Source organism: Mustelus asterias, chromosome 17 (assembly GCF_964213995.1).
Source record: "Mustelus asterias chromosome 17, sMusAst1.hap1.1, whole genome shotgun sequence".
Lineage (NCBI taxonomy): Eukaryota > Metazoa > Chordata > Chondrichthyes > Carcharhiniformes > Triakidae > Mustelus > Mustelus asterias.
This window is the reverse complement of record NC_135817.1, coordinates 76,735,025-76,862,946: the sequence shown is the minus strand read 5'-3', so window position 1 is coordinate 76,862,946 and position 127,922 is coordinate 76,735,025. Positions and strand designations below refer to the sequence as shown.

General features: G+C 46.4%; 2 protein-coding genes across 9 annotated transcripts; both read left to right on the top strand.

The window, feature by feature from the left end:
- Positions 1-12,255: 12,255 nt before the first annotated feature.
- prdm15 (PR domain containing 15) lies at positions 12,256-89,276 on the top strand. Of its 8 annotated transcripts, none has more exons than XM_078233009.1 (25): positions 12,265-12,438; positions 26,979-27,021; positions 29,867-29,960; positions 31,218-31,371; positions 32,700-32,852; positions 33,776-33,875; positions 35,683-35,796; positions 39,913-40,011; positions 43,383-43,592; positions 48,133-48,280; positions 51,558-51,676; positions 53,994-54,088; positions 56,800-56,887; positions 61,688-61,855; positions 64,700-64,788; positions 68,701-68,832; positions 69,737-69,871; positions 73,011-73,180; positions 76,050-76,129; positions 77,649-77,768; positions 79,152-79,283; positions 80,808-80,891; positions 81,768-81,943; positions 83,632-83,883; positions 86,784-89,276. In XM_078233009.1, the coding sequence occupies exons 2-25, from the start codon at positions 26,985-26,987 to the stop codon at positions 87,342-87,344; spliced, it is 3,510 nt and encodes a 1,169-aa protein (XP_078089135.1). In that variant the 5' UTR covers positions 12,265-12,438; positions 26,979-26,984; the 3' UTR covers positions 87,345-89,276. The 8 variants fall into 8 exon arrangements, with proteins under 8 accessions (XP_078089138.1, XP_078089135.1, XP_078089137.1 ...); XM_078233011.1 differs by having other exon boundaries at positions 12,279-12,438; positions 48,133-48,265; XM_078233010.1 differs by having other exon boundaries at positions 12,304-12,438; positions 48,133-48,265; positions 56,800-56,896.
- Positions 89,277-96,178: 6,902 nt separating this feature from the next.
- Positions 96,179-123,635, top strand: LOC144506203 (histone H4 transcription factor). The gene is made up of 9 exons (XM_078232065.1): positions 96,179-96,362; positions 97,898-98,124; positions 101,406-101,517; positions 103,322-103,474; positions 106,862-106,939; positions 112,901-113,021; positions 115,850-115,988; positions 119,205-119,329; positions 121,263-123,635. The coding sequence occupies exons 1-9, from the start codon at positions 96,179-96,181 to the stop codon at positions 121,768-121,770; spliced, it is 1,647 nt and encodes a 548-aa protein (XP_078088191.1). The 3' UTR covers positions 121,771-123,635.
- Positions 123,636-127,922: the final 4,287 nt, after the last annotated feature.

Below are 127,922 nucleotides of genomic sequence, written 5' to 3'. Positions count from 1 at the left end.
TTGGAGGGATTTGCATTCCCTCCATTTTAGTTTCTGTTCCCTTCCGAGACGGCCCTGGTGAGAGTATCATCCCATGATGTGGTCAGAACACCTGATTATTTTTTTGCTCTCTCTTCCCTCACCTTTATTGGTGTTGATTCGATTACAATTTTTACCTTGAGAGCTCTGGGTGAAGGATGGGATCGTGGAGGGTCGTTCTCTTTGCAAGAGCTGTCAAATGGCCATCTTGTGGCAGGGGTGGGTGGGTGGGAGGAAGGAAGCCAACAAGCACTGGACAGGAACCAGCCACCCTGCTTCAGCCCCTTGCGTAAGAATATCTCATGCAGGGCAAAACGGTGAGAGAAATTCCCTGAAAGGGAGAAGGATCTGAGTGGAATGACTGCCTCTTGGGGAAACAAATGGCGTTCTAATGAAAGACATTGAGACGATTGCTAAACCTGGGAGACCATTGTAATGTTAAATATCAAAACAGTTCGATTTGGTCTGTGCCAAACAGAAACCATATCTTGTAACCTGCTATCTTACACTACAGAGTATCAAACCAAGCTCAGAAGCATTAATTTCCCCTCTATGGGATTGTGAGAATCCTGAATTGCCAGAGTTTTAGACTAAAGGTGACCAGCCAGCTCTTTGCTTTTTAGATGGTTTACAGTTTGGGAATATGAATTTATGAAGCGAGGAGTGTGTAAGAAAAGCCACCACGAGACCAGCAGAATTGAGCAAGTGATTGTTCACTGTGTAGCAGGTATTTAAAATAGGACAGAGTTCAGTAGGTTTGTGTGCACGTAATAGCATCCTCTCTTTTTTTTTCTCCCCCTGTTCGGTATTTTAGGGATTGCAACATCACCTGTAACACTCCAGAAAAAAAAGCACCTCGAGCTTCCGACAGGCCTGTCAAGACGCTGCTGCACTGTGCCACTTTAAGTGCCGCATGCTTAGTTGGACCAGAGGGATCTTTTCAAAACTGCACTTGAATTTATTTTTAATACTGACCGTGGTCGCCTGGATCCACCATTTTTCATGACGTCCCCAAGTACTTACTGTGCCTGGTGATGCCATGCAGCGGCGCTGCTCCTGAAGCCTTGAGGGATACCTCCCAGCTGTGGATAGGAATGACTCAGAAGGGGCAACAGCTGGGAGGGTTGGATACCTGATATTCATGGGGCATCGCAGTGTTTGCTGGGATGTTCATCCAGGCTTCAGACTGAGGAGTTAAATGGACTGTGTGTCTTATGTATGTGTGTGTGCTTGTGGAAGGATACAATAGGATAAACCTCAAATTTTGTACCTTCTGGTAAGTTTTTTTTTAAAACAAGACATATTATTATTTGGTTTACAACAACTGTGACCACTTGTCATCTTTTTTTTATGGTGAGTTTGTTTTTTTTGCTACTGCCAATTTTGCCTCCAAGTATTTAGCAGCGATTGAATAACTTATGTTAGTGTTCTGCCTGTTCCTCACTTCAGGTTGGACTGCAACATGGCACTGCTTACCTTATAGCCATCTTTTAGAGCTGTCACTCTAACATGCAATTGATGTCCATTTGCCTCCTAGCTAGGCTGACGGAACATTTACAAACTAAAAATTATGACAAAATCCAAAACTGTAAAAGTTCTGCGAATGAGGGCCAAGAACTCGTATTCTTCCAGAAGTCTTTTCTGGCTCTCGGGTTGTATATAGTTTCCTAGGGCAGAGCCCCTCTCCCCCGCCGCAGAACGCTCCTAGGATAGAGCCAAACCCCCCCCTCTCCCCGCCCCCCCCCCCCCCAACCAACGCCTCTTGCAGGACACTCCATTTTACATAAACTGTCTGTGCCAAGTACTGAATGGGGAGTAAAGATCAGTGAATGCCTTTTTACTCCTTTCCCTTATCGTTCGGTTGGCCAAGAGGTGGTGGTGTGATATATTTGACTATTGCTGCGGATTTTGTCACTCCCTTTAAACTTTCTTTTCCATGTTTTCCTCACTCCTCAACACCCCTCGTTCCACCCCCCCCCCCCCCCCCCCCCCCCAACCTCCTTTTCTATTCCAGGGCGTTATTTTGGGGGAACAAAGTGTGTGCTGGGTTTACATAATGCTGTTCTTTCACTGCGGGCTTCCAGATATTCTATATATAGCTCAGTGATTTTTTTTTATACTAAAAGACATTAAGTAATAATGTTGTATGTAGAGAAGTCTAAAATGATTCCTAACGAGTGACCTGCCAATCATTTGTGTACGTGTGGGTGGATGTGTGTCTGTGTCTGTGTGAGATTCCTGTCAATTTAGGGCTTTAGTGTTCAGTACTGACACCTCCTACTGAAAATTGAAGGTGTGGTACCCATTATCCCTTTACATTATCTCTCCCTTTTATATATAAAATCTAGCAATTCCCTGCATGTGATTACTGCATATCAAGACCACTACCTGATGGGGGAATTGAACACGTAACCAAAGAGTGACGGAGGGCTGTGTATCCCTATTACTGCTGGCTACGATACCGCCTTCAAGGACCATGGCTGTTCATGCCCGCGGGATCTTCTGGTCCCACCGACGACCCCCCCCCCCCCCCCAGCGTGTTTCCTGGGCTGTTAATAGGAAACTCCGTCGAAAGTAGCGGAGCCAGAAGATTTCCCCCACCCTCCGCCGGTGAGCAGCGTGCTGCCTCCTCCTGTGGGAAGCACTCTGTGGGGAGGCCAGTGAACAATCCCCGTCCCAATGTTTGCCTTTCCCATCCGAAACGTACCGTCTCCGTGTAAACTTGTAAATGATTTTATTTAGCACAGGCCCAATGATTGTAGGTTTCTCGTAAACCGTAACTGGAACCTTCCTTTGGTGCTCCTTCCCTACCTGGAATTAGTAAAAGGGAAAAATATAAATGTTTATGGAACTGAGCCAGGAATTAGAACTGAAAATGAATTCCACACTAAGTTATTGATGATTCTTAAAGCAAATGCTGCATGTTAATCTTGCATCAAAGGAGAAACACTGAAGTTACCCAGTTGCCTTCATATGTAAAACCCGTGTCTTAATTCATGTAACTAATGCAATAAATATTGAGAATCGTGAGGGGTTATCTTTCTTGCTCTTTTGTTCGTGTTGCTGACTGCAGGGCAGACGGGATTGTTTCATCATGGTCACCTAGTAATGTTTCAGATCGAAGGCAACCGTTGATCTATTTCCATGCTGGTCAACAGAAATTGTTCAGTAGCCATAGATGTGGCCACAGGTTAGCCCCATGAAGTCTCATGCAGCACAGAAACGCCTTGGGCGCAATGCAGACTAATGTACTTCAGACGAAAAGAAGGACTTGCTTTTATATACTACCTTAGGATGTCATAGAATAGAATCCGAGAATCCCTGCAGTACAAAAAGAGGCTATTTGGCCCATCAAGCCTGCACCCACAGCAATCCCACCCAGGCCCTATCCCCATTACCACACGTATTTACTCTGCTAGTCCCCCTGATACCAAGGGTCAATTTAGCATGGCCTATCGACCTAACCCACACATCAAAAGGTGATTTGCAGCCAGTTGGGTACTTTGTGTCATGTAATCACTTCTGTGATGCAGGGAAACCAACAAACAGTTCGCACCCAGCGAGGTGCCACAAACAGCAGATAATCTGTTTGTAGATCATAGCATCCTACAGTGCAGAAGGAGGCCATTTGTTCCATCGCGTCTGCTCTGACCACAATCCCACCCAGGCCCTATCCTCATAAACCTATACATTTACCCTAGCTAGTCACTCTGATACTAAAGGGCAATTTAATGTGGCCAACCCACCTAACCCACACATCATTGGCCCAGATAGCACAAAACTGCTTTGGCCTTCAACCGTGGGATCTTTTATGTTGACACAAGAGACCGAGGGTGGGAGGGGGGGGGGTGCTGGTGGCTGACCGCATGGGAAAACCAGCTGAAATGTGGAAAGGGCCTGTAAAATATGGGAAGGTTGGTGATTCTGAGGCCAGCATACACTACTTATCCCTAATTTCCCTTGCAAAGGTGGTGATGAGCTCTTTTCTTGGACTCCTGCATTCAGTGTGTGAAGGTACTCCCACAGTGCTGTTCAAAGAGTTGTAGGATTTTGACCCAGCAACAATAAAGAAATAGATTATATATCCAATTCAGGATGGTATGTGGCTTGGAAGGGAATTTGCAGGTGGTGCTGTTCCCATTTTCCTGCTGCCCTTGTTCTGCTAGGTAGTCGAGGTTGTGGGCTTGGAAGGTGCTGTCAAAGGAGCCTTGGTGCAGGGCATCTTGTAGATGGTTCACACTGTTACGGCTGTACACCGGCAGTGGAGGGTGTGTATGTTTAAAGTGATGAATGCGAAGGTGGTGGGCTGCTTTGTCCTGGATAGTGATAAATTCCAAGTTTTATTAGAGCTGAATTCATCCAGGCAAGTGGAGAACCTCCATCACATTCGTGGCTTGCATCTTGTAGATGGTAGGCTTTGGACAGTCAGAAACACATGTTGTAAAATACCCAGCCTCAAGCCTGCTCTTGGAACCACAGTATTTGTGACTGATCCAGTAAAGTTTCCAGTAGCCCTTCATAGAGGTGCTTTAGACTTGTGTTAGAAATGTTCATTGCCTGCATTTGTGTGATACAAGTATTACTTATCATTTATCCAGTCCAAGTCTGAAAGCTGTCTAGGTTTTCATTAATGTACTGGAGTGAGACTCGCCTCAGAGAAGGTTCTGGGTTCGAGAATATTACCTCCAAACCACAGCTAACACTGATGAACAAACAAGGTTTGGTTTAAGCTTGTGTGAATGTGAGAGATTACATTCCTGACTCTATCCATTAACTTTTTATGTACCATTCAAAAATGCATTCCCAACTAGCCACCGAACTCGGGTGGCACAGTGGTTAGCACTGCTGCCTCACAGCGCCAGGGACCCGGGTTCAATTCCCGGCTTGGATCACTGTCTGCACATTCTGTGTGGGGTTTCCTCCAGGTGCTCCAGTTTCCTCCCACAGTCTGAAAGGCATGCTAGTTAGGTGCATTGGCCACACAATTCTCCCTCAGTGTATCTGAACAGGCACCGGAGTGTGGCAACCACAAGATTTAAGTTAATGTAAGTCTACTTGTGACAAACTTTTAAATAAACTTTATACTTAATGTAACTAGAATTGGACCTATTGGACAACATTGGTCTATTTATCCCAACTATCCATCAATGTCTTTATTGTTTCTGGAATTAATTGGCCTCTGTCCTTTCCTAATGGAAATTTACCTGGTCTGTTTTATTAATACTTGTGGTGATTTTCTGTTCCATTACTTTGCCTGTAATGTGTTACGTAACTATATTGTCCAAATTTCCTTTTTTGATATCCTTAATTTTTTAAACTGTGTCCTCTTGTCCTCGAATCCTGTGCCCGACAATTTCCTTGAAACCAATTTCTCATACCTCATTGCACATCTTTCATAAAACATGTACAGCAGTGTCAATGGGAGCACACTTTGTGTCTCAAGTCAGATGGTTGTGGGTTCAAGTCTCACTCTAGAGACCTGAGCAAATAATCTAAGGTGATACTTCAGTGTAATGCCGAGAGAGTACTGCACTATTGGAGGTGCCACCTTTCAAACGAGAGGTTAAACTGAGACCGTGTTTTCACTTTCAGGTGAACATGGAGATCCCAGGGTGCTATTCAGAGAAAATCCTTTGGTCATGAATCGCAGAAAGTCGGTATGCAAGTGCAGCCCGTAATAAAAAAGGCAAATGGGATGTTGGCATTTATTGCCAAGGGACTGGAGTATAAAAGTAGAGAAGTAGTGTTGCAATGGTATAGGGTGAGACCACATCTGGAGTACTGTGTCCAGTTTTGGTCTCCTTATTTGAGGAAGGATGTGGTGGCATTGGAGGCAGTTCAGAGGAGGTTCACCAGATTGATTCCGGGGATGAAGGAGTTGATGTATGAAGAGGGATTAAACAGTTTGGGTTTATACTCGCTGGAGTTTAGAAGGATGAGAGGGGATCCGATCGAGGTATATAAAATTTTAAAAGGGATTGATGAAGTAAACGTAGACCAAATGTTTCCTCTTATGGGGCAATCTAGAACAAGGGTCACAGGTATAGGTTGCGAGGCGGTAGATTTAAAACTGAGATGAGGAGGAAGTACTTCTCACAGAGGGTGGTGAATTTATGGAACTTGCTGCCCCATAGCATGGTGGAGTCTGAATCATTGAATGGTTTCAAAAAGGAGGTAGATATATATCTAATTTTTAAAAAAAGGATATGGGGAACAGGTGGGGAGGTGGATTTCAGACCAGGGAGCGATCGGCCATGATCTGATTGAATAGCAGAGCAGGCTCGAAGGCCTGAATTTGCCTACTTCTTCTCCTAGTAGTTATGTTCCTATGTTATCCCGTTACTGTTTGTGGGAGCTTGCTGTGTAAGTTACCTGCTGTGTTGCCTATATTGCAACAACAATTACACAAAGGTGTTGGCTGGATAGATAGAACATAGAAAAAATACAGCACAAAACAGGCCCTTCGGCCCACAAGTTGCGCCGGTCATGTCCCTACCTACCTAGGCTTATATGTCCTGGTGTTGTGAAAAGCGCTTTTGAAATGTACATTTCTTTTCTTATAAAATCTGATTTCATTCTCAGTGAAGAGCAAAGTTCCAGACGAGAGAAATTTTTTTTATGATTCAGCCTTCAGCTTCATGAGTCAATTATTTGCCATTGTCTGGATTTTCTCTACATATTTCTTTCATTAAAGAAAGCAAAAGTAAACACAGTGCTCCAGATGTGGCCTCACCCAAGGCCAGTTATAACTTTTAGAATTCACATCCTTAGCTGCACGATCCTCTTTTATTTGCTTTCTTGACTGGCTTGTGAGTACTGAACCAACAACTTCAACAATCTATCCACCGAATTCTAGGTTTTTGGCAGTTTGAGGGATGTGCCCTTTCCTGGGAAAGCCAGCCATTTACTGCAATAATTAGACTGACCTGTCTCCTCCATTTTGACTTTTTTTTAAAAAGCCCAAAACATTTTTAGTCCCCATGCAAAACCTCTTTTCCCCCACCCAGCCATCTGTCACTTGTTCTCAAGTTTTGCTTTCACTGAATTTTGTGTGGGTTTCCGCCGGGTGCTGCGATTTCCTCCCATATTCCAAAGATGCGCAGGTTAGGAGGATTGGTCATGCTAAATTGCCCCTAATATCCCAAAATGTGTAGGTTAGATGGATTAGCCGTCGTGCTTGTGGGGGAAAGGGCCTGGGTGGGGCACCCCTTCGGAGAATTGATACAGACTTGATGGGCCGAATGGCCTCTTTCTGCACTGCAGAGATTTTATGATTTGATGAATACTGATCTTTTATTCTCCCATTAACATATTCTGATATCCTGCCTTTGTGCCGCTATTAGCACTTTCTCCTGTCATTAATGCTTCCTGTGTTTTGTGACCCCCAACTCTTTTGTGATCTTTCTTAGCTTGCACTAATCACTGACCTTCTACTCTGTTCCAACTGCTCCATCCCCTCTCATACAATATATAATCCATTTCTGTGCCCACCCTGGTGACCACGGATAATGGGGAATCAGAGTTTGATTCTGGAGAGGGAGCCTGAGAAACGGCTACCACATCCAAGGAAGGCAGCACAGACTCAAATTAACCACTCAGGGAAGCAGTGTTGAGAAATAACAATACAAAACACTTTTGAGGCCCTGTAATTGGAATGAGGATTCATTGGAGGGCAAGTGGTGCCAGCAGCCGCGGTAATTCCAGCTCCAATAGCCTATATTAAAGCTGCTGCAGTTAAAAAGCTTGTGTTTAGATCTTGGGCTCGAGCTGGTGGTCCGAGGCGAGCTGCCACCTGTCCCAGCCCTTGCATCAAGGGAGCGCCGAGAGGCTCTCAGCTGAGTGCCCTGGGCGTCCGAAGTGTTTGCTTTGAAAACATTCGTGTTCAAAGCAGGCTGGTCGCCTGAATACTCCAGCGAGGAATAATGGAATAGGACCCCGGTTCGATGTTGTTGGCTTTTAGAATTGAAGGCCATGGTTAAGAGGGACGGCCAAGGGCATTCGTGATCATAGCATCCCTACAGTGCAGAAGGAGGCCATTTGGCCTATCAAGTCTGCACCAACCACAATCCCACCCAGGCCCTATCCCCATGACCCTACTTATTTACCCTACTAACCCCCTGACAACCAGCAATTTAGCATAGCCAATCAACCTAACCCGCACAACTTTGGAGTGTGGGACAAAACTAGAGCACCCGGAGGAAGCCACTGTGCCACTGGTATTATGTCGCAAGAGGTGAAATTCTTGGATCGGCACAAGTCAGAAAAAAGCAGAACGTTTCAGAATCCCTACAGTGCAGAAGGAGGCCATTCGGCTCATCAGGTCTGCACCGACTTTTTGACAGAACATCGTACTGAAGCCCTATCCCTGTAACCTCACTTATTTACCCTATTAATCCCCCTGACCCACAAATCCTGGAACACTAGAGGGCAATTTAGCATAGCCAATCTACCTAACCTGCACATCTTTGGACTGTGGGAGGAAACTGGAGCACCCGGAGGAAAACCACGCAGACACGGGGAGAACGTGCAGATGTCACACAGTTGCCCAAGGCCAAAATCGAACCCGGGTACCTGGCGCTGTGAGGCAGCAATGCTAGCCACTGTGCCACCATGCTGCCCCAAGACCTTGTCAGGAAAGTTTTCATTGATCAAGAACGAAAGTCAGAGGTTTGAAGACGATCAGATACAGTCCTAGTTCCAACCATTAACGATGCTGCAATCTGGCAGCGTTATTCCCATGATCCGCCAAGCAGCTTCCGGGAAACCAAAGTCTTTGGTTCTGGGGGGAGTATGGTTACAAAGCTGAAACTTAAAAGGAATTGAAGGATGGCCGTCGCCAGGAGTGGAGCCTGTGGCTTAATTTGACTCAACATGGGAAACTCTGGACATACCCTCTTCCACCTTCTTCCGTTGGGAAAAAGAAACAAAAGTCTGAGGCCACGTACCACCCAACAGAAGAACAGCTTCTTCCCTGCTGCCATCAGACTTTTGAATGGACCTGCCTCGTATTAAGTTGATCTTTCTCTACACTCTCGCCATGACTATAACACTAATTCTGCACTCTCTCCTTTCCTTCTCTATGAACGGTATGCTTTGTCCGTATAGCATGCAAGAAACAATACTTTTCACTGTATACTAATTCATGTGTCAGTAATGAATCAAATAAAACCATCCTGATTTGGAAATATATCACTGTTCCTTCACTGCCGTTGGGTCAAAATCCTGGAACTCCCTCCCAAACAGCATTGTGTGTCTTTATACAACAGGGACTGCAGCAGTTCAAGAACGCAGCTCATCACCGCCTTCTCGGGGGCAATTAGGGATGGGCAATAAATGTTGGGTTCGCCCATATCCCATAAATTATTTTTAAGAATGTCTGCAATGATGGTGCTTTTTTCATACAATACAAAAGTCAGTGATTTCCTGTATTACAACACTGATGCTTCGAAAGTACTGAATTGGATGTAAAGCACTTGAGACATCTAGTCGTTGTGAAAGGCACTATGTAGATTCAAATCTTTCCCTTCCTTCATTCAGCTCCTCAAGCCGAGTCCTAGATCCCCAACTATAGTTTCTCCCCACACCTGATCATTTCCCATTAATATTGCAGGTCAAAGTAGGATTCTGGTGTAGGAAAGTCCTAATGCAACCATGTTCTAATCATTTAAAAATCCAGTTGATGTTGTTGTGGGAACAATTCGAATTTTGTGAATAAAGTAGGGTTGCCAACCCTCCGGGATTGGCCTGGTGTCTCCGGGAGTTGAAGATCAAGCTCCAGGATAGCTTTGTGCAATCCTGGGGAAAATCACGGGGCAGGATAAAAGATTGGGTTCTTTTCTGTCATTGCCTTTGAACATTTCTCTTTGCCAGATATAAAAATAGGATAAAATATTGAAAATGGGGGAAAATGACTGGCTATCTGTCAATCATCATCGAGTTGAAATGGGTCCCTTCGTTTTCCAATTGGCATTGGAAGGCAGTGCGCCACGAGGGTAGATGTGTTGCCAACTAATGGCTGAAGCATTGGACCACTCACTTCAGGAAACCACCATGAATATTTTTAATCCCAGTTGTCAACCCTAGATGATGGTCATCAACTGGAAACATTAACCCTGTTTATCATGCCACAGGTGCTATCTGACTACTGAGTATTTCATAGAATCATAGAATTCTACAGTGCAGAAGGAGGCCATTCTGCCCATCGAGTCTGCACAATCCCAACCAGGCCCTATCCCCATAACCCCATGCATTTACCCTAGCTAGTCCCCCTGACACTAAGCCAATCCACCTAACCCGCACATCTTTGGAGATTGGGAGGAAACCGGAGCACCCGGAGGAAACACTCGCAGACACGAGGAGAACGTGCAGACTCCACACAGACAGTGACCCAAGCCAGGAATCGAACCCAGGTCCCTGGCGCTGTGAGGCAACAGTGCTAACCACTGTGCTACCGTGCCGCCCCACCGAAGGTTCGAGCATTTTATTTTTTATTTCAAATATCCAGTATTCGCAATGTTTTGCTTTAGATTCTCCTTTCCCACCCGCCCTCCCCCCCACGTTAGATCACTTAAGTCTGACAGGACTACATTTCCCATCATGCTCCTGTGTCACCAAACACTTCACATCCTGTGTCCTCTGCATTGCCTCTGGTGGCGAACAGAGTGAAGCTTCGGGCACGGATTGACAGCAGGGGCCATGAATTCTCCTTCCTGTTAACAAAAAATGTCCCATGGGCAACGAGAATAAGGGAGAAGTGGCTGGCTCCCTTAATCTGGGTAAAACTTGGCCCCAGACCTGGGCATTTATGTACACACATTATCAAAGATGGTAGGGCAGGCCTTTTGGCTAAGAACAAACGTGAGATCGTAGAATCCCGACAGTGCAGAAGGAGGCCATTTGGCCTATCGAGCCTGCACTGACCACAATCCCACCCAGGCCCTATCCCCGCATGTACCCTGACACAAAGGGGCAGATTAGCATGGCCAATCAACCTAACCTACATATCTTTGGACTGTGAGAGGAAACTGGAGCACCCGGAGGAAACCCAGGCAGACTCGAGGAGAACGTGCAAACTCCACACAGTCTCCCGAGGCCGGAATTGAACCTGGGTCCCTGACGCTGCGAGGCAGCAGTGCTAGCCACTGTGCCATCGAAATGCAATGCCTTTTCTTGTCAGCTTGGATCTCGTCCCTTTTTTGGGGACCGTGAATTTAATTCAATTTGAACTGGAACAAGCAAGGAGATGGATTCGGGGCTTGTCCTGTGCACTCTGCACATTGGCTTTGTAACTCTGAGAAAGGAATATATTATTTTTTTAAAAGGTTCAGGAAGTGGTTAATAAAGTTTACAAATCCTAGCTTTTATAAATATAGACCCAGAGTACAAAAGCAATTATGCTTTGGAGATTAGATAGATGTGTTCAAAATGAAGAACCTGGGCAGAGTAGATAGGGGGAAAACCGTTCCCACTCATGAAAGGATGAGAGAGCATATGTTTAAAATAATTGGCAAAAGAAGCAACAGTGATATGAGAGAAAGCTTTCTCTCACAGCGAGTTGTAAGCATCTAGAATCCGCCTGAGAGTGTGGTGGTGGTTGCAGGTTCAATGGAGGCATTCAAGAGGGTATTCCTTGAATTGAAGCAGTTGAGGCTACCTCATTGAATGTTTTTGAGGCAAGGATGGATACATTTTTGAACAGTAAAGGAATTAAGGCTTATGGTGAGCGGGCGGGTAAGTGGAGCTGAGTCCACGAAAAGATCAGCCATTATCTTATTGAATGGCGGAGCAGGATCGAGGGGCCAGATGGCCCACTCCTGCTCCTAGTTCTTATGTTCTTACAGTGCCGGGGACCCGGGTTCAATTCCCAGCTTGGGTCACTGCCTGTGCGGAATCTGCACGTTCTCCCCGTGTCTGCGTGGGTTTCCTCCGGGTGCTCAGGTTTCCTCCCGCAGTCTGAAAGACGTGCTGGTTAGGTACATTGGCCGTGCTAAATTCTCCCTCAGTGTACCCGAACAGGCGCAGGAGTGTGGATTTTCACGGTAACTTCATTGCAGCATTAATGCAAGCCTACTTGTGACAATAATAAAAATACATAGCTCCTGTCAGAGTAAAGATGGTTGTGGGCGGAGGGAGTGAGGGGAGTTGTAGTCCGCTGCTGCCCTCCGCTCTGTCTGGCTGCATTGACAGGGGGTGGCGGAAGGACTACAAGTCCCAGCAGGCGGTGAGGGGGGAGGGAGAGAGGCTGAGGGGGGGGGGGCTGCAGGGGGAGGAGGCCTGGAGTTCGCTCCTGCGCAATTGGGAGCGGCCGGGAACCCGGAGTGAGGATTCGCCGAGACTCGAACCTGCAAAGTAATCAGAGAGAGAGAAAAAGCGGGGGGCAAAACCCGGCGCGGCCCGGCTCGGCCCGGGCCCCGGAGGGAGGTATGTGCCGCAGCCCCTTCAGTGTGAGCAGAGGGGGCCGGGCGGGGACGACAGAGAGGACTCGGTGGGGAAGGGATCGCGGAAGCACGGCCAGCCCGCCGGCCGGACAGAGGTGGCAATTGTAGCGGGCTGGTTACATTGGGGAAGCCGGATCGATACAATGTTTCCATTCCCGGCCGCCATTCCGCCTGTTCTTTGTTACAATGTTGCACATGGATCGCTCTTAAAACCCGGCTCGATACAGGCAGCGGCCGCATGGAGCGGCACAGCCAGCCAGCCTAACCCTAACCACACACACACATATCCACAGCAAATACACCCAGACACAGCAACATGGAGCGGCACAGCCAGCCAGGCTAACCCTAACCACACACACATATCCACAGCAAATACACCCCGACACAGCAACATGGAGCGGCACAGCCAGCCAGGCTAACCCTAACCACACACACATATCCACAGCAAATACACCCAGACACAGCAACATGGAGCGGCACAGCCAGCCAGGCTAACCCTAACCAGACACACACAGATATCCACAGCAAATACACCCCTACACAGCAAATACTCCCAGACACAGCAGCATGGAGCGGCACAGCCAGCCAGGCTAACCCCAACCAGACACACACAGATATCCACAACAAATACACCCAGACCCAGCAAATACACCCAGATACAGCAACATGGAGTGGCACAGCCAGCCTGGCTAACCCCAACCAGACACACACACATATCCACAGCAAATACACCCAGACCCAGCAGCATGGAGCGGCACAGCCAGCCAGGCTAACCCTAACCACACACACACACATATCCACAGCAAATACACCCAGACACAGCAACATGGAGCGGCACAGCCAGCCAGCCTAACCCTAACCACACACACACATATCCACAGCAAATACACCCAGACACAGCAACATGGAGCGGCACAGCCAGCCAGGCTAACCCTAACCAGACACACACAGATATCCACAGCAAATACACCCCTACACAGCAAATACTCCCAGACACAGCAGCATGGAGCGGCACAGCCAGCCAGGCTAACCCCAACCAGACACACACAGATATCCACAGCAAATACACCCAGACCCAGCAAATACACCCAGATACAGCAACATGGAGTGGCACAGCCAGCCTGGCTAACCCCAACCAGACACACACACATATCCACAGCAAATACACCCAGACCCAGCAGCATGGAGCGGCACAGCCAGCCAGGCTAACCCTAACCACACACACACACATATCCACAGCAAATACACCCAGACACAGCAACATGGAGCGGCACAGCCAGCCTGGCTAACCCCAACCAGACACACACCCAGACACAGCAAATACACCGAGACACAGCAAATACACCCAGACACAGCAAATACACCGAGACTCAGCAAATACTCCCAGACCCAGCAGCATGGAGCGGCATAGCCAGCCTGGCTAACCCTAACCACACACACACACACACAGATATCCACACAAATACACCCAGACACAGCAACATGGAGCGGCACAGCCAGCCTGGCTAACCCTAACCACACACACACCCAGACACAGCAAATACACCCAGACACAGCAAATACACCGAGACTCAGCAAATACTCCCAGACCCAGCAGCATGGAGCGGCATAGCCAGCCTGGCTAACCCTAACCATACACACACACACACACACACATATCCACACAAATACACCCAGACACAGCAACATGGAGCGGCAGAGCCAGCCCGGCTAACCTTAACCAGACACACAGCAAATACACCCCTACACAGCAGCATGGAGCGGCACAGCCAGCCTGGCTAACCCTAATCAGACACACACACACATCCACAGCAAATACAGCAGCTCCCATTTGGCCCTGCTCTCAGAGAGAAAGCAGCAGCAATCTCATCATCATCATGAACAATATCTCAGTTCTACAACATTATATTATCAAACACACTACTTTTCCCATAATAATAATGAACAATATCCCAGCTCTACCACATTTTAATATCAAACACACTGCTTTTCCCATAATATTAACGGGCAATATCTCAGCTCTGCAACATTCCATAGAACCATAGAACCATATTCCATTGTTATTTTTGCAGCTAACTGGGATGTCCCCATCTCCATCAAATTCCTTGCATCAACGAAATCCAGCGTATTGTTTTTAAAAAAACTTTATTTTTGGTTTGCCAGTGTTTTCAATCTTTCAGATCGCAGCAGTGTCTATATTTTCTTCAAAGGAGGAGCGGGGAGATAGGCGGGTGTGTTAAACACTGTACACGACGTGGGAAGTGTTGACATGAGCTGCTGGAGAGAGGGAAGGAGCTGTGCTCACAATTAGGCTAAAAGGTCTGGACAGTATTGGAGGTGACATTGTTGGCTCTGGTCATCTTAGAATCATCGAATCCTACAGTGCAGAAGGAGGCCATTCGGCCTATCGAGTCTGCACTGACCACAATCCCACCCAGACCCTATCCCCATAACCCCACGCATTTACCCTAGCTAGTACCCCTGACACAAAGGGTAATTTTGCATGGTCAATGCGCCTAATCCACACATCTTTGGAGTGTGGGAGGAAACCTGACCACCCAGAGAAAACCCACGCAGACACGGGGACAATGTGCAAACTCCACACAGACAGTCACCCAAGCTGGGAATCGAACCTGGGTCCCTAGCGCTGTGAGGCAGCAGTGCTAACCACTGTGCTAACCACTGTGCTACCGTGCTGCCTCTTAAAGAATTGAGGCATCGCGTAAACCCATTGAAATTTGCAGAGGTGTGATTATTTTTCCTCGGCGAGATCTCTTGAGAGGATGGAGGTTCAATTGGGTCTCAGTCAGGCTGTGGGACACCTGGCAAATGTCACCAAGCTTTTTTTAATCTAGGCCTCTGTCTTTTTGCTGGGAATCATTCATTAAATCAAATGTTTTTGTCATTCCCTAATAAAACCCGAAAATAATAATTTTTTTTAGACAGTGAGAATGGAGTTGTGCAACTTCAATGATGTCAGTGTAGATAGATTCAGGGCTATTCACATCCTCACTGTTGTGTGCTGCAGTGTTGCTTATCCTTGCTTCCCGCAGTATTGGAATCAGGAAACTTCTGTTAACCTGTCTGGTGCAACTCATTCATGCAGACTTTAGTAGTGCAAGCTATTCTGACACACCTCACTTCGAAATATAAGCTGACGTGTCCTTAAACATATGTGGGTCGGTGCTGACCCGATGGGCCGAATGGCCTCCGTCTGCACTGTAGGGAGTCTACGACTCTATGAAAATGACTTGACCTTTGCAACAGCACTAGCTGCACCTGGAATTATAGGTCGGAGGTGAAGTTGGCCAACTTGAATTCTGGTGAAGGGACGATGTGGGACCACCTGAAGGGGGTAGTCTCCCAACAGGCTTTGTACTCAACTTTTAAATGCGCACGTGGTTCTTTTGGATTATTTGGGGAATTGTTGAACTTTTTTAAACAAAAAGATATAACTTTTTTTTCAATGTTTCCTGGAATGTGGACAGCGCTGGCAAGGCCAGCAAATGTTCTCCATCCATACTTGCCCTTGAACTGAGTGGCTTGCTCTGCCATTTTAGAGGGCATGGCCACATTATTGTGGATCTGGAGTCACAATATCGGCCAGACCAGGTAAGGGTTGCAAATTAGAAAAGTAAACTTAAAGTTTATTTATTAGTCACAAGTAAGGCTTACATTAACACTGCAATGAAGTTACTGTGAAATTCCCCTAGTCGCCACACTCCATCCCATTGGGGTCAATGCACCAAGGCAGCACATCTTTCAGACTGTGGGAGGAAACCGGAGCGCCCGGAGGAAACCCATGCAGATACAGGGAGAACGTGCAAACTCCACACAGTGTAGAGGAAGCATATTTGACGTGAAATGTTAACTGTGTTTCTCTTTAGCGCCAATGCTGCCAAAATCAGCTGAGTTTTTCCAGAACTTCCAGAGGGCGGCACAGTGGTTAGCACTGCTGCCTCTCAGCGCCAAGGACTCAGGTTCAATTCCTGGCTTGGGTCACTGTCTGTGCGGAGTCTGCACGTTCTCCCCGCGTCTGCGCGAGTTACCTCCGGGTGCTGCGGTTTCCTCCCACAGTCCAAAGATGCGCAAGTTAGGTGGATTAGCCATGATAAACGTGCAGTTCCCTCTTGAATGCCTTCGCCACACTCTCTGGCAGTGCATTCCAGATCTTAGCCATTCACTGTGTGAAAAAGTTTTACCTCATGTCGCCAAGTGTTTTTCTTTTGCCCATTACCTTAAATCTTTGCCCTCTGGTTCTCAATCTTTCCACCAATCGGAACCATTTCTCCCCCTTTACTCTGTCCAGATTCCTGACGATTTTGAATACGTCTATCAAGTCGCTCTCAATCTTTTCTCCAAGGAGATCAGTCCCAATTTCTCCAACCTATCCACCTAATTGAAGCTCCTCACCCTTGAAACCATTCTCGTGAATTTCTTCTACACCCTCTAATGCCTTCATATCCTTTCTAAAGTGTGGTGCCTAGAAGTGAATACAGTACTCCAGGTGAGGCTGCTCCTGTGTTTAATACAAGTTTAACATAATGTTTGCCCCAGTCAATGACTCATGCACATATAACCCCAGGTTGCTCTGCTCCTGCACCCCCATTTAAAATTATACCTGTATCTTGTATTGTCCCGCTCTTCCTACCATAACCAATCACTTCATATTCTGCATTAAGTTCCATCTGCCACTTTTCCAGCAACATGTCTTTGTCTTCCTGAAGTTTTGCACTATCCTCCACACACTTCACAATATTTACAAGATCTGTATCGTCTGCAAGTTTAGAAATTGTGATCTGTACATATGAAGGTCGAGACCATTGGTACACATAAGCGAGAGCAGGGGTTTCAACGCTGATGCCTACGGAACCTCTCTGTAAACCTTCCTCCAGTCCGAAAAACAGCTGTTAACCGCTGCTCAATTTCTTGTCACTCAACCGATTTCATATCCAAATGGCCTTTTATTCCGTGAGCTCTTTGCTCACAACCAATTTATCAGGTGCCTTTTGGAAGTCCATGTACACCACATCAACAGCCTTATCCACATTCACCCTCTCTGTTACTTTATTAAAAAATGCAAGCAAGTGAGTTAAACATGATTTACCCTTAACAAATCCGTGCTGGCTTTCTTTAATTAACCCACCTTTGTCCAAATGTCCAAATTTTGTCCCGAATTATTGCTTCTAACAGCTGCCCCACAATGAAGTTAAACTGACTGGACTGTAGTTGCTGGGTTTATCTTTGATAAATTGTCCTGAATAAGGGTATAAAATTTACAATTCCCCAGTCCACTGGAGCCATCCCTGAGTCAAGGAAGATTCATTGGATTTTCAAACATGTTCAAGTGGCTTAACGGCCGACTCCTGTTTAGAGGGGTCATAGGGTGGGATTTTCCAGCTGCGTTCGCCCCAAAACCAGAAAATCCTGCCCGGGATCAACGGACCTTTCCGTGGTCTGTCCGAATTGTAGCGGATGGAACGGGAAAATTCGCCACCTGGAGTCATAGAGCAATACGGCACAGAAACAGCCCCTTCCAGCTAGTCCCAATTGCCCGCATTTGGCCCATATCCCTCTAATCCTTTCCCATCCATGTACTTATCCAAATGCTTTTTAAATGTTGCTATTGTACCTGCCTCAACCACTTTCTCTGGCAGCTCATTCCATATACTGTTTCTATGTCCTCGATCTACATTGTTGACAACATTGAGATTTGACTAGCAAAACATCAACATCCATAATTATCTTTAGTCCTCTTCCTCCTCGGTGAGACTGGAATCTGGTTTCATGGACATACCCCAATACCTTGGCAAGATGTAAGAATAGGAATAAGCCATTTGAAATTATTGACCATCTCTGTTTCCACAACCCTCGTAAGCAATGAGTTCCAGATGATTAACAGTAGCTGCATTTTCAGAAGGAATTACTTCCTTAAACGAGCGCCACACCACCCCCCCCCCCCCACCCCCCCCACCCGCCCGCCAGTATTTCATACTTAAAATTTTAAATCTTGCACTGTCAGCTCATGGGAACAGCTTATGAATGCCTGTCTTATCAAAATCTGTCACGATCTTGTACACCTCTATCAAATATTACTTCAATCTTCATTGCTCCATGGACAACGATCTCAACTTAAGAACATAAGAACTAGGAACATTTGGTCCCTCGAGCCTGCTCCGCCGTTCAATAAGATCATGGCTGATCTTTTTGTGGACTCCGCTCCACTTAGTCGCCTGCTCACCATAACCCTTAATTCCTTTACTGTTCAAAAATCTATCTATCTTTGCCTTCAAAACATTCAATGAGGTAGCCTCAACTGCTTCACTGGGCAGGGAATTCCACAGTTTCACAACTCAGTCTTAAGTCTGCTCCCCCCTTATTTTGAGGCCTTGCCCCCTAGTTCTAGTTTCACCCGCCAGTGGAAACAACTTCCCTGCTTCTATCGTATCTATTCCCTTCATAAGCTTATATGTTTCTATAAGATCTCCTCTCATTCTTCTGAATTCCAATGAGTATAGCCCCAGTCTACTCAATCTCTCCTCATAAGCCAAACCTCTCAACTCCGGGATACTTCTTCGATCTAACCTTCAAGCTAAAATCCCTCATCTCTGGAACCATTCTGATAAATCTCCTCTGTACCCTCTCAAGGATCTTCACACTTGTTCTAAAGTATGGTGACCAGAACTGAATGCAGCTCTCTAGTTGTGGCCGAACCAGAATGGCCTCTTTCTATGCTGTAATGCCTCTAACTCTGAGTGAGGCCATTCAGCCCCTTTAGCTTGTTTGGCCATTTCTTGAGATGGTTATTCTTCATGCTGGGTCCAGATGGTGAGTAGAGGCTGTTTTTGGAATGTGACGGTCGCCACAAGTATGCTCCAATGTGGAGGTTCCAGTCAGAAAACAGGAACCCTGGTTACTGTTTCTTCCCCATACTCCAAGAAAGCTGAGGCCTCCACTGTCATTGAGATCAACTGATTTGGCTGAGATCTGGGACTGAATCCCAACTATTGAGAGCTCAACTCTTGCCTCTGTTCATCAGTGTCTAGTGCATACAGCTGGTGGCCTGATTACAGACTAACGGCTTCTCTGCCAGCCTCCCACAGTCTGAAAGACGTGCAGGTTAGGGTGCATTGACCTGAACGGGCGCCGGAGTGTGGCGACTAGGGGAATTTCACAGTAACTTCATTGCAGTGTTAATGTAAGCCTTACTTGTGACTAATAAATAAACTTTTTACTTTATCCCTCTTGGTGCTCCCTAAAACATGCCTCTTTGACCAAACGTTTGGTCATCTACCTAATTGTTCCTGAGGTGGCTCTTTGTTAAAACATGTTTGATAATAGTCCTGTGAAGTGTCCTGGCACGTTTTTACTAAGTTAAAGGTATTATAAAAATTAAGGTCATTGTTGTTCTAACCTTCATAAATGTATTGGATGTGGTATTCTGAGAACAAGTCTACATTCAAGACTGAAGAATGTAAGAGATCACTTCCTGTCGCGCGAATGAAACATGAGACATACCTTTGCAAATCATTGCAGACCGTGCACTAGATATCTTAAAAGGGGTATAGGATTTAGAATGTGGAACCTTTATGTTTTAGCTGAAAGGAGACTTACTGGAAACTTGAAATGAAGGCAGTAAATGGTGCAAGTTTTCAGAGTAGTTTCCTGATGATCAGAAAGAGAAAGTAAGTTTACCATTTCAGGTGGGACGCATTGTCCAAAATGGGGCAAATCATTCCAGGAGGCTGTGCCTAAATAGGTATCTGATCCCTGTCGTTGAAAGGGTAATGGGGCGGCACGGTGGCACAGTGGTTAGCACTGCTGCCTCACAACGCCAGGGACCCGGGTTCGATTCCCGGCTTGGGTCACTGTCTGTGTGGAGTTTGCATGTTCTCTCCATGTCTGCGTGGGTTTCCTCCTCTGAGTGCTCTGGTTTCCTCCCACAGTTTGAAAGACGTGCTGGTTAGGCGCATTGACCCGAACGGGCGCCGAACTGTGGCGACTCGGGAAATTTCACGGTAACTTCATTGCAGTGTTAATGTAAGCTACGTGTGACTAATAAATTACCTTAAATAAATGATCTTAATGATTTAACTGGTAACCCACTGACTTAGAGCAATGCTTTTTAGGCTCAATGGGTTTTAGGCTCAAATCCCACCACAATAGATGGTCAAATTTGAATTTGGCTTCATTAAGATTGTCCTGTAGCAGGCATTAGTAAGCTGAAAACATTTTTGCACACTATGGATTTTAATGTATAGAGTTTCTCTCTCTCTGCCTCTTCTCAAGTTTTCTCTAATATCCTAACTTTGTATAATCGGCAAGTGGAGTCATATTAGCAATTTTTAAAAATTCATTCATAGAATGTGGAATATCACTGACTAGCAGCGCTTATTGCCCATCTCTAATTGCCATTGAGGAGGTGATGGTGAGCTGCTTCGTTGAACCACTGCAGCCTATGTAATGTAGGTATAGCCATAGTGCTGTTAGGGAGAGAGGTCAGAATTTTGACCCAGTGATGGCAAAGGGACAGTGATAAATTTCCAAGCCAGGATGGTGAGTTCCTTGGAGGGGAACTTGCAGATGGTGGCTGTGTTCCCAGGTATCTGCTGCTCTTGCCCTTCTAGATGGTGGTAGTCATGGGTTTGGAAGGTGCTGCCAAAGGAACCTTGGTGAGTTCCTGTAGTGCATCTTGTAGATGGTGTACACTGTTGCCGTTGTTTGTCGATGGTGGAGGGCATGAACTTTTGGGGATGGGTGCCAAGGAAAGTAGGCTGCTTTGTCTTGATTGGTGTCGAGCTTCTTGAATGTTATTGGAGCTGCACTCATCCATGCAAGTGGAGAGTTTCCATCACACTCCAGACTTGTGCCTTGTGGACAGTCAGGGGATGAGTTAGTTGCTGCAGGATTCTTGGCCTCTGACCTGCTTTGATAGTCACAGTATTTATATGGCTAGTCCAGTTCATTTTCTGGTCACTGGCACAGCGGGAGACACAGCAATGGTAATGCGATTGAATACCAAGGGGCGATGGTTAGATTCTCACTTGTTGGAGATGGTCATTGCCTGGCACTTGTGTGGCATGAATATTACTTGCCACTTGTCAGCCCAAGCCTGGATATTGTCCAGGTCTTGTTGCATTTGAACATGTACTGCTTTAGTATCTTAGGAGTCGCAAATAGTGCTGAACATTGTGCAACCATCAGTGGACATCCCCACTTCTGCTCTTATGATAGAAGGAAGGTCATTGATGAAGCAACTGAAGATTGTTGGGCCTAGGACACCACCCTGAGGGACTCCTGCAGTGATGTCCTGGAGCTGAACTGACTGATTTCCAACAACTACAACCATTTTCCCTTGTGCCAGGTAGTACTCCAACCGGCAGAGAGTTTTCCCCCCCCGATTCCCATTGACTCCAGTTTTGCGAGGGCAATTTGATGCCATACTCAGTCAAATGCTGTTTTGATGTCGAGACCAGTCACTCTCACCTCACCTCTGGTGTTCAGCCCCTTTGTCCATGTTTAAACCAAGGCTGTAATGAGGTCAGGAGCTGAGTGGCCCTGGCAGTATCCAAACTGAGTGTTGGTGAGCAGGTTATTGCTAAGCAAGTGCTGCTTGAGACCACTGTTGATGACCCCTACCATCACCTTACTGATGGAATGGTATTTGCCTGGGTTGGATTTGTCCTGCTTTTTGTCTCCAGGACATACACTTGGACCATTTTCCACATTACAACTAGATGCCACTGGTGTAGCTGTAATGGAACAGCTTGGCCAGGCATGTTGCAATTATAACTACATCCTCCTGAAGCGCCTCCATGCAGGATACTGTCCAGCAGTTACCAGCTTCTGCAGAACACACAAATTAAAAGGAGCAGGAGACGTACCAGACGAACAGTCCCTGAAACAGTCAGACAGTACTTTTCTGAGCACTTGCCGCAGACCTTTTCTGTGGTTTTAATTTGCTATTTATACTCCCTTTCGCTCCTGAAGACAAAAACTTATATTTGAGCCATGACCGCTTGTTCCCCAAGTGACTATTCTTTCTGTGGTTCACATTCAAAAAATGCGAGGTAATACATTTTGGCAGGTCTAATACAGATGGGAAATATACAGTAAATGGCAGAGCCCTTAGGAGTATTGATAGGCAAAGGGATCTGGGTGTACAGGTACACAGGTCACTGAAAGTGGCAATGCAGGTGGAGAAGGGAGTCAAGAAGACATACGGCATGCTTGCCTTCATCGGCCGGGGCGTTGAGTTTAAAAATTAGCAAGTCATGTTGCAGCTTTATTGAATCTTAGTTAGGCCGCACTTGGAATATCGTGTTCAATTCTGGTCGCCACACTACCAGAAGGATGTGGAGGCTTTGGAGAGGGTACAGAAAAGATTTACCAGGATGTTGCCTGGTATGGAAGGCATTATCTATGAAGAGAGGTTGGAGAAACTTAGTTTGTTCTCACTGGAACGACGGAGGTTGAGGGGCGACCTGATAGAAGTCTACAAGATTATGAGGGGCTTGGACAGAGTGGATAGTCAGAAGCTTTTTCCTAAGGTGAAAGAGTCAATTACTAGGGGGCATAGGTTTAAGGTGCGAGGGGCAAGGTTTAAAGGAGATGTATGAGGCAAGTGTTTTACACAGAGGGTGATGGGTGCCTGGAACTCGCTGCTGGAGGAGGTAGTGGAAGCAGATGCGATAGTGACTTTTAAAGGGGGTCTTGACAAATACATGAATAGGATGGGAATAGAGGGATATGGTCCCCAGAAGAGTCAGGGATTTTAGTTCAGTTGGACAGCATGGTTGGTGCAGGCTTGGAGGGTCGAAGGGCCTGTTCCTGTGCTGTAATTTTCTTTGTCATTTGTTCTATTTCATGGATTTATTGAGGGTAGCATGATAGCCCAACTCACTTCTATTTTGCAGCTCCTGCAAGGCTAAAGACAAAGCTGTGAGGGACTTTAGCACAGGGTCAGAGCTGGCTTTCTGTGTGAGGCTCATCTAATCAGTGAGTAAACCTGTCGAGCCACTGACTGTGCGGGGGATGGAGGAAGGAGCATACCTGAGGTCCAAGGGTATGAAACCAGCAACCTGAGCTTGGTCTTGCATCCTTTAGCTAACCATGGGCTGTTTTCCCAGTGAAGCGAAAAATAAAAGCCTTCAATGCCAAAAAGCTGGACTAGAAATGAATAATTGACTGCTGGAGGATCTTAGTGCTTTTGACAGCTGCTGTCCTGTTTATTTGCAGCTTTTATTTTGTTTGATTTTTCAGAATATTGGCATCATTTACACTTACAGAGTGTATTTATTCTCAGTGTTTGAGCTGCCTGATGTCAGCCATGGATGAGTGCATTGAGAGCACTCTCACCACAGAGTCAACAGGCGGAGGTGTTGAGTGCTTATCTGGAAATGTGAACACAAAATCTGGACTGGCTCCCCGGTACAGTACTGAGGTTATATCTCGTGGATTTATTGAGGGTAGCATGATAGCCCAACTCACTTCGATTTTGCAGCTCCTGCAAGGCTAAAGACAAAGCCGTGAGGGAGTTTAGCCCAGGGTCGGAGCCGGAACCTTGCTGGCTTTCTGTGTGAGGCTCATCTAATCAGTGAGTAAACCTCTCGTGCGGGGGAATGGAGGAAGGAGCATACCTGAGGCCCAAGAAGGATTTGTTCAGTTTCCCAAATTCATCAGATTTCCATCCATCTGCCATGAGATTTTGTGTTTTCTGTCTATATTCGCAGGCTAACACCATTTCTAATGTGTCATTTATGCCGCTACCAAGCAAGTTTTACGGAGATCCATCAAAGATGCCAAAAGACAGTACCGGACCAAGCTAGAGTCCCAGGCTAGCCATACGGACTCCCACCGTGAATGGCAAGGTCTGCAAGACATAACAGGCTACAAGATGAGGGCATGTAGAATCGTTGGTAGCAATGCACCCCTCCCCGATGAACTCAATGCATTCTATGCTCGTTTTGAGCAAGAGGTCAGTGAGAGCATGCCCTCCACCCTGGAAGCCTCGGACGAACCTGTATCCAAGGTCACCATCGCAGATGTCAGATCAGCCTTCTCAAAAGTCAACTCATGGAAAGCCCGGATGGGGTACCTGGACATGCACTCAGATCCCGCGGACCAGCTGGCGGGGGTATTCACAGACATCTTTAGCCTCTCTTTATACCAATCTGAGGTCCCTAACTGCTTCAAGAAGATGACCATCATCCTGGTACCAAAGAAAAGCCAGGCAGCGTGCCTTAATAACTACTGTCCAGTGGCTCTGACATCCATCATTATGAAGTGTTTCGAAAGGTGGTCATGGCACGAATCAATTCCAGCCTCCCAGATTGCCTGAATCCACTACAGTTCGCCTATGATCGCAACAGGACCTGCCATCTCCCTAGCCCTGCACTCAACCTTGGAACACCTAGATAACAAAGACACCTATGTCAGTCTCCTATTTATTGACTACAGCTTTATTGACTACACCATTATTCCTATAAAACTCATCTCCAAATTCTGTGGCCTGGGCCTCAGCTCCTCCCTCTGTGACTGGATCCGAGACTTCCTAACCCACCGACTGCAATCAGTAAGGTTAAGCAACAACACCTCTTCCACCATCATCCTCAACATCGGTGCCCCACAAGGCTGTGTTCTCAGCCTCCTACTAAAATCCTTATACACCTATAACTGTGTGGCCAAATTCCCCTCCAATTCGATTTTTTCAAGTTTGCTGACGACACCACCATAGTGGGTCGGATCTCAAACAATAATGAGACAGAGTACAGGAATGGGATAGAGATTCTGGTGAACTGGTGCGGTGACAATCTCTCCCTGAATGTCAACAAAATGAAGGAAATTGTCATTGACTTCAGGAAGCGTAGAGGAGAACATGCCCCTTCAATGGGGACGAAGTGACAAATGGTTGAGAGCTTCAGGTTTCTAGGTGTCGAGATCACCAACAACCTGTCCTGGTCCCCCCATGCATACACTATAGTAAAGAAAGCCCACCAATGCCTGTACTTTCTCAGGAGGCTAAGGAAATTTGGCATGTCAGCTACGACTCACCATCTTTTACAGATGCACCATAGAAAGCATTCTTTCTGACTATATCACAACTTGGTATGGCTCCTGTTCTGTCCAAGACCGCAAAAAACTACAAAGGGTTGTGAACGAAGCCCAGTCCATCATGCAATCCAACTTCCCATCCATTGACTCTATGACTGTAACACTACATTCTGCACTCTCTTCTTCTCTGCGTACAGTATGTTTTGTGTGCACAACAATCAAGAAACAATACTTTTCACTGTATCCCAATACGTGAAACAATAATAAATCAAATCAAGTTTTCAGCAGTTGTAGCACCATTTTCTTTGTGCGGTTAACATCCTTTGATTTTTAGAATACAGAATTAGAAGATTAGAATTAGAAGAATATGGGGAGATCCTATAGAAACATGTAAGATTATGAAGGGAATAGATAAGATAGAAGCAGTGAGGTTGTTTCCACTGGCAGGTGAAATTAGAACGAGGGGGCATGGCCTCAAAATAAGGGGGAGCAGATTGAGGAGGAACTTCTTCACCCAAAGTGTTGTGAATCTGTGGAATTCCCTGCCCAGTGAAGCAGTTAAGGCTACCTCGTTGAATTTGATTTGATTTATTATTGTCACGTATTAGCATACTGTGAAAAGGATTGTTTATCATGCGCTATATAGACAAAGCATACTGTTCATAGAGAAGGAAATGAGACAGTGCAGAGTGTAGTGTTACAGTTATAGCTATGGTGTAGAGAAAAATCAACTTAATGCAAGGTAGGTCCATTCAAAAGTCTGATGGCAGCAGGGAAGAAGCTGTTCTTGAGTCGGTTGGTATGTGACCTTAGACTTTTGTATCGTTTTCCCGATGGAAGAAGGTGGAAGAGAGAATGTCTGGGTGTGTGAAGTCCTCAATTATGCTGGCTGCTTTTCCGAGGCAGCGGGAAGTGTGGACAGAGTCAATGGATTTTGAACAGTAAAGGAATTAAGGGTTATGGGAGTGGGCAGCTAAGTGGAGCTGAGTCTACAAAAAGATCAGCCATGATCTTATTGAATGGCGGAGCATGTTCGAGGGACTAGATGGCCTATTCCTGCTCCTAATTCTTATGTTCTTATGACTTCCAGAATTGCAGCTTGCTATGAATTGCCAGTGATTGATATTTGCAGGTCATCTCCAAGAGTGTGCAATCCTGAACAGGACAGAGGTGCACCAGGAGTGTGCAAGTATGTGAAGGGTCACGGGAGTGGCCTGTCAGATTGTGGCACTATTTCCAGGGGCACACCAACAGAGTTGGGGTCAGTGGGAAGGTTTGTAAAACCATGCTGACAGGGATTGCATGTGATACCAGGAATGGTGGCGTCAGTGTTTGAAGACACTGCCCAACCTGGTATTTGCGGGGCCCTGGGGATGTCTTGGTATTTATGAAGGTCCCACACACGCAGAAGTTTGAAAATAAAACATTGCCCTGGATAACTCTTGTGTTCTTAAATTTTTGTTCTTGCAGATCTAGATGGCAGGCGATGGTACAGATGAGAGATTGTTTGTCTGTAAGTATTGGAACATTTGTGGATGAATATGCAAAAAAAATACTTTTGCCAAGTAAATGTGTAAAATTTTGTTTACTGAATGTCCTGGCAAACACATTTGGAATAATCTGCACAGACTAAAATGCTACAATCTAGTGGATGAGGTAATCAAGTCCCACAGTTTATTCCCTCTGTACCATTAACATTTTCAGGCTTCCTCTGAGCACAGGGCCTGGGATTGGGAGAGATGCTTGCTTGATCTGTAATGTGGGACTTCTGCAAGTCACAGAATTGTTTTGGTGCAGGAGGAGGTAATCCCGGCTACTTCATAGAGACCCTACAGTGCAGAAGAGGCCATTTGGCCCATCGAGACTGCACTGACTCTCCGAAAGAGCAACTTACTTTTGCCAAGTAAATGTGTAAAATTTTGTTTACTGAATGTCCTGGCAAACACTCTTCTCACCCTATCCCTGTAACCCTCTACATTTCCCTTGGCTAATCCCCCTAACCTACACCATCTTGGGACACTAAGGGGCAGTTTAGCATGGCCAATCTACATTACCTGCTCGTCTTGGGAGGGTCGGAGGAAACCCACGCAGACACGGGGAGAATGTGCAAACTCCGCACAGACAGTGACCCGAGGCCGGAATTGAACCCGGGTCCCTTCAGTCGTGAGGCAGCAGTGCTAACCACTGTGTCACCATGCCGCCAACCCTACGAGTGAGCAGTTCACCTCGTGCCATTCTCCTCCTCCTAACCCCGCAGACTGTTCCTTTTCAAATAGCAGTGTAATTCCATTTTGAATGCCTCGATTGAACCTGCCTTCACCACACTCTCAGGCAGTGCATTCCAGACCCGAACCACTCGCTGCGTGAAAATGTTTTCCCTCGTGTCGCTTTTTCCTCCTTTTGCCAATTATTTTAAATCTGTGCCCTCTCCTACGCGACCCATTCAGGACTGGGAAGAGATTCTCCCCAGCCACTCCATCCAGACCCTAATCTCACCGTTGTTTCTGGATACTATTCAGACAGAATTTGAGAAAACCATCACATTAAAAGAAAATACTGCAGGAAGCTTGTTGAAGCAGTGGTTTAGATCACAGTTCACTCCAATAGGTCTTATCCTCTGACTCAAGGGTAAAAGGTCCCTCAGTCCACTGACTGAGTTGTGTTGGGGGAGGGGGGTTAGGAGAGAACTAAAAAATGTATTCCCATATCATTTGACCCCTTTAGCCCCAAGAGCTAAACTAATTCCTTCTTGAAAACATACAATGTTTACGTCTCAACTGCTTTCTGTGGTCGAGAATTCCACAGGCTCACCATTCTCTGGGTGAGGAATGATCTCATCTCAGTCCTAAAAGGTTTACCCCTTATGCTCAGACTGCGACGGCTGGTTCTGGACTCCCCCACCATTATAATTTCATCGGTTTCTATGAGATCCCCCTTCATTTTTCCAAACTCTAGCGAATATAATTCTAACTGACTCAATCTTTCCTCATATGATGATCCCGCCATCCCGGGAACCAGCCTGGTAAACCTTCACTGCACTCCCTCCATAGCAAGAACATGCTTCCTCAGATAAGGAGACCAAAACTACACACACTATTACCGGTGTGGTCTCAGCTAGGCCATGTATCCCTGCCCCCGTACTCAAATCCTCTCGCTATAAAGGTCAACATACCATTTGCCTTCTTCACCGTCTGTTTACTTTCAGTGACACCGAGATCTCGTTGCACTTCCCCCTTCTCAATGTAAAGCCTTCCTGTTTTTGCTACCAAAGTGGATCACCTTGCATTTATCCACATTATACTGCACCTGCCATGCATTTGCCCACTCACTCAACTTGTCCAAATCAGACTGAAACTCAACATGTCCAGATCACACACAGTTAATGTTTAGAGTTGAATATGACTGTTCTTCAGAACTGGCTTAGACTTTTGGAGAAGGATCACATTATTTTTAATTGTTTTAATGGGATGTGGGTATCGCTGACTCGGCTAGCATTTATTGCCCATCCCTAATTGCCCTTGAGAAGGTGATGGTGAGCTTGAGGACTTAACCCTGTCCCTCCATAGGTGCTGCCAGACCCGCTGAGTATTTCCACCTAACCCACACATCTTGGGACACTAAGGGGCAGCTTAGCATGGCCAATCCACCTTTTTGATTTTTTAATTTCAGATTTCCAGCATCTGCAGCATTTTGCAGATAAATAAAATTACACATTTCAACCATAAGGTATGTGTGGGGGCGGCACAGGGGTTAGCACTGTTGCCTCACAGCTTCAGGGACCCGGGTTCAACTCAGCCTTAGGTGACTGTGCGGAATCTACCTGTTCTCCCCATGTCTGTGTGGGTTTCCTTTGGGAGCTCTGGTTTCCTCTCACTGTCCAAGGATGTGCAGGTTGGGTGGATTGGCCATGCTAAATTGCTCCTTAGTGTCCCAAGATGTGTAGGTTGGATGGATTAGCCATGGTAAATGTGTGGGGTTATGGGCAGGGCGAAGGTCTGGGTAAAATACTCTATCAGAGAATTGGTGCAGACTCAATGGGCTGAATGGCCTCCTCCTGCATTGTAGGGATTCTAAGGGGCCCAAGTAGGAAAGTGACGGTTGCTGCAAAGGAGTCATTGGTGTTGAGCCCACTGTAATTTGCTGCTGATGATTCCGCCTGCAGGTTTACAGCTGGTATGTCACTCCTGTCCGTTTTGGTCCATCCTGTGTGTATCAGGGCTGGGGTGGTGGGGGTTGCTGGGGGAGAGGGCCTCCTCACTGATCCAGTATTGTTTAGGAATTTGCTGGCGAGATTGACTTCAAACAGTGGTATGGATGAACGAATATTCAGAAAACATCGTCACTTCCTTTATTGGCAGGGTGTGATGACTGTGGGGAGTACCACGACTCGGAGTGCCCAGAGATTGGCCCCTTGGTGACGGTCAGCGATTCTTTCGTTTTGAGTCGAGCGCGGTAAGGAACATCGGGGAGTTTGCGAAATGAAGAAAAAAAAATGGCAAATGTCTGTTTTGAAAATAAATGTCAATCTTTCTCCCCATTTATTCCACGGTTTTGAATTTTTGAATTGTGGAAGATGATTTTTTTGATCTATAATCAAATGTTTTAATGGAATTTCGATCTGATCGCATCTTTGCCTTGTCCTAGTCTTTCATTCTGTCTTGTTTTATGATTCTGCCTTGGAATAATGGCAGATCTTGAGGCAACTACTGGGCAGCTATTTTATTGAGAGTTGAGAACCTATACATTCCTTGTTGGCTGGCCTATCAAAAGCCAGGGGCAGATTTATACACCATAACCCAATGGACTTATAGATTTTGTTTGCCAGCAGAGAAAAGGTTAAGATACTCAGTCAGAAAAACGCTGGAAAATCTCAACAGGTCTTACAGCATCTGTGAAGAGACAGTAGAGCCAACATTTCGAGTCTAGATGACCCAGATGAAGGGTCTCTCTCTCTGCACAGATGCTGTCAGACCTGCTGAGATTTTCCAGCATTTTCTGTTTTTGTTTCAGGTTCCAGCAGTATTTTGCCTTTATCTTAAGGTACTCAGTGTTGTTCCTTTTGAGCTGGACCACTCCAATATTACTCTAAACACTGCCTTGTCCTAGTCAGTTAAACACAGACCTTGAGATGGTTCAGTCAAGTTGATATTTCTACATCTTGGGCTTAATTTTAACCCTCAGCCGGTGAGAACTAGTGCAGGGATGGGGTTGACATTAGGATGAGTTTACTCACACCAGTCTCCCGCGTGGCAACATCTTCACCCACTTTAACGTCAGTGGATGTTCCTGTGCAGATACAGGAGGGTCTAATTTAATGGAGAGGACATGGCATGATGGTTCAACCCAAGCACATCATGAATCTCTGTGTGGTCTGTATTGACTCCCCCCAGTTAAAATCAACCTCTCTACATTTGTGGCCTTCAGAGTCAGAGATGCTGAAGAAATGTGACTTACTTAAAACACCCTGCAAACAAAAATGACCAATCATAGAATCCTACAGTGCAGAAGGAGGCCATTTGGCCCATCGAGTCTGCACTGACCACAATCCCACCCAGGCCCTATCCCCATAACTCCATTTAGTTCCCCTGACACTGAGGGGCAATTTTTTTAGGATGGCCAATCTACCTCAGACTTGTTTTTTTTCTGCTCAGTGGTGAGAAGCCGATTTTTTTGTGCGATGACAAAGGTTGTAACTTTCCTCCTGTTTAGGTCTTCCCTGCCATCCAGTTTGGAGATCAGACTGCTGGAAGATGGAAGCGAAGGGGTCTTTGCATTGTCTCCCCTGGTAAAACGCACACAGTTTGGACCATTTGAAGCCAAAAGAGTGTCCCAGTTGGAAAAAGAAGTTGCGTTTCCTCTGAAGGTAGGTTTGAACCTGGGACCTGCTCCGTTTGGTGCTTCAGAGTGTATTTCCCGGTCTGTGATGAGTTTATTAATCTTAGCTGTCGGGGGCACTGCCATTGCCCTGTAGCCTCGGAGAAAATAAGAACTTGCGTTTCACAACTTCGGTTCAGGATGTCCCAAAGCACTTTAGGGGAGGCGATGGCCTAGTGGTATTATTGCCAGAAAATTAATCCAGAAATTCAGCTAATGTTCTGGGGACCAGGGTTCGAATCCCGCCACGGCAGATGGTGGAATTTGAATTCAGTAAAAAATATCTGGAGTCAAAAATCTACCGATGACCGTGAAACCTTTGTCGATTGTCAGAAAAACCCATTTGGTTCATTAATGTCCTTGAGGGAAGGAAATCTGCCACCCTTACCTGGTCTGAACAAAGAACAAAGAAAAGTACAGCACAGGATCAGCCCCTTCGGCCCTCCAAACCTGCACTGACCATGCTGCCTGGTTGAACTAAAATCCCCTGTCCTTCCGGGGACCATATCCTTCTATTCCCATCCTATTCATGTATTTGTCAACTCACCCCTTAAAAGTCACTATCGTATCTGCTTCCACTACCGCCCCCGGCAGTGAGTTTTAAGCACCTACCACCCTTTGTGTAAAAAACATGCTTTCTCCTTTAAACCTTTCCCCTCGCACCTTAAACCTATGCCCCCTAGTACTTGACTCTTCCATCCTGGGAAAAAGCTTCTGACTACATGTGACTCCAGAGCCACAGCAATGTGGTTGACTCTCAACTGCTCTTGGGCAACTAGGGATGGACAATAAATGCCAGCCAGGGAAGCCCATATCCCACAAATTAATTATTTTTTAAATCACCACCCGTTTCAATGAGATTCCCCCCTCATCCTTCTAAACTCCATCGAGTACAGATTCAGAGTCCTCAAACACTCTTCATGCATCAAGCCTTTCATTCTCGGTTCTACTCTGAGGCTGTGCCCTTGGATCCTAGTCTCTCCTACTAATGGAAACATCTTCCCCATATTCACTCTATCCAGGTCTTTCAGTATTCTGTAAGTTTCAATGAGATCCTCCCCCATCCTAAACTCCGCCGAGTACAGACCCAGAGTCCTCACGCTCCTCATATGTCAAAGCCTTTCATTTCCGGGATCATTCTCGTGAACCTCCTCTGGACCCTCTCCAAGGCCAGCACATCCTTTCTTAGATGCAGGGCCCAAAATTGCTCACAATATTCTAAATGTGTGTAAGGCCTCAGCCTCCCTACTGTGTTAAACGCTGCTTTGAGAGTTGTATTTGTGATAATCTCTCGGTGTGTTTAATTGTATGGACAAGGTTTTCCAGAAAGATGGACCTGATGTTTGCTTTGACACCGCGAACGAAGAGGACTGCAACTGGATGACATTTGTGAGACCGGCAACAGATTTTCTGCATCAAAATCTCACGGCCTATCAGCACAGCCACGATGTTTACTTCAGCACATTACAGGTACAGAGACGGCCAGTTATCCTCGGCGTCCACACACTGGCAATGCTCTGAACTTCGAGGAGATTGAAGGAGAATGAAAGGTCGTGGTGGGGTCAGATCTGGTGCTAACTTGGATGTTACTCGGGATATAGGTGGGATCTTGGGTGGTATCTCACGTTAGCTGTGATTGCCTTTGGGGTGCAGTGAGAAGTTTCTCACTTTTGTCTTCCCCCCGCAATTGGCCGAGGGTTTTTTTGATCCTTTATATTTGCTTTGAGCAGGAGATTACATGACTGACTGTTGGGAGCACTGTTGGGAGAGATTGGCCATGATGCCTCATTGCCCCGTGACAGTTTAGGACACCATTGATGGATGAGATGTTCTTGTCCTGCCCATTCCTTCGTATGAAGGATTAAAATGAACGGTGGCACAGTGATTAACACTGCTGCCTCAAAGCGCCAGGGACATGGCTTGAATTCCAGCCTCAGGTCACAGCCTGTGTGGAGTTTGCACATTCTCCCCATGTCTGCGTGGGTTTCCTCCGGGTGTTCCGGTTTCCTCCAACACTCCAAAGATGAGCAGGTTAGGTGGATTGGCCATGCCCCTTAGTGTCAGGGGGATTAGCGGGTAAATACGTGGGCTCACGGGGAAAGGGCTCGAGTAAGATTTTTGTTAGTGCAGGCTCGATGGGCCGAATGGCCTCCTTTTGCATTGTAGAGATTCTATGACTGGAGGAATTCTTACTCCCTGGTTTCAGAGACTTGATGAATGAGGCTTCAATGTATGCTTTCCATAATTTTTAAAAAATTAATAAAGACGCAAGATTGTAATCACTCGAGTGCAATTTAGTAAAAGAGGTAAACCAATTAAACTGGGAGCTGTGGGTGGATTTGGCCTGGGTCTTTTTACTATTATTTTCAGGTTGCTTCTCTTCTCCTTCACAGGATATCCAGCCTGGTACGGAGCTTCGGGTCTGGTATGCCGTGTTCTATGCAAAGAAAATGAATAAATTAATGCTCAAGCAAGCAACGCAGCCAGTGAAAGGTAAGGAATGGGGACACGTTGGCCAGGACTTACTGGGAGCGGGTGGTGAAAGAGATTGGTATGCCTTCTTCCGTTTCTGAGCTTCCTGACCCTTCTCGTTGTAACCCAAATGGTAACGTTCTGACGGTGTAAAGGAGTGGGGTCAGGGGTCGGGGTGGGGGAGGGCTGTGGTCAGCAACTGCCCTTCTTAAAACGAAAATAAAACTGCTTTCCTGCGACAAGTTTAGCTCCTCCCATTTTGAGTGTCACATGATTGTCCCTGAATATTTAACTCACCTTATTACTTCAATCAAAAACCACCGCCTTCTGCTAAATAAATACTTCCATGGGTAATTATCCTGCCTTCTCAGCATCTGCTGCATTCCCGTCAGACAAACTGACTGCCTGTAACAAAACGCTGCCTCTTCAAGCAGTTCCCCCCTTAAACGTAAAATATATAAAATAGCACAGTATGATCACATGTGGAGAATAAACACCAATATAGTCTCGGCTGAGTAACCTGTTTCCATGTTAAAATTACATTGACAGAGAAGCTAGAAGCAGGAGGAGGCCATTCGGCCCTTCGAGCCTGCTCGGCCATTCATTTTGATCATGGTTGATCATCAAGTTCAATATCCTAATTCCACCCCCCCCCCCCCCCCCCTTCGTATCCCTTTATCCCCATTGGGGCGGCACGGTGGCACAGTGGTTAGCACTGCCGCCTCACAGCTCCAGGGACCTGGGTTAGATTCCCGGCTTGGGTCACTGTCTGTGTGGAGTCTGCACATTCTCCCTGTGGGTTTCTTCCGGGTGTTTTGGTTTCTTCCCCATACTCCAAAGATGTGCAGGTCAGGTTGATTGGCCATGCTAAATTGCCCCTTAGTGTCCCGGATGCATAGGTCAGAGGGATTAGTGGGGGAAATATGTTGGGTGACGGGGATAGGGCCTGGGTGGGATTGTTGTCGGTACAGACCTGATGGGCTGAATGGCCTCCTTCTGCACTGTAGGATTTCTATGATTCTACTTATTAGGCATTGGCTTAGCTATTTGACTGGTTTCTGTGCTGAAAAGATTGACATCTCTCCTGCAGTAGCATGCTGAGCTATGGGTTTCTTGGATATTAGTATCCCCCTGGCACTAACTATCACTGTACTTGTCCCTCTGTGGCCTTGGGGGTAATGATGCCAATTGCAATGTCACAGTTCAGTTTCACAAGCTCAGCATAACCCAGGGATGGTTAAACTGGGACTTCTCACTGTGTATGACCCTACACCCAGTAATGTGGGAGGGTCGTATGTTAACATTATTTGGAATCCACTCCACAGTAGTGTGCCAGTAAAATTTACACTTGGGTTAGATACATGGCTAACTTTAATTGATAAGAATTACTTATGCCATAACTCAGTCAATATAGTCAATATCTTTTCCCAAAGGTAGAGGAGTCTAAAACTAGAGGGCATAGGTTTAAGGTGAGAGAAGAGAGATACAAAAGGGTCCAGAGGGGCAATTTTTTCACACACGGGCAGGTGAGTTTCTGGAACAAGCTGCCAGAGGTAGTAGTAGAGGCGGATACAATTCTGTCTTTTAAAAAGCGTTTCGACAGTTACATGGATAAGATGGATACAGAGGGATATGGGCCAAACACGGGTAATTGGGACTCGCTTCGGGGTTAAAAAAAAAAAGGGGGCGGCATGTTGGGCCGAAGGGCCTGTTTTCATGCTGTAAACCTCTATGATTCTATGAACTGCATTTATGCTGTGACTGGTACCGAGATCAGGCCTGAGAGAATACTATATCTATCACGTGCAATCTCTTCCCATTTCCCTAGATGAGAGGCAGTGTGAAATCGACGAGTCTAAACTTATGCCAAAGATCCAATATGTAACATCTTTATGTGAAAATACCAGTGGAGACGCTGCAGTTTCTCCAATCCCGACTCCGGGTGAGTAACTTTTCAACGCAGTGCTGTTCAGCAGAAGGAGCCAAAATCAGCTGCTTTGGTTATGAGGATATGCTCGGGGGGGGGGGCGGGGGGGGGGGCGTGGGGGGGGGGGGGGGGGGGGGCGGGGGCATGGGGGGCGGGAGGGATGTGGGGGGGACGGGGTGGGGGGGGGGTGGGGGGGTGGGGGGGGGGTGTTGGGGGCTTGGAACAGTATGAGTAGCTTTACGGACAACACATAGTCTTCAGAATGACCTGGACTTATCCCGACAGCCTGAGGAGATCAGAGCGGAAGTTCCCGCAGTATTTTGCCCCTGAATGATTTGTTGGTTTCTCTCTTGTTTTTATTTGGTCTGCTTGGGGATATTAAATTTTTAAAAAAAATTTTATTCCATCCAAAAAATCAAATTCAAATCGAATCAAGTTCATGGTCCCCATGAGAGGGACAAACATGATCCAAGCTGGCAAGACAAGACTTTGCATTCCATCCTGATCTCGATCAAACAAGATCCTAGCTGACAGGATGGGGCATTGCACCCTCTTCCCGGGCTTGATCTAATGCTTCATCTTCGCCAAAAGGCCAAGATGGCTTTGAGAAATTGCATTAGGCGATGCTTCAATTTAACCTCATCGGCTACCCTGATCCTTTACTCTCAATTAGCCTGGGCAAACTACCATCACAGATATCGGCACACTAAATGGTTGGGCAATGGGATTGGATTGGATATGATGGGATGGAGAGGGGAGGGGAGATATGTGTCTGCTAATGATGGCCTGACTGACTGAAAGGTTCAGTGGAGATGTGCGGGGGAAGTTTTTTACACAGAGGGTGGTGGGGGCCTGGAATGCACTGCCAAGTGAGGTGGTTGAGACAGACACGTTAGCGACAATTAAGACTTATCTGGATAGACTCATGAACAGATGGGGAATAGAGGGATACAGGCGATTGGTCTAGATAGGACAACGTGATCGGCACAAGCTTGGCGGGCCGAAGGGCCTGTTCCTGTGCTGTACTGTTCTTTGTTCTTTGACCATCATTAATGTGAAACTGGCTTGATGGAACAGGTGTTCTTTTCATGACCATTATTTAAGGAAAATAAATCTAATTTTGGATACCCCCTTATCAACATCAAGCATCTGGACATTGGGTCTAGTTCAGTTAAATTTAGAGTTTATTTATTCTCTCACGGGGTGTGGATGTCACTGGCTAGGCCGGCATTTATTGCCCATCTCGAATTGCACTTGAATGCTCCCAATAACTTTGCTGGAGTACTGTGACTCAGAACTCTGAGAACCATAGAGTACTAGTGTCAGATTTTCCAACTCCCAACCCCACTATCTCCCACTGAGGTTGCCTAACTCCATCCGTTTTTTTTTTGACCACCAGGGGTTGGTTAATGCTGTGGGCCCACACTTAGTGGGAGAAGGGTGGAGACTGCTCAAACGCATGTCCTTCAGGCCACCGGTTTGCACTAATTGAGTGACCCACCCAGACCCTGTGTTCTTTAACAAGTTGTCCCCATGCAAAATAGCTGCTAGCAACACAGATCAGCTGCTGTGTCTTGCCTCCCACCTTAATCCAACAAACATTGTTCTGGACTTGCGAGGCACTGTCCCTAATTGAGATCTCAATACTTGGCCTCCTTAGGACCAGTTAATTTTTATTTGGATGCAAGTTGCTCTTTCTCTTTCCATGTGTCGTGTGCCAAAATCTTTTTTTAAAAACTTGCCACCTTATAAAATACCGAGAGGGCTTGCATTCAGCCCCGGTTGGTGGTGAGAGTTTTTCTGCCTTTTATGAGCCAGAGCACTGGAAGAACAACAGCAACAACTTGCATTTATGTCGTCCCTTTAAGGTCGCAAAATTTCCCAAAGCTTTTCACAGAAGGAATTCTCAAATGTAAGAAGATTTTAGGGGAGAGAAACAATTCTTGGTCAGAGGTGGGATTTAAGGAGAATCTTCAAGGAGGGAGTGAATTGGAGAAGAAGCGGGGAATGAATTGCAGAACTTGTGGCTAAGGCAGTTAAAGGCAAGGTTGTCACCGTGCAACAATTAAAATCAGGGTGTGCAAGAGGGTAATTTGGATGAGCACAGAGGTCTTGGAGAGTTGTAGGGCTGCAGGAGATTACTGTGATAGGGAGGGACAAAGCCATAGAAAGAGTTTGTGCCATTGAAATCCTCTGGTTAACCAACCAAATATACATGGAAAAATATTGGGGATAATCCAATTCTGCATTCGCTACGTGAGTTACATCTCATACCAAGTTTCATTCACCCTGATCACTGACTCAATTTGGCTCCAGGTCCAGTAACACCTCGTCTTTGTTTTCAAATCCCTCTGTGGACTCACTCCTCCCCAGCTCGATAATCTCCTCCAGCCCTATAACCCAAGATTTTCTCCAATCCTGGCCTCTTGCACAACTTGGCTTTAATCACTCCTTCATTAGCAGCCCTGCCTTTAGATGCCTAGGCCCAAAGCCTCACCACACCCTCTGCTTTTCTCATCTCCTCTATGATGCTCCTTTCCCAACCCTTTGACCAAGCTTTTGGTTACCCAACCTAATTATCCCCTTCGGCAGCTTGGTGTTGAATTTTGTTCGGTAACACTCATGCAGACTGCCCTGGGACATTTTAGTAGATTAAAGGTGCTGTACAAATACACGTTGTTGTTATATTTGCTCTAGAGCGTTTTTCCAACGGCCACAATCTCAAGCAGCGTTTTGTTTCAGCCGTTGTTTCTCCTGTAGCTCAGCACACTGTACCCTGGATCATTGCAAGTGACCTTGCACCTATCATTTGTTACATGGTGGGTTAATGTGGCAGATTGCCAAGTGACCCTTTCACCCACGCATTGATTGCTGGGACAGTGTCCTCTCCTCATGCTGATCTTATGTTTTATTTCCTGCTGGAGCATGAGGAGAAGAGGGAATATCCCTGAATTTTATCCGTGGCACCATCCCACAGCTGAATATGGTGCAGACAAAGGATAGTGTAAGCAATGATTTGTCATGTGTAAGGGAGTCCTTTGACCCTAGTGGCCTCTGGGGATAAGGAACCTTTTGAATGCTGCTTGCAGTGAATGCATAAAGAAGCATGTTGACAATATGCTGAAACCATCATACAAGTAAATAAGGTTCTTTTACCAACTCTCTCCCAGATGGAGAAGGCTACCTGACAGAAGAGTTTATCCATTCCAGAAGAAACTCCAGTTCTCCTGTTATATCCACTTCTGAAATGAGTCTAGGATTTTCTCTCTCTCATCGTGAAGTACCTTGGGATGTTTCATGATATTTAATGGTAGTCGGAAGTTTTTTCCCAGGGTGGAAGAGTCAATTACTAGAGGGCATAGGTTTAAGGTGCGAGGGGCAAGGTGTAAAGGAGATGTATGTGGGAGGTTTTTTACACAGAGGGTGATGGGTGCTTAGAACTCACTGCCGGGGGAGGTAGTGGAAGCAGATACAATAGTGACTTTTAAGGGGCGTCTGGACAAATACATGAATAGGATGGGAATGTGGTCCCCGGAAGGCTAGGGGGTTTTAGTTCAGATGGGCAGCATGGTCGGTGCAGGCTTGGAGAGCTGAAGGGCCTGTAATTTTCTTTGTTCTATGCACTTGGTACGTTTACCCCTGCACTCTTCCACTGGAAGGGAACTTTCACAGGGGGTACACAATGTGAGCGGTATATAAATAAGTTTATTTATTTATTAGTGTCACAAGTCGGCTTACATTAACACCGCAATGAAGTTACTGTGAAAATCCCCTAGTCGCCGCCACACTCCGGCGCCTGTTTGGGTACACCGAGGGAGAATTTAGCATGGCCAATGCACCTAGCCAGCACGTCTTTCAGACTGTGGGAGGAAACCGGAGCACCCAGAGGAAACCCACGCAGACACTGGGAGACTCCGCACAGACAGTGACTTAAGCCGGGAATCAAACCCAGGTCCCTGGCGCTGTGAGGCAGCAGTGCTAACCACTGTGCCACCGTGCTGCGTTATATAAGTGGTTGTTGGCCCATTCCACGCATGGTGACCAAAACAAATCTTGTTCCCCGCTCCCCCCCAGCTCCCCAGTGTTGAAAGGTCTGATATTCCATCATGCTTTATTTTGCTGTACTTGCAGTCAAAGATAAAGAAACTTTTGTAGTCGCTGCTGTGGACCCAAACCAATGGCCTTGTAAAGTCTGTTCTGCTGTGTTCCAGGAACCTCAGCTTCTCACAGGTGAGAGCAGCTACATTTTGCCAGACGTAATGAGTAGACAGCCCCAGGAATTGGTGAAACAGTGTTCATTGCTTCTGAACAAGTGCATGAGTTTGTCTGATTGAAACGTACAAAAATCACGAGGGGCTTGACAGCGTGGATGCTGAGATAAGACCACGAGAAATAGGAACTGGTGTAGACCATTCGGCTCCTCGAACCTGCTCTCCCATTCAACAGGATCATGGCTGATCCAACATTCCTCATGTCCACTTTCCTGCCCTTTTCCCATCACCCTTGATTCCCTTACTGACCAAAAATCTACCTACCTCAGCCTTAACTATACACAATGGCTCTGCCCCACAGCTCTCTGTGGCAAGGAGTTCCAAAGGCTTGCAACCCTCCAAGAAGAAATTCCATCTCATCTCAGTCTTAAATTGGCACCCTTTATTCTGAGACTGCGCGCTCTGGTCCCAGACTCTCCCATGAGGGAAAACATCCTTTCAGCATTTATCCTGTCAAGCCCCTTAAGAATCCTACATGTTCCAATGAGATCACCTCTCATTTTAAATTCCAATGAGTAGAATCCCAACCTGTTTAAACTTTCTTCAAGACAATCTCTCCATACCAAGGATCATCCTAGTGAATCTTCTCGGAACTGCCTCCAACTAAGTTGTATCTTTCCTTAAATAAGGGGACCAAAACTGCTCACAGTGCTCCAGATGTGATATCACCAGTACCTTGTAGAGTTGCAGCAAGATATCTTTGTATTCCATCTCACTGAGGAGGCTTCGGGCCAATCCTCGTCCAACAATCTGCTCTGAAAACTCTGCTCATGCTTTGGCAGCTGTGACGAATTCCACCACAGCAGCTGAGACAATACATAACATATTGCTCAAAAAGAAGTCAATTCGTCCTATCTCCTAATGTTAACAGATCCTTTAAAAAATCTTCAGGATTCAGATCAGCATCTTTCCCAAAAGCTAATCACTTCTTCCTTGGACCATGCCTTATCTGTGTACCATGTTTCATTGTAATCCATCCATTAGGTTTTGAGATACATTGTTCACAAATAGACAAAATAAATGGGGCAAAAACATTCTCTCTGCCCACCTTCAACAGCAAAAGAACTAATGGCGACAGGATGGGGAGTCTAAAACTAGAGGGCATAGGTTTAAGGTGAGAGGGGAGAGATACAAAAGTGTCCAGAGGGGCAGTTTTTTCACACAGAGGGTGGTGAGTGTCTGGAACAAGCTGCCAGAGGTAGTAGTAGAGGCGGGTACAAATTTGTCTTTTAAAAAGCATTTAGATAGTTACATGAGTACGATGGGTATAGAGGGATATGGGCCAAATGCAGGCAATTGGGATTAGCTTAAGGGTTTTAAAAAAAAAGGGAGGCATGGACAAGTTGGGCCAAAGGACCTGTTTCCATGCTGTAAACCTCGATGACTCTATGAGGATGGAAAAAAAATTATGCAGCGAGATGTTACAGTCTAGAATCTATGTCTGAAAGGGAGCTGACCTAATTCATAAAAGGAAATGATAAATAATTGGAAAACATTAAAAGGCTGTGAAGAAAGAGCAGGGGAGTGGGACTAAATGATTAGCTCTGCCTAAGAGTTACCACAGACACAGTGGGCCAGATAGTCTACTTTGCTGTAAGAATATCATCATTTTACATAAAGAATGATAAATAACTGGGATTGACCTCTGGCTAGCATAGTTGGGATGTGGAGATGCTGGCGTTGGACTGGGGTAAACACAGTAAGAAGTCTAACAACACCAGGTTAAAGTCCAACAGGTTTATTTGGTAGCAAAAGCCACTAGCTTTCGGAACAGGCTGTTCCTTCGTCAGTTGAGTGGGAGTTCTGATCACAAACAGGGCACAAAGACACAAACTCAATTTACATGAATAATGATTGGAATGTGAGTCTTTACAGCTAATCAAGTCTTAAAGGTACAGACAATGTGAGTGGAGGGAGCATTAAGCACAGGTTAAAGAGATGTGTATTGTCTCCAGACAGGACAGCCAGTGAGATTTTGCACATCCAGGTAAGTTGTGGGCTTTACAGATAGTGTGACATGAACCCAAGATCCCAATAGCATCGTTGGTCCAGAAGGACTCGGATCATTCAGGAGTCAAATGATATGATGGCGGATTGTAGTTTTTAAAAATTCATTTGTGGGACATGGGTGTCGCTGGCCGGCCAGCATTTATTGCCCATCCCAAGTTGCCCTTGAAAAGGTGGTGGTGAGCTGCCTTCTTGAGCGATTGATACAACTGAGTGTCTCTCTTCACAATTTGAGAATCAACCACATTGCTGTGACTCTGGAGTCATGTATAGGCCAGAACCAGGGAAAGACGGCAGATTTCCTTCCCTAACAGACATTAGTTGGGTTTTTCCGACAATTGACAGAGGTTTCATGATTAACATTAGACTCTTAATTCCAGATATTTTTTTATTGAATTCAAATACCACCATCTGCCGTGGCAAGATTCGAACCTGGGTCCCTGGGACATTAGCTGAGTTTCTGGATTAGTAGCCTAGAGATAATACCACTAGGCCATCACCTCCCCATAATCTGAGGAAGGACAAGTGGGATGGGCTGAATGTTCTGACAGACCTGCTGCATTGTCCTCGCATGTTCTACTCCAATTTCAAATCAACAGTGTTCATGATCCTTTTTCACCTAACCTCCATGATAGACGATGGCGCATTCAACAACCAACCACCTTTGCTTTAGCATTGTTCATTGTTTAAAAATAGCATTTCTGTTTTTAAAATTTGGATTGCTGCAGACCATCTGATGAGTCACTTGGAGCAGGCTCAAGGAATGCCAACCCATCCGGCGACTCCCGCTAAAGACACTGCTCCTCTCACCTCCGAGCCTAGATAGGTGTAGTATGTAATGTTAAACTCTGTGACCACACTGCACCTTAGGTAGGATCCAGAGCTGAATTCAGTTTTGGGCTGACGGGTACTCATTCTGAAATTAATATTTGGTGTTGGATTAGGCAATTAGAAACACAGCAGGGTGGACCGTGACAGCACAGCAGGGTGGACTGTGACTTTGAACAACACGTAAAATAGCCGATGATGAACCTCATCCCTCTGGATGTTAACAGAAAGGGAAAGAAAAGTAAGGGAAGGATGTAAGATGGACCATCACCTGCACAAAGTTAGCATCACCTTGAGTAGGTGTTCAGGTTCTGACAGACCTGCTGCATTGTCCTCGCATGTTCTACTCCAATTTCAAATCAACAGTGTTCATGATCCTTTTTCACCTAACCTCCATGATAGACGATGGCGCATTCAACAACCAACCACCTTTGCTTTAGCATTGTTCATTGTTTAAAAATAGCATTTTTGTTTTTAAAATTTGGATTGCTGCAGACCATCTGATGAGTCACTTGGAGCAGGCTCAAGGAATGCCAACCCATCCGGCGACTCCCGCTAAAGACACTGCTCCTCTCACCTCCGACCTGGCCATCATTGAAATTGCTGCAAATTTGGAACAGAAGCCAAGGGGCAGAAGGCCTCGAAAGCCCAAGCTACGTAGGGACGAGCCTGAACCGTTGCCCCCAGACCCGAATCAAGCCACAGGTTTGGACCTCAACTCTTTTGTGGGTTTTCTTTTGCAGAAAGAGTGCAGTTTGAACCGCTGGTGAGATGGGGGGTCATTAATAGTGATACTTTGCTTTCAATAATGCAACCTCGATATTGCAGAATTTTTAACCATCCGATTCTTATATCGTTTGTACGTTTACTTTGAACATTAGAAATGTTAGTTACTGGGAAAATAATTTTCAGAAAGTAGTTTGTGGGAAGCAGCTGCCAGATTGTGTCAACCAAGTAGCAGCTTTACACTGGCTTGAGTCCATTCTAAAAGTGGAGAGAGGAGTTTATAATGGGAGGGTGAAAGTTGACTAATGCCGTGATTAACATGTGACTAACATGTGATACACCAGGAAGTCAAGTTGCCCAGGCGAGAAGTATGTGCTATAAGTTTTTTGATAATATGCGTCGAGATTACAAACGGGTCATTTCCAATTTTTTTTGGCACCCTTGCTTTTTGAAATGTTGTGATATTCGGGAATGCATTTCTGTCCCTCCGCCCATTGTTTTGTCTCTGATTGCGTCAGAAGTCCGAGTGTGTCACCAATTAGACGCAGCATAGAGCTCTGTCTGCACAGCAGAACCTCAACAGCACTTAAAAGTGCATCACTGCTTGAAGCATTGCGACCCTTCCCTCATCATTGTAATCTCGATTCAGTGAAATCGTCGAGTTATTTCCCCATTAGTGCTCGGGTCAAGATGTGGATTTCTGCATCTAGAGGGCAGCCTTGATAATATTTTTTATTTTGCAGCTGTCCGTGATTGTCCTGTAGTCTGAGTGCGTCACGCTGAATCATTGTCTAGCCCTTGAGTGAAAAGGGTTTCTGCTCCAGGAACTGAACTAATAATTTAGGTTGAAAGCGGAGTGCAATATTAAGGCAGCAGGGCATTTTCAAAGGCAGCGTTACTTACAAACATGTATATGCAGGTACCAAGCATACACTTGGAAAGAAGGATATGAAAAAGGTCACTTGGCCCATCAGTAAATATCCTATCCTAATCGAAAGAGGCAATAGCCTGATTTGTACAGAACCTTTCACTCAGGACGTCCCAATGCACTTTCCAGCCAATATAGTAGTTTCGGAATGCAATCACTGTATTGAGCTGCCAGTTTGCACAGCAGGATTTGTGAAAGCTTTGACAAAGGGTCATCTGGACTCGAAACGTCCGCTCTTTTCTCTCCTTACAGACGCTGCCAGACCTGCTGAGATTTTCCAGCATTTTCTCTTTTGGTTTCAGATTCCAGCATCTGCAGTAATTTGCTTTTATTTAAGCTAGTTTAGGGAATTACTTCCTCAATTGACCAGTATGTTACGTTGCCCGAGCAGTTTTAAGCTTGTTGCCTGAGCAAACACGGGCAGGCGAACCAACCATTTTTGGATGTTTTTCAATCAAGGACGGGCATGGTAGCGCAGTGGTTAGCACTGCTGCCTCACAGCGCCAGGGACCCGGGTTCAATTCCGGCCTTGGGTCACTGTCTGTGTGGAGTTTGCACGTTCTCCCTGTGTCTGCATGGGTTTCCTCCGGGTGCTCTGATTTCCTCCCACAGTCCAAAGGTGTGTAGATTTGGTGGGGTGGCCGTGCTAAATTGCCCTTTAGTGTCCTAAGATGTGTAGATTAGGGGGATTAGTGGGGTAAATGTTTGAGGTGACAGGGTTGGGCTTGAATAAGATGCTGAGTGCGTCACCCTGAATCATTGTCTAGCCCTTGAGTGAAATGGGTTTCTGCTCCAGGAACTGAACTAATAATTTAGGTTGAAAGCGGAGTGCAATATTAAGGCAGCAGGGCATTTTCAAAGGCAGCGTTACTTACAAACATGTATATGCAGGTACCAAGCATACACTTGGAAAGAAGGATATGAAAAAGGTCACTTGGCCCATCAGTAAATATCCTATCCTAATCGAAAGAGGCAATAGCCTGATTTGTACAGAACCTTTCACTCAGGACGTCCCAATGCACTTTCCAGCCAATATAGTAGTTTTAGGATGTTTTTCAATCAAGGGCGGGCATGGTGGCGCAGTGGTTAGCACTGCTGCCTCACAGCGCCAGGGACCCGGGTTCAGTGCAGACCCGATGGACCGAGTGGCCTCCTTCTGTAGGGATTCTATGATATCAGATATGATATCAATGATGAAAGGGAGGCCTGGAGCAAAGGCTTAGTGAGGAATTAGGAGTTCCTGGAAGTGAGGTGTGGTGGTGCTTTTGTGTCTGGAGAGAGTTTTTTCTGTGTTGAGTTCATCATACTGTGGAGCTTACAGGACATTGCTGTCTCTTGGCACCGTTGATCTGGGTCCCTCTGTCAACCTCTGCGCACGGCTCAGTCCCATTTGCAAAGCTGCAGATGGGTCTAGTCAACTCAGCAGGGAGCACCTTCTCTGAGGAGGAGGACAGGGGAGAAAGGGAGAGGAGGCCTGGTCGCAGACATCATCACCCTTGGGCAGAGGCGCTGGCACAGGTTCAGCGGGGAGGGCAAGGAGGATATTCCCGCAGATGAAGCCACTACTCCACTGCCAGGGTGTATAGACAGTGGTTAAACTATATGGACGTGGCAGTGGTCCACTGCCACAGGAGTCTACGGCTTTGAAGGAAAGCCATAATGACCATCACCCAGGTGATTGAGTCGGAGGTGGCCTCCACTTATGAGAGTGGACATCCTATGCACATGGCTGTAAAGGTCACTGTGGCACCAATCTTCTATACCTCCAGAACGTTTCTGGACTCTGTGGAGTCTCACAGTCAACTGCACACAACTGTGTGAAGCTCGTGACTGACCAGCGGATGAGAACGTTCATTCATCTCAGGATGGCCCACGTCGGCCAAGCTGAGCGGGCTTTGCTGCAATTGCAGGGTGCCCCCCGGATCCAGGGTGGCATCGATTGCACCCGTATGGCCATCAAGGTGCCAGCCAGGAAATTTGGTCGCTTTCAGTTCCCCCCGTCGTGTGTGCACATCGCAAGGGAAATCCTACTCCCTGATACTCAGGTGGATGTTCAAGCAGCGATGGCAGACTTGGTTTCTTGGAAAGGGGAGAGCAAGTGGAGCTGCTATGGACCTTAACCTGGGTATTATGTATACTTAAACCTGTATCAAACACTAGCTTCACCCCACCAGCTGGAGCATTGTGCCCAGTTTTGGCCACCACACTTTAGGAGGGACTTGATAGCCTTGCAGAGTGCGCAGAAGAGATTTACTGGAATGGTTACATGGAGAAGTTGCATTGTTCTTCCCGGAACAGAGGATGTGAAGAGGAGATTTGAGATTTGATAGATGTGTTTAAAATCAAGAGGGTTTAGAAACAGTAAATCAAGAGAAGCTCTTTCCAATACCTGAAGGGTTGAACAACCAAGGAAGCGTAGATTTAAGATGACTGGCAAAAGCCCCAGAGGCAGCATCAGGGAAAAAGTATTTTACACAATGAGCAGTTAGGATTTGGAATGCCCTTCCAGATAGGGTGGGGGGTACAGCTTCAACAATCGTCTTAAAGAGATTCGGGTAAGTACTTGAATAAGAAAAAAATTGCAGGGATATGGCGAAGGAGAAGACAAGGAGCAAATGCGAAGTGATGCATTTTGGTAGAAATAATGTAGGGAGGAGCTGTACGATAAATGGCAGAACCATAAAGGGTGTAGATACGCAGGGGGACCTGGGTGTGCAAGTCCACAGATCCTTGAAAGTGACGTCACAGGTGGAGAAGGTGGTGAAGAAGGCATATGGCATGCTTGCCTTTATAGGACGGGGCATAGAGTATAAAAGTTGGGGTCTGATGTTGCAGATGTATAGAACGTTGGTTCGGCCGCACCTGGAATACTGCGTCCAGTTCTGGTCGCCACACTATCAGAAGGACGTGAAGGCTTTGGAGAGAGTACAGAGGAGGTTTACCAGGATGTTACCTGGTATGGAGGGGCTTAGTTATGAGGAGAGATTGGGTAAACTGGGGTTGTTCTCCCTGGAAAGACGGAGGATGAGGGGAGACTTAATAGAGGTGTATAAAATTATGAAAGGCATAGATAGGGTGAACGGTGGGAAGCTTTTCCCCAGGTCGGTGGTGACGTTCACGAGGGGTCATAGGTTCAAGGTGAAGGGGGGGAGGTTTAACACAGATATCAGACGGACATATTTCACACAGAGGGTGGTGGGGGCCTGGAATGCGCTGCCAGGCAAGGTGGTGGAGGCGGACACACTGGGAACGTTTAAGACTTATCTAGACAGCCATATGAACGGAGTGGGAATGGAGGGATACAAAAGAATGGTCTAGTTTGGACCAGGGAGCGGCGCGGGCTTGGAGGGCCGAAGGGCCTCTTCCTGTGCTGTATTGTTCTTTGTTGTTTGTAAGAGAGACTGACTAAATTGTTCTTCAGAAGGGTCAGTGAAGACATGATGGGCAAGATGGCCTTAGTCAGTGCGAGACTGTTCTGTGATTCTACTCATTGACAAGAGTAGAATCCGGGTTCCAGTGGGGAACTTATGGCTTTATGACCTATCACACACTGTTGTTTCTCTAATTCTTTTTCCCCACATTTTCTTGCAGTGTCTGCGAGTGTTGTCAAAACTCCTTCGACCATTGTACCTTCGGAAGCAGCTGTGTGTGAGGGAAAATTGGGTGAAGTGTTGAATCATGGAAAAATATTGCGAAATGGCCGCCATGTGCGTCCCAGTTTGAGGCAAGTCCCAAGAAGGTGAAGATTTTAGTTACTTGCTGCCTCTGTGCTTTCTCCCTCACCTCACCCGCTACCTTCCAACAGCCTCTGCACCATTGAAATTCTCCCCTGCTGGATGCCATAGAATTTTTTCCTGTGATGGAAAGACTCTCTGGGGAATTTGGGGACAACAGCTGGTACAGGGTCCCTGTTTAGGGGATACATCAGGGAGGTGGGAATCCAGGAAGAGGGAACCTAGCCCTACAATCGGAACTAGACCATTCAGGGGAGAAGCTGGGAAGCACGTCTTCAAGGAAAGAGCAGTAAAAGTGTGGTATGTTTCTCACAAAAGCAGTAGATACTAGTTTAATTAATAATTTTAAATCTCAGCAAAGCCAAGGCAAATGAATAGAGTGAGGATACAGATCAGCCATGATTCCCTGGGATAGCAGAATAGGCTGGAGGGGCTGAAGGGTCCAATTAGAACATAGAACATAGAACATAGAACATTACAGCGCAGAACAGGCCCTTCGGCCCACGATGTTGCACCGACCAGTTAAAAAAAAACTGTGACCCTCCAACCTAAACCAATTTCTTTTCGTCCATGAACCTATCTACGGATCTCTTAAACGCCCCCAAACTAGGCGCATTTACTACTGATGCTGGCAGGGCATTCCAATCCCTCACCACCCTCTGGGTAAAGAACCTACCCCTGACATCGGTTCTATAACTACCCCCCCTCAATTTAAAGCCATGCCCCCTCGTGCTGGATTTCTCCATCAGAGGAAAAAAGCTATCACTATCCACCCTATCTAAACCTCTAATCATCTTATATGTTTCAATAAGATCCCCTCTCAGCCGCCGCCTTTCCAGCGAAAACAATCCCAAATCCCTCAGCCTCTCCTCATAGGATCTCCCCTCCATACCAGGCAACATCCTGGTAAACCTCCTCTGCACCCTCTCCAAAGCCTCCACATCCTTCCTGTAATGTGGGGACCAGAACTGCACACAGTACTCCAAGTGCGGCCGCACCAGAGTTGTGTACAGTTGCAACATAACGCTACGACTCCTAAATTCAATCCCCCTACCAATAAACGCCAAGACACCATATGCCTTCTTAACAACCTTATCTACTTGATTCCCAACTTTCAGGGATCTATGCACACATACACCTAGATCCCTCTGCTCCTCCACACTATTCAAAGTCCTCCCGTTAGCCCTATACTCAACACATCTGTTATTCCTACCAAAGTGAATTACCTCACACTTCTCCGCATTAAACTCCATCCGCCACCTCTCGGCCCAACTTTGCAACCTGTCTAAGTCTTCCTGCAAACTACGACACCCTTCCTCACTGTCTACCACACCACCGACTTTGGTGTCATCAGCAAATTTGCTAATCCACCCAACTATACCCTCATCCAGATCATTAATAAATATTACAAACAGCAGTGGCCCCAAAACAGATCCCTGAGGTACACCACTTGTAACCGCACTCCATGATGAATATTTACTATCAACCACCACCCTCTGTTTCCTATCCGCTAGCCAATTCCTGATCCAATTTCCTAGATCACCCCCAATCCCATACATCTGCATTTTCTGCAGAAGCCTACCATGGTGAACCTTATCAAACGCCTTACTAAAATCCATATATACCACGTCCACTGCCTTGCCCCCATCCACCTCCTTGGTCACTTTCTCAAAAAACTCAATAAGGTTAGTAAGGCACGACCTACCTGCCACAAAACCATGCTGACTATCACCTATCAATTCATTACTCTCCAAATAACTATAAATCCTATCCCTTATAATTTTTTCCAACATCTTGCCGACAACAGAAGTGAGACTCACCGGTCTATAATTCCCGGGGAAGTCTCTGTTCCCCTTCTTAAACAATGGGACAACATTCGCTAACCTCCAATCTTCTGGTACTATACCAGAGGCCAACGACGACCTGAAGATCAGAGCCAGAGGCTCTGCAATCACTTCTCTTGCCTCCCAGAGAATCCTTGGATAAATCCCATCCGGACCAGGGGATTTATCTATTTTCAGACCCTCCAGAATATCCTGCACATCCTCCTTATCAACTGTAATACTGTCTATTCTACTCCCTTGCAAATTCTCGTCCTATAAGCACCAACATTTTTTTATTCTTTCAAGGAAATTGGGCATCCATGGCTAGACTAGCTATTGATTTGATTTGATTTATTATTGTCACATGTATTAGTATACAGTGAAAAGTATTGTTTCTTGTGCGCTATACAGACAAAGCATTCTGTACATAGAGAAGGAAATGAGAGAGTGCAGAATGTAGTGTTACAGTCATAGCTAGGGTGTAGAGAAAGATCAACTTAATACAAGGTAGGTCCATTCAGAAGTCTGATGGCAGCAGGGAAGGAGCTGTCCTTGAGTTGGTTGGTATGTGACCTCAGACTTTTGTATCGTTTTCCCTAATCATCCCTAATTTGGAGCGGCACGATGGCACAGTGGTTAGCACTGCTGCCTCACAATGTCAGGGGCCCGGGTTCAATTCCGGCCTCGGGTGACTTTCGTGGTCGAGTTTGTACGTTCTCCGTCTATCTGTGTGGGTTTCCTCCGAGCGCTCCGGTTTCCTCCCACACTCCGTAGATGTGCAGGTCAGGTGGATTAACCGTGGCAATTGCATGGGGATAGGGCGGAGGGGAGAGCCTGAGTGGGATTCTCTTTAAGAGAGTCAGTGCAGACGCCATGTGCCGAATTGGCTCTTTCTGCACTGTTAAGGATTCTAAGGTGGATTAGGGTAGGTGGATTAGCCATGGTGAATGGGAGAGGTTGTGGGTTAGAGCGTGGGGGGAGGGGGGGTGGCGTTGGGTGGGGGTGAGTGCTGGCCTGGATAAGATGCACTTTCAGAGATTCAATGCAAATTTGATGGGCTGAATGGCCTCCTTCTATACTGTAGGAATTCTATGGCCTTTGAGAAGGTGGTGTTGAACCACTCCCTTGGGCCCACAGTTCAGAGGGAGGTTCCAGGAATTTGACCCAGCGACAGTGAAGAAAGGGCGATATAGTTTCAAATCAGGATGGTGTGGGGCTCAGAGGGGACCTTTTGCAGGTGGGAGGGGTGTGTTCCAATGAATCTGGTGCCCTTCTCGGTGGTAGATGTCACAGGTTTGGAAGGCATAGTTGGACAGGGGTTAGTTGGAGTTGTTTCCGTGCTGTAAATTCCATGTGGTTCTATGGGAGAAGACCAGTAGCATTCCTTAATCTAGATCTGTCTTGTGATTTAGTGCAGTGTCGTTGGGATTACTGTGTGTATTCTTGTACCATCCCACAGGCCTGAAACACGCAGGAAGATTTTGAGGGGTCTGGGTGATCAGCGAGTCTACCAATGTCACCTCTGCAACAAGTTCTTCAACAACAGCAGCAACCTGAAGAGACACATTCGTTCCCATGGTAACGCCACCGTCTTAACATCAAGCCCTGTTATTAACAAGAAACAAATGCTTGAGGCAATAAAATGACTGCTGTCAGGTGGATATTTTCCATAAGTGTAAATACAGTGTCCCGCTAATCTGGAAATGCTTTATACAAATGCACCAAATACACAAAATGTTCTTCCCGCCTCAGTTGTTGCATCAAAAGCAAAACTTCTGCCCATTTACTCTGGCGGTGATGCCCTCTGTTGGGGTATGGCATCATAAGAACATAAGAACGAGGAACAGGAGTAGGCTATCTGGCCCCTTGAGCCTGCTCCGCCATTCAATAAGATCGTGGCTGATCCTTTCGTGGAGTCAGCTCCACTTACCCGCCCGCTCACAACCCTTAATTTCTTTACTGTTCAAAAATTTATCCATCCTTGCCTTAAAAACATTCAATGAGGGAGCCTCAACTGCTTCACTGGGCAGGGAATTCCACAGATTCACAACCCTTTGTGTGAAGAAGTTCCTCCTCAACACAGTCCTAAATCTGCTTCCCCTTATTTTGAGGCTATGCCCCCTAGTTCTAGTTTCACCCGCCAGTGGAAACAACTTCCCTGCTTCTATCTAATCTATTCCCTTCATAATCTTATATGTTTCTATAAGATAGGGCGGCATGGTAGCACAGCGGTTAGCACTGCTACTTCACAGCTCCAGGGACCTGGGTTCGGTTCCCGGCTTGGGTCACTGTCTGTGTGGAGTTTGCACATTCTCCTCGTGTCTGCGTGGGTTTCCTCCGGATGCTCCAGTTTCCTCCCACAGTCCAAAGATGTGCGGGTTAGGTTGATTGGCCATGCTAAAATTGCCCCTTAGTGTCCTGAGATGCGTAGGTTAGAGGGATTAGTGGGTAAAATATGTAGGGATATGGGGGTAGGGCCTGGGTGGGATTGTGGTCGGTGCAGACTCGATGGGCCGAATGGCCTCTTTCTGTACTGTAGTGTTTCTATGATTTCTATGAAGATCTCCCCTCATTCTTCTGAATTCCAATGAGTATAGCCCCAGTCTACTCAGTCTCTCCTCATAAGCCAACCCTCTCACCTCCGGAATCTCCTTTGCACCCCCTCCAGTGCCAGTATATCCTTTCTCAAGTAATGCTTGAGGCAATAAAATGACTGCTGTCAGGTGGATATTTTACCGTAAGTGTAAATACAGTGTCCCGCCAATCTGGAAATGCTTTATACAAATGCACAAAATGTTCTTCCCCCCCCCTCAGGTGTTATATCAAAAGCAAAACTTCTGCCCTTTTACTCTGGCGGTGATGCCCTCTGTTGGGGTATGGCATCAGGACACTTGCTTGTTCTCGGGTGCCATGGTGTTGTGGTTTTTGCACCACGGGTCTGGACATTGAATGAGGAGGAGTCTGCTCTTCACCTCATCCACAAGTGGACTTTTCAACAGCAGCCACTGGATAGCAGACAGCAGTGTCAATACCTGGTCAATCCCCCTCTACACTGCCACTTTCAGCATGCATAAGTCTTTCATTAGCATAGTTAGACACAGAGCAAAGGTCGCTGCACAATGGTTCATAAAGAATTCCCAGGCGAGCTACAACATGGGTTGAATACAGAGAGACCAAACTTCACAACCTTCTCATGTCTTCAGGTCAGGAACAGTAAAGCTCTCCCAACTATTGTCTGGGTTAGATATAAGGGGCTGCCAATGGTTAGTACTGCTGCCTCACAGCTCCAGAGACCTGGGTTCAATTCTGACCTCGGGTCACTATCTGTATGGAGTTTGCACATTCTCCCCGTGTCTGCGTGGGTTTCCTCTGAGTGCTCCGGTTTCGTCCTGCAGTCAAAGATGTGCAGGTTAGGTGGATTGTCCATGCTAAATTGATCCTTCGTTTCCCAAGATGTGTAGGTTAGATGGATTAGCCATGGAAAATGTGTGGGGTTGCAGGGGAGAGGGCCTGGGTAAGATACTCCGTCAGAGAGTCGGTGCAGAGTCGATGGGCCGAATGGCCTCCTCTGCACTGTAGGGATCCTATGAAATATGGAACAATGTTCTTTCCATATTACCATTTTAAGAGCATCTTTAGCAAGAGTTAGATGCAGAGTAAAATTCCTCTTACAGTCTTCATCATAGAGTTCTACCTAGAATCATTATTGCACAGTGACCCACGGCACTCTTTATGTACCATCACCAACAGATATCGACTTATCCTGTCAAGTCACTAAAGGGTAAAGACCCATCGAGCTTCCCTATACTATTGCTGAGGCCAGCTGACCCATGCTGGGTTGGCTCCTTTGATAACAGGATCAGGATCTGTTCATTTGATTCTCCTCTGCCAACAGGTGATAAGCTTTACAAGTGTGATGAATGCGAGAAAGAGTTCAGCCGGAAGGAAAGTCTGAAACAACACGTCTCCTACAAGCACAGCAGGAACGAGGTGAGAACTGAATCACTGATACAAGTTGCCCCATAATTGAGTTTCCCACAAGAAAGTAAGCAAATTTTACTAGTTAGTTAGTTGGCTTGGGTAGGAACGTAACATCCCTTTCCTCTTCTCTGTGTCATGCAACATGAGGAGGGGAAATAATGCGGACCTCATAGATACCTACCAGGAAGGAGCCTTTAGTTTCTGATTGTAAAAGCTTGATCGAAGATCATCACAGCGTTGTGAAAAGTAAGGGCGAAGATGAGGCAAATTAAGAAGTAGTTTGGGTAGATCTTAAAAGTCTTTGGATTGTGTAACGAATGGAAGGCTGAGGGAGACAGACAGACCTGCAATTATAAAGTGCCTTTCACAACCTCAGGACACCTGAAAATGCTCCCTGGCTGTTAAAGTACTTTGGAAGTGTAGTCACTGATGTAATGTAGGAAAACGTGGGAGTCAGTTTGCATATAACAAGCTCCCATCAACAAAGAGCAATGTGATCGTGGCCTGACTAGCTGTTGTAGTGCTGTTGCTTGAAGAGTAAAAATTGACCAGGGCAGTGGGACATCCACTGGAGTGAGTCAGGTGGTTTGATATCTCATCCAAAAGATGGGACCTCCGACAGCACAGTGCTCCTCTGCACTGGAGTGGCAGCCTATACTTTTTCTGCTCATATCTTTGGAGTAGAACTTGAACCTTTGGGCTTAGAGGCGAGAGTGTTACCGAAGGAGTCACAGACGACACGGAGGATGGAGTTCCAAAGATCTGAGATCCTGAGGGGGCTGATTTTGAGTCGTAGATGGTGCGATGTATGATTGGATATCATGGTTGAGGTTTAGAGATGAGCTTGGAGGAACCACCTGCTTGGCATCTCTGTAGAACAGCACAGGGGAGGTTGAGAATTTGGCTAAGCATGTGTTGAAGGAAATAGGGGCAGAAATAGAGGAGATAGGGGTCACCTACCCATCCCATCTATCTTTGATGCTATCTGTTGCCACGCTACCCATCAATGTTCAACTACCATCAACCCAAATATAAAATCCAGCTTCATACATCCTGAATTTTTCTAAAATGCATACCGTGAACAATTGGATTTAAGAAACAAATCTGACAGCTCTTACAAAGGATGGGCTGAATGGCCTCTGTTTGTGCTGTATGACTCTATGATTCTAAAGTAGAGCTTTCCTTTGATATTGTGTTCCCTACCTTCTCCTGCATGGGAAACACGGTGGCAGCATAGATAGAGATCGACACTCATGGGATCTGGAGTCGATGTTGGCGACTCCCCAGGCAACTCCCTCCCAACACTGCTGCCCCCTCTGGTGGATCTGTCCTCCCGGTGGGACAGGACATACCCAGGAATGGTGGTGTCTGGAACATTGTAAGCTATGATTCCATTAATATGACTATTGTCAGGCAATCATCCCCAGAGTCGTGTCTCCCAGCCCAAAGGAGGACTTGGCAGGGTCGACAGGGCTGGGTTTTCCGTTGCCGTTTCTGGTGCTGAAGTTGATGCCGGGTGGTCCGTCTGGTTTAATCCATTTTTCGTAATGGTTGGACACAACTGTGTAGCTTGCGAGCCATTTAAAAGTCAACAATATTGCTGTGAGTCTGGAGTCACGTGTAAGTAAGTCAGATTTTCTTCCCTAAAATGGGCGGCACAGTGGTTAGCAGTGGTTAGAGTGCCGCCGCAGAATGCCAGGCCTCGGGTGACTGACTGTTTGGTGTTTGCATGCTCTCCCCGTGTCTGCGTGGGTTTCCTCCAGGTGCTCCGGTTTCCTCTCACAGTCCAAAGATGTGCTGGTTAGATGGATTGGCCATGTTAAATTGCCCCTTAATGTCAGGGGGATTAGCAGGGTAAATACATGGGGTTACAGGGGTTAGACCTGGGTGGGATTGTTGTCGGTGCAGATTCAGTGGGCCAAATGGCCTCCTCCTGTACTGCAGGGATTCTGTGATAAAATTAGATGGGTTTCTAACAACAATCAACAATAATAATTTCAGATTTTAAAAAAATTGAATTCACATTTTACCATTTGCTGTGATTGGAATCGAACCCAGGTCCCCAGAGCATTACCCTGTGTTTCTGGATTAATTGTCCAGCAACAATACCACAATGCCAGTGCCTCCCACTGACACATTTTGGAACTGTAAGGTCAGCGTTCCAACAGGCAATACTATCTAGACACTCCATTTTGAAATCTAGCCTATTGTTTTATCCAGATACCATACCCGCTGTTAAAACAGTCACAGCATCGAATCTCTATTATATCCTATATATTGCAATTGATATTTAGATAACCAGTTTATTATATACAAATATTGCACTGTATTCCAGTTATACCACACATCTTATTGTTATTACATAGTGTGGAGATGCCAGCGTTGGACTGGGGTGGGCACAATAAGAAGTCAGCGTTGGACTGGGGTGGGCACAATAAGAAGTCTCAACACCAGGTTAAAGTCTAACAGGTTTATTTGGAATCTGATGAAGGAGCAGCGCTCTGAAAGCTCGTGATTCCAAATAAACCTGCTGGACTTTAACCTGGTGTTGTGAGACTTCCTACTGTTATTATGTATACCAAACTAATCCACCAGTTATACTGTATGCAACTTTACTGTGCTAATTATTAGGTGTGCTAGTTAGCAAACAATATACCAGTCATTGTGGACCAGTTACATGTGTATCAGTTATGATATTGTGGCTGCTATTTTTTCCCCAGGTGGACGATAGCTACCTATTCCAGTGTAACACCTGCCTAAAAGCTTTCCGGATCAGGACTGCCCTGGAGTTTCACAACTGCCGAACAGGTAAAAGAGGTAAATTTGTTATTAGAGGAAGTGGATGGCCTTGTTAGGAAGGCATTGTTGTTTGGGTACATCAATTACACGTAAGCTTTGACCAGTGTTTATCCCTCTCTGTCCCCACGTGGTGTACCCCAAAGATTTAGCAATATCAAAAAAGTAATTGAGTGGGTTCGGTTGTTTACATAAGAACATAAGAACTAGGAGCAGGAGTAGGCCGTCTGGCCCCTCTACCCTGCTCCGCCATTCAATAAGATCATGGCTGATCGTTTTGTGGACTCAGCTCCACTTACCCGCCCGCTCACCATAACCCTTAATTCCTTTACTGTTCAAACATTTATCCATCCTTGCCTTAAAAACATTCAATGAGGTAGCCTCAACTGCTTCACCGGGCAGGGAATTCCACAGATTCACAACCCTTTGTGTGAAGAAGTTCCTCCTCAACTCAGTCCTAAATCTGCTTCCTCTTATTTTGAGGCTATGCCCCCTAGTTCTAGTTTCACCTGCCAGTGGGAACAACTTCCCTGCTTCTATCTAATCTATTCCCTTCATAACCTTATATGTTTCGATAAGATCTCCCCTCATTCTTCTGAATTCCAATGAGTATAGCCCCAGTCTACTCAGTCTCTCCTCATAAGCCAACCCTCTCACCTCCGGAATCAACCTCGTGAATCTCCACTGCACCCCCTCCAGTGCCAGTATATCCTTTCTCAAGTAAGGAGACCAAAACTGTACACAGTACTCCAAGTGTGGCCTCACCAGCACCTTATACAGCTGCAACATAACCTCCCTGTTTTTAAACTCCATCCCTCTAGCAATGAAGGACATAATTCCATTTGCCTTCTTAATCACCTGCTGCACCTGCAAACCAATTCCTTGAGATTCCTGCACAAGGACACCCAGGTCCCTCTGCACAGCAGCATGCTGCAATTTTGTACCATTTAAATAATAGTCCATTTTGCTGTTATTCCTACCAAAATGGATGACCTCACATTTACCAACATTGTACTCCATCTGCCAGACCCTCGCCCACTCACTTAGACTATCTATATCCCTTTGCAGACTTTCAGCGTCCTCTGCACACTTTGTTCTGCCACCCATCTTAGTGTCATCTGCGAATTTTGACACACTACACTTGGGGCCCGATTTTACCAAAACGGGCGCGAAATCACGATAAAGTTGGGCATCGGGCCTATACCGCGATCTGCACCCGATTCTGAGCAGATCGCGGCTTTACCGACACCTGATTCAGACCCGTGCCCGAATCGGGCGGCCCGACGATTTAAATGCATTTGCATGCATTTAATTCAACTTAATGAACCGCGCACCCAACTCTACCGCCAAATCCCACTTTACCGTCTTCTGGCCCGTTCCGCATCTGCGCTTTTAGCAACCTGCAAAATAAAAGTCTGAAGTCGTCGCTGCAGCCTCCGAAGAGCGGGGTCAGAGCCTCCAATGGCTCTCTGACCCAGGTCATCCTCTGGTTGGGGGGGGGGGGGGGGGGACCCAGATCATCCTCTGGTCGGGGGGGGGGTCCGCAACCAGTCTGCGGCCGATCCCTCCTCCCCACCGGAGGAACACATCCCTCCTCCCGGAGTGGACTTGCGGCCATGCCATCCCACAAAACCTTCAGGATGAAGCGATTCCTCGCTAAGAAGATGAAGCAGAACCGGCCGATTCCACAGTGGATCCGCATGAAAACCGGCTACAAGATCAATACAAGTCCAAGAGGAGACACTGGAGAAGGACCAAGCTGGGCCTGTAAAGGGATACACCATCACTGGTACAATACCAGCCGCAGTCATCTCTCCCGCTCTCTTGCCCCTGCAGGGAAGAGTAATCTGTGGCTGGTAGCGCACCAGTGATGGTGTATCCATTTACAGGCCCAGCTTGGTCCTTCTCCAGTGTCTCCACTTGGACTTGTATTGATCTTGTAGCCGATTTTCATGCGGATCCACTGTGGAATCGGCCGGTTCTGCTTCATCTTCTTAGCGAGGAATCGCTTCATCCTGAAGGTTTTGTGGGATGGCATGGCCGCACGTCCACTCCGGGAGGAGGGATTGGCCGCAGGCTGGCAGCAGACCCCCCCCCCACCCCCCAACCTACCAGAGGATGATTGTCAGAGAGTCGCTCTCTCCGCTTTCTGCTTTTTTTTTCTTTCGCGCCCGGGCACACTCTGTCAGATTCTTTTCGAACTGCGCATGCGCAGTTCAGAGCTCCGATCGGTCCGCCAGCGCTAAGCCCCGCCCACAGCGCGGATTGGCCCGGAGCTGGCAAAACGCGTATGGGCGCGCTGGAAAGAGGATTCCAGGCGCGGATCTATTTGACGCCCAGATTCGGCACTTAGACTCAATATGGTAAAATCAGGCCCTTGGTCCCCAACTCCAAATCATCTATGTAAATCGTAAACAATTGTGGTCCCAACGCTGATCCCTGAGGCACACCACTCTTTGCTTTCTGTTAGTTAACCAATCCTCTATCTATGCTACACCGTGCACCTTTATCTTATGTAGCAGTCTTTGGTGTGGCACCTTGTCAAATGCCTTCTGGAAATCCAGATACACCACATCCACAGGTTCCCCATTGTCCACTGCACAAGTAATGTTCTCAAAGAATTCCACCAAATTAGTCAAACATGACCTTCCCTTCATGAATCCATGCTGCGTCTTCCCAATGGGACAATTTATATCCAGATGTCTCACTGTTTCTTCCTTGGTGATCGATTCAAGCATTTTCCCTACTACAGAAGTTAAGCTAACCGGCCTATAGTTACCTGCCTTTTGTCTACCTCCTTTTTTAAACAGTGGCGTCACATTTGCTGTTTTCCAATCTGCGGGAACCACCCCAGAGTCCAGCGAATTTTGGTAAATTACCACGAGTGCTTTTGCTATTTCTCCCGCCGTTTAGTGGCATTGTAGAGTTTTAAGTTAAGTTTACTTATTAATGTTACAAAGTAGGCTTACATTAACACTGCACAAGTTGCTGTGAAAATCCCCTAGTCGCCACACTCCGGCGCCTGTTTGGGTACACTGAGAGAGAATTTAGCATGACCAATGCACCGAACCAGCATGTCTTTCGCACTGTGGGAGGAGCACCTGGAGGAAACACCTGGAGGAGCACCTGGAGGAAACCCACGCAGACACGGGGAGAACATGCAAACTCCACACAGACAGTGACCCAAACCGGGAATTGAACCTAGGTCTCTGGTGCTGTGAAGCAGCAGTGCTAAACACTGTGCCACCGTGCCACTCATTGCTGGACTGGCACTGGAGAGGCCAGCAGGTGGTGTATGCAATCTGTCACCAGGGGGTGTCCAGCTTGCTGAGGCTTCATGTTACTCATGATGGATAGTATTTGCAAACCAACGCAGAGGCAAGAAGTGACTTGAAGGACGCGAAAGAAGCAACTGCGACTGAGGGAACACTTTCTTACGCAGCACGCGGTTAGGATTTGGAATACAGTGCCTGAGAGTGTGGTGGAGGCAGATTCAATCAAAAGAGAATTCGATCATCATCTGAATGGAAAAAAGTAACAGGACTATGGGTAAAAGGAAGGGGAATTGCTCTTATGGGGGGCCAGCAGGGACATAACAGGCCAAATGGCATCCTGTGATGTATCTGCTCTATAATTGCATGCCATCTTGATCATTGTTCTTGTTGTGTGTGTTGGATTTGTGCAGGCTGTTCTCTAACATCTTGATCAAATGGACATTATTATGAAGCTTTAACAGTGAGTGTACACCAGCTAAACAATTGACAAGAGCATCACTGCTAATCTGATCCTGTCCCCTCCCAACAAGCAGCTGGAATGTTGATAACATTTTAACTTTTTTTTTTCTTGCGCTCCCCCTGAGATTCACATTCCAGGCAGGAGTTCTGGGATTCAATGAGGGTCCTTCCAGTATTACACTGACTGGGATCAGCCAATGCAACCCATCATCATCCTCATCGAAATGTCCCATTGTAACATCTCTTATAACATCCGAGGCTCCCCCTTTCTTATTCATAATTATGGGATCTGTCAGAAGAATTCTTCATATTCAAGTATTTATCCATTTCCCTTTTGAACTTGACGATTGAATCTGTTTCTGATACCCCTTCAGGGAGCGCGTTCCAGATCTTTATAACGCGCTCTGTAATTGAAAAACCCTCCCCTCATCTGTCTGGATCTTTTGATATTTACTTTAACTCAGTAATCAAAAAAAAACAGCTTTAAGATAATTGGCAAAGCAATTGGAAGGAAGTGAGTTTTTTTTTCACATGGTTGGTTTTTATGATCTCTAATGCACTGTCTAAACTCGAATCCTCTGTCGGGTTCGATTCCCGGCTTGGGTCACTGTCCGTGTGGAGTCTGCATGTTCTCCCCGTGTCTTCCCGGGTGCTCTGGTTTCCTCTCACAGTCCAAAAGACGTGCTGGTTGGGTGCATTGGCTATGCTAAATTCTCCCTCAGTGTACCCAAACAGGTGCCAGAGTGTGGCGATGAGGGGATTTTCACAGTAACTGTATTGCTTGTGACAATAATAAATAAACTTAAACTTTAGAAGGGTGGTGGAAGCGGATTTAATAATGACTGTGAAACAAGGAGTTGGATAGATACTGGAAGGGGAGAAAATGACAGAACTATGCAGAAAGAGAGAGGTAATTGGGACATCTCTTTCAAAGAGCCAGCACAGACACAATGGGCCAATTGTCCTCCTTTTGGATTGTTTGACTCCAGATCGTGAACATCCTTGCCTGTATTGCAGTCTGTCTTGCCGCCAATTTATTTATTTCCTCGTGTATTTTTGTGTGCTTTCATTTATTCAGACGACAAAACATTCCAGTGTGACATGTGCTTCAGGTTCTTCTCAACCAACAGTAACCTCTCGAAACACAAGAAGAAACACGGGGACAAGAAGTTCTCCTGTGAAACCTGCGGAAAGATGTTCTACCGGAAGGACGTCATGTTGGACCACCAGAGGCGTCACACGGAAGGTACACAGTGGCATGTGGATGGTCCCTGCTGCTTTTCTGTGGCCAGGGCAGTTGTGTTGATCTGTGGCAAGAGTGTGCACTTGTACACCACTCCAGACCTCCTGCTGGTGCTAGCACTAACAATCGTGCATGTTGTAGAAACATTGGTTGCTTTCTTTTGCGGTTTTAATAAGTAGGTCAAATCTGAACATCCTCTTTACTTAGCGTGGGAATGTACAGGAGTCAAACCCAGGCCCGGGAGCTGATTTGATTTGATTTATCATTGTCACATGTATTAACATACAGTGAAAAGTATTATTTCTTGTGCGCTATCCAGACAACGGCATACTGTTCATAGAGAAGGAAATGAGAGAGTGCAGAATGTAGTGTTACAGTCATAGCTAGGGTGTAGAGAAAGATCAACTTAATATAAGGTATGTCCATTCAAAAGTCTGATGGCAGCAGGGAAGAAGTTGGTACCTGACCTCAGACCTTGGTATCTTTTTCCCAACGGAATAAGGTGGAAGAGAGAATGCCCGGGGTGCGTGGAATTCTTAATTATATTGGCTGCTTTTCCGAGGCAGCAGGAGGTGTAGTCAGAGTCAGTGGATGGGAAGCTGGTTTGTGTGATGGACAGGGCTTTGTTCACGACTCTTTGTAGTTTCTTGTGGTCTTGGACAGAGCAGGAGCCATCACAAACTACAAGATACAACTAGAAAGGATGTTTTCTATGGTGTTTCTGTAAAAGTTGGTGAGAGCTGTGGCGGACATGCCAAATTTCTTTAGTCTTCTGAGAAAGTAGAGGCGTTGGTGGGCTTTCTTAACTATAGTGTCGGCATGGGGTAGATGATTCAACCCCTCGAGGCTGCTGTATATAATACAGTGGATCATGGCTGATCTGCTTTTCAAATTCATTAAACCTTTCTTTGTCCTATATTCCTGCCTGGAATGAAGAGCTTATCTTGCAAAGAATGATTGAGCAGGTCGGACCTATACTCACTGGAGTTTAGAAGAATGAGAAGTGATCTTATTGAAACATATTAGATTCTGGGAGGAACTGAGTGTGGATACCAAGAGGACGCTTCCCTTTGTGAGGGAGACTAGAACCAGGCCACACATTTAAAAATAAGAGGTCTCCCAAGATGGAGATGAAGAGAATTTATTTTCTCTCAGTAGGTTTTTAGTCTAACAGCATTCTCTTTCGCAGAGAGCAGTGGAGTTTGGATCATTGAATATACTCAAGGCTGAGTTAGATAGCTTTTTGATAGACATGGGAATCAAAGGTTATGGGGGCCAGACACAAAAGTGGAGTTGAGACCACAATCAGATCAACCATAGTCTCATTGAATCACAGAGCAGGTTCAAAGGGCTGAATGGACAAAGGGGCGATGGCCTACTGGTATCATCGCTGGACTATTAATCCAGAAACTCCGCTGATGTTCTGGGGACCTGGGTTTGAATGCCGCCATGGCAGATGGTGGAATTCGAATTCAATAAAAACAAACAATTAAGAATCTACTGATGACCATGAAACCATTGTCGATTGTCGGAAAAACCCATCTGGTTCACTAATGTCCTTTAGGGAAGGAAATCTGCCGTCCTTACCTGGTCTGGCCTATATGTGACTCCAGAGCCACAGTAATGTGGTTGACCCTCAACTGCCCTCGGGCATCCAAGGATGGGCAATAAATGCTGGCCAGCCAGTGATGCCCATGTCCCATGAATGAATATAAAAAATGGTCTGTTCCTACCCCTACACCTTGATGCTCTAAACCAACAAACATCTGTCATTTTGTTCTTGAAAACTCCATTTTTTCCACCATCCACAGGAAAACATTCCAAGTTTCCCCGATGTTTTGTATGGAGAAAGTGCCTCCTGATTTTACTCCTGAACATCCTAGCTCTATCTTGTATGTCCCTTCAGTCTGGATTCCCTGACAAATAGGTTACCTGCGTTGACCCCATCAAACCTGTTTCTTACATCAACCGTTGTGCATCATTGATATGATCATAAAGTTTTTTTTAAAATGCCATGTGTATCTGAAGCTTGATTGGAAAGCGGGTTGGGGAATTAGGAGAATTGTAGCCAGTTTCTCCATGAGCTATTTGACACTATGGGAGACGATGGCCTACTGGTATTATTGCTAGACTATTAATCCAGAAACCCGGCTAATGTTCTGGGGATCGGGGTTTGAATCCCACCACGGCAGATGGTGGAATTTGAATTCAATAAAACAAAATATCTGGAATTAAGAATCTACTGATGACCATGAAACCATTCCTGATTGTCAGAAAAACCCATCTGGTTCACTGATGTTCTTTAGGGAAGGAAATCTGCCGTCCTTACCCTGGTCTGGCCTACATGTGACCCCAGAGCCACAGCAATGTGGTTGACTCTTAAATGCCCTCTGAAATGACCTAGCAAGCCACTCAGTTCAAGGGTGACTAGGGATGGGCAATAAATGCTGGCCCAGCCAGCAACGCATATGCCCCATGAATGAATGAATGCTCTAGGTCTCATTCACACTGTCATTCTGCTTAAGTTATTCCTTTTGTTAGAGCTGCAAAATTCAGGCAAGCCTCTGTCCATAGTGCATACCCTGGCCCTAGTAAAAAGGGGCGCTTGGCACCTGATTAATTTTTAGGATTTGGTATTAACCCTAAATTTACATGCTACTGATTGACAGACTAGTGGGAATAATTTACCCCTCCCATCACCATTGTACACTTCAGTTCACTGCACACTGGATGGTTATCATTGTGTTGGTGTTGTCCTAACCACTCAGATTTCATTGCTACGTTGGACATGTCGGGTGGAAAGGCACTTTTATTTTCAAATTAACCTTTCCAATTTTTTTTGAATAGGTGGCAAACGTGCAAAAAAAGATGAAAGTGAGACCAATGGAATGGTGAAGTACAAAAAGGAACCATCAGGGTGTCCCGTGTGTGGAAAGGTACGGACAATGTTGGATTGATTTCTTTTGTTCTTCCAAACAGTTTTATCTGGATGTTGTTGCGTCATTCTCGCCGCTCAACTATCCGTTCTCCATCACTGACCCACCCAATAAACTCTTAAAACCTGTGTTCTAACATTTTACTCTCCCTCAGAATTACAGTGTGAATGAGACCGAGAGCATTCATTCATTCGTGGGGCATGTGCGTCGCTGGCTGGGCCAGCGTTTATTGCCCATCCCTAGAGAGGGGCTAGCGAGCCCGGAGACTTCAGTCCCAGGCCCACCAATGAGATTAAAATGGAAGATTTATATATTTGAAGCAGCTCCGCGATAGAAATCGGTGCGGAGCTGACGCTGCCGGAAATCCGGGACCCGGAGATGTGTGGAAGCTGTTGCACCCAGCGGGAAGCCCGCTAAATGGCCTCCGCTCTGTCTTCCGGCCCGCTGCACTGCTAGAGCAGTGCAGCGGGCTGGGAGAATGGCCCCCGCCCCTGTCTTTAGTATTTGGCACAACAGAGACATTTGGAAAGGCAGGTAAACGGGTGAGGGAGGGAAATCATTTGCGGGCGATCTTTATGGCTCGTTACACCGGTCGATCGGGACTGACAGATCTCCCAGTGCACTGTGTACACACAGTTCACAGTGCACTGGGAGATTGGGGTGCCTGCGCAATGGCGCCCCTAAAGCTCAGCAGCCGGCTTCCTGGCGTGAATAGGTTCTGCCCATTCCTCCTGCTGGCGAAAATCACGTTTTGCCTCATGCTTTTCTCTAAGTGTTGTACGATTACATCTGGGAGCTCGCCCAAAAAATGGATGGGATTCTCTCCAGTTTTCACACTCGTTCGGCACTTTGAATTTTTTTGTTAAGATTGCCTCCATTCAGTAGGAAGTTCTTCCCGATCAAACTTGCCTTTCCCTGTGGCTGTGGTGTTAGTGTCACACTGACACTGCCTCAAATTCTGTTCCCTCACTGGAAACTTGATCCCTCTCCGTGGCAACTGCCTGAGCGCAACCAGACTGTTTGCACCTTGATGTTATATTTGACCCCAAGGTGAGCTTTCAGCTACCTATCTGCAGTCGTCAAGATCCACAACAGCACCTGACTGCGTCCCTGCTTCAACTCTGCTGCCCCTGAAACCCATATCCATGCCTTTGTTACCTCCAGACTTGATCATTCTAACACACTCCTGACCAACCTCCCACTATCTATCCTCTGTAAACATCAGACGTCTCCTGCTGCCCAAGTCCTATCTTGCACAAAATCCTGTTCACCCATCACTCCTGTGTTTGCAGACCTAGAATTACTCCCAGTTAAGCAATGCCTTGATTTTTAAATTCTCATCCTTGCTTTCAAATCCCTTAATGGCCTTGCCCCTACTTAGCTCTGTAATATCCTACAACCTTCTGAGACAGTAAGTAGTCTCACAACACCAGGTTAAAATCCAACAGGTTTATTTGGTAGCACGAGCTTTTGGAACGCTGCTCCTTCATCAGGTGAGTGCAGGATTTGTTTCACAAACAGGGCATATAAAGACACAAACTCAATTACAAGATAATGGTTGGAATGCGAGTCTTAACAGGTAATCAAGTCTTTACAGTTGCAGACAATGTGAGTGGAGAGAGGGTTAAGCACAGGTTAAAGAGGTGTGAATTATCTCCAGCCAGTACAGTTAGTGAGATTTTGCAAGCCCAGGCAAGTCGTGGGGGTTACAGATAGTGTGACATGAACCCAAGATCCCGGTTGAGGCCGTCCTCATGTGTGCGGAACTTGGCTATCAGTTTCTGCTCAGTGATTCTGCGTTGTCGTGTGTCGTGAAGGCCGCCTTGGAGAACGCTTACCCGAAGATCAGAGGCTGAATGCCCTTGACTGCTGAAGTGTTCCCCGACAGGAAGGGAACACTCTTGCCTGGTGATTGTTGAGCGGTGTTCATTCATCCGTTGTTGTAGCGTCTGCATGGTCTCCCCAATGTACCATGCCTCGAGACATCCCTTCCTGCAGTGTATCAGGTAGACAATGTTGGCCGAGTCACAAGAGTATGTACCGTGTACCTGGTAGATGGTGTTCTCACGTGAGATTATGGCATCCGTGTCGATGATCCGGCACGTCTTGCAGAGGTTGCTGTGGCAGGGTTGTGTGGTATCGTGGTCACTGTTCTCCTGAAGGCTTGGTAGTTTGCTGCGTACAATGGTCTGTTTGAGGTTGCGCAGTTGTTTGAAGGCAAGCAGTGGGGGTGTGGGGATGGCCTTGACGAGATGTTTATCTTCATCTATGACATGTTGAAGGCTCCGGAGAAGATGTCGTAGTTTCTCCGCTCTGGGGAAGTACTGGACGACGAAAGGAAACCTGTCCGCCTTGTCCCTTATTTGTCTTCTGAGGAGGTCGGTGCGGTGTTCCACTGTGGCGTGTCGGAACTGTCGATTGATGAGTTGAGCGCCATATCCTGTTCTTACGAGGATGTCTTTCAGCGACTGTAGGTGTCTGTTGCGATCCTCCTCAACTGAGCAGATCCTGTGTATTCGTAGGGGATGGCTTATTTAACGCGTTTAGGGTGGAAGCTGGAGAAGTGGAGCATCGTGAGGTTATCTGTTGGCTTGCAGTACAGTGAAGTGCTGAGGTGACCATCCTTGATGGAAATGCGTGTGTCCAAGAATGCAACCGATTCTGGAGAATAGTCCATGGTGAGTCTGATGGTGGGATAGAACTTGTTGATGTCATCATATCGTTGTTTCAGTGATTGTTCACCATGAGTCCAAAGGAAGAAAATGTCATCAATGTATCTAGGGTATAGTGTCGGCTGAAGGTCCTGTGTGGTAAAGAGTTCTTGTCTGAACCTCTGCATGAAGATGTTGGCATACTGAGTTTTGAATTTGGTCCCCATGGCTGTTCCATGTGTCTGGATGAAGAACTGGTTGTTGAAGGTGAAGACATTGTGGTCCAGGATGAAGCAAATGAGTTGTAGAATTGCGATGTTTTCTGAGGTGTCTGCATTCCTCTAATTCCGGCCTCTTGAGCATTTCCAATTTTAGTTGCCCCACCAGTGGTGGCTGTGCCTTCATCTGCCAAAGTCCCTAAACCTAAAATTCCCCCACTAAATCTCTTTGCCTTTCTACTTCACTTTTCACCTTGAAGACATTTCCTATCTCTTTGACCAAGCTTTTGGTCATCTGTCCTCTGATCTCCTCCGGTGGCTTGGTGTCATATTTTATTTTATAATGTTCCCGTAAAGCGCTATGGAATGTTTTATTATGTTAAAGATACTCGATAAATATAAGTTGTTATCGATTTCGTGTGTGACAATTATAGAATCATAGGACCTTACAGTGCAGAAAGTGGAGCAGCACAGTGGCTAGCACTACTGTCTCACAGCACCAGGGACCCAGGTTCAATTCCGGCCTTGGGTGACTGTGTGGAGTTTGCACATTCTCCCCGTGTCTGTATTGGTTTCCTCTGGGTGCTCCGGTTTCCTCCCCCAAAGATGTGCATGTTAGGTGGATTGGCCATGCTAAATTGCCCCTTAATGTCAGGGGAATTAGCAGGGTAAATACGTGGGGTTATAGGGATAGGGCCTGGGTGGGATTGCTGACGGTGCAGGCTCAATGGGTTGAATGGGTCCTTCTGCACTGTACGGATTCTATGAGAAAGAGGCTATTCAGCCCATCGAGTCTGCACCGTCAACAATCCCACCCAGTTCCTATTCCCATAACCCCACGTATTAGCCTCCCTGACACTAAGGGGCAATGTAGCATGGCCAATCCACCTAACCTGCACATCAATCAGGTAAGACTTACAAGACGAATTTCCCATTTAGTTTATGGGCAGAAAATGATTTTGAAGTTTGGAAGAAAGCACTTATCCCCCGTGATGCCTATTCATATTTGATGACCTGCGTTCTGTTTTACATTTTGTTGGCAGGTATTCTCTTGTCGAAGCAACATGAATAAACACTTGCTGACACATGGGGACAAGAAGTACACCTGTGAGATCTGCGGGCGCAAATTCTACCGTGTAGATGTCCTGAGAGATCACACTCACGTCCATTTTAAGGTATGTACTTTTAAAAGACTAGAACTAAGAGGTACTACAATATGTTAATCCAAAAATTGCGGTTAACATTGGAAACAGCGAGCATCTTCAGGCCAATGCCTGTGTGTCTGTTTCCTGTTGTTGGTTGGATTTCTTGGTAAATTAATTAATTGATTTTCCAATTGGATACCTTTCGCCGTTTATTGTGCAGACCAATAAATATTGATTTTTGTTTTTAAATTAATTCACGGGATGTGGGAGTTGCTGACTGGGCCAGCATTTATTGCCCAATCCTATTTGCCCTTGAACCGATTGGCTTGCTAGGCCATTTCAGAGGAATTTAAGAGTCAACCACATTGTGGTGGATCTGGAGTTACATGTAGGCAAGACCTAATAAGGATGGCAGATTTCCTTCCCTAAAGGAACCAGATTGGCTTTTACGATAATCGACAATGATTTCATTGTCATGATTAGGCTTTTAATTCCAGGTTTAGTTTTTATTGAATTCGAATTTCACCATCTGCCGTGGTGGGATTCGAACCCGGGTCCCCGGAGCATTGTCCTGGGCCTCTGGATTACAAGTCCAGCGACCATACCACTAGGCCACTTCCACTTAAATATAGATTTGTATCAGAAGCAAGGTCTTGCTTTTACAAAGGTATCACCAAGTGCTACCAGAGTACCCGGTTCTGTCTGCCTGTCACCTCTTGATGGAGACACAAACGCTTGGCAACTGTGCCAGGAAACCAGTATGGCTGCATCCTTCCGCAGTCATAGCTACGAGATAAGGTGCTTTTTTGAGCAGGATCAAAACCAGGCATGTGGGTTGATCCAGAAGTGCGGAATCACACAGTACCCAGAGTGGCCCTCCAACTTACCAGAGGATAAGCTCCTCGTGTAACGTCCCCTTTTGTCTTGTGTACAGGACATTCCACTGATGAATGAGCAGCAACGGGAGCAATTCATCAGCAAACTTGGGATCATGGTGGAGGAAACGGAGGAAATGTCAGATGGAGTAAGCGAACCCATCCCACATAAATACAGCTGCAAGAAATGCCAGGTATGCCTTTCTCTGATATTGAGAATCCTCATTGAAGGATATTTGAGATGCCCCTTTAAACATGCCTTTCTGACTGAACATTTGGTCGCCTGTCCTGTTAATCTCCTTGCGTGCCTCGCTGTGAAATGTTATTTGATAATCCCTTTCGTGAACATTATTTTATTTGTATTTTATTTTTTATTCGTGTCACAAGTAGGCTTACATTAACACTGCAGTGAAGTTACGATGAAAATCCCCTAGTCGCAACACTCCAGTGCCTGTTCGGGTAACACTGAGGGAGAGTTTCATAAAATCATAGAATCGCTCAGGTGCAGAAGGAGGCCATTGAGTCTGCACCAACCACAATCCCCGTAACCTCATGCATTTACCCTAGCTAGTCCCCCTGGCACTAAGGGGCAATTTAGCACAGCTAACCTGCACATCTTTGGCCTCCTTCTGTACTGTGGGGATTCTATGAATTTACCGTGGCCAATGCACCTAACCAGCACGGCTTGAAGCACCTTGTGATATGTTTTACCATGTTGAAGGTGCAAAGAATTTGTTTTCATGTATCTGTTAGGATCCTTGGCCAAACTCCCAAGTTGTTGGCAGGATCCGGTTCGCAATCAATAACAGTTTGAGATTTAAGACATTTTCTCAGTGAGGAAAGCTGCAATATTCTGTGAGTTTTGAGAGAAGAATAATAAACCTTGCTATAAAAGGTCAGAAAATCAAAGCAATGTCCAATAACTATTTTATTCTCTGACATTCAGGGTGAGTATGAGATACATGTGAATTAATAAGCGAGCTGTGGTCAGATACACCATGCTACAAAATAACTGGCAGATGCTACCAAGATAGAGTCCATGGATTCACCCCCTGGCCGGCCTGCTAGAGAATGGATGTGGCATTAGTGCATTATAGGGGATACAGAGGGAACATTGATTACTCATTTGAGACATGAGGAATGACAGCATACGTGATGAGAATTCTCACGTTTCTCTGCTGCCTCTACTTCACCAGCAGTGCAGCACGCTCTTCCTCCTCTCTGGCCAACTCGAGGGCTCGCTCCTCAAAATGTGTGAGGGTTCTCAACTCGGGCATGATGCCAGCTGGCTGCGCCCACTCACGCTTGTTGTGGTTGAGTTTGTCCCGCAATGACACAGAGAGGAAGAGTGTAGGTAGGAGTGTTGACATTTAAGATGGTAGTGAGGTGAGGCAGGCGTGGGGCTTGAGTGGGATTTGGAGTGAGAGGAGCAGAGCAGCTACTGGGGGAACATGGTGACTGCGGGAGGGAGGAACCTGGTGCCTGGTGTTGGCAAAGGCCAAGGTGGCTGGGTGAGAGAAAAGGTTGGGAGTGCGAGGGGTCCAGTGGGAGGTTGGGGGTGGATCACTTACCCTGGCTGAGAGAAGAAAATCATTCATCTTCTTCCGACACTGCTGCCCCGTCCTCTTCTGGGCTGCGCTTGCAATGACCAGGGCTGCCACTGCATCCTAGACGGGGGGGTGATGCCCGCGCTGGAAGGCCGTCTCCTGGAGCGGGGGTAGAGTGTGTCCCGTCTCTGCTCCATTCCATCCAGCATCCTGGTTAGGGCCCCCTCCAGAAAGCACGGTGCTACCTTCTTGTCTGCCGTCCCCTGCAGTCGTAGTGGAACAAATGCTGGGGAGCCGTTCATATGGAGGGTCCCAGTGCTCGTGGCAGTTAAGTCTTTGCAGGGTGGGTGAATCAGAGGGAATGCACTGCTGGAGCGGCGGGAAACTCATGGGCATAAAAATTATCGCTAATGAGGCCTAAAATTTGGCCCCAAAAACACACCGGCGCCATTGGCGGGAAACACTCCCTTTTTTTAAAGCCAGAACCAACACTCACCCAATTTTTGACAAGATTTCACCCTGTGAGTCAACTAATCTCACTGAAATTTTGTTTCTCACACAAGGGTGTCAATCTTCACCTTCGAAAATCTTGGGTGAGACCTTCTGGCTGTTCACACCGGCGGGATCTTCCGTTCCCACTGATGATGCATCCTCACCACGGATTTCCCGGCAGCGGGGCATGGATTCAGTGGGAAATCCCATTGACAGCAGTGGGACCAGAAGATCCAGCCAATGGCGCGTCCTTCCCGTCGCCGAGAAATATGTCGCGTGGTTCCAGAAAATCCCGCCCCTTGCCTTGGAATTCTCTCCAAAGGTTAGTCCAAGTCGGACAGCTTCAACAATGACCCGCCTTGCAAGGTTTCAATCTTGACTCCCGAGATTCTGTTCCCCTGGATTCCCGAGTCTACACTCAAGCACCAACTCGCAAGCACAATTTTAACTCTCCCTTTCCTTAATTTAATTGGGACCTGTTTCTGTCCCTGTCTCTGTCCCCTAGTTGGAACTTCCTTTTAGGATCTTGTTCTGTGCCCTCGCGCTGCCCCCTTGCGTTGTCTCCTGCTGAGGGCACCAGTCTTTTATGGTGCCTCGCTTCCCCCTGACCTGGGTTTTCACACTTCCTTTATGCATAAGCTTACTGGACCTAATAAAAAAACATAAGAATGCTGGTCTGTGCATGTCCCAAAAGCTCCGAGTTGAAGTTCCTGACCTCCACACTCCCCATGAAGTAAGTTTGGGTTTTGTAACAGATTGCTAAGGTATTTCCTGATTGGATTTATCTGTAAATTATGGTTAATTAGCCTTTTTTCTCTCCATTTTGGAAACCTTGCATTGCTTTTTGTGTGTAGACAGATGTATAAATATCAAATTTAGGCACTTTTCACACAGAGGGTCGTGAGTTTCTGGAACAAACTGCCAAGAGGCGGTAGTAGAGGCGGGTACAATTTTGTCTTTTAAAAAGCATTTAGACAGTTACATGGGTAAGATGGGTATCGAGGGGTATGGGCCAAACGTGGGCAATTGGGACAAGCTTAGTGGTTGAAACAAAATGGCGGCATGGAGAAATTGGGCTGAAGGGCCTGTTTCCATTCTGTAAACCTCTATGACTGTACAAGTACAGCTGACTGCACATGCAGCTCTGCCCCCAGCCAGCGCACACACATGTATGCATGTACGACATTCTGATATACTGCTTATTTGATTAAATTTCAGGTGGCTACATAGGAATCCTGACATAATGATCAAACCAGGATCTCACTAAACGCTGATCGTTTTGTTCCTGTTCTAGGCCACGTTTGCTAAAGGGAGTCAGTACTTGAAGCATTTGATGGAGATTCACAAGGAGAAGGGTTATGGTTGCACAATCTGCAATCGTCGCTTTGCACTGAAGGCCACCTATCACGCCCACATGGTCATCCACAGGGAGGAGCTGCCGGACTCCGACCCCAACGTCCAAAAGTGAGTAGTGTGTGCGTGCTTGTATTGGCTGGGGACATCCGTCATTATACCTGAGGGTCTCCAGCAAAAGTGCCACACTACCCATTTGGGTAGGATCTGATACAGGATGCACATACTCTCTTCCTGCAGAGGCACTTTCCAGACCTTGGCTCTGGAGAGCTTAACTGTTGCGTGGCATCAGTCAATGCTCGGGGGACAGGGTATGCACAGGAGTACTCCTGGAGTCTAAGTTGTTCAAACTTTACAGTGTGCCAGCACTTGTGTGCTGCTTCTTGTTCATCTGGGACCACTTTATTGGATAAGGCTTTAGCTTGCACAGGTATCTGAACTTGAATGCCAAGGATTCCATCCATCATCACCCATTGATAACTAGATCTCTCCCTCTCACTCTCCCCCTAATGCGCCATGTTGCTCGCTGAGTTATTAACAATACTGTATTGGTCAATGGTCGAACCTATAATTGGCTGGGAGGGAGAGAAATGGAAATTGGCCTACTGGAAGTTTGGATGAGTGTGGAACTCGAGAGGACAGGATTTGATTTGGTCTTCGAATTGGCTTCATTTCCAGCTCCAGGTAATGAGGTCCCAATTTGGATATATACAAAAAAGAAAATCATAAAATCCCTACAGTGCAGAAGGAGGCCATTCAGCCCATCGAGTCTGCACCGACCACAATCCCACCCAAGCCCTATCCCCATAACCCCATGCATTTACCCTAGCTAGTCCTGACATTAACGGACAATTTAGCATGGCCAATCCACCTAACCCGCACATCTTTGGACTGTGTGAGGAATCCGGAGCACCACATAGACACCGGGAGAACGTGCAAACTCCACACAGACAGCGACGGGAATTGAACCCGGGTCCCTGACGCTGTGAGGCAGCAATGCTAACCACTGTGCCACCGTGCTGCCCCGTTAAATGCCAAGAGACAAACTAACTGGTCAACCTCCACAGAAAAGAGGCCTTGTAGGTTTTAAAGAATGGTGCATTAGTACAGCAGCTTTCACAAGGGCAGGATGTCCCTGAGCGCCAAGTCTTTTTGAAGTGGAGTGGCTGGTGTTGGAAATGTCGCAGCCAATTTGTGCACAGCAAGGTTCCACAAACAGCAGTGTGTTAATGACCAGATGGTCTTTTTTCAAGCTGCTGGATGCTCTTACCGACCTACGGTGGGTTATGATCTTGAGCTGCAAAACACTCCTCCTCTAATTGAATCCTGTGATTTCCCCACATGCTGACGTCCTAAACTCAGCCCAGGCCATAGGCTGAAACTCCTCGAATAGAGGTTAAGTAAACCTGCCACGCTGTGGCTTTGTTTTTTTTTTCAGTCGACCTTTAGAAAACGTTGTAGCCCACGTCCATGAGGTGGGAGATTTGTCAATCCTTGAAGCTCTCTGAAATGTGCAGGCTTTTACTGTGGTACAACTTCTTGCTCATCAGCCTTACCATCCCACCAAAGTGCCTGAATGGCTGACAGTCACTATCCAGACACATGGCCATTTGAGCTGGGCACAAGAGGATGACCGATGGTCACAGAAATGTATCTCGACAAGTGCTGTAGTGAGAATTGGAAGAGAATAGACACCAAAACTTGCAGAGTATTTGATTTGATTTATTATTGTCACATGTATTGGGATACAGTGAAAAGTATTGTTTCTTGCGCACTATGCAGACAAAACATACTGTTCATGGGGAGAAGGAAAGAAGAGAGTGCAGAATGTAGTGTTACAGTCACAGCTACGGTGTAGAGAAAGATCAGCTTAATATAATATAGATCCATTCAAAAGTCTGACAGCAGCAGGGAAGAAGCTGTTCTTAGAACCGTAGAAAATTACAGCTCAGAAACAGGCCTTTTGGCCCTTCTTGTCTCTGCCGAACCATTTTTTGCCTAGTCCCACTGACCTGCACTTGGACCATATCCCTCCACACCCCTCTCATCCATGAACCCGTCCAAGTTTTTCTTAAATGTTAAAAGTGACCCTGCATTTACCACATTATCCGGCAGCTCATTCCACACTCCCACCACTCTCTGCGTGATGAAGCCCCCCTAATATTCTTGAGTCGGTTGGTACATGATCTCAGACTTTTGTACCTTTTTCCTGGAGGAAGGTGGAAGAGAGAATGTCCAGGGTACGTGGGGTCCTTGATTATGCTGTCTGCTTTTCCGAGGAGCAGGAAGTGTAGACAGAGTTAACGGATGGGAGGCTGGTTTGTGTGATAGACTGGGCTTCGTTCATGACCCTTTGCAGTTTCCTGCAGTCTTGGGCAGAGCAGGAATAGACCTAGCCAATCAAAGCCGGTGTTACTACTCCACACAAGCCTCCTCCCCTACCCTTTTTCTTCTAATCCCATCAATATAACCTTCTATTCCATTCTTCATCATGCTCATCTAGCTTCCCCCTATATGCATCTGTGTTATTCACTCCTACTTATGGTAGCAAGTCCCATATTCCAACCACTCTCTGGGTAAACAAGTTTCTACTGAATTTATTCGTGATTATTTTACACTGGTGGCCACTCTGGCCTCACCTGCAAGGGGATAACATCTTCTCCATTTTAATGTATTGCACTGTTTTATCATCTTAAGGTTCTCTAACAGATTATCTCTCGGGCTTTCCCGGTGAAAAGAGTGCCGGCATCTTCAATGGCTCCTGATGGTTATAACCTCTCAGTTCTGCTATCTCTCCAGTTAATTGCTTTTGCACCTTCTCCAGTGTCTCCATGTCTTTTTTTATCGGTGAGAATGTTTCTTGTTGTAGCCATTTCCAAAGCTCGGATCTTGTTTCCCGGCTGTCTGTGACGTGATGGTTTTGTTCCTGACTGGGTCCACGTGTCCTTTGTTGAATTGTGTGGTTGAATTTCCGTTCCAGGTACATCCATCCCTGTGATATCTGCGGAAGGATCTTTAACAGTACAGGGAACTTGGAACGTCACAAAATAATCCACACAGGTAAACCATTACACTATCCAAATGATCTGAACTCTTCCTATTCCACCAAGCCCACCTTGATCTCCCCCTCATAAAATTTTATTCATTCATTCATTCATTCGTGGGAACATGGGTGTCGCTGGCTGGCCAGCATTTATTGCCCGTCCTTAATTGCCCTTGGAGGGCTGTTAAGCATCAACCACATTGCTGTGGCTCTGGAGTCACATGTAGGCCAGACCAGGTAAGGACGGCAGATTTCCTTCCCTAAAGGACATTAGTGAACCAGGTGGGTTTTTCTGACAATCGACAATGATTTCATGGTCATCAGTAGATTCTTAATTCCAGATATTTTTTATTGAATTCAAATTCCACCATCTGCCGTGGCGGGATTCGAACCCAGGTCCCCAGAACATTAGCTGAGTTTCTGGATTAATAATCTAGTGATAATGCCACTTAGGCCATCGCCTCCCGTAATATAATATGATATTGTAATAATTGTATTGAAAATGCAATCAAGGTTAGACTTCTGATTTATTTCCCCTAATCGGGATTCCTCTCTTCAGAAGATTCTGTGTTTTAAGTGGGCGCGTGTTTGAAATTATTCATAAAAATAAACAGGATTTTCCAGCCTCCCCGTGGCGTGGTTTCCGGTGGCAGTGGTGACTCACCATTGGCAGCCAGCGGGATCTTGCGGTCCAGCCAATGTCTAGGGCGTTTTGGGTGGGTTGCCAATCCTGCTACCAGGGAACCTGTAAGAGGGAGGTCGATGTCAGCGGAACTGGCAGGCAGGATCTGAAAATCCCACCCAATGACTGGGGAAACCATTTGCTTTCATTCTAATCCGCTCCCAGAATCTTTGCCGTATCTCTGACCTAACTTCCCTGTCATTGCTGCTCTCGGACACTTAGGTGCAAATGTCACAAATTCGACAGTTAGAGGCTTCTCAAGCCTGCGGATTCCCACACAAGGGGATGGACGAGTTACAGTTTTTTTAATCCGGTGAGGAAGCAGCAAACAAAAGCCGGGTGGGGTCTGCCTGTGCAACCATTGGTTGCCAACTGTTGGCCGTTTTGAGGGTAGTATTGGCCATCCATTGGTGGGTGCAGAGAGAATATAGGCAGAGCAACAGATTTAATTAATTATTCTTTCTATCTGAAAACTGCCAGCGTGCTTTGAGTTAGATGGTCTCGGGTTGTTTTGGGGAAGTACCTTATAGAAAGAAATGGCAGCTGCACCAGTGCTCAAGAAGCTCAACGCCATCCAGGGTAAAGCATGACTGACCCACAGCCTGGGAATACATAGTCCCACATTTGGTTTATATTACAGTACAGTCCATAACTAACTTACACAAAAGGCCCATTTCCATTCATACCTCAATGGCCTCAAAATATCCCTTGGATTTTAGTGCGACAAAGATCTATCAAACTGTGGTGATAAATTGACTCCAGTCACTGTATGTTGACAGGCATTAGAAAGTGGCTTTGCTTTTTGTGTGTTTCTTTCCCCGGTCATATTTTTTATCACGCTTCTCGCTGTTTAGGAGTGAAGAGCCATACCTGCGAACAGTGTGGGAAGTCTTTTGCCCGGCGGGACATGCTGAAGGAACACATGAGGGTGCATGACAACGTTCGAGACTATCTGTGTGCAGAATGTGGGAAAGGTGAGAGACTCTTCCCCCCCCCCCCCCCCAACACTCTAGTGGTCCTTCCCCCCCCCCCCCCCCCCCCCCCCCCAAGACTCTAGAGGAACTGATGCTCGTAAATCACAGGCTGCACTGTGGAGGAATTGAACCTGGTTTCGGGCAGTCTGCTGCTGGAGCCCAGAATGGGAGAGGAGAGAAGCCACTTTCTCACTATAAATATTAGGGTGGCACGGGTGTGGTTAGCACTGCTGCCTCACAGTATCAGGGACCCGGGTTTCGATTCCTGACTTGGGTCACTGTCCGTGCGGAGTCTGCACATTCTCCCCATGTCTGCGTGGGTTGCCTCCGGGTGCTCCGGTTTCCTCCCACAGTCCGAAAGGCGTGCTGGTTAGGTACATTGGCCATGCTAACATTCTCCCTCAGTGTACCCGAACGGGCGCCGGAATGTGGCGGCTCGGGGATTTTCACAGTAACTTCATTGGAGTGTTAAGGTAAGCCTTACTTGTGACACTCATAAATAAATAAAATATTGGAGGTGCAAATGCAGGAGAATCTCTTTTCTAGAACCTTTCAAGATGTCAGTGTCTCCTAAAATGCTTTATATGCTCATGTGTGCTGTCTCTCTGTGGCTCTCTCTTTCTCTCTCTCTCTGCAGCACTTGTGCTCTTGTCCTCTCCTGACCGTGCTGTCACCTTGGAGAATTACTAGAAATTGTAACTAATGACCTTCTAAAGGCAATTAAAGACATCAAGTTAATCCCTTTCACAATCGATGCACAGCTGCCTCAATATCAGGCTCCTCTCTCCATCCACAGTCAAGATTACTATACTCTCTCGCTTTTTACTTTTTATTTTAACGTTTTTACTTTTTGCTATACTTTTCACTGTGTCCCAATGCGTGACAATAAATCAAATGAAATCCTCATGTGAATGAAGCAAGTGTATTAATATCTCGATAATCCGTCATCCCCATTCCCATCATGGGGCGGCACGGTGACACAGTGGATAGCACTGCTGCCTCACAGCGCCAGGGACCTGGGTTTAATTCCCGGCTCGGGTCACTGTCTGTGTGGAGTTTGCACGTTCTCCCCGTGTCTGCGTGGGTTTCCTCCGGGTGCTCTGGTTTCCTCCCAAAGTCTGAAAGACGTACTGGTTAAGTGCAGTGACCCGAACAGGCGCCGGAGTGTGGCGACTAGGGGATTTTCACAGTAACTTCATTGCAGTGTTAATGTAAGCCTTACTTGTGACTAATAAATAAAATTTAACTTTTTTACTTTACCATCAGATGCACAATTCTGTTCCTCTTTCTATTCATTTACACTGGGGAGTTCTGATTTTCCATCTTAATCAAGGCTTGTTAATATTTGCAATGATGTCTGTCTCTTTGCCATTCCTTGTCCAGGGATGAAAACCAAGCATGCCCTAAGACATCACATGAAACTCCACAAGGGGATCAAAGAGTACGAGTGTAAGGAATGCCATCGGAAGTTTGCACAGAAGGTCAACATGCTCAAACACTACAAGAGGCACACGGGTAACTACTGGCGCTGCATCGAGGCTGAGATCGAAGGCAGTGTAACTTCCGTCTGTTTGAGCATCAGAGTGCTGTGAACCTCCTGCTTCAGGGAGATTCATGGTCTACCTGAGTCTGGGTTCATCAGAGTTCTAGTGCTTGTCCTGCTTGATATCTGTGTTGAATGAATAGGGAAGTCTGTTCTAACTAAGAGTAGGAGTCAACCATTCAGCTCCTCAAGTCTGTTCAGCCATTCAGTAAGATTGGGGCTGATCTGTACCTGAACTCCATCTACCTGCCCTGACTTTATGGGCACGGTCTTACTGGCCATTCATGCCCCATTGCCACTGCAAGCAGGGACAGCGAACTTGGCGCTCAGCCAAATCGTCGCTCACTGCAGCGGGACCAGAAAATCCCACTGGCTGGAAAATCCCACGCTATATATTTTTATACTCTGGTCTGGCAAAAATATCCCAATCTTGGGTTTAAAATTATTAAATGAACCTATCACCCTGAGGATGTGGAATCATAGAATCCATACAGTGCAGAAGGAGGCCATTCGGCCCATCGAGTCTGCATCGATCACAATCCCATCCAGACCCTATCGCCATAATCCCATGCATTTACCCTAGCTACTCCCCCTCATACTAAGGGACAATTTTAGCATGGCCAATCCACCTGACCCGCACATCTTCGGACTGTGGGAGGAAACCGGAGCACCCGGAGGAAACCCACGCAGACACGGGGAGAACGTGCAAACTCCACACAGACAGTGACCCAAAGCCGGGAATCGAACCCGGGTCCCTGGCGCTGTGAGGCAGCAGTGCTAACCACTGTGCCGCCCGGACATAATGAAGTTCTTTTGAAGTGGAGCAGTAATTGTTCCCCAGTCAACTCTCACTCTCCCTATCACACGTGAGAACTGTTCCCAGGTGAGAGTTGACTATTTTATGATGGAGAGCTTCACCGTTCCTTACCTATGCCTGATGCATATATATTAGGGATCAGGTGGTGTAGAGGATCACCACACTGCTTTTCACTCCAGGACACTTAACAAGGTCTTTACCATAGAAACATGCCCCAGTCTGCTTCGTGGGTGCATTGTCAAAATAAAGTTGTGAACTGTGACCAAAAGCTTGGTCAAGAGATCTAGATTTTAAGCAACATCTTAAAGGAGGAGAGAGGCGGAGAGATTTAGAGAGTGAATTCTGTTGTTCAGAACCCTGGCGGCATGGCTGTTCATGGCGGAACGATTAAATATTATGGATGCGTAGGAGACTAGAATTAGAGGAACACAGAAATCTCAGAGCTGGAGGAGATTATAAAGTTAGGAAGGGCCAAAGTGATGGGTGGATTTAAAAACAAACATGAGGATTTTAAGACCTAAGTGAATCGGACATTATTAGAATTACAGTGTGTTGAAAAGAATCACAGGTTTCCACGCGTGCTGCTTGTTCTAGTATTTCTCCATGTAATGTGTGCTCAAGGACACTACACCATTGTGTTGTATTTTTAACGTGTACAACTTTTAAAAATTCTCTACAGGTGTGAAGGACTTCATGTGTGAACTGTGTGGGAAAACGTTCAGTGAGCGGAACAGTATGGAGAACCATAAACTCCTTCATACAGGTGTGTCTGCCAAACCGAACCAGTCACATTCAAGCAGGTGTTTCAGTCACTGGGAAAGTTAACGAAGGAGAAATAATGTTTAAGATGAGAGATCACTGAATGTGGAGGTGGGGAAAGAGCAGCGGTGTGGGACAAACTGTGGCTAGCACAGGCATGATGGGCTGAACGGAAGAGCGGCGTAGTGGTTAGCACTGCTGCCTCACAGCGCCAGGGACCGGGTTCAGTTCCCGGCTTGGGTCACTGTCTCTGTGTGGAGTCTGCACGTTCTCCCCGTGTCTGCGTGGGTTTCCTCCAGATGCTCCGGTTTCCTCCCACAGTCAAAAGATGTGCGGGTTAGGTGGATCGGCCATGCTAAATTGCCCCTTAGAGTCAGGGGGACTAGCTAGGGTAAGTATCTGGGGTTACAGGGATAGGAGCTGGATGGGTTTGTGGTTGGTGCAGGCTCGATGGGCTGAATGGCCTCTATCTGCACTGTAGGGAGTCTATGATACCCCCTGAGCTCTAGGATGGTGATTAAATGTAGAATAAACACTAACTAAATTATAGGTTATTTGAGTTATAGACTGGGAGTTTCACTCATGGTACAGATAGTGTACATGTAGAATAAGTAAAACCTGGGATTAGGTTACGAGCAGGAATCCAATTTGTGTTCAAGTTATTTATCTGTAGAATGTATTGTGGATTCACAGGAATAAGTCCAGGAAATTGCATTAAAATAACAGATCATGGTCATATTGTTTTCTAGTGTTCCCCTCCTCACTTATTCATTAATTAGTCATTTTGTTGGCACCAATTTCAATCAGCGGCAATGCCACTTTCATATCCTTTCTGCTTTGCTCTCTCTCTCCCCCCACCACCCACCGTTCACTATCTCAGTTGGGAAACAGTGGACCTGCAGTGTCTGCGAGAAGAAGTTTGTCACCGAGTACATGCTCTTCAAACACATACAACTGACCCACAAGAAGGTGGAGGCCCAGAACTGCCACCTGTGCGGCACCAAGGTTTCCACACGAGCTTCGATGAACAGGCACATGCGGCGCAAACACCCCGAGGTGAGAGGCGTTCCGGGACAGGCTGGCGGAGTGGGGCTCTGCTGATGGGGATGGCCGGCCCATTGCTGGAGAATGGGGAGGGAGTGAGGGTGCGGAGGGGGACGGGGAGGAGGGGGTGGAGCAGTGGGTTGGGGGTGGGGTGGGGGAGAGTGCAGTAGGGCCGGAAGCAGAGGGGTGGAAGCAGGAGACAGGAAGGAGTGGGGAGGGGGGGGTTGAAGTATGGGGCAGGACAAGTGGGGGAGAGATGGAAGCAGTGGGTTGTTGGGGGGGGGGGGAATGTGATAGGGGTGGAAGCAGGAGACAGGAAGGAGTGGGGGGGGGGGTTGAAGTATGGGGCAGGACGAGTGGGGGGGGGATGGAAGCAGTGGGTTGTTGGGGGGGGGGGAATGTGATAGGGGTGAAAGCAGGGGGCAGGGAGGGGTGGGAGGCGGGTGGGAGCAGAGAGAAGGGTATGGATACGTCAACATCCATATTGCAGGTTGTAGATTGCACATTGGTTAAAGGGACATTCCCCCCCCCGCCCCCACACCGTAACTTTGGTATTCACTCAGTGAAACATTGTGCCCATGACAGCATAGCCCAGTGACAATCCCATTGTGTAGCTGGGAAAAACGAGTAGAGCAAATACTCTGCGGAATAGCTGAACTCGCTGTGTATTTGGCCATAGCTTGACTGGATTCCGACTGATGCGTTACAGAAGCTTCCAGCCCACTACCATTGAGTACTCGTCCTTTGATATAGTGCAAGGGAGAAAGTCTGCTTCATTTTGAAATCAGATAAGCTGTAGTGGTCGGGATGAATTTGAAAGGTGAGATACCACAAACATTGAGTTTCTTCATTAGAACAGAGAAGGCCGAGAGGAAATCTAACAGATTTCTTCATGTGCAGGAACTCCTTTTGATACGATTGACACCAAGGGCAGCACCGTGGTTAGCACTGCCCCCTCACAGCGCCAGGGACACGGATTCGATTCCGGCCCCGAATGACTGTCAGTGCGGAGTCTGCACGTTCTCCCCGTGTCTGCGTGGGTTTCCTCCGGGTGTTCCTGTTTCCTCCCGCGCTCTAAAGATGTGCGGGTAAGGTGGATTGGCCATGCTAAATTGACCCTAGTGTCATGGGGATTAGCAGGGTAAATGTTTGGGGTTACGGGGAGATGGGGCCTGGGTGGGATTGTGGTCGGTACATTCTTGATGGGCCGAATGGCCTCCTCCTGTACTGTAGGGATTCTATGATTATAAATAGCAGCATAGAGTACAAAATCAAGGAAGTTTGATGAACTGGGGTTGGCAGCTAGTACCTATTTCTAAGGGTCAGAACCTTCAGGAATTGAACCAGCAGAAAGATTGCTGTTGTCCCCCTGTGCAGGCTGGATTTGAACACAGATCACAGCAATGAAATGATAACCACTTCACCACCGTTTCCCCCATATGCACTCAAGCTGTTGTTACCTTACAAATGGATTTCCCAATTTGACTTTCGGTAGAGAATTGGATAAATACTTGAAAAGGAAAGATTTGCAAGGCTGTGTCGAAAGAATTGGGGAGTGGTCAAAGAGCTGGTACAGGTAGGATGGGTTGAATGGACTCCTGTGCTGTGGCATTCTGAGTGTTGGAGCCATTGCTTATTGCCTGGCATGTATTTGTGAGGATTGGCCCTCTGCTGACATATCTTACCCTTTCTCGGTGCAGCAGGACATCAGCTTACATGAGAGCGAGTTAGCAGAAATGGACCAAGTGAAGATAGTGGAACGAGGACTAAGGAAAAAGTGGAAGACGGAAGAGGAGGAGATGGAGGAAGAGGAAGATGGGGATGAAGTGGAAGATGATGAATCAGCAACAGCTGCTGAAGAGGCCGCCATGTATACTTACACAGATAAAGAAACCGGCTTCACAGCAACTGTGGACGACGAGACAGATTCAGCAGTACAGAACATGAGTCAGGTCAGTGAGATACCATGGCAGAAACCAGGTCAGAATCCATCTGTGACAATCAGGGTATGCTGTGGTAGAGAGATCCCCTCTTTAAACAGGGTCCCTGAAGGAAAGACCCCCTATATAAACAGGATCTCTGAAGGAGAGATAACGCTTTAAACAGGGTCCCTGAAGGAGAGACACCCTCTTTAAACAGGGTCCCTGAAGGAGAGACCCCCCTCTTTAAACAGGGTCCCTGAAGGAGAGACCCCCCCTCTTTAAACAGGGTCCCTGAAGGAGAGACACCCTCTTTAAACAGGGTCCCTGAAGGAGAGACCCCCCTCTTTAAACAGGGTCCCTGAAGGAGAGACCCCCTCTTTAAACAAGGTCCCTGAAGGAGAGACCCCCTCGATAAACAGGGTCCCTGAAGGAGAGACCCCCTCTTTAAACAGGGTCCCTGAAGGAGGGACCCCCTCGATAAACAGGGTCCCTGAAGGAGAGACCCCCTCTTTAAACAGGGTCCCTGAAGGAGAGACCCCCTCGATAAACAGGATCCCTGAAGGAGAGACCCCCTCTTTAAACAGGGTCCCTGAAGGAGAGACCCCCTCGATAAACAGGATCCCTGAGGGAGAGACACCCTCTATAACCAAGTCCCTGATTTTTAAGCTAGTTTCCTGATGGAGGGACTTGCTCTTTAAACTGAGTTCCTGAGGGAAAGACTCTCTTTAAACTGGGACCCTAGATGGAGAGACTATCTCCTTAAATTGTGTTCCTGATGGAAAGACCGTGGGCAAAATTTTCCTGTCGCACCCCGCCACGGGAATCGTAGTGGGTGGGACAGAATATTCGGTGGAGCGCGCAATGGTCCATTGACCTCAGATGGGAATTTCTAGCCTTGGGCGAGCGTGGCTGGGAAATCCTGCCCTATCTCTTTAAAGAGGGATCCTGACAGAGAGACTCATTCTTTAAACTGTGTCCCGGATGGGGAGATACGCTTGTTAAATTGGCTACTTGATGGAGAGACTCCCTTGATACCCCAGTACTGCGGAAGTGCTGCACCATCAAAGGTGCTGTCTTTCGGATGAGACTTTAAAGGCCATGTTAGCACTGTCCATTGGGCATTAGATCCTATGACACTATTTTGAAGAAGTGCAGGGGGTGTTGTCCCTGGTGTCTTGGCTAATATTTATTAACGTCCTGGGGTTACCATTGACCAGAAACTGAACTGGACTAGCCATATAAATACATACTGTGGCTACAAAAACAGGTCAGAGGCTAGGAATCCTATGGCGAGTAGTTCATTTCCTGACTCCCCAAAGCCTGTCCATCACCTCCAAGGCATAAGTCAGGAATGTGATGGAATATTCTCCACTTGCCTGGATGAGTGCATTTCCAATAACACAAAGAAGCTTAAGATTATCTAGGACAAAGCAGCTTGCTTGATTGGCACCACAACCACAAACATACACTCTTTCCACCACTGATGCACAGTAGCAGCAGTGTGTATCATCTACAGGATGCACTACATGAGCTCACCAAGATCTTAGGCAACACCTTCCAAACCCACCATGACTACCATCCAGATGGACAGGGAGAGCAGAACAGATATCTGGGAACATCATTCCCTGGAGGTTCCCCTCCAAGGCACTCGCCATCTGACAGGAAATATCTTGCCATTCCTTCACTGCCACTGGGCCAAAATCCTGCAACTCCCTCCCCAACAGCACTGTGGGTGTACCCAAACCACAGGAACTGCGGCGGTTCAAGAAGGCAGCTCACCACTATCTTCTCAAGGGTAATCAGGGTTGGGCAATAAATGCCAGCGACGCCCATGTCCCATGAAAAAAAAATCATTAATCATTACATAAACAGATGATCTGGCCCTTGCCACATTGCTGTTCGTGGGAGCTTGCAAATTAGCTGCTGCGTTTCCTATATTCCAACGAAGACTTCAAAATTCTTTGTCTGTAAAGCACTTTAACAAGTCTCACAACACCAGGTTGAAGTCGGAACAGGTTTATTTGGAATCACGAGCTTTCGGAGCGCTGCTCCTTCATCAGGTGAGTGCTGATGAAGGAGCAGTGCTCCAAAAGCTCGTGATCCCAAATAAACCTGTTGGACTTTAACCTGGTGTCGTGAGACTTCTTAGTGTGTCCACCCCAGTCCAACCGGCATCTCCACATCATGTAAAGCACTTTGACGTGGATGGTGGTCGAGAAAAGCGCTATATGAATGCGAGATTTTCTCTTGTGCTCGACTAATTTTTTTTTTGTACTTTTCCAATTCAATCAAATCAAATCCAATTCAGAGTCTCAACAAGTTGAGACATTTCCGATCCAGGCTGAAAAGACAGGGCGAGCGACCAAATCACCCTGTCCTGGGCCTGATCTACATGAGCCAAGCTGATTGGAGGAGGGAAAGTAATATCTCCTCCAAGACTTGAGCTCATTTGCATCTTAGCCAAAAGGCCGAGATGCCACAAGCACTCTTGTGCTCGACTAATGGTAAAACAAAAAGACAAGATTTGTATTTATATATCGTCCTTCATGACTGACAATGTCCTAAAGCACTTTACAGCCCATCATTAAAGACATTATTGTGATGTAGGAAATGCAGCATTCTAGTTTCCTCATAGCAGTGAGATAATGACTAGATAATCATTTTTAGTGATGTCAGTTACTGGTTAAGTACTGGTCGGGACACCAGGAAGAACTATTCTTCTGTTGTGATCTTTTATGTCCATCCTTTGAATTTCCTACTGCAGGACCACACAGGAAAAGGTCTTCATTGACTGTAAAGCCCTTTCAGTAGTCTTGAAAGATGCCCTGTAAATGCACTTTCTTTCTTTCTGGTGTATAATTTGTGTTCATCACCATTCAATAAAAACATCTCACCATTTAAAAAAAATTTTTTTTTTTGTTTTGTTCCAGGTGGTTGTGACACTCGGAGATTCCAACGCTACCACAGCAACCAGCTCTGCCGGGCTTACAAACATTGCCGTCTCGCCCAATATCAGCACAGTGGCCGGCACCCACTTCACCAACCTCCAGCCCATCACCGTGACCAACTTGACGCTGCAGGACCGCCAGATGCAGCTCGACTCCATCCTGACGGTTAGCTTCGATTCTATCAGCGGCTCCACCGTGGTGCACAGCCGGCCCATGGAGATCCAGATCGAGGCCCAACCGGCGGCCACCCCGCAGGCCCACTCCCTGGCCCAATCCATGAACTTGACCACCTTCGTCAACTCCATCGCCCCGGTGGAGGGAGCGCTGGGCGAGCAGCAGCACACCATGACCTGGAGGGCCGTGCCGCAAGCGGCGGCGGATGGTACGCACCACATCCTGCAGGCTCAGCCGGCACCGACACCACAACAACAACAGCAGCAGCAGCAGCAGCAGCAGCCGCCATCGCAGCCACAGCAGCAGCAGCAAGTTCAGATTCAGGCGTCGCAACCCCAACAGGCCCAACAACAGATATACAACTATTAGAGGATTACCGCCCACTCCAACCACACACACACGAGTGAAGAGAATTGCCCCTCCCCCATCCACGTGATCAGAAACACCCAAAGCAAGGCCGACTGTGACTGACATTCAGCACCTTTACACGGGGAAGTGTAAAAGTCTTTGACACTTTGTCTTTGCGACAGTGCGCTTTGGGTTGGAGTCGATCTGCTCCTTCAGACTCTGCAGCATCAAAATCCCTTCCACCTTTACTCCACCCCACTCCGTAATTTCCCAGCCTGGGAGGTACATGTGTGAATGTGGCAGAAACCATGTCTTGAGTGTGATATTTAGCAGTTGAAAGTGAACGTTTTTTTATTAAATCCTAAAAAAAAACCAAACGGACTTTTGAAGTGCCAGATGAAATGTAGCTACGATTCTGTGACCACCTCATAACATGAGCCAGGAGAGGTTGGATCTGTGAGCGAGTCAGCGTAGCATCCCAACATCCAGCTCTGCCTCATTGCGGGGTGGTTTTGTCTTTCCCCTTGGTCTGTGTGATTTGCTTTACCTGCTCATTTACGCTGCGGGTGGAATCTTACCACCGTTTTTGAGGCGGAAAAATGTCGTAAAATCAGGCATAATGCGGCTAGCGCGAATGGCGCCCGCGTTCGCGCCTCTCGCGATTTTACGACACCCGGATTTCCGGTGTGGTCACCGGAAATGGGCGAGAGGCTGATTAATTTATTTTAAATTTATTTAAATAGTGTTTCGCATGTGTTTAGTGAGCCCGGCGCTCAATCGTCTGGGCTTGCTTGCCTTTATGGCCTCGCCGGGAGAGGTTCTCTCCGGCGAGGAAAACACCTGCTTCCCATGAACAGGGAACAGCCGTGTTGACCTCGCCGGTGAACCAGCGACCATTGAGCCCCCACCCGGGGAGGCCGGGGACAAAGGGAGGTGTCCTTTGGGCAGTGCCAGCCTGGCACCTTGGCACTGCCAGCCTGGCACCTGGACAATGCCCAGTGGGCATATTGACACCATCCACTGGGCAGTACCAGGGGGACGGGGCCTGTGGGGGCAGTGTCAGGGGGTGGGGCCAATGGGGTGGTGTGCCGGGGGCAAGGCCAATGGGGAGTGCCAGAGAGTGGGGCCAATGGGGGGTTGGGGACTGTGGGGGCGGGCCAATGGGAGATGAGGAGTCCCGTTGCCACTCTGCCTGTAGTCGCGGCGGGGGAGGGAGTCTAGGCGGCGGGAGCTGCATCTCAGGCCGCGGGACCCCGCAATTGCAGGGGATGGGGTTGCTAGTTGAGGCTGCCTGCAGGAGCAGAGGCCTGACCAGCTCTCTCTGTCTGTCAGACCCCTGCTGCTGCTAACGCGCATGTGCAGCATCTGAGGTCTGCACATGCGCGACACCTCCCTCTACAGGCTGGCTGGTGAATTAAGCCCTGCCCACAACCTCTCTGACTAGAAACTGACTAGCCCATCTTTTCAGAGACAGAGTGCATAAGACTGGGAGTGAAAACTTACCCGAAAAATGGATTTTCATGCTGGCTGGATCCTTAGGAAAATAATCTCGTAAAACTTCACTCTGTGTCTCTTTCTTATGCTGCAGTCTATATATTTTTTTAATGGGAATGATGTTTAAAACTAGCGCTCATTGGTTTAACATGACGTGCTAACACAAGTTGTGAGATAATACTGATCTGAAAACCTGGGGCTTTGCCTCTTCCACTATCTCTGATTCCACACATGCTCGCGCACAATGACATATAGATTGCTTTGTCTTCAGTTATTTTTCACTCCCTACGCAAAGGAGAATGAGGCAGAGACAGCTAAAAGTAAATCAGTTACTCAGTTATTTCTCGCGAAACAGCTACGATCTGTCAAACACTTCCGTTAAATTGAGGAAAATGTGTCATTCAACTGAAGGAAAACATTCAGCAGTAAGGTGTCTCCATTAAAAAACATTTGGCTGGTACATGAGTGTTCTACTTCTTGGGTTCGTTTGGAGAAAATGGCAGTTTTTTTGATAATCTTTTCATTGGGGCCCTACGTTGAAAGCAATGGTCTCCACTGGAGTTTAGTCCCATGGGTGCCAGCAACCATCTTGCATCTGATCCACGGGGCGGCACAGTGGCAGTTAGCACTGCTGCCTCCCAGCGCCAGGGACCTGGGTTCGGTTCCTGGCTTGGGTCACTGTCTGTGCGGAGTTTGCACATTCTCCCCGTGTCTCCGTGGGTTTCCTCCGGGTGCTCCGGTTTCCTCCCACAGTCCAAAGATGTGCGGGTTAGGTGGATTGGCCATGCAAAATTGCCCCTTTGTGTCAGTGGGACTAGCTAGGGTAAATGCATGGGGTTATGGGGATGGGGCCTGGGTGGGATTGTGGTCGGTACAGACTTGTTGGGCCGAATGGCCTCCTTCTACACTGTAGGGATTCTATGATGCAGTCATTATCTGACTGCTGTACAGAAATTGGTTGTTCCATTTCCTACATCCCAGTATTGTCTATATAGGTTACTTACTTGGCTGTAAAGTGCTTTCGGACTTCCTCAATCATGAAAGACATTATATAATTACAAGTCTAGTCTTTCTATTTTACCATCAGTCGAGCACAGGAGAAGGTTTTGCATTTATAAAGCACTTTTCCCGACCACCATCCATGTCAAAGTGCTTTACAGACAAAGGATTTTGTAGTCACAGTTGTGATGTAGGAGACGTAGCAGCCAATTTGTGCACAGCAAGCTCCCACAATCGGCAATGTGGCAATCACCAGATCATCTGTTTTTCCAATGTTGACTGATGGATAAATATTGGCCGGGACAATGGGGACAACCCCCTTCCCCTCTTCAAAATACTGTCATAGGATCTTATGTCCACATGACAGTGTTGGCAGCATTTTTAATGTCTCATCCTAAAAATGGCACCTCAGAGAGTGCAGCACTTCCACAGCACTGCACGCGATTGTCAACCTATTATTTTTTTGCTCAAGTGTTTTCAAGCATGGCATTTAACTCCAAACGTTTACTGCCCTTTTTCTTTTGAAGATTTTTCCTGACATCTGATCTAAATCTTGAACATAATTATTATTGCTAGGCCATTATCCTACTTTATTGTAAAGTAGTAGTTGGATAGCACAGTGGTTAGCACTGCTGCCTCACAGCGCCAGGGACCCGGGTTTGATTCCCGGCTTGGGTCACTGTCTGTGTGGAGTTTGAACATTGTCGCTCTATCTGCGTGGGTTTCCTCCGGGTGCTCCGGTTTCCTCCCACAGTCTGAAAGACGTGCTGATTAGGTGCATTGACCCGGAGTGTGGCAACTAGGGGAATTTCACAGTAACTTCATTGCAGTGTTAATGTAAGCCTTACTTGTGACTAATAAATTCATTAACTTTAACCTTCGTATTTTTGTCACCTAGCTAAGCCATTCAATATGTTATTTATTTCAGTGAAGCCCCCTTTCAAAACCGTCTTCTCTCCAGTTTATGGAGTATAACTATCCCTCGTTATTTATCCATTTTTCCTTTCATAATTAGTAAATGGTTTACAGCACAGGAGGAGGCCATTTGGCCTGCTGTGTCTCTGCTGTCTCTCCAAGGGAGCAATTCATAGAGCACCACTCCCACACCTTCTCCCCGTCACCATGCACATTCTTCCATTTCACAAACCAGTCCAATTCACCTCTGAATGCATCAATTTCAGGGTGGCCATGGCCGAGTGGTATTATCGCTCGACTATTGATCCAGAAACTCAGCTAATGTTCTGGGGACCCGGGTTCGAATCCCACCACAACAGATGGGGGAATTTGAAGTCAGTTTTTAAAAATCTGGAATTAGGAATCTACTCATGACCATGAAACCATTGTTGATTGTTGGAAAAACCCATCTGGTTCACTAATGTCCTTTAGGGAAGGAAATCTGCATCCATACCTGGTCTGGCCTACATGTGACTCCAGAGCTACAGCAATGTGGTTGACTCTCAACTGCCCTCAGGCAACTAGGGATGGGCAATAAATGTTGGCCAGCCAGCGATGCCCATGTCCCATGAATGAATAAAAGAAATTAATCTCCTTTCACCGCACTCTAGATCTTAACCATTCGCTGTCTGAAAAGGTTTTTCCTCATGTTGTCGTTGCTTCTTTTGCCACTTACCTTAAATCTATGCTCTCTTGTTCTTGATTCTTCCATCAATAGGGACAGTTTCTATCAATCTATCTTTGTCTAGATCTCTCAAAGAAAACAGTCCCAACTTCTCCATTCTAACTACCTTTAAATTCCTATCTTGTTGCTCTTCTTTGCACATTCCCCAGTGCCAAACTGTCGCGGATGAGACAATAAAAACAAAGGCTCTGCTTTCACAGATTTTGATTTATTATTGTCACATGTATTAGTATACAGTGAAAAGTATTGTTTCTTGCGCACTATACAGACAAAGAAGAAAAGGAGAGAGTGCAGTCTGCAGTGTTGCAGTCATAGCTAGGCTGTAGAGAAAGATCAACTTAATGCAAGGTGGGTCCTTTCAAAAGACTGATGGCAGCAGGGAAGAAGCTGTTCTTGAGTCAGTTGGTATGTGTCCTTCCACTGATGGAAGAAGGTGGAAGAGAGTATGTCAGGTTGTGTGGGGTCCTTAATTATGCTGGCTGCCTTTCTGAGGCAACGGGACATGTAGACAGTGTCAATGGATGGGGAGCTGATTTGAGTGATGGACTGGGCTTCGTTCACAACCCTTTGTAGTTCCTTGCGGTCTTGGACAGAGCAGGGGCCATACCAAGCTGTGATACAACCAGAAAGAATACTTTCTATTTTTGGTCACGAGGAGGTCGCCATCCCGACCCGACCCTCTCTGCACCGGGTGTCTGTAGATCAGGAGTGTGGGACTGAAGTGCAAACAAAACATCAATAAAAGGTTCTTTAGGAAAACAAAAAGGGAGTGCAGCCTCAGACACAAAACATAGACATGGTCCACGGTCTCCACAAGGCCACAGAAGGGGCACTCTTCGGAGCCCGTGAACCAGTGAATCCTACGGTTGTGCGGAACTGCTGCATGTATCACCCTCCACCCCAGGTCCCCGACGTAATTGGGGGAGATCCCTCCGTCGAGGGACCTCCACCGGGGACCCTGCACATCTTTGGACTGCAGGAGGAAACCGGAGCACCTGGAGGAAACCCACACAGACATGGGGAGAATGTACAAACTCCACATCGACAGTGATCCAAGGCGGGAATCGAACCGAGGTCCCTGGCGCTGTGAGGCAGCAGTGCTAACCACTGTGCCACCATGCCGCCCCCAATAAGGTCATTGATCTGAAATATTAACTCTATTTCTCGTTCCATAGATGTTGCTGCCTAACCTGTTGACTATTTCTATCATTTTTTTGGAATTGTTCACCTGTTTTGGTGATGTTATGTGTATATTTGAATATTTCAAAAAATAATTCTTTTTAAACCCTTTAAGTTTTGAAGAACACAATATATCCAAAGATGTCAAAAGAGAAAATGCTGGAAAATCTCAGCAGGTCTGGCAGCATCTGTAAGGAGTGAAAAGAGCTGGCGTTTTGAGTTCAGATCCTAAATGCACTCGTTCAAGTTTTTCAAAACGTATATCCAAAAATGTGTGGATTAGGTTGATTGGCCATGCTAAACTGCCCCTTAGTGTCAAGGGGACTAGCAGGTTAATGCATGGGGTTACCGGGATGGGGCCTGGGTGGGATTGTTGTCGGTCCATGATCGATGGATTGAATGGCATCCTTCTGCTCTGTGGGGAATTCTCTGATGTGGAGATGCCGGCGTTCGATTGCGGTGGGCACAGTAAGAAGTCTCACAACACCAGGGTAAAGTCCAACGGGTTTATTTGGAATCACGAGCTTTCGGAGCACTGCTCCTTTAGCAGGTGAGTGGAGGCTAGTTCACAAACATGGCATATATAGAAAACGACACAATTGCAAGATAATTACAGATTGGACTGTGAAGAATGGTTGGAATGCGAGTCTTTACAGGTAATCAGGTGTTAACAGGTACAACCAGGGCGCGTGGACAGAGGGATAATCACAGGTTAAAGAGGTGTGAATTGTCTCAAGCCAGTACAGATGGCTTCTAGAATATCCCTTGTGTGAGCTACAAGTCCTTATGCCCCCAACAAAGATGGCGACCTATCCTCATGCAGCCAATATAGAGCGTTCTCCTTTAGGCCCCCAACAAAGATGGCGACCTCTCCCTTATGCCCCGAATGAAGATGGCGATCTCAATGTTTAAAGAGGCCTCTCCACATCATAAAGAGGCCAGGCCATTGTGCGTGGCAGTGTCCAGCCTTGTCATTGGCCGCTCCCTCGCCGCTTCCACGTGTTCCTATTGGATGAAATGTTGGTGGTGTTGAACAAGCGCATTGGAGAGTGTTCGCGCATGCGTACTCTCTCTCGAGGCGATCTGGCCAATGGGCGCGGAGGGGCGGCTGGACGTCATTAAGGCGGCAAATGCGAGGGTGAGCAGCGGGCGCGCGGGGCGGATAGGAGCGGGGATAGCAGCGCGCCGAGGGGCTGAGCGGCTGGCCTTCAGGCACTGCAGCCCAGGGGTGGGGAGAGGCCGCGCGCAGCGGCTCCCGGGCGGCGGGGGCCGGGGGTTTCCCAGTTGCCATAGTGACGGGCTGTGAGGTGAGAGCGGCCCGGGCCTGGTGAGTGTCCGCCCTGGGAGAGGGCAAGACCGGGCTGGGGGAGACACCGGGCTGGGGGCACCTTCCAGTGACAGCTCCGTGGGCTGAGGATCTGGAGCCAATCGTTGATTTTAAAATCAGGGATCACAATTAGAGTTAATATTCAGGATCGCGAGCGGGTTTGGGGTCAGGGATCGCGAGTGGGTTTGGGGTCGCGAGTGGGTTTGGGGTCGGGGGTCGTGAGCGGGTTTGGGGTCGGGGATTGCGAGCGGGTTTGGGGTCGGGGGTCACGAGCGGGTTTGGGGTCGGGGGTCACGAGCGGGTTTGGGGTCGGGGGTCACGAGCGGGTTTGGGGTCGGGGGTCACAAGCAGGTCAGGGATCGCGAGCGGGTTTGGGGTCGGGGATCGGGGGGGTCACGCAGGGATGTAGGAGTGCAGGGTGGTGTAGGATCGGGGGGGGGGTCGTGCAGGGTGTTGGAGTGCGGGGGGGGGGGGCGCGTTGATTGGGGGGAGGGTTCGCGTGGGCTTGCAATTGGTTATGGTGCAGGGGTTTAGAATCTTGATCATTGCTGGTGATATTTAATAACCGGCTTTAATATCTCCACTATACAATGGCCTAATTATTGCCATGTTTAAATGTTATCATTATAGAATCCCTACAGTGCAAAAGGAAGCCATTCAGCCCATCGAGTCTGCACCGACTCTCCCCACAGAGCATTTTACCCAGGCCCTATTCCCGTAATCCCACATATTTGACCTGTATATTTTGGGACACTAAGGGACAATTTAGCATAGCTAGTCCACCTAACCTGCACTTGGGACTGTGGGAGGAAACTGGAGCACTTGGAGGAAACCCATGCAGACATGCAGAGCTCATTCACTGCACATTGTGAGGTGCTGTCCATTAGAGGAGATGTTCATCTGAGGACCCAACTGAATCACTAATTGATGCCGATATCATATATATTTTAGGATTCCAAGTCACTGTTTAGGAGAACTCTGTCCTTTAGTGCTGGAGCCAACATTCCATCTACAACCAACTGTACAGAAAGAAAGCTGATTAATATAAAGAACAAAGAAAATTACAGCACAGGAACAGGCCCTTCGGGCCTCCAAACCTGCACCGACCACGCTGCCCAACTAAACTAAAACCCCCTACTCTTCTGGGGACCATATCCCTCTATTCCCATCCTATTCATGTACTTGTCAAGACGCCTCTTAAAAGTCACTCGTAGCTGCTTCCACTACCTCCCCCAGCAGTGAGTTCCAGGCACCCACCACCCTCTGTGTAAAAACATGCCTCGTACATCTCCTTAAACCTTGCCCCTCGCACCTTCAACCTATGCCCCTCGTAATTGACTCTTCCATCCTGAAAAAAAACTTCTGACTATCCACTCTGTCCATGCCCCTCATAATCTTGTAGACTTCCACCAGGTCGCCCCTCAACCCCCGTCGCTCCAGTGAGAACAAACCAAGTTTCTCCAACCTCTCCTAATGCCTTCCATATCGGGTAACATCCTGGTAAATCTTTTCTGTACCTTGTCCAAAGCCTCCACATGCTTCTGCTAGTGTGGCGACCAGAGTTGTACGCTATATTCCAAGTGCGGCCTAATTAAGGTTCTATAAAGCTGCAAACATGACATGCCATCATATGTTTTTCATCTCGTGGCAGCTTGTGGGACGTTGCTGATGTGTTTGTCCACTTTACATCAAAACAAATTCATTGTATGAAGCACTTTGAGGCATTGTATCAAAATGAAAAATGATTGCATTTGTACTTGGAAGTGATCCTTTCTGGAATTTAATTTAATCCCCAGCTTGCCATTTTGCACGTTTTTCAATCCCAACAATATTGTATATTCGGTGCCGGAAATCCTTTCAGAATCTCTTAATACCAGTATTTGAAGCTTACCAGGCCTGTGCTGAATCTCTTCTAATATCATCCGAAGGCTCTTCCTGATTTCCCAGAAATGTACTACCTCCCGCAGACCCTAATTATCCGGCATCCTTAAACGACTTGCTTTTACTCCTTTCCTGCCGTTGTCAGAAAATATTCAATTGACAGGGCCAGATGCACTTTTGGATTTTGTGTCACAACAACGGGGGACGATGAGGGGCTACTCTTGCTCGCGCTTCTGTGGTTTCCTTTGCCATTTGAAAAATGTATTGATTTGGGAAAATCTTTTAATTTTTCCGTCTTTTACAGTATTGGGTGAAAAGAACATTTTAGATAGTGGAATGATCCCAGTGGGAGCTGGTTGGAAGATGGCCCCTGGGAAGAGCATCAAGTACTTGGGACTGGTGCTGCCCTGTGAGTGGGATGGCTGTGTCTTTGTCGGGAAGACGATGGAGGAATTCTGCGACCACATCGCTGCACACTTGAAAGAGCACGTCAATGAGTATGACAGCTTTGGAGATTTAGGTAAAAAGTCTTTGAGTTCACCCTTTAACTTATTTTCTTTCCTCTTCCAGTTTTCTCTCTTGTTTTTAATCCTCTTAAAGTTTATTTATTAGGGTCACAAGTAGGCTTACATTAACACTGCAATGAAGTTACTGTGAAAATCCCCTAGTCGCCACACTCCGGCGCTTGTTCGGGTACACTGAGGGAGAATTTAGCATGGCCGATGCACGTCTTTTGGTCTGTGGGAGGAAACACGCAGACACGGGGAGAACGTACAGCCTCCGCACAAACAGTGACCCAAGCTGGGAATTGAACCCAGGTCCCTGGCGCTGTGAGGCAGCAGTGTTAACCACTGTGCCACCCCTCGTGCTGCCCCTCTGACATCCTGTTCCGGACCCTCACTGGCATATGGTTCTATGGGCACTACGGCCCTGTGGCACCTCACCCCAAGTATATCTTACTATTGAGTATCAACAGACTACTTATGAAAAATACAGCATAAGCATATGGTGTACACTGTGCAAGCCCAATTTTTCCTTATGGTTTGATGTCTATGTTTTTATATGCTCTAATCTTATGGGAGAGTTCTCAAAATTTACTCTTTAAATTTATTGCCCCAAGTGTGACAATAAATTTCCCCACTCCGTTTCCCAATACAGCGAGTTTAAAGTCTTGCCAGTCTCTCTAACCTACGAGGAGGCCACTTGTATCCTTACCCTGCCTCACTTAGCAAGCATGCTGGTCCATTTGTGTTTTAGGCCACCTAGACATAATTCTGTGGCTCCAGGCTATCGTTGAAGTTGGGATATGAATTGGACCAGGTTGTTGGGAATCCATGACAAAATGCTAGCGAATAACCCTAACCCTGTGTTAGGAAGATGCACGGAGCAGAGTTCAGTTACTTCCCCCGAAGGAATTGCCGGGGAGTAACACTGGGGAAATCTTTGAACTCCAGTGGTGGGAGCATGGTCAGTTGGTGAAGCAGTGCCTGACACAGGTGGAGATCTGTAGAGGAGTGAGTTGGGACAGCCTTAAATATCCAACAAAAGACTCTTATCTAAAGAGAAACAGCCATTGCGTTTTAAAAAAGGAATCGTGGTCTGAAGTGCTTTGAGAGACTTCAACATGGCACGTTGCTCTTCTATCTTCTCTAAGCCAACAGCTTTGTGGCAAAGTATGCAATACCCTAAGCAGCAGTGCATTTTCCTGGGGTCAGGAGAGCACCAAAGATTAGGTCACCAAAACCAAACCATGATTTCCAGGCTCTTAATAAGAGATGGAACTACTGACGGAGCGGTGTGCCAGGGTGGCGGAGCGGTCGAAGACACTGCATTTAAGTCACACTCTGGAGGCGTGGGTTCTTTGCGTCTTGACAAATACAAGAATTGGATGGGAATAGAGGGATATGGTCCCGGAAGGGTAGGGGGTTTTAGTTCCGTCAGGCAGCATAGTCAGTGCAGGCTTGGAGGGCTGAAGGACCTGTTCCTGTGCTGTAATTTTCTTTGTTCTTTGTGCATTAAATAACAAGCTCTTTCACTCTGAAATTCCCCTTTCAGATGAGTACCAGTGCCTGTGGCGGGGCTGTGGGTTCCTGGCTGTGGAAGGCCCCAATGAGCTGGTGGTTCATGTGAACTTCCACAGCTATCACGCCAAGCTGAAATATTTTGGCTCAGAGCTGCAGCGCCTGCGTCCCGATCTTCCGGTGTGTTCCCTGGACAGCCAGAACCAGAACCTGATTCCAGAGATTGCAGAGTCCTTCACCTGCCAATGGGAGCATTGCGACGTGAGTATCGATTTAGATTCTTCATGCCTCTACCTCGTCTTCTTTTATAAATTGTCATCCAGAAGTCTCTGGGAAATTAACGTTGAGTTAAATGTGTATGCTGTTATTAGGGTGTTTATAAGAAAAACAACAGTAATTTAATTTTTTGATTTGATTTATTATTGTCACATGTATTAGTATACAGTGAAAAGTATTGTTTCTTGCGCTGTACAGAAAAACATACTGTACATAGAGAAGAAAACGAAAGAGTGCAGAATGTAGTGTTACAGTCATAGCTAGGGTGTAGAGAATGATCAACTTAATGCAAAGTAGGTCCATTCAAAAGTCTGACGGCAGCAGGGAAGAAGCTGTTCTTGAGTCAGTTGGTACGTGACCTCAGACTTTTGTATCTTTTTCCCAAAGGAAGAAGGTGGAAGAGAGAATGTCCGGGGTGCGTGGGGTCCTTAATTATGCTGGCTGCTTTGCTGAGGCAGCGGGAAGTGTAGACAGAGTCAATGGATGGGAGGCTGGTTTGCGTGAGGGATTGGGCTACATTCATGACCTTTTGTAGTTTCTTGCGGTCTTGGACAGAGCAGGAGCCATAACAAGCAATCCGAAAGAATGCTTTCTATGGTGCATCTCTAAAAGTTGGTGAGAGTTTTAGCTGACATGCCAAATTTCCTTAGCCTTCTGAGAAAGTCGAAGCGTTGGTGGGCTTTCTTAACTATAGTGTCAGCACTATTGTGGCTCATAAGAGATACCCTGGAGTTCCAAATCTCCTGAATTTGCTGGATGATTTGCTCTGTCATTAGCTGCACCTCTGGATTACTGCAGCTCGCCCTCAACATTGCCGTGAGTTTCATGAAATTGCAGCAATTGTGTTGTTAAAATAAAATGACAACTAGTTAGGGTATAAAAATGAAAGGATCCGTTTAATGCAAAGATTTACCTTCCTGCAATCTCTCAGGCCCTGAAAGAGAACAATTAAAACTGTGGAGGCTCATTCCTGCAGGTAGTACATTGTTCTTGGAAGCAGCAGGTTTTTTTGCCTTTTTTTCTCCCTCTTAATGTTTCTTCCCCTCTCTATTTCTTCTTCTGCATCTAATTTGACTCAAATTCACTCTATTTCCTTACCCTGCTCCTGCTTCTTCCTCAGTCCTTAACTCTCATTAATTAATGTGACAGACTTTTAGCCCTGTCATTGTTTTCCCATTGACCTAACCGCGCTGGTGCGTCCACCCATTGGTAATGGAACAGTTTTTGAGCTAAGGAGTGATGGAGTCAAATCCCCACTCATGGGGCGCACTGTGAAATTCCCTGCGAAAAGTTGTGGAGATGGTGTCTTCGTGGTAATGTCACTGGACGAGTAATCCAGAGGTACAGGCTAATGCTCTGGGCACCATGGCCACTGGTGGAATTTGAGTTCAGTCCATAATAAATCTGGAATATAAAGCTACTATCAGTAATGGTGACCATGAAACTATTCTCGATTGTTGGAAAAACCCACCTGGTTCACTGATGCCTTTTAGGGAAGGAAATCTGCCATCCTTACCTGGTCTGGCCTACATGTTACTCCAGATCCACGGCAATGTGGTTGACTCTCAACTACCCTCGGGTAACTCGGGATGGGCAATAAATGCTGGCCACCCAGCGATACCCATGTTCCACAAATGAATTTTTAAAAATCATACTTGAGTGCTGACTGGCACTTATTTTTCTTCCCATCCAAAGCCCAGGACAGGTCACATGGTAACACCCTTACTGTCATCTAGTGTGGGTAGGAGTGCTGAGCTTTTATGCAACACTCCTTAAAGCTTCAAAACCCAAGTGGAACTTTGATAATCAGTATAAGTGATATTGAAGCTGTCGAGTTGTAGGCTCAGTAGTTTGCACTGCTGCCTCACAGATCCAGGAACCCGGGTTCGATTCCCAGCTTGGGTCACTATCTGTGCAGAGTCTGCACGTTCTCCCTGTGTCTGCATGGGCTTCCTCCGGGAGCTCCGATTTCCTCCCACTGTCCAAAAGACATGCTGATTAGGTGCGTTGGCCATGCTAAATTTTCCCTCAGTGTACCCGAACAGGCGACGGAGTGTGGCGACAAGGGGATTTTCACAGTAACTTCATTGCAGTGTGAATGTAAGACGACTTATGATGATAACTAAACAGACCAATTGTCTGTCCTGAAGGCAAGAGTGGGAATTGACGGCAATTCCCGCTCTTGCCAATATGTCACTCTAGTCCCACACAAATGTGTTTAACTCTCGAAATGGCCGAGCAAGCTATTCAGTTGTATCAAACTTTGGGCAACCAGGTCTGGGCAATAAACGCTGGCCTTGCCCAAGAATGAATGAATGAATTAAAAACCTCGCAGTCAAGGTTTCTGCTAACTAGTGATTCACTATGTATATCAGAAACAGACAGACATGAGCTTGGCTGTGACACGATCCAGTATCCTGTTGTCTAACGCTGATTAGACTCATAGGCCAGGTATGGCCTAATGGGGGGGGGGGGGGAAGCTTGAGGGCAGCTGAAACTATAAAACTACAGCCACAATCCATGTCTTTGGGAGCGGGGAGGAGAAAATTCTGGGAGGAGGGGTGCTGAAGAAAATACAATAATTGGATGTCAAATTTGCCTACGCAACTTCAGAAGTAACTCATTGTGAATGAAAGAAAGAACTTGTAATTATAAAGTGCACAGGGCACCGTCGTGGTATTGTGGCTGGACCTGTAATCCAGAGAGTCAGGGTAACGCTGTGGGGACCCGGGAGGACCCGGCAGATGGTGAAATTTGAATTCAGTTTTTTAAAAATCTGGAAGTAAAAGTCTAAGAATGACCATGAAGCTACTGTCGATTGTTTTAAAAACCCATTGGCTCACTAATGTCCGTTAGGGAAGCAAATCTGCCATCCTTACCTGGCCTGGCCTACATATCAGTCCAGATCCAGGTGTGGTTGACTCTTAAAATGCCCTCTGAAATGGCCCCGGCAGCACCATTCAGTTCAGGAGCAATTAGGGATGGGCAATAAGTACTGGCCCAACCAGCGAAGCCCACATCCCATGAATGAATTAAGAAAAGGTGGAAGGATTATGTTTAGTTTAGTTTATGTTTAGGAAGTATCATGTTAATTGTCTTTAACCTACTTGGAATTTCTATCATGTGAAATATTTGTGATGCCGAACTGTTGATGTTTTACGGTGGAACCTCGGAAGGTTTTGAGCCCTGATTGCGTAACATCACTGATTCCAAATCCTTAATTGAATTCTTTTACTTATGTATTGATTTTTTCTTGTTGTTTCTAGAGTACATTTGACAATCCAGAATGGTTTTACCGGCATGTGGACATGCATGGACAGTGCACGGACAAAGAAACACTTCCTAACAAAAATGAAGCTATTTTGTGCTGCTGGAAAGGTAACCGGGCGATGCAGATAATTGCAGAAAGTAACAAAGTTGTCATTTTAATTCAGGACTCGTGACTGTCCCCTGAACCTCAATTACGGCCTGCTGCCTGGTTCATTTAAGTTTTTGTTTTAAACTTGATAGCTTGAGATTACCGATTGTTTGTTTCTACTGCAAACAAAGTGCCAGCAATACTCAACAGGTCTGGCAGCATCTGAGGAGAGTGAAACAGTAAATGCTTTTTCCACAGATGCTGCCAGACCTGCTGTATATAGAAACTAGAAGCAGGAGTAGGCCATTCAGCCCTTCGAGCCTGCTCCATCATCATGGCTGATCATCAAATTCAATCTCCTGATCCCGCCTACCCATCCCCCTCCCCCCCCCTCCCCCATATCCTTTGATCCCTTTACCCTCAAGAGCTATATCTAATTTCTTCTTGAAATTACAACGTTTTGGCCTCAACTACTTTCTGTATTTCCACAATACTTTGCTCTTGCTTTTGTTTTTAATCTCGCTGGGTCACAACTCCCTGCAGTCAAGCACAGGTGACCTGTTTCCCAGTTCTGCATTGGTGAGCCTCTCACCCGGGAGTGAATGAAATACGCACTATGGCAGCTGGGGAATGATTGCCTTGCAACCCTCCCCCCTCCCCACAGCCCGTGGGATCCCTCCATTCCCGTGGCGTCGTGTAGTGGCATGCAAATCAAGCCCATGGTAACCAACTCCCTCTGCCTCCATGGTCTCGTCTGTGGTAATTGTAGCACTCAAGATTAAAATTATCGAGTTTTAAACGATTTGCTTAAATAATGAAAGCCCCCATGAGATATCTTCACGAGAGAGCTGGGGAGTTCTCCTGGTATCCTAACCAATATATGCCCTACAAACAACCCCTTAAAACAATCTGGTAATTGATTTTGTTGCTGTTTGTGGAAACTTGCTGTGTTCCAGTTGCCTGTCATATTTCCTACAATGACTGTACTTCATTAGTTGTAAACTGCTTTGGGGTGTGAAAATCCTGTACATATGTTTTTTTCCCTCTCAATTGCGAATGGTCTGTTTAAATTTAAATAGTGCTTATTGACAAAATAGATGCAGCATCTCTTGTTACTGCATTGGAGTGTCCACTTGTATTATGTGCTGGCATCCCAGAATGGAATTTAACCGTCTGAAGCAAAAGTGCAACTAACTGGACCCAAGTGACAGCAAGTGTGGGGGTTAACGTATTTGATGCCTGGGAAGAGTTCTTCATTCCCTTTTCCCAACATGATCACGGGTCTGTACTCATTGGAGTTTGGAAGGATGAGGGAGGTATCTTATTGAAGCTTAAAGGATACTGCGAGGCCTGGATAGAGTGGACGTGGAGAGGATGTTTCCACCAGTCGGAAAAACTAGAACCAGAGGGCACAACCTCAGGCTAAAGGAACGATCCTTTAAAACAGAGATGAGGAGGAATTTCTTCAGCCAGAGAGTAGTGAACGTGTGGGACTCTTTTCCGCAGAAGGCTTTGGAGGCCAGGGTCATTGAGTGTCTTTAAGACAGATAGATAGGTTCTTGATTAATAAGAGGATCAGGGGTTATGGGGATGAGAAAAATATCAGTCATGATTGAATGGCGGAGCAGACTTGCTGTGGGCCGAGTGGCCTAATTCTGCTCCTATGTCTTATGGAATAACTAGCACAAGCAATGGGGGCTGAATGGCTCACTCCTGTGCTGTAAGATTATAGGAACATATTTACATTTTTGTTCTGCTGCCTGTCCCACGAATTAATGAACAAACTCTTTCTAAACCAAATTTTCTATTTTATTCATGCACTAGGTTGTGGCGCTACGTTTAAAATCAAGTTTAAACTTCGGGAGCACCTGCGGAGTCACACACAGGAGAAGGTTGTTTCTTGTCCCAACTGTGGAGGAATGTTCTCTAACAACACCAAGTTCTATGACCACGTCCGCCGGCAGACCTCCAATGAACGTATGTGGTTGCTCTAATTGAATTTTTTTTCAGTGTACTCACTTTAGTGCCTTGTTTTGGAGAGCCTCAATAAAGCTTCTGGTCGCTACTTAGCACCAATGTGTGGAAGTGAGATATACAGAGTCTAGGAAACCAGATGAGGAGTTTTCTGGGGTGGAGTACCCTCTTGACATCAACAATTTTATAGATGAAGAGTGATCACTTGGCTTGCTGCAGAATCTTTTTTTTCCCCGTCCATTCTAACGTCCCCAGATGGGGGTGAGGTACAATGGGTACTGGGTCTTTATATTGTGTTATTTTCTGATGAGACAACCCAGCTGAAGTTTGAAGAGATGAGCATACTATTTGTGATATTTTAACACATCCTAATGGTGAAGCGAGTGCGCACCATAAACTGCTGTCGTTGCTGGTCCATGTAGATAGATTAAAGTTAAAGTAAAGTTTATGTATTAGTGTCACAATTAAGGCTTACATTAACATTTCAGTGAAGTTACTGTGAAATTCCCCGAGTCGCTACAGTCCGGCGCCTGTTTGGGTCAATGCACCTAACCAGCACGTCTTTCAGATTGTGTGGAGCACCCGGAGGAAACCCACGCAGACATGGGGAGAATGTGCAAATTCCACACAGGCAGTGCCATTGTGCCGCCCCTGTCAGAGTTTGGTTGCTGCTGTTACATTATTGAAAGGTAGGCTGACTTGGATTTCTACGGCTCGTTTTGTGACCACGGGGCATCCCAAAGCGCTTTATGGCCAGTGAAGAACTCCTGAAGGTATAGTCAGTGTTGTAATGTAGGAAACACAACAGGTGCAGATAAAAATCGCACAACACTGGAAGAAGAGCAGGGACCTCATCAATGTGCCGATGTTGATCCTCTATCAACATCGCTAAAAACAGATTATCTGCTTGCAATATTGCTGCTGTTTATAGGATCTTATTGTGCCCACGTTGACTGCTGCATTTCTTACATTACCATTACAACAGAAAGAAAGACGGATTCATATAACAAGTACCTTTCAAAAACTCAAAGCGGCCTAAAGCACTTTACAGCCAATTTAGTACAAAGGACAAAGAAAATTACAGCACAGGAACAGGCCCTTCAGCCCTCCAAGCCTGCACCGACCATGCTGCCCGACTGAACTAAAACCCCCTACCCTTCAGGGGACCATATCTCTCTATTCCCAGACTATTCATGTATTTGTCAAATGGCCCTTAAAAGTCACTATCATATCTGCTTCCACCAGCTCCCCCCCGCAGTGAGTTCCAGGCACCCACCACCCTCTGTGTAAAAAAAAACTTGTCTCGTACTTCTCCTTTAAACCTTGCCCCTCGCACCTTAAACCTGTGCACCCTAGTAATTGACTCTTCCACCCTGGGAAAAAACTTCTGATTACTTTTGTACTCCCTGCTGTGATGTTGAGGGATTAATATTGGTCAGGGCACCAGTGGAAACTTCTCTGTCTGCCTTCAAAATAGTGCAATGCCATCACTTACATCCACCTGAAAAAGCAAACAGGCCTTGATTTGATGTCTCGGTCCTTCCAACAGGTAGCTCACCCTCAGTGCTAGAGTGTCAGTCTAGGTTTTTGCCCTTCAGCCTCTGGAGTGTGGGTTAAACCCACAATCTGCTGGCACAGAGGTGAAAGTGCTTACCCACTGAGTCATGGCTATTGCATAGAATTTGCAGCACAGAAATGGGGCACTCACTCGGCCCAACTGGTCTATGCTTGGCTTTGTGCTTCCCCATTCTTATCAGCCTGTGGGCTCAACTTCTAGTTGGCATATTTCTGAGATTAAGAGCCTAGAAAGTGGCACAGTGTTCCTGCTGTTTGTGGTCACAATGCCTTAGGACTACAGTGACCTGGCTTTTCTCACTCCTGCAGTTCAGTCCCTGTTGTATCAGGAGTATATTTCTGTGGGCTCACACAGCACTAGGTGGCAGTCTGTTCCATAGCAAATATGTATAATGCTGTTACTCAAAGTATATATCTAAACTTTTTGACGCATATTCCCCCTGCTCCCAACCCCACTGGTTTTGCACAGTATACATTTTCCACATTAGCCTCACCTTTTTTGATTTCTACACATTGATTATGCTGAACATCACTTCCCTGTCTGTCTCCCTTCGCTGGTGTATACCAGCTCCTCCCCAACTTCATTAATTAAAAACACGTTGCTGTTGTTTGTTGGTGTTTCACGTCCCACACCTTAGCGGTGCACAAGGCAGACTTCATCGCCCCACAGCTGGATTTTCCTGGAACAGGTCCATAGCCTGTGACCAGAGGCTTATAGCTTGAGGGGTGCCACTCCACACCAAGTATAGCTGACCAGCTGACGCTCCCACTCTTACTGCCTGCCATTGACATACTGGAAGGATTTTGCAGGTTGATGCTCATCTTGGCCATATATGAACACACCTTCCTTTGCCATCAAGTCCTGGGGTGGAACTCAGATGCAGCATCTTTAATGCTTTTATTTTTGCTATACGTGGACCAGGCAATTACCATCTCCAATAAGAGCGAATCTAACCATCCTTCCTTGACATTCAAATGGCATTACCATTACCAAAATTAGGAGTCACTGTTTAAAAATAAGGGGCCACTCCTTTAAGACAGAAATTAGGAGAATTTGTTTCTCTCCGAGGGTTGTGTGTCTCTGGAACACCCTTACTCAAAAGGCAGTGGAAGCAGAGTCTTTGAGTATCTTTAAGGCTGAACAGGATCAATTCTTGATTAATAAGGTGGCACGATAGCACCGTGGTTAGCACTGCTGCCTCACAGCCCCAGGTTCAATTCCTGGCTTGGGTCATTGTCTGTGTGGAGTTTGCACACTCTCCCCGTGTCTGCGTGGGTTTCCTCGGGGTGCTCCGGTTTCCTCCCACAATCTAAAGATGTGCAGGTTAGGTACATTGGACATGCTTAAATCGTCCCGGGATGTGTATGTTAGTGGGATTAATGGAGTAAATATGTGGGGTTACGGGTATAGGCCCTGGGTTGTTGTTGGGGTGCAGACCCGATGGGCTGAATGGCCTCCTTCCACACTGTGTAGGTTTCTATGATTCTAAGGAGGTGAAAGGCTATTGGATGTAGACAGAAATGTGGGGTTGAGGTGACTATCACATCGGCCATAATCGTATTGAATAATGGAGCAGGCTCCAGTGGCCTACTCCTGCTCCTAATTCAAATGTTCGTGAGTAGGGAGTGTCACAAGATCGCTCGCTGCTGTGAGAGTAGGGAGTGGAACAAAAATGCAGTTTGTTGACATGAGGGCTGGAACAGTTACTCAGCAAAAGTACTGAAAATTAGAAAGATAAACATTAAGAACGATTGTTGAACTCTGCAGTGGTTTACAGATATATTAAGTTATAATTAACATCTGTTTAATTTCAGAGAAGACCTTTCCCTGTCAGCACTGTGATAAGCAGTTCGCCAATGAGAGGCTCCTGCGGGACCATGTACGAAATCACGGTAGGGTGCATCATCATTGTATTTGTTCAAGGCTTCAAAGGACAAATGATGTTACCGCGTGTGTTGTTGCATTCTGTTATTCAGTGCTCTGAAGGTCGCAGGGTCATGTTTTTGTCACAGAATACTGCCCTCCCCTATCCGACTATGATAGTGGTACTCTTGAGGGAAACAAGTCTGTATAGGTTGCAAACAATCTGAAAAAAATATCGACACTCGTTCCGTGCCGAGCCCTGCGGTTTTGTCATAAACGTTTGGAAGGCAGAGAAATTGCGGCATAACCTCGACTGGCAGTTCAGTGCCCCGCTGATGGAGTATTGCCCGAGGTACTGCCTTTTGGGTGAAGCATGAAACTGAGGTCCCCTCTATCCGCTGGGGTGGATGTAAAAAAATTCCCACGGGACTTTTTGAAGGATAACAGGGCAATTCTTCCAATCTCTTGGCCAACATTGTCCATCAGCCAACACAAAAGTAAGAAATTATCTGGCTATTCATTCATTTGCTCTGTTTCTTCTAGCTTTTCACCATTCAGAAAGTAATTTTAGGTCCCCACACTTGCCTCTATTGAAATCCATCTTCCACTGTTTTGTCCAAATCACCTAATCTATTAATACCTCTGTAATGCTTAAATCTACACGGCTTTTAATGCCACCTGTCCTTATTGTCACCTGCAAATTTGTATAAGTGGCTCTATCCCTTCTAGATTGTTAATGAATATGGTTATTAGTCGAGGCACCAACACACATTCCTTGCAGGACGCCACTCATTACTTTCTGCCAATTAGATTGCATGCCTGTTATCCTTTCTCTCTCTCTCCTGCAGCTGCACCAATTTCCTAACTAATTGCAGGGTGGCACAGCGGTTAGCACTGCTGCCTCACAGCACCAGGGGCATGGGTTCAATTCCAGCCTTGGTCACTGTTGGTGTGGAGTTTGCGCGTTCTCCCCATGTCTGCGTGGGTTTCCTCCGGGTGCTCTGGTTTCCCCCCCACAGTCCAAAAGACATGCATTGGCCGTGCTAAATTCTCCCTCAGTGTACCCGAACAGGCGCCAGAGTGTGGCGACGAGAGGATTTTCACACTAACTTCATTGCAGTGTTGATGTAAGTCTACTTGTGACTAATAAATAAATAAATATAAACTTCTATTCCATGAGCTCCCACTGATGAGGATATTTATCACAAATGCCTGTTAGAAGTTCTTATAAATAACATGCACAGACATGCCCCTGTCCATGACTTTAGTCATAAAACACAAATAGAAAATGCTGGAAATACTCAGTCGATCTGGAAACATCCGTGAAGAGAGAAGCAGAGTTAATGGACGACATTCCTTTCATCACCTCATCAGAAAATTCAATCCATGCCGGCTTTCTCTGTTCAGATGGAAATGTTCAAAGCATTCTGTCACCCTATAGCACCCATTCACCACCCTGCACAAGAGAAAACTAACAGGAGTAAGAATATATAAAACAATGGAAAAGGCTCAGGAGACAAGAAGACAACAAGCCGAAATATAAGGGCAAGGCATCACGGGGGGCAACAAGGGTTGGACGTGAGCCGAAAGAAAAGTGGCAGAGCATGAAGAAAAGGGGACATGTCTTCTCTCTGTCCGACCCCAAAAACTTAATTATCGACTCTAGCAATTTCCTGACAGCAGATGTTAGGCAAATTGCTCTATAATTCCCTGGTTTTCCCTCTCTCACCTTCTTAAATAGTGCAATGACACGCATAGTTTTCCAATCTAAGGGAATTGTTCCCGAATTGGGAGAACTTTAGAAGATTACTTCCTTTAAAACTTTGGGACGGAACTCATCTGGTCCTGAGGATTTGTCACTCTTCTGTTCTTGTTACTATTTTTTGCCGACATTAATTATGGAAAGTCCCTATCCTTAGGTATGCTTGTTTCTTTATCAGGAAGTTTGTGGGTTCACGTCTCACTCCAGGACTTGAGAGCAAACATGCAGAGTCACACTCTAGTGCTGTACCGAGGAAGTGCTGCACTGTCAGAGGTGCCATCTTTCCGATGGGATGTTAAATGTCTGCCCCCTTGGGACGGGGACTGTTAATTAAATCTCACCCATTACTAAATCAAATATGGCTTGCTCCTTTATTGTTTTTTTTGAAGATATTTTGTTACAGGAAACCATTCTGAACTCACTGACAAAGTTTGCTCCCTTTCTGCCATGGCAGTATTTCGGAGAGGATCAAGGAGTTCACCCCAGTGTCCTGGCCAATGTTTTTCTCTCAATCAACATCACTGAATCAGATTATCTGGTCATTTTCACATTGCTGTCTGGCTGTGCACAAATTTGCTGCCGTGTTTCCCACATTACAACAGTGACCACACTTCAAAACTCTCCATTGGCTGTAAAGTGCTTAGAGACATCCTGCGATTGTGAAAGGTGCTCTAGAAATGCAATTCTTTCCTTCAGATATATTGTAAGCATCTTTTGTGTTAATTTTGACATCCCTTGTCTCTTTCCCTATTCCCATCTGTAGCTCGTACTATCTCATTTGTCATGCTTTGAAGTTCTTTGTGTATTTCCCATTAGCTTGGAGCTTTCTTTTTTTTTTGCGTTCTTGTATGTTTTTATTTTTCATTTTGTGCTGCCTATTACCTCTCGAGTTATTCGGCACGGTGGTGAACACAGCTGCCTCACAGCACCAGGGACCCAGATTCGATTCCAGCCTTGGGTGACTTTGGAATTTGCATGTTCTCCCCGTGTCTGCGTGGGTTTCCTCCGGGTGCTCCAGTTTCCTCCCACTCTCCAATGATGTGCTGGTTAGGTGGATTGGCCATGCTAAATTGCCCCTTGGTGTCCCAAGATGTGGAGGCTAGATGTTTGGGGTTACAGGGGTAGAGTTGGGGGTGTTGGGGTAGACCTGGTTAAGATGCATTGTCGGAGAGTCAGTGCAGACTCGTTGGGCCGAAATAGTTCCTTCTGCACTGTATGGATTCAATACCCATGGCAAGTAGAGCTCTTGCCACTTGTCAGTATAAACTGATTCTGTATCACAATAGATTATATTTTGAACATTTCCTACTGATTTTACCCCTGAACTGTGGACAGTCTCTCCTTCATCCCATTGAAGTCAAATCAAGAATCTTACTCGCCGTTTCAGATTTCTTCCTTCCACCCACAACATTGAACATTATTAACAATATTGTGACCTGTGTAAATAAATGTTGATGTGCCGCTAAGCTGTTAACTAAATCTTGCTCATACCCCATGATTAAATCTAATGTGGCTGGCTTCTTTGTTGTTCTAAGACATTCTGTTGCAGTAAACCATCCTGTACACACTCGGGAAATTTACTACCTTTCTGACATGGGTTTGTCATCCAATCCATATGAACATTAAATCCTCCATTAAAGTTACTTTGCCTTTAACTTCGTGTCTATCTAACCTCTTCATTAATATATTCTGCCACATATTACTGATAACAGGGGGCCTATGCAAAATACAAAACTCCAACCACAGTCTTATTTTTTTTTCTTTTTCCTATTTTATCCATGAATTCTCCATTGCCTGCTGACTTTTCATTATATGACCTCATTTAATTGAAGTGATTTCATTTGACCCTTAACTACCAGTGCAACTCCTCCCATTCTTCCTGTAAACTCTATAATCTGGTACAGTCTCTTCAGCTTCCAACCCTGCTATCTTGCAGCCATATCTCAGTAATGGCTACTATGCCATACCTTCCCAAGTTAAATTTGCTCCAGCAGATCATTCATTTTATTCATTATACATCGCATGCACGATGTGAAGATGACAAACATCAACTCGGACAACTTTGATTTGATTTGTTATTGTCACATGTATTAGTATACAGTGAAAAGTATTGTTTCTTGCACGCTATACAGACAAAGCATACCATTCATAGAGTACATATAGGAGAGAGTGCAGAATGTAGTGTTACAATCATAGCTAGGGTGTAGAGAAAGATCAACTTAATATAAGGTAGGTCCATTCAAAAGTCTGACAGCAGCAGGGAAGAAGCTGTTCTTGAGTCGGTTGGTAAGTGATCTCAAACTTTTGTATCTTTTTTCCAATGGAAGAAGGCGGAAGAGAGTATAAGGCAGCGGGAAATGTAGACGGAGTCAATGAATGGGAGGCTGGTTTGCGTGATGGACTGGGCTTCGTTCACGCCCCTTTGTAGTTTCATGCAATCTTGGACAGAGCAGGAGCCATACCAAACTGTGATACATCCGGAAAGGATGCATTCCATGGTGCATCTGTAAAAATTGATGAGAGTCGTAGCAAATTTCCCTAGTCTTCTGAGAAAGTAGAGGCGTTGGTGGGCTTTCCTAACTATAGTGTTGGCATGGGGGGGACCAGGACAGGTTGTTGGTGATCTGGACACCTAGACGCTTGAAGCTATCGACCGTTTCCACTTCATCACCGTTGATGTAGACAGGGGCGTGTCCTCGACTGTGTTTGCTGAAGTCGGTGGCTGGGAGACAGTGGCCAATGGCGGTGACCACCGAAGGCTGACTGGAGGGTTTGTTGGAAGAGGTGAGGAGAAACCTAAAGCTCAGCTGGTTGGGAAGAGGGCCCAGAACAAATTGTTCATCTTCTCAGCCCACTATCTTCCTCTGCAAATAATGTGGCTGAGACTACAATGCCAGAGGGGGGCACCTGAGCACCTCTGTTCTCCAACCCCCCATGTCCCCGTGCTCCACCCCAACCCACCACTCCATTTACTAGTTTAAAGTTCTTGCTGCTGTCCTATCTTTTCTTTTCTGCTCAGGTCCCGATCCCAGTCCTGTTGAGGTATATTTCCTTCCTGTGCCAGTGCCCTGTGAAATGGAATCCCTCTTTCACACACCACTCTTTCAGCCGTGTGTTCACCTCCCTAACCTGCTTATTCCTGTGTCAATTTGCATGCAGCTCGGGTAATGACGCAGAGAAAATAACCCTTGAGGTCCTGTTCTTTAATTTAGTGCCTCACTACTGATACTCTCAGAACAAGACCTCTTGCCCATCTTTCCTACGTTGTTGGTTCCAACATGGACCAGAACGATTGAAACCTTCCTCTGCATCGTGGAATACAGAGCTACCAAAGTAAGAGAAAGACTTTCGATTATACAGTACCTTTCATGACCTGGGGAAGCTTCTCAGCCAAGTTGTTATGTAGTAAATGCAGCAGCTCTTTTGCACGAGGAAGGCCCCAGTACAATTATGAGCAGATCATCTGTATTTAATGACATTAGGTGAGGGATACGTACTGGCCAGAATTTATCCCCAGCTCTTCTTTGAATAATGCCTTTACATTTTGTATCCTGCCAGGGTGGACACAACCTTAATTTAACGCCTGATACAAAAGACAGCATCTCAGACAGTGCAGCACTCCCTCAGTACTTCACTGGTGTGTCAGCCTGATTGCTTCCTTTTAAGCTTTGGATTTTGATGCCAGGGAATATCACCCCCATTTTGCTGAAATATGCTATGACAGATCCAGTATGAAAGGTGGCTAATGTTTTACCAGTCCCGATGGAAACTGCATTCTGGATACCATCAGAGGTACAGAATTGGCACCTCTTGCTCTCTCTCCAACCTTGTTAGCACTGAGAGAGGGAGGCGGCAACCTTTGTTGACCATGAGATGCATTAGTATTTGGATCTAGAACTTAGTTTGGAGTTGGTCATTTTGTTAAACGACTTTTCTCAGTGCAGAAATGCAGTCTAAGGATCAATGCGTTGCTGCACTAAAGGGTTACGCATTTCCCCTTGCCAGCCTGCTGTTCCACCCATGTCTACAGAATCCCAGATCCTCCATTTCATAATCGAAGCTAGAAACTAAACTCTGGCACATCATGCGATGAACAGGGGGAGAGAGAGAAGCTAAGAAGGGAAAATAATTGAAAAGAGGGGCAGAATAAGATTTTGTCTCATAATATTTTGTACCCAGTGACAAAGTTAGTTTCTTTAACAGATTGACTTGTGCTTCTATTTGCCAGTGAACCAGTTTAAATGTCCACTCTGCGACATGACCTGCACTACTTTCTCCTCATTAAGGACACACATCAAATTTCGCCATTGTGACGAGAGGCCGTATGGGTGTGACTTCTGTGAGAACAGGTAGTGTTGTAGCGGATGCTCAAATTGCCACTTTATTTTATAAACAAGCTGATCATTTTTAAAATATTCATTTATGGCATGTGTCCATTCCTAGTTGCCCTTCAGAAGGTGGAGGTGAGCTGCCTTCTTAAATCACTGCAGTCCCTGAGGTGTAGGTATACCTGTTAGGGAGGGAGTTTCAGAACTTTTACCCAGCGACAGTTAAAGAACAACGGTACAGTTCCATGTCAGAATGGTGTGTGACTTAGAGGGGAACTCAAGTGGTGGTATTTTCAGGTATCTGCTGCCCTGGTCCTTCGAGATGGCAGTGATCATGGGTTTGGAATGTGCTGTCTAAGGAGCCTTGATAGATGGTACACACTGCTGCCACTGTTCATTGGTGTTGGAGGGAGTGAATGTTTGTGGAAGGGTACCAATCAATAAGGCTGCTTTGTCCTGGATGGTGTTGAACTTCTTCAGTGTTGTTGGAGCTGCACTCATCCAGGCAAGTGGAGAGTATTCCATCACACTCCTGACTTGTGCCTTGTGGATGGTGGACAGGCTTTGGGGAGTCAGGAGGTGCATTACATGCCACCGGATTCCTAGCCTCTGACCTGCACTTGTAGCCACAGCGGGAACAGTTTCTCACTATGTACCCTTTCCACACCCCACAGGACCTTGAATACCTTTTATCAAATCTCCTCTCAGCTTTATTTTCTCAAAAGAAAACAGTCACAATCTCTCCAATCTACATCTGACATGAGCTGTTCAGAGCCAGTTCTGCCTAGCAGTGCTGGCACGATTTGAAAGAAAGGTTTTTGGTCTTTTAAATTTTATCAGCTAATAGGCATCAGTTAAGAATGGTGCAGTAGAGCAAGCTGTGGCTTGTTTTGGAGATGATGTCAAGATAGAGCAGCAAGGCATGGCGAGATCAACTTCTGCACCGAATTGGGATTTTAACAGAATATCCAGTTATCCGTGAACACAGAAGCTTCCATTTCTATGCTCCATTTTAGTTAGGTTTCATGTTTTCATTGATTCCCTTGACATGAACTCTGTGGCAGGCAGTTTCCTGGACAGTTGCTCAGTGGATTATGCAATAGCCTAAAGGTGGTTTACCTGTGATTTAGTCATTAAGATCAGAGAGTATGTCATGATCATTATTTGATTGAGTAATCATTGGGTTCATTTTGAGCAGGGAAGAAGCTTCAAAAAAACTTTTTCTTTCATCTTAATTGTCATTTTAACATAAAACCTTGGCAGTTACACTAGGTGATATTGCCATACCCCTGTTTTGCGTGTTGTTAGCCAGTTTTACTATTTTTCTTTGTATATTTTAATTAATTCATGGATACAGTACAAAAGTAAAAATACAAGGGGCCATTTGAATTTGTGTGTGGGGTACCTATTGGAACTGTGGGTGTACATGCACCATGTGGTCTGCAGCAGATCAAGAACATAAAAAGTAGGAGTAGGCAAGTTTAATATCGTGCCTGTTGTGACCTTTGCCTCAACCCCACTTTCCTGCCCATTCTCCATAGCCCTTCAAACCCTTACTAATTAAAAATCTGTCCATCTCTTCCTTAAATGTACTCAATGTCCCGGCATCCCCCGTGCTCTGGGGTAGTGAATTCCACAGACTTACAATCCTTTGAGAGAAGTGATTTCTCCTCACCTCTTTTAAATCTGCCACCCCTTATCCCAGAACTGTGACCTCTTGTTCTAGATTAACCTACAAGAGGAAACATCCTTTCCATATCTGCTTTGCCAATCACACTTACCATCTTCTGCACCTCAATTAGATCTCTTCTCATTCTTCTAAACTCCAGGGCGTATAGTCCTAAACTGCCCAATCTCTCTTGAGACAAACCCCTCATCTCTGGAATCAATCTAGTGAACCTCCTTTGAATCGCCTCCAATTCAACTACATCTCTCCTCAAGTAAGGGGACCAAAACTGTACACAATATTCTAAGTGTGGTCTCGCTAATGCTTTGTACAGTAGCTGCAACACTTCACTACTTTGGGGTGGTACTTGTACCCTCCTCCATGAAAATTGAGGCAAAATATTGATTTAGTGTCTCAGCCATTTCTGTTAATCCTGTTAATTCCCCAGCCTCATCTTCCAAGGGACTAACATTCACTTTAGCTACTCTCTTCCTCTTTATATACTTATAGAAGCTATTGTTCCCCGTTGTTATATTTTGCACTAGTTTTCTTTCAGAATTTACCTTTGCTCTTTTTATTAATTTTTTAGTGATCGTTAAGGCAGCTTCGCACTTCCATCTCGAGGACTGTTAGGAAGGGGGAATAAATGTTGACCCTAGCCAGTGATGCCCATGTGCTGTGAACAAATAGAAAAAAAAAAGTGACCCTGATTTTGCGGTTTGCAGATTAAGAGGTGTAATAATTAAATCTCTTTTGAGAAGAGTTAGGGATTCTATGGGTAAGCTGAGAACAAAGCACAGTACAGCACAGGAAACAGGCCCTTCGGCCCTCCAAGCCTGTGCCGCTCTTTGGTCCAACTAGACCAATCATTTGTATCCCTCCATTCCCAGGCTGCTCATGTGACTATCCAGGAGAGTTGAAACATAGAAGATAAGAGGAGGCCATTTGGCCCTTCAAGCCTGCTCCGCCATTCATTACGATCAGGGGCTGATCATCCAACTCAAACGCCTAATCCTGCTTTCTCCCCATAATTTTTAATCCCATTTGCCCCAAGTGCTATATCTAGCCGCCTCTTGCATACAGGAATTAGTCAGGTTAATATATCGTAAGGACACTGGCTTTTTCTTAAAATTTCTTCCATTTAAAAGTTACTTCACTCATTTTTTGTTTCCTTCACTTCCAGTTTTAAGAATCTGTATGACCTGCGGAAGCACATTGAAACGCACAATGATGAACCTACGTACCACTGCAGCTCTGACGGTTGTAACTTTAGCGCCCGCAGTGTGCAAACCCTTAAACAGCACTACAGGAGAATACATGAGGTGGGTGACCAAGTGGCAACTGATCTATGAAGTACTATGCAATTTCATTTTCTCTTACTTCAGAGTTTGAACTCTCTTCTGGCAAGTGATCTGGGACTCTTTCCTCACTCTTTTTATCTTTCACTTTTCATTTGTTCCTTTGTTTTTGGCTTCCTCCAAATCTTTGTTACCAATGGAGAATAAAATTTCAAAATTTGCTCACGGTACCAAACTTGGAGGTGTGGCAAACATTGAGGATGAGATCAGTCGATTGCAACAGGACATGAGTAGGCTAGCAGCATGGGCAGGCAAGTGGCAGATGGAATTTAATTCAGAGAAGTGTGAAGTGATGCATTTTGGCAGAGGAAATATAGAATTAACAACACAGTTCCAAAGGATCGGCACGGTAGCAGAGTGGTTAGCACTGCTGCCTCACAGCATCAGGGACCCGGGTTCAATTCCAGCCTCGGGTCACTGTCTGTGTGGAGTTTGCACATTCTCCCTGGGCCTGTGTGGGTTTCCTCCGGGTGCTCCAGTTTCCTCCCACAGTCCAAAGATGTGCGGGTTGGGTAGATTGGCCATGCTAAATTGACCTTAGTGTCAAGGGATGGACAGGGTAAATGTGTGGGGTTGTGGGGATGGGGCCTGGGTGGAATTGTGGTTGGTGCAGACTAGATGGGCCGAATGGCCTCCTCCACTGTAGGATTCTATGGGTGTGCATGGGCAGAGAGACCATGGCGTTCATGTGCATGGATCTTTGACGGTGATAGAAAATTGAGAGAGCTGTTCCCGTTGGCTGATAGGACGAGAGGACACAGATTTAAAGTTTTGGGAAAGAGGTGCAGTTGTTGGGGTGGAGGTTGAGGAACTTTTTTTTTACACAGCAAGTGACAATGAACTGGAACTGCCTGAGAGCGGTAGAAATGGAAATGATTAAGGATTTAAAAAGGAAATTGAATGAGCTCTTGAGGGAAATAAACTTGCAGGGCTACAGGACTGACGAGATAGGTTAGGTGGATTGGCCATGCTAAAATTTCCCCTCGGTGTACAAAGATGTGCAGGTTGGGTGGATTCGCCATGGTAAATGCATGGGAATAGGGCAGAGAATGGGCCTGGGTAAGATACTCTTTCAGAGAGTCGGTGCAAACTTGAATGGCTGAATGGCCTCTTTCTGAACTGTAGGGATTCCGGATTGCTCTACAGGGAACCGGCATGCTCTTGAAGGGCCCAATGGCCTCCTTCTGAGCCATTAAGACTCTACGACCGGAATTCTCTGGTTTTGCATGCCCCTGCCAGCGAGGACAGAGAATGTGGTGCTCGGCCAAAACTCCGTTCCCAGCAGCGGGACAGGAGAATTCCAACTGCAGGCGAGGTCGGGGAATTCCAGCCTTTGAGTCGAAGGAAGCATTCCTGATTCTGCAAAACTGACTTGGGAGAAAGTGCCCTGAATCACTGTATTCTCGTTCTGGATCCACGGATCCCAGAAACAGCCACACGGGCTGCTGTATGCGGAGCATGGCTGGTCAAATGTCTCACCTTTAGTGTTCTTGGGCTTTGTTCCAGTTATAATAAAAACAATAAAATAATAAGTAGCAGCCCTCTGGCTCTCATCACTCACACCCCCTCACCCCCACGCATTCCGTAAGCCCCAACCATGCCCCTCTTACTATCCCATGGCCCCTCATGTCCCCTCCCCTTGCTCCCATATACCACCCTTTGCCCTTGCACCCTCCATGTCAACTCACCCAGTACCCACCACAGGTAGACCTCAGGAGTCGCTTTTAAAAATTATTAATTCACGGGACGTGGGCATCACTAACTAGACGAGCATTTATTGCACATCCCTGGGGGAGGAGATGGTGTAGTCGTGTTGTCACTGAGAGACACGGTAATGTTCTGGGACCCGGGTTCAAATCTTTTCTTCAAATGCCTAAAGTCCACAAGTGGTGTTTTGGAAATCCCAGTAACGGATTTTGCTTCTGTTTGAAGGTAGCTTCACTTTTACAAGGGTTTAAGTTTATTTATTAGTGTCACAAGTAGGCTTACGTTAACACTGCAATGAAGTTACTGTGAAAATCCCCTAGTCGCCACATTCTGGCGCCTTTTCGGGTACACTGAGGGAAAATTTAGTGTGGCCGGTGCACCTCACCAGCACGTCTTTCGGACTGTGGGAGGAAACCGGAGCACCCAGAGGAAACCCATGCAGACACGGGGAGAACGTGCAGACTCTCAACAGACAATGACCCAAGCCGGGAATCGCACCCGGGTCCCTGGCGCTGTGAGGCAGCAGTGCGAACCACTGTGCCACCGTGCACATACAGCTGGATGTGCAAAGTACAACCTGCCCTGGTTCCTCCTCCTTAGGCTGAAATGGATGCTAAGTTTGGAGGCAGGACTTCAGGAATTGGGGCTCCAATGTCGTTTTGACTAAAGCATGGAGCCCTTCTGGTTTTATTCATACCAATGACATTATTTTCTCTGGGTTTCCACATTGAAGGCCGGTGTGCATGTTTTCTGGACACCGTGGACAGAATTATGGGGTCCTTTTCTTTTTTGTTACTTCTGAGCAACTGCGCAGTTGATGAGTTTGGAACACAGGTTGTGAGTTCACAACACATGTTTAACCACTGAAACATAAATGGGGTATTATATTGGCTGTTCCTAGCATGGCTGCCTCATTGGTGAACAATTGCTCCCAGGAGGACAGTGACAAAGTGTTTATACAATGGCACTCGGATGGTTAAATGAATGTTGCTTTTTATTTTCAAAACATTTTGAAGTTAAGAAACAGTAATAAGTCTCACAACACCAGGTTAAAATCCAACAGGTTTATTTGTAATCACGAGCTTTCGGAGCACTGCTCCTTCCTCAGGCGAGTGGCTATGAATGGTCGGCTCAAAGTGGAGAGGATCTCCAAGAAGATCGCGCATATCGACACAGAATGTGCCCACCCCAGTCCAACGCCAGCATCTCCACATCATGGCTACCACCAACGCCACAAGCCGCCGGTTCAAAGTGGAGAGGATCTCCAAGAAGATCGCGCATATCGACACCGAGCCACTCACTTGATGAAGGAGCAGCGCTCTGAAAGCTCGTGATTCCAAATACACCTGTTAGACTTTAACCTGGTGTTGTGAGACTTCTTACTGTGCCCACCCCAGTCCAATGCCGGCATCTGCACATCGAGGTTAAGAAAACAATGGGAATGTGGGTTACTGATGTCTCACTCCTATGCAGGGAGAAACAAAGCCTCGATACAAGTGCCACATCTGCGCCAAGTGTTTTTCCTGGGCCTACACTCTAACAATGCACCTGCGTAAGATGCACCAGCTGAAGTGGCCTTCTGGACATGCACGATTCAGGTAGGACAGTATGCTTTCCCCAGAGCCATAGGGCATTGACTTGGACTGATTATTGTTGGCGCTGTTTGTTTCAGTAAAACTGTGCACTGGCTTTAGGAAAGCTAAAGTGTTTTGTTTTCCTCTTCCATCCTCAGTGATTCAAGAAAATTCAATGAGTGATTTGTAGAATGCAGTCTGGGTGTACGTTTGTGCATGTACACAGTGGGTAGATAGCATCTGAAAGAGAAAAGTTGGTTAAATCTTTGGCTGGGTGTTCTGCTGAAGGATCCTGTCTCTGGTTACCATTTGTCCGGTTTGCTTTGGTTTAAATTTTAAGTCTAAGGCTATCATGTCTTGCTGTTCCTTTTCCTACTTCTAGGATCAATTTTCCACTACTTATGATCCTAACGTTGGATTTAGTGAATGGTTTACCCCACACGTAACATGCCCTTGTGTGGAGTGGGATTTACACCTTCCGATTCAGAGGCAGGAGAGTTGCCAGCCAAACCAAGCCGACTCATGGGTGCCAGTGGTGCTTCTATGAAAGACGGACAGGACAAATTTTGTGACACTGCAGGGAGAGAGATCCACCTTAAATAGAGAAGAGGTTGACCATTTGGTCCATTTCAGTTAGTCTGTCTGGTTTGAATCTAGCTTTCTTTGCCCAAGATACATTCTGGATGTAGATTCTGGAGCATTAATACTTCCTATGGGGGTGAGTGAGTAATCTAATTACCAAAATGAGAAACTGATACCCTATCATTGTATAAACAGCTGTATAAAACAGGATGGCAAGTGGGAACTACCAAATAACCAGGACAGATATAATGTGAAGTGAGTTCAGATAGTTGGCCAGCCTATAAACAGCTAGAATAATACTTCACTGAGCATAGGTGGACATATGCAGGATTACTGTCACCCTTTTTTGTTCCAACACATCGGTTAAGCTTTCAGAAGACACATATATTCTATCTCATAGAAATCACAGAAACCCTACAGTACAGAAAGAGGCCATTCGGCCCATCGAGTCTGCACCGACCACAATCCCACCCAGGCCCTACCCCCATATCCCTACATATTTTACCCACTAATCCCTCTAATCTACGCATCCCAGGACACTAAGGGCCAATTTTAGCATGGCCAATCAACCTAACCCGCACATCTTTGGACTGTGGGAGGAAACCGGAGCACCCGGAGGAAACCCGAGTGTAAACTCATCATTGTAGAGTCTCCTTAATCCCATCAATAATTACTCATCACTTAAAAATTGGTTGGTTAAAAGCTTTCCTTACAGAAAATTACATTACTAATGCTTAGCACTGGTGTAATTAGAAGGTGACTGACACATGTTGGGGCAGAATAGAGGGAGCATCACTTCATACCCAGCTGCTCGGCTTTCTCTGGCTTGCGTAGAAAAGGCATGAAATGGAAAGAGTTTAATTCCTCAGTTGGAAAGGTCTCAGACATGGTCTGTTGGGGGTTGCACTGGTTTAGACAATGACCTTTCGCCTCTGCTACCTGGGTTCAGATCCAAACAGATTCCAATTCTTCTGCCTTCCAGATTCCGTGTGAAAGAGATTGGGCAGATTCGGTCCAGTTCCCGGTGGGCATAGCAGAACAAGAACTCGGTTCCTTCACTCAATTTCAGATTTCCCCTCTGCGCTTTGTGAAGAGTGTTAGCGCTCTTCCATTTTCGGCACCCAAATAGGCATTCTGAGCGACCTTTGCCAGTTGAGTGCCATTTTTTGCTGTGCTAAATTGATGTTGCCCAGTTCATCCGCAGTGTGATTTCCTGGGTCACTTGTGTTGGATTCGAACCTAGTTCCAAGAGGTGACAGGTCCACACCTAGACCACTGCACCACTTAACCACACCCCTCTCCCATTCAAATTAAATATTTGTGTCTGGTGATGAAAATGGACCCCACACTTTTTTTTTTGTTTTAAACCGTCTAGATACAAAGAGCACACAGATGGGTATTTACAGCTGCACATGGTCCGCTACGAAACGGTTGAACTGACGCAACAGATCATTAAGGACCTGGAGAAGAGGCGTGGACCCCGGAGGAAGGCGACAGAAGTGTGTCTCCATATACCAGAATCCCGCCGCAAGACTCTCTCTGCAAAACCTGCCCTCGGCAGAGCAGGGAAGGAGGAGGAGGATTACCTTGCCGCTGCCGCCCGAGTGAGGCGTGCCGGACACCGGGAAACCAACAACCTGTCAGCCAAACCCTCACCAAAGACCCTTCAGCCAACGCAGTGCGACTCTCCAGAGCCCCCTGAAAGGGGGGGTGCAGGGATTTCTGGCAATGACTCTCCGGTCTTCTCGATCCTCGGTAGCGTAGCCCAGTCAGCAGCCAGGCCTCCTGTCGCTCCTGAAAGGAATGAAGACATCTCCTCCCTTGACCCTGTTGAAACATTAGAGAAAGTAGCTCGAGGTCTTGGGATCCAGATAATCGGGTAGTCAGGGTTGCTGTTAGCGAATCGGTCAAACCCTGATCTCACCTCTTAAAAGAATAGTTGCCTAAATAAAGCTGGGGTAGGAGCGTTAGAGTTAAAATATAACAGGGTCCTGTCGACTCTACATTATCAGAATTAAGAGGCCACAGTTTTGGTGTTGCATGTTCAGGTGCTTTAGAGAATTTGGGTCCTGGATCAAATTCTCATTTCTGCCTTCTGGGTAAAGTTGCCGTTTGTTCTGTGAAGCATGTTTCCAAGGCAAAGGCAGGCGAAGTAGACCATCGTTCTTGCACTAGCTAGCGTGGAGGCTGGGCAGCAGGCCTGTAGCCCTCTTCACTGCAAACATGCGAGGCCTGAACAGACCAATGGAACTGAAGATAAAATAAGTGCCAAGATTTATGTAATTAGGGGAAATAAGCTTCAGGAGTGGGTGGGGACAATTTCGGCTCTGACCTTTGCCTGTGGTTCCTTTCCTTGCGGCACACACAAGAGTGACGTTGGGGGAAACCCAACTGCTTTAGAACACCAGCTCCGGTTGTACGGATCCACTTTCCACAAGAGTGTCGTCACTTATAAACAAACAAAAACATAATTCAGACCGAGCTTTAATTCTGTTTGGTCGGGCACAATGTTTCCCTGACTCTGCCCCTTTCTCTGACTGTAGACCAATGTCCCCGGAAGAGCTTGACCTGCGATCGTAACAGTGAGACTCGGGAGATGACGAGATAAGTTCAGGTGATGTAGGCTTTTCCCAGCCAGAAAAGCAAGCGGCCAGCCACCACCTGCATTTATGTAGCACCTTTTGGGCGTAGAAAAGCTTCCGTGGTCACTTCACAGAAATATAATGAACGTTAAGCCAAAGAAGGGAATGTTAGGAGCCTGTTTTATTATTTCGTATCCAGCTGTTTTAAAATGAAGTGTTGGCTGCAGACACTCTTCCTGTCAACCTGCTCCATCTTTTGACCCCTCGCTGTAAAGAAATACTTCCAGGTGTCTGTTCACAATTGCTCCTCCCAACTCTGGACTATCTTTTTGTATCTTAACACCTTGACCCAAGCTTATTTTATCCCATATAGATATTTTTTAATGCTGTATTTCACTTGAGATGTCTTCCTTTTGGCTGAAGAGTCAATGTTGATGTGAACTTGAATTTGTATCTGCTGTGCTGTGTCGCTCAGCAATATCTTTTTCACTCTGCCTCTTTTTAAAATTTTAATTGAGAAGGCACGGCAAAGCTATGACTCTTGACATCGGGTCAAGTGTCAAAGATCTGTTCTCCTGATCGCTGCTTGAAAATGAAGTGGGCTGAGGGCTCAGTCCCTGGCACTGTTCGACCCGCCAGAGGAGGTTTGCTGACTGACTATTCCAGAGGTAACTCGGTGGCGAGTGGGCAGTGCCGTCACTTCTCTTGCAATGGTCTTTGGGTTCCCGCAGTGTATGGTGAACCTACCCCTGTGTGATGGTCTCAGTTTGACAATACGGAAGCCAGCTTTGCCTCTAATCCCAATCACCTTTTCCTCCTCTCTGACGAAATTCGAATATTATCTTTCTAAAGTCTTTTTTTTTTAACGATGAGGTTTTAGAAAGGCTTCTTGAGGCGCCTCACCCGAGTGTGACTCAGATTCACCTTTTGTCATTCTTCCAACAGGTAAATAAAACTAAAGGGGCATGCTTGGGTTTCTAAATCTTTGTAGGTTTTGGTTTTTGAGAATTTTCCAACAGTTGGGATTAGCTCTAAGCCTCTTGCTGTAACTGATGAGCAGCCTGCATTCTCAGACAGTAATAGACTGTTCTGTGCTGTGATGCTTAGACTAGTGCCCCATTTATACCACAGTACTGCCTCCATCTGAGGCACTGAACCATCCCGGCATACAAGCAACTCTGATGTAGAGATGTTGGCGTTGGACTGGGGTGGGGCACAGTAAGAAGTGTCTCAACACCAGGTTAAAGTATAACAGGTTTATTTGGAATCACGAGCTTTCAGAGTGCTGCTCCTTCGTCAGGTGAGTCTTGATGAGGGAGCAGCGCTCCGAAAGCCCGTGATCCCAAATAAAACTGTTGGACTTTTAACCTGGTGCTGTGAGACTTCTTACTATACAAGAAACTCAGCCTGTCCTTGAACATTGCCGAAACAAAACTCGTACATCAGCTCACACCTGGTCAGTCAAATATTCTACCCGCCGCGTCGAGACGGAAAGACTCTGGAATATGTTGAGCAGTTCCCATACCTTGGCAGCCACCTCTCTCGGAAGGCTACCATTGACGCGGAGATTCAACACCGGATCTGCTGTGCCAGCTTAGCCTTCTACAAACTGACAGTGAATGTTCGATACTAAAGACCTCCACAAAACAATAAAAATCCAAGTATACAGAGCAGTTGTTGTCACCACACTCCTGCACTGCAGTGAGACCTGGACCCTGAATTAGCGACACCTAAGAACACTAGAGAAATTCCATAAGCTTGCTTCTGCTGCGTTCACTGGATTCAGTGGATGGACTTGAACAAACTCCAGTGTCCTTCTTGAAATCAACCGCACTAGCATTCAGGAGAAACTGCTGCAAAATCAACGCCGATGGATTAGACACTGTCCAGATGCCCGCTAAGTGTCTCCTCCGCCCGGTCCTGTCGTCTTAACTCTCAACCAGCCAAGGGAGGAGGAAGAAAATGTTTCTGGGACGCTGGAGCTCTTCTTGAAGCAGGCTGCCTTGAGATTAATGACTGGGAGGAGCTTGCTTAGCAATTGTTCAAAATGGTGACAAGTTGTCCATCAAGCTGCCTCGTGCTTTTGAGTCCAAGTGCCTTAATGATCAGGCAAAGTGGCAGTAGAGAAGGAAAGAAAAGGAAAAAAGCAGATCCTGCACTCCAGACCCAGATCCCACTACCTGGTGGGACGTCCTGCCCCATGTACCCAAAGATCTGTGGGTCGAGAATGACCTCTGGCAGAATCTCACAAACCTGAAGAGACATTAATCTCGAATCAAGAGACAGCTGAATAAAGTGCTTGACTCTTGCTGACATGGCCTAGCAAGTTACTCATACAGCAAGGGATGGGCAATAAATGCCTGTCTTGCTTGCAAATTCCAGATTCCAAAAGTGAATAATAATCTTTTTAATTTGGACCAGAACAGCCCGGTTGCATTGTGAGACCACTTTCACTGAGGCTCCAGTGAGCTCTGCTTTACCTCATTCAGTCAGAACTGTGTGGTCAGTTCACTTGGAGAAAGGTTGTAGAGTCTGCACTGGGCCCAACTGCGGTTTTACCCATTTTGGAGCCCCTCCCCTCCATGTTGTCAGAGCACGTATGGAGGACGAGGCGTGAGACTCGTGACATCCAGACTGGGCTTGTATATAACTTGTGGCTGAGGCCCCAGTCTTTCAATCAGTGTTACGTTACAGAGCCCTCAGTAACTGTACCTACTGTAAGTCAAACGACAACAAAGTCGGCACAAGTGGGTGTCTTCCTCCCACTCATAATGTCGGCAGCGCCGCTTTGTCCTGATAATGCAGCAGGTCACACAGAAACCCTGATGAGCAACTCCTCCTCTTTTGTACTGCCAGCACAGCTTTAAACACAGGGGTAGACCTCCTCTCCAAGGGAATTTGCCAAATTCCCAGAATCTGACAGTAGCTCAGATTAGGAGTGGGATTTTGAGGTTCAGTGGACGTTTTCTCGCAACCTTGGTAGCTAACATCACGCAGTGAGGCAGAAATAGAATGGTGATGTAGGGTAGTGTGAGCGGAACAAAGTTCTGTTCTTTTTCCTTCAGATATTTGGTGTTTTGGTTTACACTTTAGAAATTTTTAAATAGTTTACTGGAAAGGAAAAGCAGTTTATAAGCTGGACAATGTGGCAGAGCCATTCCCGACATTTTACTTGCCTTGGGTCCAGTTTACAGACAAGATTACACACTGGTGCCTTCCGCATTAACTGGTATTAACTGTTGCCTGTGAAAGTCATAAGTAATGAGCCTGTAAAACCTCCCATCAAATGGAAGATTTGTAAATTGTGAACTGACGTCGAGTGTTTATATTTTAATGGAACATCCTGTCAATTGAATAAGTTGTAAACTGTGTTTTATCACCAGGATTGTGGTAAAGTATTCGTAGTGCTAGTTTAATTTCTCTGCACTGTGTCCTCTTGAACTGTGGAACACACCCAGTATTGTAAAACTAAAGTCTGCTACTCTAAACATGAACAGTTTATAATGAGGGCCTGGAATTGAAAAGGAAGCTTGTGATGATTCAAGCCCTTAGTTAGAGCTTTACTGGTTAGTGGGACCTCCCACCTCGCACGGGTTACAATGTATTTTTGTAATTGTGAATGGGGGAGATTTGGCTGTGCGCTATACTGGCCTCATTGTGATTTTATTGTTGTCTTATTGCGGTTAGTGGGCTCAGTCGGTCTGGTGAAAGCACTGCTATAAGCATGATTCACCTGGAGTTAACCGAGGTGGGTTGGTATTTTAAACGAGCCTGCACATCCCAGCAGAGAGCCTCACCCACCCTGAGTACACTCAGCCACGCAGCTCTGCGAGTGCAGACTTGTACACCAAATGTTTAATACTGTGTTATTTGTCATAGCTTTTGATTGGGGCCACAGTCCACACTAATAACAACGTGTCTATTAACTAGAGACACTCGCTGTTGATAAATGTTTTGATAAATCAATTTTTACGTTATTATTATTGGACACAACTTTGTAACTGACAAGCCCACTCAGTACTTTCACTTCCACCTGAGTCTCTGCCAGAACCACGGAGGAATTTGCTGGCCGTACATACAGTCAGGTCACCACCAGGATACTGAGAGATGGACAATAAATTCCAAACTTATTAGCAATGCCCTTAACCTAAGAATGATTGTTTTAAAAAATACACTCGACGCAGTGGGCCATTGAAATTATTCAAGGCTGAATTAGATAGATTTTTGATAGACAGAGTTGAGGGTTAAGTGTGGGGGAGTGCAGACAGGACGGTGGAGTTGAAACGTACAATCAGATCTTGTCGATGGTGGAGTAGGCTCATAGGGCCGAATGGCTTACTCAAGTCTTGGCATTTTAGGAGTGCTCAGGGTTCATTATATCAGGAACAAAAGTACTGTTGAGTGCTTAATGGGAAATGTGGTACCTCATCCTACTGTATTTTGAGGAACCACGACTGGTAAAGCAGATTTTTTAAAATGCAATTACTCGTTCATTATGCTTTCTCTATTTAAAAATTAATTTAAATGTGATTTGTACTGTGAAGGAAAAGCCTATAGTGGGGTGTTTATATTCTAACTCCTCACTGCCAAGTGATAAGCTCATTTTGGAATTTTTGCACCCTTAGCTTCCTGCCTTAAAGCATTGAGTTTAAACAGGGCCTTGATTGCTCGGGAGATGTCAAGTGGTTTACTGCATGTGTTAGCAGGGCCTTCCACCAAAAGTCAAAGTTTATTTATTAGTCACAAGTAAGGCTGACATTAACACTGCAATGAAGTTACTGTGAAAATCCCCTAGTCGCCACATTCTGGTGCCTGTTCGGGTACACTGAGGAAGAATTTAGCATGGCCAATGCACCCTAACCATGCATTCGAGAGTTAGCAAATACTCTTGTAACTGTGAGTGAATCTCACTCGAGGTCATGTGTCTGTTCTTCTGAGGGATTCATTGGGGTTTTTTTCTGCCTCATAATGAACAAATGCTAGCTGCAGTTCAACTTTGATGGCACTGCCTGGATTGCGAGCCCTGACTAACCCATCTGTCATCTTGCATGTCATTGGCAATTTGGAGAAGAGTTCTGAAATAATTTCTGCCGTGTCTACTTTTAATATAGTGTTAGGCTATAGTTGCATTCTAGCCTGTTCCTCGTGCCTGTACAATGCACGGTGCACACGCAACACCAGATTTACATTACTGACTACAAATCTTTGGGAGAGATCTCTTCTCGTGTATGGTGCTACACCAATCTGCAGAGGCTATTTTTCATACATTAGGGTGTGTTTCTAAAGCACTGATGCTGTTCAGCATTTAAATTTAAAATTCAAGTGAATTTCTGCAGTGTCTTTTCATGGTTCCTGTTGACACGTCTCATCAAATATTGCTTGCAAAGTGGAGTTGCCAGTTGTAATGTCATCAGATTGGCCTGTCCAATTTGATGAAACCCAGCTTTACACCT

Coding starts and splice junctions, on each gene's coding strand:
- prdm15 (XM_078233008.1), top strand. CDS start 26,985: ATGGCAGGCGATGGTACAGATGAGAGATTGTTTGTCT. Junction 81,944..83,631: donor TGCGGCGCAAACACCCCGAG/GTGAGAGGCGTT, acceptor TTCTCGGTGCAG/CAGGACATCAGCTTACATGA. Junction 83,884..86,783: donor CAGTACAGAACATGAGTCAG/GTCAGTGAGATA, acceptor GTTTTGTTCCAG/GTGGTTGTGACACTCGGAGA.
- LOC144506203 (XM_078232065.1), top strand. CDS start 96,179: ATGATCCCAGTGGGAGCTGGTTGGAAGATGGCCCCTGGGAAGAGCATC. Junction 96,363..97,897: donor TGACAGCTTTGGAGATTTAG/GTAAAAAGTCTT, acceptor TTCCCCTTTCAG/ATGAGTACCAGTGCCTGTGG. Junction 106,940..112,900: donor GGACCATGTACGAAATCACG/GTAGGGTGCATC, acceptor TCTATTTGCCAG/TGAACCAGTTTAAATGTCCA.